Below are 120442 nucleotides of genomic sequence, written 5' to 3'. Positions count from 1 at the left end.
TCTTATGATTTCCATGTGCCGTATATTTTTTCAACTGTGCTGTGATGTTTCACATAAATTCTGAACCTTTCTAATCGCATAGTATCTACAGATTGTAAGTTAAAGATGAATATTTTCACAAAAAGTATTATGTTGTTGATAGATTTACTATTGCTTTCCAAATCTCCCAACAGTGCTATTTGTTGGGTTAATTTTAGGTAAATGTTGAGATTTTTCTGCCATTTCTGAACCGGTGACCAGAAACAAGCTACACCGGGGCAATACTAGAATAAGTGATCTAATGAGTCTGTCTCTTCGCAGCAAACTCTGCAGAGCTGAGATGGTTGTATGCCCCCATAGACATAGCATTCTGTTGGTGGCAAGAATTTTGTACAATAATTTCAATTGGAAAAACGTTGAATCAAGCGTTGTTTTTTGTATCCGTTTATAAACAATGTGCCATGGAATTGGCACATTGAAAATCTCTTCTCATCTATTTTGTAACCTGTATGGGGCTGCAGTCAACATTTTGGCCTTCAAATGAAACAGGAATATTTTTTATATTTATGACGATTGTTTTGGCCAATTTCGGTCTTTAATAAAGGGCAGACAAAACAAATTCACAAATGTATGTGTAGGAATCTTGAATGATGATCATACTCTTGTTTGAATAACCTGCTACAACTGTTATACTGACAGTATTGACATGTTTGATTGACATGATGAGCGGGACACTCCCCTACGAGGGCATACAGAGTAGGTGCCTCCCACACATTTCCTGCTCAAGGCTCTGAAGAAGGCGATTCATGCCTATTGTTTGTTTGTTTCATCAATAAATCTATATGATTTACGCAAAAACAGAGCGTTCCTTTCTCTTTATTCTCCCAGATGGTCACCAGTTGAAGTATACTGGGGTAAGGAATGCTTTTTGGAGGTTCCCTACCCACTCCTTAATTTTTTTGCGGTAATGCTGCAATCAGTTGGTTGTAATTGTGGATAGCGCAAAAAAAATTGTTAGCTGCATATGTGAAATAACTCCACCTTTCCTATTCATAAAATAATAAACAAAGATCATTCCTTTTTTTCTATAAATCATTTAAATTTGTATCAATTAGTATATTTGAGTTGAACCGTAATATTTGTTGTAACATTTGTCCTGTGTTTTCTGGAGGATGAAACTGGAATTGCAACCAGCTTTGTATGGCTTGTTTTAGAAAGGGAGGTTAGGTAAGTGAGAATTGAGTGTGTGGGAATGTCCATAGGGGGAGTAGCAGGGGGAGGGGGAGCAGGCAGCTGTCTAGTGGTGGCTATTCAGCAGCCTGATGGTCTGAGGGTAGAAACTATTGGCCAGTCTTTCAGTTATTGCCATGGTGCTCCTGTCCTGGCTGTGTCTGTGATTGAAGCGGGGAGAACAGGGCATCGCTTGTGTTGGTTGGGGGGGGGGGAAATTTCTTCAGCATCCTGAGGTTGAAGAGTCGCTGTCGTGCTTTCTATGCTAGACCACTTCAGCTTCTGAGATGTGTACGCCTAGGAATTTGAAGTTATTGACCGTCTCTTCGGCAGCCCCATTGAGGAGGATGAGGGAGTGTTCAGCCTGGTTTGTCTTGAAGTCCACAATCAGCTTTTTTATTTGCTCATGTTGAGGGAGATGTTGTTTACCTGGCACCATGCCGTCCGAGTGCCTACCTCCTCCCTGTAGGCTGTCTCGTCATTGTTGGTGTTGTCAGCGAACTTGATGATGGAGTTGGAACTGTGTGAGGGCACGCAGTCATGGGTATACAGAGAATACAGGAGGGGACTGAGGACGCACCCTTGTGGGGCCCACGTGTTGAGGATCAGTGTTGAGGAGGTAATGTTGCCTACCTCCACCACTTGGGAGCGGCCCGTCAGGAAGCCAGGACCCAATTGCATAGGGAGGAGTTCAGACCCAGGGCCGTGAGCTTTGTAATGAGCTAATAGGACACTGTGGTATTGAAGGATGAGCTGTAGTTAATGAACAGAATCCTCTCAAAGGCAATCCTTTTGTCCAAGTGGGTAACTGCAGTGTGCAGTGCAATGGCGATTGCGTCGTCCGTGGATCTGTCAGGGCGGTAGGCGAGTTGGAGAGGAGGTGAGAGGGAGGGAGGAGGTGATATGGTCTTTGACCAGCCTGTCGAAGCACTTCATGATGATGAAAATGAGTGCTACTGGTCGGTAGTAATTCAGTTCAGTTACTTTCCCTTTTTTGAGCATAGGGATGATAGCAGGTGGGAGATAGAGGCCTCAGCTAGGGAGAGATTGAAAATGTCAGAGAATACAACAGCTAGCTGGTCTGCACATTATCTGAGGTGCCTGCTAGACATGTTATCTGGGCCGGCTGCCTTGCGAGGGTTAACACGTTTGAATGTCTTACAGATGTCCTCAGTAGAGACGGAATGTGTAGCCCACGTTGTCATCTGGGGCTCTCCTCGGCAGCTCAAGGTCAATGTGCTCCATTTTCAATTAACTGAAAGTGAGAGGCTGTAATCTTGTATACAGGGAAAACGTCAATTTTTGAGGAAGGGGTGAGATATTCTTATTAATCTACTGGAGAACCAGTTTGGGCATAACTTTTGTATGACTGATGATTTTAGCAAATTTTTTCCCCCCAAACTCCTATTCATTATATAAATAAGCAAGGAAAATGTTGTCTGGCTTGCCATTCCAAACAAAGTGAAATATGTTTTGCTCATATCATTTAAAAAACAAATTGTTCGATGTAGGCAGGGCCAGAAGTAAATAGGTAAACTGGAATATGACTAAAGAATTAATCAGGGTGATTTTTCCACAAATAGTCAGGCATTTAACTTTCCATGGTAGCAAGATCTTATCTATTTTTGCTAACTTTCTTTTTAAAGTTCACATGCAGCAGCTACTCTTCTTGGTGTTGAAAGCGTTCCATAGGGATGCTGGCCCACGTTGACTGCAATGCTTTCCACAGTTGTGTCAAGTTGGCTGGATGTCCTTTGGGCGGTGGACTATTCTTGATACACGTGTGAAACTGTTGAGCATGAAAAACCCAGCACCAACTACCATACCCTGTTCAAAGGAACTCAAATCTTTTGTGTTACCGATTCACTCCCTGAATGCACATATACACAATCCATATCTCAATTGTCTCAAGGCTTACAAATCCTTCTTTAACCTGTCTCCTCCCCTTCATCTACAATGATTGAAGTGAATATATCAAGTGACATAGGGATTTTGTTGGGATGGGGGAAGAGGGGGGTGGGGAGGGGTTGGTGCTGTGGGATTATTTAAGAAACTCTTTGAAGACTTAGGGTTTCAGATGTTTTCAGTAGATGGGCTGGGACACTGCTCTCCTAGCTTCAGGGGGAAGCTGGTTCCAACTTCGGGGTGGACGAAGAAGAGCTTTGGCACCAGACATGACACCAGACATGACACCAGACTGTCCAAAGCATATTGCAACTTTTCAATACAAGAGGGCTAATTTTGTTTGTTGATTCGTACATGAATATAGAACAATACAGGTGCATGATCTAAAAGTCTTAGAGTTGCTTGATAAAGTCAGAATGACTTATGTATAAATTCATCTAAATATTTGTTGTGGATCAATAAATATTTTTTTTGTGACAGTCACTCATTTATTTAACAAACGCATGTGTACCACGTAGTTGTTTCCTGTTGTGGTCTATGGTAATCTCACGGTCTGTACTGGTACACTGTACCTTGTTTGACGCAGGCTTGTTTCTGGCTGGTGATTGCTAACAGATCTTGTGGAGACAAACTAACACATGTCAGATTAAGGTTGCATAGACAAGTGAATAGTCTGGAGGTAACATTGCTCTCTAGTGGTATTAATGCACATCGTGGAGGACACATATCGACGGGGCTGTAGTGGAGCGGGTCGAGATCTTCAAGTTCCTTGGATCTATCATGGTCCAAACACACCAACGTGAAGAGAGCACAACCATGCCTATTCCCCTCAGGAGGCTGAAAATATTTGGCATGGGAACTCAGATCCTCCAAAAGTTCTAAAGCTGCACCATTGAGAGCATCGCCACCTGGTAATTTATTTTAACTTTCCTTAACTAGGCAAGTCAGTTAAGAGCATTCTTTTTTTTCAATGGCGGCCTAGGAACAGTGGGTTTACTGCCTTTTTCAGGGGCAGGACGACAGATTTTTTTACCTTGTCAGCTCGGGGATTCGATCTTGTAACCTTTCGGTTACAGGTCCAACGCTATAACCATGACGGTCGTCATCGCCATCCATAACCGTAGGTCATAACCGCTGCTTGGCAAAGCACTACAGAGGGTAGTCCGTATGGCCCAGTACATCACTGGGGCCGAGCTTCCTGCTATCCATGACCTCTATACCAGCGGGTGTCAGAGGAAGGCCTTAAAAATTGTCAAAAGACTCCAGCCACCCAAGTCATGGGCTGTTCTCTCTGCTACTGCATGGCAAGTGGTACCGGAGCGCCAAGTCTGGGATCAGAAGGCTCCTTAACAGCTTCTACCCTCGCCCGGACTTGAACCCGATCGAAAATCTCTGGCGAGACCTGAAAATAGCTGTGCAACGACGCTCCCCATCCAACTTGACAAAGCTTGAGAGGATCTGCAGAGAAGAATGGGAGAAACTCCCTGAATACAGGTGTGCCAAGCTTGTGGCGTCATACCCAAGAAGACTCGAGGCTGTAATCGTTGCCAAAGGTGCATCAACAAAGTATGGAGTAAAGGTGTAACTTAGACTCTGGGAGTCAGGAAGCAAGTACAGCGGGTGAATTTAATAATACAAAAAACATGTAACAATACCAAATGGGTAGTGTCTGGACATGAGAAATATAACTTATAATGCCTGAGGAAAGAATGAAAGGGAGTGACAGATATGGGGGAGGTAATCATAGAAGTGATGGAGTCCAGGTGAGTGTCATGAGGTGCAGGTGCACGTAACGATGGTGGCAGGTGTGCATAATAATAAGTAAACTGGTGACAATGAGCGCCAGAGAGGGGGAGCGGGAGTAGACATGACAGTACCCCCTCCCTAACGTGCGGGACCAGGAGATGGCCGGTTGCCTCTGATGAGGCACGGGAGCGTGACGAGCCGGGTGAGGTGCGGGGAGCCTGACGAGCTGGCTGAGGCATGGGATCCTGACGAGCCAACCGAGGCTTGAGAACCTGACGAGCCAGCTGAGGCATGGGAGCCTGACGAGCCAGCTGAGGCATCCTCGGTAGCTACAGGTGCGCATAACAATGGTGGCAGGTGTGCGTAATAATAAGTAAACTGGTGACAATGAGCAGTAGCTGGAGTAGACGTGACAAAAGGGTCTGAATACTTATGTAAATGTGATATTTCAGTAGTTAAAAAAATATAAAAATTTGCATCAATTTCTAAAAACCTATTTTTGCTTTGTCATTATGGGGTATTGTGCGTAGATTGATGAGGGGGAAAACAATTTGAATCAATTTTAGAATAAGGCTGTAATGTAACAAAATGTGGAAAATGTCAAGTGTCTGAATACTTTCTGCACTGTATATATACAGTATATTTATACTCCGGACTCCGACATTGCTCCTCCTAATATTTCTATATTTCTTAATTCCATTATTTTACTTTTTTTTCGCAATGTTGTGTATTGTTAGATATTACTGCACTGTTGGAGCTAGGAACACAAGCATTTCTCTACACCCGTGATAACATCTGCTTAATACATGTATACGACCAACAATATTTGATTTGATTCTTATGTATCCTTATGTTTTGCACTGACTCTCTTGCATAGGCTCGGTGGACACTCACTGGACTCTAACCACACACACGAACATGAACACTCACACAAAACACACACATGCATATTGATGCCACACACACACACACAGCTGTGTTTTCGTGAAATGTGACCTTTTGGAGTGTTAAAATGTTTCACCATTAAAAATCCTATTTTCCCTAACCCCTAAGCCTAAGCCTAAGCCTAAGCCTAAGCCTAAGCCTGAGCCTAACCATAAACATTAACCTAACCCTAACCCCAAAACCTCTAAACCTATACCTAACCCCTGAACATAACCCTTAAGCTTAAAATAGCATTAGAACAAATTCAGGACCTGAAAAAAGGCCTGACTTTTCAAAAAAAGTTATTGGTTTCGTACCTTTTCAGGAAATGTGCACGTGCACACACACACAACACACACACAACACACACACACACACACACACACACACACACACACACACACACACACACACACACACACACACACACACACACACACATACACACACACACACACACACACACACACACCCACACACACTTTTGTTAGTATTGTAAATGTGTCATGTTTGATATAATGGTATGTGATAACTTTATAAATGGCCATTTCATGCATTTATGTAACCTTTCTATGTAACCATTTATGTAAGACACGCTCACTCACTCACTCACTCACTCACTCACTCACTCACTCACTCACTCACACACACACACACACACACACACTTTTGTTAGTATTGTAAATGTGTCATGTTTGATATAATGGTATGTGATAACTTTATAAATGGCCATTTCATGCATTTATGTAACCTTTCTATGTAACCATTTATGTAAGACACGCTCACTCACTCAATCTCTCACTCACTCAATCTCTCACTCACTCACTCACTCACTCACTCACTCACTCACTCACTCACACACACACACACACACACACACACACACACACAGACACACAAGTTACAAGCTACATATCTAGCTAGGAAGCACGGGCTACACATCGGCACCCCTTGTGTATAGCCTCCTTATTGTTATTTTATTCATAAATTATGTTTTGAAACCCTGACAGACTTGCTTATTATGAGGGGTGGGTACTTCCAAGTACTCTTGGTTTTTCTCCTGTCGTGTCTTTGCTATGGATTAAGTGATATATGACATGCTATTTTATAAAATAATTTCTCTGTAATTAATATTACCTGATTAAACTAATCATGTAAATGTAATTAACTAGGAAGTCGGGGCACCACGGAAGAATGTTTATAGAGCTGTTGTCTTCCGAATAAACTCTTAAAGACCTGGTAATCTTAAAAAATCCATAGCAGTCAATTCTGAACGTTGTAAAATTCTTGGTTATCTTCACGAACCCTGGTTAGCAAGTTGAAACAGCAATACAACATTTGGTTTAATTATTTATTTACTAAATACGTATATAATCACACATAATTACATATACACATGATGGATCATACATTGATTACTAATTATGGCACACAAGAAAACGTCCTTAGCGGACGGGTTTGAGTGAATGCGCGGGAAGACTGAGGAACAAAAGGATTGGGTCTCTATCGAACCTTATGAAGCTATGCTATCGTAAATACAGAATCTTATGCATTCTAAATAACCGCCCATTTGGAAAAGGAAAATGCAATAAAAATTTACTCTGAGCTGCGCTTATATAGATTGGTCGAAGATGGAAGGTTGGGTTGCCCAGCAGAGATCCCCCTTGTCCTTTGAAGAATATGTCTTGTGGAAGAACGGTTACGTTGTAGTACCGTCATTGAGTGGTAGAATGGATACGTTGTAGTACCCTGTCTTTCTGAAGAGATTGTCTGTCCTTTCCTAACCCACGTTTACAGCTGCTGCTGCTAACTCGACGTCTAGGATGTATCACTTCTTTAGTGAATAAGAGTTCAAAGTTCATACCAAGTTGCTATGCTATAAACTCATTCTATATTCTGACTGGTATAGTCGAAATTCATCCTTCCAGCTAGTTGATCGTCACCTCCACGTTGAAAATGGCCCTTTTTAACGTATGGACAGCAGTCCACGTGAACACAATGTTAATTTCATTAGGTTGTAGTTGTTCATGCTGAGGTTGGCTTAGTTCTGTAGTTGATATTAGCCATTTTAAACGTATGGACGGCAGTCCTCACATCATTGGGAACCCAAGGTTGACTTTCATCAATGGGCTTTGTAGTGGTGGAGAGAATGGCGTGTTTCATAGTTCACAACCAATGTCTGTTCACTTGGGCGGGGCCACTGAGTGAGCATAGTTCACTTATGAAAAACAATTCTCTCATTTAGAAGCTAAAATGACATTTAATCTTTTCACAATTAGTTTCATATTTAAACATTTAAATTGCACAACAACTCCATGTGAATCTGATAACTAGAATGTGTAGACTTTTCAAGATACAATTTATGTCATCCTATCATCAGTAATCATCTCTCAGACGACAACTGATCTGACATCATATTCTTTAAGTACCAACGGATATTTTCAACTGGTTGGATTACCGAAATATGGTTCCGTTCCCCAACCTTTTGATGTTACCAGACTCTCTCTATGTTGACAAAGGGCTTTCTAAGAGTCCAATCTGTAGAGTAGAGAGAGAAAAGTGGATAAGGTATTTAATTTATTTATTTAATAAACCTCGCCAACAGGGCAACGTCATGACACCCCATACTGTACAATCAAACTGAGGAACAAATGAGTGGGTACGCAGGAACCTGACACTCCTGACGTCTAGGGATCTATTTTTGGCTGTGTCAAACGCACTTTATTTTGCAATTTTGTCAAGTAAAAACTGCCGCACTGGCATTTATTTTCCAGTCCTAATGTCAGGTTCGGCACTGTACCTATATAACATTAGCTCGCTTGCGCTGTGGTGGGAGGTGTGGCACTGTTTGAAGTGTGTCCTTCAAAGCATTTATAGTCATAAATCTTGCCCTGGAGACAGTTCTGCAGAGTGATCACTAGCTGGCACAGCCAGAAAGTCATCAAATCTGATTATAAACCTAACCCTAACCCGAACCTCACTGCTAGCCTTAATGCCTAACCCTCACCTTAAATTCAATTTGTTTTTATGAATTTTCACAATATAGCCAATTTTGACTTTGCAGCTTGCACATCTCGTGGAAATAGCTCAGTTCTGCCTCCAGGGTAAGATTCATGACAATTAACGTCAACCTGCAAAGTTTTAAGACTCATAAAATGCAGGTTTTAACAGAAAGGCAGTTGATAATGGCACAGATTTTTAGAGCTGATGCTCAGCCTATTCAGCCATGACGCACCGTGCTCATGGAAGGAGAAATGTGCCAGTGAATCTGGTATTTAGAAACATTAATAAAACTATTCCATTCCAGCCATTACAATGAGCCCATCCTCCTATATCTCCTTCCACCAGCCTCCTCTGATCCACCCACATTTTCAAAGAGCACCCCTCGTCCGATTACCAGACATGCTCCTCTAAACTATTGTCCTCATATAATTCCATATTAACGGACAATTGTTTTGAGAATCTACCTCATAGGCAACGTTACAATTAACAGGAGCCTATGCATAAAGACATTTAGGCATAAGTGTGTACACAGTACCATGGAATGAGAGAAGCGATTTATGATAGCATACTTCTGACCCGATCCTATTTCGAAATATTGTTGTTAATTTAAAAAGCAAATTGATTGTTTTTCATTTTAATTTTATTTAAAAACCTAATTTATTGGAAAGATTCTCGAATGTAACGCAACTTCGTCTGCTATTTCTGGAGAAGTGCAAATACGATCTGTCAGATGGTTCCATGATGTTTGTAAAACATTACATTCATGAGCAGTATAACGGTGAATGGGCAAGCCCCCTTTCTCTTTATATTGAATCCTTATCATGTTCCTGTGAAAAGTTTGCATGTGCGTAAAACCCTCCATAGTCTAAGTTGCCTTGTGTGTATTAGACATCCACAGGGAGCAATTAAGATGCCTGGAACTGTATTTTGACATAGCCTATTTAAAACAAGTTGTTTCATATTTATTAGAATTTGATTAGAATTATACAATGTATGTTTAGGCCTTATCAATAGCCTAGTGAATTTCGTCTTGCTTATTGATTACGTTTGGCACAGTATATCCATGTCAAGACTGTAATTTACAGTAGACCTCGCCGCTATATCAGTGTGCATGCTATAGCCTATGTTTAACAATGTATTTCCTTATTGAAGCAATGCAATTACAACAATGTGGACTGAAAACATGTTCAACGTATTTAGCAAATATGGTGCAGGCTATTTAACAAACTAGGCTATAACGGACTAACAGACCTTAAATACACAACTTGAAGCAACCACATATTCAGCCATAGAGCACATTCTGATGGCCAATGAGGGGCCAAGGCTCGGCACATCAACAACTTGTTTAATCCTGCATCCATAATGGGTCAGCGGTCAAACAACCTCCACTCATCACTGTCAAACGAATACCACTGAAGGTGGCTCCCCTTCCTGCTCGGGTGGCGCTCGGCGGTCTATTAGCTGCCACCGATCCCTTTTTCCTTTTTGTTTGTTTTTGTCCAATTGTTTTCACCTGTTCCTTGTTGGGGTTTTGGGATGGGTGTTATTTAAGTTTTTTTTGCCCGCTGGTGTTTGTGCGGGCTTGTTGGTTGTTACGTTTGGTGATGTATCGTGTTTGTTTTGGGTTTTCGCTGTCCAGCGTTTGTAACAAGGTTTTTGGTTTGTTTAGCACCAGTGTTTTAGGGGATTCACCCATGTTTGGACCTGTTACATTTTAAAGGACATTAAAGCGTTTTTCCCGTTCACTTCGCTCTCTGCATTTGACTCCTCACTCATCACTCACCCGACGTTACAATTAGCATCGAACAGGCAGTTAGAAAAGCCAAGGCTAGCTTTTTCAAGCAGAAATGTGCTTCCTGCAACACAAACTCAAAAAAGTTCTGGGACACTGTAAAGTCCATGGAGAATAAGAACACCTCCTCTCAGCTGCCCACTGCACTGAGGATAGGAAACACTGTCACCACCGATAAATCCACGATAATTGAGAATTTCAATAAGCATTTTTCTACGGCTGGCCATGCTTTCCACCTGGCTACCCGCACCCCGGTCAACAGAACAGCACCCACCACAGCAACTCAACCAAGCCTTCCCCATTTCTCCTTCTCCCAAATCCAGTCAGCTGATGCAAAATTGCAAAATCTGGACCCCTACAAATCAGCCGGGCTAGACAATCTGGACACTTTCTTTCTAAAATGATCTGCCGAAATTGTTGCAACCCCTATTACTAGCCTGCTCAACCTCTCTTTCGTGTCGTCCGAGATTCCCAAAGATTGGAAAGCAGCTGCGGTCATCCCCCTCTTCAAAGGGGTGGGACACTCTTGACCCAAACTGCTACAGACCTATATCTATCCTACCCTGCCTTTCTAAGGTCTTCGAAAGCCAAGTCAACAAACAGATAACCGACCATTTCGAATCCCACCATACCTTCTCTGTCATGCAATCTGGTATCAGAGCTGGTCATGGGTGCACCTCAGCCACGCTCAAGGTTCTAAATGATATCTTAACCGCCATCGATAAGAAACAATACTGTGCAGCCGTATTCATAGACCTGGCCAAGGCTTTCGACTCTGTCATTCACCACATCTTCATCGGCAGACTCGATAGCCCTGGTTTCTCAAATGATTGCCTCGCCTGGTTCACCAACTACTTCTCTGATAGAGTGCAGTGTGTCAAATCGGAGGGCCTGTTGTCCGGGCCTCTGGCAGTCTCTATGGGGGTGCCACAGGGTTCAATTCTTGGACCGACTCTCTTCTCTGTATACATCAATGATGTCGCTCTTGCTGCTGGTGAGTCTCTGATCCACCTCTATGCAGACGACACCATTCTGTATACTTCTGGCCCTTCTATGGACACTGTGTTAACAACCCTCCAGACGAGCTTCAATGCCATACAACTCTCCTTCCGTGGCCTCTAATTGCTCTTAAATACAAGTAAAACTAAATGCATGCTCTTCAACCGATCGCTGCCTACACCTGCCCGCCTGTCCAACATCACTACTCTGGACGGTTCTGACTTAGAATATGTGGACAACTACAAATACCTAGGTGTCTGGTTAGACTGTAAACTCTCTTTCCAGACTCACATCAAACATCTCCAATCCAAAGTTAAATCTAGAATTGGCTTCCTATTTCACAACAAAGCATCCTTCACTCTTGCTGCCAAACATACCCTTGTAAAACTGACCATCCTACCGATCCTCGACTTTGGCGATGTCATGTACAAAATAGCCTCCAATACCCTACTCAATAAACTGGATGCAGTCTATCACAGTGCCACCCGTTTTCTCACCAAAGCCCCATATACTACCCACCACTGCGACCTGTACGCTCTCATTGGCTGGCCCTCGCTTCATACTCATTGCCAAACCCACTGGCTCCAGGTCATCTACAAGACCCTGCTAGGTAAAGTCCCCCCTTATCCCATAGCAGCACCCACCTGTAGCACGCGCTCCAGCAGATATATCTCTCTGGTCACCCCCAAAACCAATTCTTCCTATGGCCGCCTCTCCTTCCAGTTCTTTGCTGCCAATGACTGGAACGAACTACAAACATCTCTGAAACTGGAAACACTTATCTCCCTCACTAGCTTTAAGCACCAGCTGTCAGATCAGCTCACAGATTACTGCACCTGTACATAGCCCATCTATAATTTAGCTCAAACAACTACCTCTTCCCCTACTGTATTTATTTATTTTGCTCCTTTGCACCCCTTTATTTCTATTTCTACTTTGCACATTCTTCCACTGCAAATCTACCATTCCAGTGTTTTACTTGCTATATTGTATTTACTTTGCCACCATGGCCGTTTTTTTTGCCTTTACCTACCTTATCTCACCTCACTTGCTCACATTGTATTTAGACTTATTTTTCTACTGTATTATTGACTGTATGTTTGTTTTACTCCATGTGTAACTCTGTGTTGTTGTATGTGTCGAACTGCTTTGCTTTATCTTGGCCAGGTCGCAATTGTAAATGAGAACTTGTTCTCAACTTGCCCACCTGGGTAAATAAAGGTGAAATAAATAAATAAATAAAAATCATCAAAACCCAGCCCTTTTGCAACATCGCCAGCTAATGCGCTCATAATTCCGGTTGTGAAAATAGCAAAGATATTTCTGACACACTACTGAACCTATAACACTACTGCCAGTGCTAAGATTTGACATTGCGTTAGGTTTGTTAAAATAGAGCCCCTAATATGGATGCAAAGTGTTCAGCTGTCTGTTAAACTCTTTGAGATGGTTATTTTGCTGTTTTCAACTGAAGATCTCTTCCTGTTTTCTGCTCAGTGTGGCATGGCATGTAGCTGTGGAGATTCATAGTCTGTCATTCAAAAATAAACCATGTGTTGTTTGTTTTTTAAATGCATAGAAAGTGAGACAGATCTCCGACAGATAACATCCAAATCATTCAATTAAATTAGCCCCCATAAGAGCTAATATTGCAGTAAACCAAGTATACACATCATATCCTTGAAAGACAGTAATGTCCATATTTGGGCCTTTTTGTTTTGAGCGAGCCTCAGCCACACAAATACAGAAGTGGGTGAGGCCTGAGAAAACACAGAGATAGATTCAGCAGAAATTGGAAATGACACAAAATAACGTTTCAACACACTGCTGTCCAAAACGCCAACTGGTGGTTAAAACGGCATAACAATTGTTTCTTAACTGTGATGTGTGGGAGAGTTTTGTCACACAGGGGAGGAGAAGATCATGACGGAGTCACCTCCATATTTTTCAAAATGTGTCCTTTGTTTAACATGGTGATCTTATTGAGATGAAATATTATTTTCAAGGGAGACCAGTCACTGTGTGAGGTCAGTCGGTGTTCATAAATATTGGTATGTTTTGTCACGCAAGTGGTCATGGAGGGGTCAAGAGGGACTGCACTTTATTAAAGCAGAGGCATCTAACCTGGGTTGTGTTCATTAGCGCACACAAGGGAACATTTTTCAAAATGTTTGAACTGAGCGTTTTATATTGTAGAAGTCAAGGTAATCCATCCCTGTTTCAGTCTGTTTTCTTCCATTTGGTGCCTAATGAACATGGACCTGGACCTAAAGAGCTTTATTATGTATTCAGGAAATCAAAGTGTAAACGTACCCACACTGCCAGAACTCGTATGTGTACACACTACACTTAGTACCTTCGAACGTAAAAGGGTTATTCGGCTGTCCCCATAGGAGAACCCTTTTGGGTTCAATGCAGAACCTTTTTCACAGAGGGCTCAGCATGAAACCCAAAAGGGTTATACCCAGAAGCAAAAAGGGTTATCCTTTGGGGAAAGCTGAAGAACCCTTTTCAGGAAACACTTTTTTCTTAGAGTGTACAGAGTAAAATCGAAATAGATTTGTATACCCTCTGTGTGCATGGCCACTTATTTTCTGTGGTTTCTAAATGTCAAGTAAATGACATCATAATACATGAAGCTAGCTAGGGTGGGTAGATCCCTTGATAGTCGTTAAAGCAATGTTGTTTGTTTGTGTCACAGACAGAGAACGTCTTGGGTTACAGCACTGGGCACAGCTGTTCTCGTTCGTTATTGTTTGGAGATGTTCTATTCTATTCTTAAAGAAATAATGTTCGGGCAGCACCAGTGGCATAATTGCAGGAATATTTCAAGGATGTTTACTAGAAGCAAACACAAAGCTATTTCACTTCTGTTTCTGTCTTTTGGAAAACAAAAAACATTAAACACTCACCAAAGGATGTCTGTTACATCCCGAGCGAGGGAGCCATGAATAAAGATTTTTTTTCCTAAAACGTTTATTCAACATGAACACCAAAGGTAGTTTTATTCGATGTTTGGCAACAGCCATCATTGGATAAGAAATATGCTATTTTGTTTCACGATTTACATTTCGTTATACACTCGCCACCACCCTCTTATCCTTAGGTCATTCATCTGGCCCATCTACCCACCCATCCTGTCTCAGGGACATCTCCATAGCTGAGGTCTCCAATGAGAAGTCACAGGGGTCAGGAGACGTTCAACATCTTTAATCAGCTCTTTAATCAACTGGATGGTCTTCTCATCTACAGTTGAGAGACAAAAGAGAGTAAATAATACCATGAGCCACTACACAGTGCTAAACCGTGCTAAACACAGAGGAAAATGTTTAATTTCATGAACACACACACATACACACACACAAAAAAATACAGCATTTGAAATTAGAAAATGAGAAAAGGATACAAGATTAAAAAAAATGTTAAAGGAAGGGGAAAGAGAGAGAAAGGGTAGAATATTACTTTCTACATTCGTCCTTGGGTTCTCCGGCATCTTCTCCAGTCGTGAGTCTAAGAGCTTCCTCAGGTGTTTAAAGATCACTCCAATCCTCACTGGGGCCTGGGGGAGGGGACGGGGAGGAGCCGAGATCAAACAGAGACTTGTTTGCTACAGTATGCTCAACAACGACACGGGTCCGTTTCTTGGACCCAGATTCAGCCTAGTATTGGACATAAGAGCACTTACAATGGAGATTCTCTATTGAACACTTTTTTTCAGTTCAGAAGTAGGCTTAATCTGGGTCTGGGAAATTGGCTACAATAGTTTGATTTTCTTTATCTATGTCTATCCTAATGTCTCTGCTGTATCAGTAACACAGCCCTCTAGTCACGCATGCCACATACAGTATAATAATACACATTTAATACAGCTGACCCAGAAATGAACTCTGACCTGGAAGTGGATCCATTCGACCAGAGATATGAGTCGTTCACAGTGCTGCACGTCGATGTCCCCTCTGAACAGTAGTATGGCGAATGGAGATATCAGGGTTGTGTCCCGCAGGTAGATCAGAGGAAGAGTCCAAATGGCATTAAAACATCAAGTCTTTTACATCCGATTAGGAAACACATTTAGTACTTCAATTTATTGGGGCCTCCCTCAGAGTAGTTAGAGGTTGCCCCTAACCACTGATACAGGGTCAGATTTTTCACTTCCTAAATGATTATGGATAGGATTGAGAGAGTTGGGTAATCTGATCCTAAATCATAAGGGCATCTTCTACCTCAGTGCCTCCCTGAGTAAGATGGAGACAGATACAAAAGGTGTATTGATGGTCTATTAATAGATATACAGACAGATAAGGAAACAGCGAGAGTGAGAGCGATAGTGTTATCTCTATCCAACTGACCTTCTCCTGGAAGAGCAGACAGCGGTTGAAGGAGGAGGGGTGGATGTGGGCCTTCCCCTGGGAGGTTTCCACAGAACAGGCCACCCGGGTCTAGCGTATCCACAGAGGGCGTGTAGAGGATCCGCCCCACACTGCCACACAGCCCTCCCGTCACCACCGCATTCAGTACACAGATCTGAGCCTTACCCAAAGGGGTGAGGGGAGCCTGGGGCTTGGAGGAAGAAGAGAATGCGACCTGGTCCATCATCCTTATCAGCTCCTGTTTGATGTACTGACAGGGAGCAGATCCAGGTAAATGTCAGAGATGGAGTCAAGACTGGAGCCACCAAGATCCGAACCAAGACTAGACGCCATCTCTGGTAAATGTTCTCACTAGCCACTCTAAAGATCAGATCACTACTTACACTCTATACCGTATCAGTTACAAAACATGCTCAGTGTTACAAGACACGTGATGATGTAAGACACAAGATGAGAAAAACATGCACAAGTTTGTGTGAGAGAGAATAGAGTAGAGTAGACATGCTGTTAGACCCCCCTCCCCACCGGCTGCTGCACGGAGAGACACTTTGAATGCCTGCCTATATAAAAGCCAATTGACATTAACTCCTGAGGTGTTGAACTGTCCTCTATAGCCATCACAGCTATTATTTGACCCTGCTGGTAATCTATGAACGTTTTAACGTCTTGAATAATGATCTGTCCTCAAATCTACACCCTGTAGAGCCAGAAAAGGACTGGCCACCTTGGTTCCTCTCTAGGTTTCTTCCTAGATTCCTGCCTTTCAGGTAGTTTTTCCTCGCCTCTGCTGATGTAAAAAGGGGTTTATGAAATACATTTGATTGATTTGATATATTGATTGAGTCGAGTACCTTTATGGTGATTAAGGGCAGCGCGATTCAGGAAGTGTTTCCTGCAGTAGGTTGTCTCGGCTCGATATCTCTCACTGCGTATGTTCTTCCACCTGCGTATGATCTTCCACCTGTTAGCAAGACAATTGTTTGGATAAAAGCGTCGGCTAAATGGCATATATTTTATGTTATAAGGAACCAAGATGTTGGCTGAAAAGTTGGAAGGGCATAGAAACAATACACTCATTCAGTTAGACTACGTTACTATATTAGAGAAAACAGGGTCCTGTTCATTAGGCACAAAATGGAAGAAAACTGATTGACATGTAGAGGTACTGAGTGAACCTGTCCAGTAAGACACGCTTGTTTTCATCCGCCGTTGCAAAATGTTTTGCTACTGTGTGCCCTAATCAACATGTGCCTGCATTAGCTATCTCTGATTTTGGTCGTTCATACTGTTATTAAAAGAGCTACCTCTCCAAGTAAGCATTGTAGATGGCCAGGTGATCAGTTGGTAACAGCCAGGGCTGCCTTAGCCAGGTTGGCCTGATCCTTCTGGTTCATGGGTGTGGCAAAGGGAGACTTCTCCGAGATGGCTGCCTCTATAGTCGCCTGGAATATACAATTACATTCAGTATGGAGAATATACTGGAGACTACCCTATTCAAAGAGCACCTTTTAAACCCAGAGCTATACAGTTTTTACCGATATGAGTTCCAACACACTATTTCATATTTTTTTATAAATATCACAGTATTGCAGAGAAAGTAACAACATATACTGTAACTGCTCATTTTGCAATTCAGACATAATTTATGCCACCGTTGATGGACATAACTTACAATTGGTTCCAGGCAGCCCAAGATGGTGCCGAAGATGAGCATCTTGTCATTTATGGGCAGGGTGGCAACCCAGAGGGCTGAGGGCATGACCCTCCAGTATGCACGCCCCAATCCCCTGGAACAGGCACACAGCGTTACTCACTGTCTGGGGCTGGGGCGCATCCAGGGCTCTGCACAGGAACTCCTATGGGGAGCCGTACTCACACTGCTGTAGAGGGGACAGAATCGGAAACAGAGGTCGTTTGGGGTGAGATCATGTGTTTAAGTGGTAAGACAGTCATTATTCTATACCCATGTGTAAGTAGTTATTTTGGAGTATGGGTCTGTGGTTACTTTGTGTGTTTTTTTTTAATTGTTCGCCTCTGATTAAAAATAATTGTTACTGTACCACGATATGAAGTCACAGATCCTCCAGTGAACCCTCAGTATCTCTGGTATGGAGAAATCCATGAAGGCCAGAAACCTGTTAGAAGGAACATTCACAATCAGGTTGTTACTTGTGGAGGTGCTGACCTCAATAAGGCTGTAGAGGGTAACTTGTTATGTGGTTCACAGAGAGAACCTGACCTGGACTTGGGTTAGAGGCGGAAGCAGAACCCGTTCCGTACGTGTCCTGCCCTGTCTTGCCTCTGGAGGGTGCTGGCCTTGCTGACAAACGTCTCCACCAGGGAACTCATCTGACTGCTCTCATGGTACTTGTTTTCACACAACATCAGGTATGGTGACTCCAGTTTCCGCTATGTTTGTGGACAGCACAATCTAAAATAGAGACAGGGTAATGTGGGCAATTGTTGTTTCACTTTTTTCATTCATAGCAGTATCTCAGTTCATCACTGCACTAGAGAAATAAACCCCAGTACCTGCCAAACTCCAGCAGGGAGCACTGTAAACACAGCTGCCTGGTCCTTGGACGAGTGTCGAGCTACCAGTCTAAACCTGAGTAGGGAGACATAAACCAATCTGAGGTCAACATCAACCTCACTCTGAAAGGAGGGAAGAAGATGCAGCACCAAGTGAGATGGGGTACTATGACAGACAGGGGTGAGATTTCTGGGTATGAGGGGCCTTGTTATAGTACCTGCCACATTGGGTCTCAGGGTCAGATAGCCAAGTAACTGATTTGTCTCTGAAAACACTATGGAAATGAGAGACAGGTAGCCTAGCTGTTAAGAGTGTTGGGCTAGTAACCAATAGGTTGCTGGTTTGAATCCCTGAGCCAACTAGGTGAAAAATCTGTCAATGTGCCCTTGAGCAAGTTACTTAACCCTAATTGCTTCTGTAATGTTGCTCTGAATAAAGAGCATCTGGTAAATGTAGAAATGCCTTGTTATTTCCTATACTCAATCATTGTGCTATCCTAGTCTACACTGCTGTAAATAATTCAGAACTGATCCATGACCTAGATCAGGAACCAATACGTAACTCATGGTGTTGTGTGTGTTCTTCAGGAGATCATAGTGAAAGTCTCAAGCTCTGGTGGGGCCTGGGTCCTGACCAAGACCACTTTAGCTATTATGAGGGATTTTCTGGTGCATGTGTTGTTTTGTCTCGGAGTGTTGAGTACAATCAATGTGGGCTTGGGAGGAGGCCATTGTGTGTGTGTGTGTCTGGGCCATTGTGGGCTTGATGGAGGCCGTTGTCTAGTCCTGTGGGTGTCCTTGGACATGCACCTGCATTATGAATGAATGTCTGTATTATTTTTTGGTATCATTGCTATGGTTACGCCACCAATATAATCCATGCCCTGAAGTATATGCCAAGAAGGAGAGGAGAAACCAAGTAAAGATGGTCGTAGACAGACTAGAAGTAAGATTAGGAAACAATAGTGGCAGAATACCAAAAGATGAGAATCATATACATAAAGAGGAGTGACTGTGTATGTTGTGTCAGACTGAAACTGTATATAAAGAGATCTCTGAGTCTGGGACCGGCAGTTGCTCCATGGACCAGCTCGGCTTATTCCTTTGTAATAAAGTCTATTATTGAACTCACAAGCTCTGGTGTCTTAAGATATATTTTTAAGAAGTATTTCCACGACACTGTCGGACCCACACCATGGCAAAAATGTATTGAATCCATTTTAGAATAAGGCTGTAACGTAACCAAATGTGGAAAAAGGGAAGGGGTCTCAATATCCTTGCGCTGTGATGCCCTTTTTGTGCAAAGCAATGATGACGGCACGTGTTTCCTTGCAGGTAACCGTGGTTCACAGAGGCAGAACAATGATTCCAAGCACCACCCTCCTTTTGAAGCTTCCGGTCTGTTAATCAAACTCTTTTTTTTTTTTTACCCCCTATTTTCTCCCCAATTTCGTGGGATACAATTGTTAGTAGATACTATCTTGTCTCATCGCTACAACTCCCGTACGGGCTCGGGAGAGACGAAGGTTGAAAGTCATGCGTCCTCCAATACACAACCCAACCAAGCCACACTGCTTCTTAAAACAGCGCGCATCCAACCTGGAAGCCAGCCGCACCAATGTGTCGGAGGAAACACCGTGCACCTGGCAACCTTGGTTAGTGTGCACTGCGCCCGGCCCGCCACAGGGGTTGCTGGTGCGCGATGAGACAAGGATATCCCTGTTGGCCAAGCCCTCCCTAACCCGGACGACGCTAGGCCAATTGTGCGTTGCCCCACGGACCTCCCGGTCGCGCAGAGCCTGGGCGCGAACCCAGAGTCTCTGGCCACCCAGAAAGCTATACTCAGGCCCCTTGTTATTCAAACTCAATCAGCATGACAGAGTGATCTCCAGCCTTGTCCTCGTCAACACTCACACCTGTGTTAACGAGAGAATCACTGACATGATGTCAGCTGGTCCTTTTGTGGCAGGGCTGAAATGCATAACATTCTGGAGTATTTGCAAATTGCCATCATACAAACTGAGGCAGCAGACTTTGTGAAAATTAATATTTGTGTCATTCTCAAATCTTCTGGCCATGACTGTAGATTGATGAGGGGGAAAAATGATTTAATCCATTTTAGGACAAGGCTGTAACGTAACAAAGTGTGGAAAAAGTCAAGGGGTGTGAATACTTTCCTAATACACTGTATGCGCTCGGTCTCTGGTTATGAATGCGGTGCTGACAAACAATCGTTGATAGATATTTATAGCGCTCCAGTCAGGATGACAATTGATTATGGGTGTATAGTTTATGGAACAAAAGCTGTACAAAATCCAGTATATAAAAAAAAATCTGGTCTAAGGCACTGCATCTCAGTGCTAGAGGCGTCACTACAGACCCTGGTTTGATTCCAGGCTGTATCACAACCGGCTATGATTGGGAGTCCAATAGGGTGGCACACAATTTGCCCAGATTCGTCCGGGTTAGGGTTTGCCCGGGCCGGGGTAGGCTGTCATTGTAAATAAGAATTTATTCTGAACTAACTTGCCTTGTTAATTAAAGGTTAAATAAAAAAGATAAATAAGGATATGTATTGGTGTATTTAAATCAAAATCTGTATGTGCCTTACTAGTGGAGGTAGGTGAGATGCCTTTGGATATACGGTTTAAAACATTGTCATTAGCTTGTTGGGTTAGATTGAAAAGCTGTGAGGTTGAGCATCCCACGGCTACTGTTCTATATGACTGTTGGGAATATACTAGTAGACAAGGCAGGGGTTTTGGTTGGACAGTTGCAAAGCTTGCTGATGAGAGTGGTTTGAGGGAGTTAGAGGTTGGCCCTTCTGTGTTGATAGGGGATGTTCCTCCATGGTTGCTCCCAGATCATGTTGTTTATCTAACCTTGATAGAGAAAATGAAATATTGGTTAGAAGTCAGTGATATAGGGAAACTGGTTGACAATTACATTGGTAGAAGTTTTTATGCTTTTTTTTAACCGCTTTTCACAGATGGAAAAGGAGCCAGATAGTGGGCGCACAGGAACAGGCATATACGTTCCTGAATTTGATGTGTGGATATGTAGAAGACTAATAGATGAACTGTCAGTATACTCAGTTGAACTGTTGGCGATAATAGTTGCCCTCCAGTGGGCGGAGGATGTACAACCGGTTAGAATTATAGTATGCTCAGATTCTCTGTCTGTATTGAATAGTTTGTCATCTGGTAAATCTAATAGGAATTATCTTCCATTGGCGGTATTAATGTTATTATGGAGAATTGAGAGAATGGGTGTAGTAGTGAGATTCTTCTTCTTCTTCACTTTCAGGCGTGGAAGGGAATGATATTGTAGATCAGTTAGCCAAAAGAGCTTTGAAACGAGATATGATTGATATTAATGTTCCACTGGGTAGAGGTGAGGCCAAATGTAAGATCAGAGCCATTTTGATAGATGTGCGGCAGAAGAGATGGGACTCCGAGCACAAGGGCCGGCATTCATATGCCCTCCAAAGAAATGTTGGTGGACAAAGATTCAAAGGTCAGATTAGGAAGGAAGAGGTGGTGTTTGCTCAATTGCGCTTAGGATATTGTACATTGAACTTGTCATTACATCTGGTTGGCAAGCATATGAATGGTTTGTGTATGGAGTGTATGGTCGATGAAATGTTGGAGCATATGTTGTATTATTATATGTTATGTGTTGGAGTGTATACCACACACTCCAACACAGTAGGTGGCGGCATACACTTTTAACATTGGTTTGCAATGCGCACATTGCGAGACTTTTGTGAAAGCTTGCGAAACAGACAAACAGATCAGACCGGGGTTTGAGAAGTCAATGAGAGAAGCACAAATTGTTCCTGAGTTGTTCATTTTCTCGAAATCTAAAGGTACAACCTAGATATAAGCCAATGTATTAAATAGCTGAACATGTTATTACTCAAATCTTACGAGAGTGACAAACTGACACGTTTTCATTATCGTCAAAAACAACATTATATCGAAGGAGTGCCTTTAATTTGACAGTTTGCACATGCGCAGCTCGGCGTGAGACACCCGATGACCGACAAGTGTGAAAGGGAATTTTTGTTGGAGAAGCAGTTTTATCCTATCCTCATACTGTACTGTCTTTGATAATGCGGTGGCTAGTTTTATGAATAGTAAAACAAGTAAAAAATATTTTCCCCGTGTTATGACTAGATCGTTTCCGGATGCTGTACAGGAAGTGATATTGCTGTGCATTTGCATTGTGGGATTTGTGTGCTTTCCTCTTGTAATCATGGCGGATGCCTTTGGTGACGATTTGTTCAGCGTGTTTGATGAAGAACAAACAACTTCAACTAAAAAGAAACTAGCGGTACCTGAAAAGGGGTATGTATGCTTTGGGGTTTAACTCAGTTAGGGAGATGTTTCGTTCAAGTAGTGACATAGACTACTATCAAATGAGAACACGCGCAGGGGGCATCAGGGCTAACGTTAGACCTCAATGTTAATGCTACAGTATCTAGCTAGCTACAGCACATTGCCCACGTTTACACCGGCATTGTGTTTGTTTCATCCCAGACCCTTGGTAGTTAGATTGTTGTGTGTTTACTACCTAGCTAATGAGAATAAGCTCTCAACATTTTATTTGTTGAAAATGTGAACTATGTTAGTTATGTAGGATGCAGTCCAGTGTGTCAACTTTTATTTTATCTGGCCCTCCATACTCTCCATAGTCATATGTAGTGATTAACTATTTGAATATTTTTTTAAGTGGTGGTATTGTCCTGGATTTCATATCTGATTATTTTGATTGGCTGGTCTATGTTCCTTAGTTAGATAACATTTAAGTTTAAATATTCAAATATCAGCCAGAAATTGCTGAGGAATAATACCTACCAACATATGGGGCTGCAGAAAGTACTTGTTTCTGTCTTAAAGTAACATTGCCGTAAAATATTCCCTTCCATTAGGAAATCGACCAGTAAAAATGGCAAAGGAGGAAAGGCTGAGTTCTATGCAGCCAAGAGTAAGCGGGAAGCAGACAACAACGGGACAGATGAGGTGGTGTTTGGGAAGAGGTCCAAGCTGGAGACTCTTTCTACAGAGGAGATCAAGTAAGATTGACTTTGAACAAGGCTAGATTTTTGGGCTGGGGTGGTCTTAGCCCAATATTGGATGTGCCCAATATTGGACTAATGGAGCCTAACTTTACTCCTTAGTCCAAGGAGCTTACGTGTTCTGTTTAAATGGTACGGTTCTTGAAATATAAATACCTTTCATATCACACAAAATAATTTAACAAATGCAAAATACGCACTTACTGTAACCTGATCAAATAACATTTTATTGATCACATACACATTTCTAGCAGATGTTATTGCGGGTGTAGCGAAATACTTGTGTTCATCGCTCCAACAGCGGAGTAGTATCTAACAATTCAATGGTTTTAACAGTTGCAACCGACAGTATTTTTTTTGGTACAACACGCTTTGTGGTGTACGTACACATGGTGCACATGGTTAGCACACATGGTCACGTACACATGGTTAGCAGATGTTAATGCGAGTGTAGCAAAATGCTTGTACTTCTAGTTCCGACAGTGCAGTAATATCTAACAAGTAATATAACAAATTCACAAAGACTACCTTATACACACATTGTAAGGGGATGGAATAAGAATATGTACATATACATATATGGATGTGCGATGGCCGTGCGGCATAGGCAAGATGGTATAAAATACAGTATATACATATCCTACATTACTCATCTCATATGTAATCACTATTAAAGTGGCATTATTTAAAGTGACTAGTGATAACTTTATTGAATCCATTTATTAAAGTGGCCAGTGATTTGGGTCTGTATGTTGGCAGCAGCCTCTATGTTAGCGATGACCTAAAGGTAGAAGCTGTTTTTCAGTCTCTCGATCCCAGCTTTGATGCACCTGTACTGACCTCGCCTTCTGGATGATAGTGGGGTGAACAGGCAGTGGCTCGGGTGGTGGTTGTCCTTGATGATCTTTTTGGCCTTCCTGTGACATCAAGTGCTGTACGTGTCCTGGAGGGCAGGTAGTTTGCCCCCGGTGATGTGTTGTGCAGACCGCACTACCCTCTTGAGAGCCTTGCGGTTGAAGGCAGTGCCGTTGCCGTACCAGGCCGTGATACACCCCGACAAGATGCTCTCGATTGTGCATCTAAAAGTTTGTGAGGGTTTTAGGTGACAAGCCAAATTTCTTCAGCCTCCTGAGGTTGAAGAGACACTGTTACGCCTTATTCACCACAGTCTGTGTGGGTGGACTATTTCAGTTTGTCCGTGATGTGTACGCTACGGAATTTAACACCCTCTCCACTACTGTCCCGTCGATGTGGATAGGGGGGTGCACCCTCTGCTGTTTCCTGAAGTCCACGATCATCTCTTTTGTTGACGTTGAGTGAGAGGTTGTTTTCCTGACACCACACTCCGAGGGCCCTCACGTCCTCCCTGTAGGCTGTCTCGACGTTGTTGGTAATCAAGCCTACCACTGTAGTGTTGTCTGCAACCTTGATGATTGAGTTGGAGGCATGCATGGCCACACAGTCATAGGTGAACAGGGAGTACAGGAGAGGACTGAGAACGCACCCTTGTGGGGCCCCAGTGTTGAGGATCAGCGGGGTGGAGATGTTGTTTCCCACCTTCACCACCTGGGGGCGGCCCGTCAATGTCCAAGACCCAATTGCAAAGGGCGGGGTTTAGACCCACGGTCTCAAGCTTAATGATGAGTTTGGAGGGTACTATGGTGTTGAATGCTGAGCTGTAGTCAATGAACAGAATTCTTGCGTAGGTATTCCTCTTGTCCAGATGGGAAAGTGCAGTGTGATGGCGATTGTGGTAAGCAAATTGGAGTGGATCTAGGGTATCAGGTAAGGTGGAGGTGATATGATCCTAGGCTAGTCTCTCAAAGCACTTCATGATGACAGAAGTGAGTGCTACGGGGAATTAGTCATTTAGTTAAGTTACCTTTGCTTTCTTGGGATTGGGAACAATGGTGGCCATCTTGAAGCATTTGGGGACAGCAGACTGGGATAGGGAGAGATTGAATCTGTCCGTAAACACACCAGCCAGCTGGTTTGCGCATGCTCAGAGGACGCGGCTAGGGATGCCGTCTGGGCCGGTAGCCTAGCGAGGGTTAAAACACTTAAATGTCTTACTCACGTCGGCCACGGAGAAGGAGAGCCCACAGTATTTGGTAGCAGGCTGTGTCATTGGCACTGTATTGTCCTCAAAGCGCACAAAGAAGTTGTTTAATTTGTCTGGGAGCAAGAGGTCGACGGGCCTGGTTTTGTTTTTGTAATCTGTGATTGTCTGTAGACCCTGCCACATACTTCTCGTGTTTAAGATGTTGAAATGCAACTCTACTTTGTCTCTACTGACGCTTTGCTTGTTCGATTGCCTTGCGGAGGGAATAGCTACACTGTTTGTATTCGGTCATGTTTCCAGTCCTCAGGCCATGATTTAATGCGGTGGTTCGCGCTTTCAGTTTTGCTTGAATGCTGCCATCAATCCACGGTTTCTGGTTAGGGAAGGTTTTAATAGTCACCGTGGGTACAAAATCTCCAATGCTCTTCCTAATAAACTCAGAGTCAGCGTATATGTCAATGTTAAAATCCCCAGTTACAATAAATGCAGCCTCAGGATATATGGTTTCCAGTTTAGTAGTCCAGTTAAGTTATTTTAGGGCCATCGTGGTATCTGTTTGGGGGGGGGGGGGGGGGGGGGGGGGGAATACACGGCTGTGACTATAATCGAAGAGAAGTCTCTTGGGAGATAATGCGGTCGGCATTTGATTGGTAGGAATTCTAGGTCAGGTGAACAAAAGGACTTGAGTTCCTGTATGCCGTTATGATTTCACCATGAGCCGTTAATCAATTCTGTTTACACAGGTGTTTGGACACATAGCTAATTAGCAAATGTAGTCAACTCTATCTTTTGTCTGTTTTCTGTAAAATAGTGCTGTGACATGGAAACCCCAACCCTACCAATGTGTGTTAATTTAACCTTTTTTTCCTTCTCAATAAGATAGGGCCCTTACGCTTCCAAAACCTTATCGCAAGCGATGCGTGTTAACAAACCCCACCCCCCCTACAGAAGACGCCTTCGTCCGTCCATTAATCTTATGTGTAATGGAACGGAGTCATGATCAATGGCTACCTCCGGATTAGATACAGTGGGGAGAACAAGTATTTGATACACTGCCGATTTTGCAGGTTTTCCTACTTACAAAGCATGTAGAGGTCTGTAACAAAAATCCAGAAAATCACATTGTATGATTTTTAAGTAATTAATTTGCATTTTATTGCATGACATAAGTATTTGATCACCTACCAACGAGTAAGAATTCCGGCTCGCACAGACCTGTTAGTTTTTCTTTAAGAAGCCCTCCTGTTCTCCACTCATTACCTGTATTAACTACACCTGTTTGAACTCGTTACCTGTATAAAAGACACCTGTCCACACACTCGATCAAACAGACTCCAACCTCTCCACAATGGCCAAGACCAGAGAGCTGTGTAAGGACATCAGGGGTAAAATTGTAGACCTGCACAAGGCTGGGATGGACTACAGGACAATAGGCAAGCAAGCAGCTTGGTGAGAAGGCAACAACTGTTGGCGCAATTATTACAAAATGGAAGTAGTTCAAGATGACGGCCAATCACCCTCGGTCTGGGGCTCCATGCAAGATCTCACCTCATGGGGCATCAATGATCATGAGGAAGGTGAGGGATCAGCCCAGAACTACACAGCAGGACCTGGTCAATGACCTGAAGAGAGCTGGGACCACAGTCTTAAAGAAAACCATTAGTAACACTACGCCTGTTCAAGCCAGCGCATGTCCAGGCCCGTCTGAAGTTTGCCAATGACCATGTGGATGATCCAGAGGAGGAATGGGAGAAGGTCATGTGGTCTGATGAGAAAAATGTTTAGCTTTTTGGTCTAAACTCCACTCGCCGTGTTTGGAGGAAGAAGAAGGATGAGTACAACCCCAAGAACACTATCCCAACCGTGAAGCATGGAGGTGGAAACATCATTATTTGGGGATGCTTTTCTGAAAATGGGACAGGACGACTGCACCGTATTGAGGGGAGGATGGATGGGGCCAGGTATCGCGAGATCTTGGCCAACAACCTCCTTCCCTCAGTAAGAGCATTGAAGATGGGTCTTGGCTGGGTTTTCCAGCATGACAATGACCCGAAACACACTGCCAGGGCAACTAAGGAGTGGCTTCGTAAGAAGCATCTCAAGGTCCTGGAGTTGCCTAGCCAGTCTCCAGACCTGAACCCAATAGAACATCTTTGGAGGGAGCTGAAAGTCCGTATTGCCCAGCGACAGCCCTGAAACCTGAAGGATCTGGAGAAGGTCTTTATGGAGGAGTGGGCCAAAATCCCTGCTGCAGTGTGTGCAAACCTGGTCAAGAACTACAGGAAACGTATGATCTTGCAAACAAAGGTTTCTGTACCAAATATTAAGTTCTGCTATTCTGATGTATCAAATACTTATGTCATGCAATAAAATGCTAATTAATGACTTAAAAATCATACAATGTGATTTTCTGGATTTTTGTTTTAGATTCCGTCTCTCACAGTTGAAGTGTACCTATGATAAAAAATTACAGACCTCTACATGCTTTGTAAGTAGGAAACCCTGCAAAATCGGCAGTGTATCAAATACTTGTTCTCCCCACTGTATAGCTAGCTACCCCTGCAGCACGGGTTCTAATCCAGCCCACTGCTTTCATCTCTACCGACTGCCGCAGACCTTAGGAAAAAAAGAACATTGGCGAGGCAAGATTAGTGTTGTTGTGTGATGTTATTGTCTTGTTATAGACACAATTAGCTTCATGACTATATGATCTGCAAAGAAATGTGAATTATTATCATGGTTGGTTAATGGATTGAATACTGATGAATGTGAAACTGGCTTTTTCAGTCTTGCCGACTGCATGCCCAAGGTGAGGGTGGAGCCGGTTGAGACAGTGGAAGGATGCAACCACGAGGTAAGAGCGCTCACAGGACTTTTGAAATACGAATTTAATGACTTCATATTAAAAAATGTATTTATGCAACCTAGGTAGGCCTATATCTCAATATTACATCTTGGTTCCCTTTACTGAAAATCTGCTTTCTTTACCTTGACAGGTGGCCCTACCAGCCAATGAGGAGTACAACCAGCTTAAGCCTCGTGTGGGGAAAGCAGCCAAGGTACTGTAACGGTACATCAGTCCACTGATTGGATTGGGATACTTTGAGAGCGCAGTCTGAAACTCGTGGCCTTTGACATTGCCTTGTCAAATGACTCCAATCCACCCATCTGTGTTCCTGCTAACATCCAACTGATCTCTTTTTGTAGGAGTACCCCTTCGTTCTGGATCCCTTCCAACGTGAGGCCATTCTGTGTATCGATAACAACCAGTCAGTGCTTGTGTCTGCCCACACCTCTGCAGGAAAGACTGTCTGTGCAGAGTGAGTTTGATATGCTGATACCCTTTCAGGTTTAACACTACTGAGTTTGGCCGAACTAAGCCGAACTGTAATGTACTGTGCAGCACAGTATGTATCGGGTTAGCAAGATGGTGGGAAAAGAGTACGAGTGTGTTCAGATGTTTTGCGCGTTTGATGAGTGAAATACTGGATTGTTTTCAACTGAGTTTTTAAGAACATTTTCCCATCCAAAACTGTATTTTCAGTATGAACTTAAACAACTAAAACAAGATATTAAGTATGAATTTTTGTAAGATCATCTTTGAGAATTGACACTCACTAAATACAATTTTAAAGTCGGGGAGAATCAAAATGATGCATTCAGGAGTATTTTTTGTCATGGCCCCGCAATTATTTTGTTCTAATGTTCCGCTTATAATAGAATAAGCAATTGCAAAATGTGTAGAATTGCAGGAAATTAGCTTTAAAACAGCTAAATTGTCAACGTAGCCAACGGGAGGACCTCTAAAATCTTAGGTCGGTGACTGCGCCATTGGCTTTGCCCTCACCAGAAAAAGCCTCTTACTCACTTTCCCGCCCTCTCCCTTTCTCATCCAGGTATGCCATAGCTCTAGCTCTGAGGGAGAAGCAGAGGGTCATCTTCACCAGCCCCATCAAAGCTCTGAGTAACCAGAAGTACAGAGAGATGTACGAAGAGTTCCAGGATGTTGGCCTGATGACCGGTGATGTCACCATCAACCCCACCGCCTCCTGCCTCATCATGACTACCGAAGTATGCCATTATAATTACATTATTCTCGCCAACAATCTCCACTGTGTCTTTAGGCTGAGCTAGAATATGACTAAGTTGTACTTACATTTTTCTCTAGTGTTACTAGTCTGTCTAGTTTGAAAATGATTGATTATGTTGACATTTCATTTGTTTCTGTGTTTCAGATCCTGAGGAGCATGTTGTACCGAGGGTCAGAGGTCATGAGAGAGGTGGCCTGGGTCATCTTCGATGAGATCCATTACATGAGAGATGCCGAGCGTGGCGTGGTGTGGGAGGAGACCATCATCCTGCTTCCTGACAACGTCCACTATGTCTTCCTGTCCGCCACCATCCCAAACGCCAAGCAGTTCGCTGAATGGATCTGCCACCTCCACAGACAGGTAAAGAAAAAATAAATGTATTTACTTTTATCGATGTGTGTAGGCTACCACGGAGCGACCTTAACCCAACAACTAGAGACCTCGTCAAGGGGTTTGAATCGCTTGGGCCAAGGTGTCGGGGTGACCGTTAAAAGGTCCAAAGGTTCGTCAAGACCTGGTTGGGACTACCCTACAAGGCATTTCCCTTACCCCTGCCCTGTCTAGTGATCAGCTGCTGTCCCCTTGGCTGTCCAGTCTCCTTCCATTGCCAGATAAACCTCAGTCTGCAGAAAGGCAGGGCCACAACACCGGCCTCTCCATTCCGAAGGCTGAGAAAACACAGCCGAAAATATCCCTTGTCTGCTTACTTGTGTATCAAGCATCAGGTGCTCTCATACAATTGACTTGTTCTTGTCTCTTGTAAACATGTTTGTGTTAACTGTATAGACATGCATCAAGCGTAATTGTTTTAACGAAATGGTTTAAAAGAATTTCAGGGATTGTCGTTAGGTGCTCATGTTGTTGACTTCCTTCCACCTGTCCCCATGTAGCCCTGTCACGTGGTGTACACTGACTTCCGGCCCACCCCCCTGCAGCACTACATCTTCCCAGCAGGTGGCGACGGACTTCACCTTGTGGTGGATGAGAACGTAAGGAAACGCACAAAGCTCGAGGTTTCCTCGGTCTTGACTAGGACAATAATACATGACATTCTGCATTTACTACACACACACACACACACAGAGAGATAATGCACAGCCTGTCAGTGGAAATATACTTAATTCGGTTCCTTGTACAATAATTGAATAGATGTAGCCATAAAGATAATCTAGTGTTGTGTTGAGCAGGGCTGGGTTTCCCAAAAGCATCATAGCACTAAGATAATCTTTAGTCAATTTAGTTTCAGTAGAATTTAAATAATCTTAGTGCTACCATGCTTATTGGAAACTCAGCCCAGAATGCCTTTCTGTGCCGGGAAACTCTCACTTCATTATTTAGGTTTGTTGTACAATGTCGGTCAGTGACTAAACATGCTGTTAGGTATTAGGCTAAACATACAATTAGTAGCTTAGAGTGCGGACCAGTCACACCTCCAGGAATAGCTCAATGTGTTGTTTCCTGAACAATGGGGTCAGGTGCATAATATCCGAAGATTCCCACGCACGATTTGTGATTAGAATGCATCCCGCATCACTGACATATTCCACACTTTCAACAAATAACATTTGGTGAGAGTTTACTCTCATTAGGTACTGAACACACAACAATCTCACTACCAAGGGTACAGGGAATAAAACATGCTGTAAATAATTGTTATCCTTCACCACACAAGACCCACCTGAGTTGTGGTTCGATCTTAGTCAGCTTGTTGCAGAATGTGAAATGGGGCCAGTTTGTCTGCCTGGTGTACTGTCGGGTTAAAGTTGGCTGTTGATCCTTTGCTTGACTTGTCTCCTCCAGGGAGAGTTCAGGGAGGACAACTTCAACACGGCCATGCAGGTGCTGAGAGACACTGGTGACTCTGGAGGCAGCAGCGGAGGGGGCAAATGGGACCCCAAGGGGCGCAAAGGAGGGACACGAGGTGTGTGTGTGTGACTAAGACCGATAAACCATTACGTTCTTTTAGAATAGCGGAAGTATTTGTGGGAGTAGTTTTGTCAGGGGATTCAGTGTCATCTAAATTAGGGTTTCAAAATGGTTGCCTTTTTTTGTTCTCAATGTGGTTGTGTTTCTCTTTAGGGCCATCCAACGTGTTTAAGATTGTTAAAATGATCATGGAGCGGAACTTCCAGCCGGTCATCATCTTTAGCTTCAGTAAGAAGGAGTGTGAGGCCTATGCCCTGCAGGTGTCCAAGCTCGACTTCAACACAGGTATAGTTATCCCCATAATGATATACAGTTTAATAGCCTAACGATACTCCCTGCAGGTGTCCAAGCTCGACTTCAATAGCGGTAGCTACTCCTTCAATGAGTGATGTGGGTAACACCGTGCCCCAATGGAAATTCATTAGGGCACACCGTAGCAAAGCGCTTTTCAACGGAAAAGGGTGTTCCTTAATTGGAGAAGTTCAGGTAGTGTGTCCCCCCCCCCCCCCCCCCCCCCCCCCCCCCCCCCCCCCCCCTCCCTTCTGTTTGGTGCCGAATGAAGTCAATCATGTACTCCCTCGAAAGGTGGGGCAGGTATAAGTCATGAAGTTTGCTAGGGGTGTTTTTAATAATCGGCATCACTCGAGTCATTCAATATTATGTTTTCTATTAACTGTACACATCTCACTGTTCTCGCTCTCTTTGGGGGGGGGGGTTGACTGATGATACTAACTAAATCCGCTGATGTGAACGCACATACCACTCAGAAATGCATGGCATCCTGTCAATACAGCACCCTATTACCTATATAGTGCCATTTGAGTCATTGCCACTGAAAGTAGTGCATTATATAGGGAATAGGGTGTCACTTCAGACGCTGCCATAGATTTGCCCCCCAATACTTGACTACACGCTCTTTGCCAGTAGGTTATGCAGCCTGTGCTGATTCGCTGCAAGATGACCCTGAGCAGCAGGATGAATCTGGGCTGCAGATCTAATTTGGTTAGGCCTAACTGAAGAACGCGCGTGTCAGAGTCCGCCCTGCGTAGCTGGCGAATCGTGTGTGCTTTTGTGTGCGATTTCGATGAAGTCAGTTAAAACATCCAAGAACGCCAAATGCTCTCTTTCCACTGGGCATGATGTGAACGATCTCTCATCGAGTTGATATGAATATGGGTGTTGTACTTTCTCATCTGCCCGGTCAGTCTCTGGAGGGAGGAGAGACGACTGTATTGATAAAGATGGAGCAGATTTCTCTTGGCTTGGCTGGAGCCAGGCCCTTGGCAACAGAGGTTTCTACCCCCCCCCCCCCCCCCCCCCCCCCCCATCCTGACCACAGGAGGATTCTGTTTGTAATGGAGTTGACTTGAGCATGTGCTCCAGTTCCCGAGCAAATATTTTGACGTTGTGCGTTTCTCACTCGCTTGGTTTGTTTTTGCTTTGCAACACACTGACACATCTGGTGTAAGATGTTCTACTTACACAAACAAACAATCTGACTATACGAGGTGTGATTTATCCTGAGGGCTTGAGGAATTCTTCGTAAAATCCTATCTAGGCGGTGCTAGTGCTCTCGCTTGAGTGATGTGCCTATATGATGGAAAGTCAAATACTTTTGTTTTCCGTCTTGCTCTCTTCTGAACCTAATGCCTGTTTATCACATTACTTAATAGATGAGCGTTTAATAAAAATGTAATAAGCTGCAGCACTGTGGGATAAGACGTAGTTTTGTATTAGTAGTCTTTATAGAAACAGAGCTGCTGGCCTGTCTTCAGGTTTAGGCTAGCTATATTATGTCTCTGTGGTGTAAGAGGGTGGTAGTAGCCTAATTGGAGCCACGTTCCACTCCCCCTTCTGACTCGCTCTCTCGCTCTCTTTTAATTAATGAACTGTCTGGGCTTTAATCTTTTATGACATATTTGTTTCTAGGCTGTGTTTATGGAACTGTCGGACATGGCTTACTTACGCGGCTTATGGTGCCTGCATGGCTTACTCTGCATGCAAGGCAGCTGTGTGACACTGGATCGGGCCGCTTGACTAGAACTTTGACGATAAACCCGAAAATTACCGACGCAGCCTTCCTCTTACCCGTCTGTAACTTTCTGTGATTTTTGCGACACAATATTCCGGCCGATTGTTCTAAAACCGTTATTTGGTCAACAATGATAGCACGAATCAACATATTGCGTAGGCTATGAAAGTATCTGCCTGTGCTTGTTTCACTGTGTGCTGCGAACTCACTCCCTCTCACGGAGGTGGTAGAGATGCATTCTGAGACGCACAAGCATATAACTGTTGCTCAAAATGCTATTGTAGGAAAACATTTACATTTTTAAAGCAAATAACATTGTTTTAGTTAGCGGACATACAGCTTTCTGTGAGTACATTATGTATTTGTAACTTTTATTTTTTTATATTGAGTTCATAGCACCACTTTACAACCGGAGTAGGCTGTAGTCAGACCCGTGCAGGGCGCTCCATTTGCGCTCCATCTGCATCAAGTAGCGCTGTGAAGTTTTAGTAGGACCGTATCCTTATCCATATTATAGCCTTTAGCCCAAAATGCACCAAGATGTCGTCAAAATTCTCTAGCGCGCCAGGTTGCACATCAAAATATCAGTCCTGCATTTCCTGAATATGAAATGGCTTGCTTTTTTAATCATAGGTTGCCATCTGTTGTTGTCTTGGTGCTGGAGAACATTTTTTCAACATCTCCGCCGCTAATGTAAAGTATGGGCTGGCGTGTTTACACGTGGTCTGTGGTTGTGAGGCCGGTTGGACGTACTGCCAAGTTCTCTAAAAGGTTGGACGCATGTTATGGTAGAGAAATGAACATTCAATTCTCTGGCAACAGCTCTGGTGGACATTCCTGCAGTCAGCATGGCAATTGCACACGCCCTCAATTTGACATTTGTGGCATTGTGTTGTGACAATACTGCACATTTTAGTGCTCTTTTACTGTCCCCCAGCACAAGGTGCACCTGTGTAATGATCATGTCGTTTAATCAGCTTCTTGACATGCCACACCTGTCAGGTGGATGGAATATCTTGGCAGCAAATTTGTGCACAAAATGTGAGAAGCTTTTTGTGTGTATGGAACATTTCGGAGGTCATTTATTTCAGCTCATGAAACATGGGACCAACACTTTACATGTTGCGGTTTATATTTTTGTTTAGTATATAATGGTTATCTGATGAAGTCACACTGTTATATAAATAGTATATCAGACGGATGGCCTTTATAATTCATTAGAATACTTTTCTGGTGCTGACCTGGTTACTATGGATTGCTGGTGTGGTCATGCTGACACCACTCTACTTTACACACTACTCAGGCACCTCTTGTGCCCGTAGTCGCATGGCAGTTGTGTGTTTAGAGTTTAACGTGTGACTGTTTCTGTTATAAGATCTCTGAGCCAAAACGGTATCCGTGTGTGTGTGTATATTATATTACTCTTGAGATGAGTTTGTCTCCATGTGATGGAAACTAGTTTGTGTGTGTGGAAATGCGTTTGTGTGTGTATGTGTAGGTCTACGTGTGTGTATTTAAAGTGTTTACGTTTGGGCCCAGTGCCAGAGAGCTGACGTAAGCCAAGTGGCCTGCCCGTGGGCTGTGGTTTGTTTGCTTGCTCTCTCGTTCTGTCATTCTGTCCATGTGGTTTTACTGCTACCCTGGGACTGTCCTCACTGCAGTGTAGGCCTTCTCGGGGAGCAGTGGACCATGGCACAGCCTTACTATGGACACTTAACAGCAATAACTAGAGGTAGACCGATTATGAATTTTCAATGCCAATACTGATTATTGGAGGACCAAAAAAAGCCAATACTGATTTAATCAGACGATTTTTATATATCTTTGTAATAATGACAGTTACAACAATACTGAATGAACAATGAACCCTTTTATTTTAACTTAATATAATACATAAAATCTATTTAGTCTCATAAATAACGAAACATGTTCAATTTGGTTCAAATAGTGGAAAAACAGTGTTGGAGAAGAACATAAAAGTGCAATATGTGCCATGTAAAAAAAGCTAACGTTTCAGAACATGAGAACATATGAAAGCTGGTGGTTCAATATTCCCAGTTAAGTAGTTATTATAGGAATTATGACGCATCAACTATTTACATGTACATTTGACTATTGGATGTTCTTTTAGGCACTTTAGTATTGCCAGCCTAATCTCTGGGGTTTATAGACTTGAAGTCATAAACAGCGCTGTGCTTCAAGCATTGCTAAGAGCTGCTCGCAAAGTGCTGTTTGAATGACTGTTTACGAGCCTGCTGCTGCCTACCACCGCTCAGCCAGACTGCTCTCAAATATCAAATCGTAGACTTAATTATATTAAACACACACATACGAGCTTTTGGTCATTTAATATGGTCAAATACGGAAACTTTCAGTGAAATACGGAACCATTCCTTATTTTGTCAATCAGGTGGCAACCCTAAGTCTAAATATTGCTGTTACATTGCACAACCTTCAATGTTATGTCATAATAAGGTAAAATTCTGTCAAATGAATTACGTTTTTTGTTAGGAAGAAACACAGTTCGCAACGAGCCAGGCAGCCCAAACTGTTGCATATACCCTGACTCTGCTTGCACTGAATGCAAGAGAAGTGACACAACTTCCCTAGTTAATATTGCCTGCTAACATGCATTTATTTTAACTAAATATGCAGGTTTAAAAGAATATACTTCTGTATTGATTTTAAGAAAGGCATCGATGTTTATGGTTAGGTACATTTTGTGCAACGAATGTATTTTTTTTTTGCGAATGCGTTTTTTTGTTAAATCATCATCTGTTTGGCGAAGTGATTCAATGATAAATTAACAGGCACCGCATTGATAATATGCAACGCAGGACAAGCTAGTTAACCTAGTAATATCATCAACCATGTGTAGTTAAGTAGTGATTGTGAAGATTGATTGTTTTTTACAAGATAAGTTCAATGCTAGCTAGCAACTTACCGTGGCTCATCGCAGCCACAGGGTCCTTTTGACGCTGCACTCGCGTAACAGGTGGTCAGCCTGCAGTTTCCTCATTAATTGCAATGTAATCGGACATAATTGGCGTCCAAAAAGGCCGATTACCGATGGTTATGAGAACTTGAAATCGGCCGTAATTAATCGGCCATGCCGATTAATCGGTCGTCCTCTAGCAATAACCTGAGGAACCATTTCTCAACTAGAGTCAGCTCTGGTTAGGCCTACATCTGTGACAGGCAGTTGGGTGGAGGGTGAGGAGAGGCACACTCTGATGCACATTGGCTTACACCAAACCCTTTCCATTGAGGGCAGAGTGTATGCTTGTTTATTTCCTGTCCAATTAACATCTAGGCAACCAGGTGAAGGGAGTTCCTACAAATGAGTGTCATTGGTTGGTCAATTAAGTACAAGGGAGGTGTGAAAGTGCAGACACAGCCCTCCTTGGAATGAGTTTGACGCCTGTGGCTTAGTCTTTGTGGTGTGGAATATATGGAAATGATAATCAGGTCTGCATCAGACCTACAAAGCCTGCATGAATCACACAGAATGGGGCTGAATTCCGCATCTTTCTCAATCGATTTCTTTTACACCATCGAATTATGGTTGGATGATAGCTGAGAAGCTAAGACGTACTCTTATCACATCCAAACGACTTTGTCTTCCAATGACGTTGAATCCATATCAAGCATGAGTACTTTTCTGTATTTCTACAAAGTATTCAACATTGGCCTCGGACAGAACAAAACACACTCCCTGCTCTGTCAGAAGGGTAACGTTTAGCTTTTGAGTGACTCCTCTATCGGTCAGGTGGCAGAATGCACAATACACACGTCTGATTTGTTAATTAAATGTGTGAATGAATATGTAAATCTGTTCCGTTTGTTTTTCCAGATGAGGAGAAGAAGCTGGTGGAGGAGGTGTTCAACAATGCCATAGACTGTCTGTCAGACGATGACAAGAAGCTGCCCCAGGTGAGTACTTCTCATTGATTGATTTGAAAATATACTGAAAAATATAAACACAACAATTTCAACAATTTTGTTCATACAAGAAATTAAGTCAATTGAAATAAATTCATTTTGCTCTGATCTATGGATTTCACATGACTGGGCAGAGTGCCTCCTTGTAGCATGCCCAAGGCACGTTCACGCAGATGAGCAGGGACCCTGAGCATCTTTCTTTTGGTGTTTTTCAGAGTCAGTAGAAAGGCCTCTTTAGTGTCCTAAGTTTTTATAACTGTGACTTTAATTGCCTACCGTCTGTAAGCTGTTAGTGTCTTTAACGACACTATTTATTATTTTGGAGGGTCTATATAAGTAGCTTTTTAAGAGGGCACTGTAAAAGTTTCCACACTCTCTTTGTGGCTCCTTCTGGTGGCTTTGAATTTACACACACACACACACATACAGTATTTTCGTTCCCTTGATGCCGTAAGTTCAGGCTGTATTGGATTTGTTCTTCTGTGCGGTTGTCTCTCATAGTGCAGTTTCGTTAGACTCAGCGGTGGTCGTTATTTTGTAGAGCAGTACAGATGTCAGGAGAAGGCTGCTATGCTATGAAAGCCGGCTCCGCAGGCTTGTTAACGGTCACGACCATGTGGGATCGCGGCTCTGCTAGGGTCAGAGGAGGACAGGCACATTCTTTCTATTGTCCTTAAGATGGATTGCTGCCTCATGCTAGTGTGAGCAGCTTTTGTATACATTTGATCTTACTTGATTGTTGTATGGCTTCACTTCTATTGTAGACCGTGCCAGCTTTGGCTTTGTTCTGCTATCTTTGACATATCTTTGTGCTACCGTTGACAAGAAATGTGTTGTTAATCAAATGTCTGATTATTCTTGCTGTGTGTTTCCAGGTGGAGCACGTCCTGCCTCTATTGAAGAGAGGTATAGGGATTCATCATGGAGGACTCCTCCCCATCCTAAAGGAAACCATTGAGATCCTGTTCTCTGAGGGGCTTCTCAAGGTAGGCCTGTCTGGAGCTCACCTGGATCTCTCATTGAATTATACCAACCGTTTTCGGATATTGTCGTTCCAGCAACTATTATGGATGCATAACAAGGCCAGTACAGCTCTGCTCATCTCAGCTCTGTAGTGTGAAAAGGCTATAACCCGAAGGCCTTGCTTTTTTGTTTCAATAGGAGTAAGTATGCTGAATGTAACATTGTCCTCTCTCCACAGGCCTTGTTCGCCACAGAGACCTTTGCCATGGGCATCAACATGCCCGCCCGCACTGTCCTGTTCACCAACGCACGCAAGTTTGATGGCAAAGACTTCCGCTGGGTAATACTCCTTTAAAAAAGCCTTCTGTTAATTACTTACCTACTACTTTATCATTAGGGATGTAAAGATTCACAGATATACATCGGTCCGGGTTACGAGTGCATCTGTCCTCGGGACCACAAGCCATCGATTAGGAAATTGATTCAAACGTTAGAATCGCTGGTTCACTAAAATGTTTTGCACATATTACTGTACCTTCCGAAAATACCTTCCGTGTGGAACTAAGCATGTAATTGTGTTGACACTCATTGATCTACAAATCATTTGCATGTCGGACAACCCCAGGCGTAGTCAAACTGCGCGCTGTGAGCAGCTTCTCGCGCTGACCAATGAGGTTGGCCTATTCTGTATCTTGCACACCTTCAGCATACAAATGTTTGTAAAATGACTTGTGCAATTTTAGGCTTTATTAGTTGTATTTTGCTAAGTAATGTTTTGGAATCAAATACGCGGTTGAAAATTGTTTTACCTGAATGAAAGTAACCTTAGCTACCGCCGGGGAGACAACTCTCATCTGGCTATAGCCTACATGGTAATTGGGGCAACTCATGATCTTCACCAGCAGCAGATTTTTAATGTGGAATGGAAAATGTTAGCGCGTTGAATCATATCGAACCGAATCTCATCAATTCGTTCTTCTAATCAAACCGAATTACACTGGATCGTTTCAAACTAAAACGCAGTGTTCCTGTATCGTATCGGAGCCCGTGTATGTAGATATGTATCAAATGGTTTTGAAAGGGAATGATGCACATCCCTGTTAATAATCTTAGTTCATGGAGGAGCATAACCCACTGTATGGTCATAGTATTCCCCTTGCAGTCAATGAAGTGTCCAGTTGATCTCCCAACGTCCTCAGTCCCTCCTGTTTGACTGGCTAAACCCAGGACTGGGATTGTGTCACATTAGTAAAGACCGGGTCATATCATTATGTTAGTGACTGACTGACTCATGGGGGCATTTTATTCATTACACAGTTTCATCTAGGGCTGTGTAGCGGTAACGAGTCATGATGGCAGTCAAATTCCAAGTGACTGTTTAGTCACGGTAATCAGGGGCGGCAGGAAGCCTAGTGGTTAGAGCGTTGGGCCAGTAACCGCAAGGTTGCTAGTAGAGGTTGACCGATTATGATTTTTCAATACCGATTATTGGAGGACCAAAAAAAGCCAATACCAATTAATCGGCCGATTTAATTAATTAAATAAATAATAATAAAAAATAATAAATACATTTATTTGTAATAATGACAATTACAGCAATACTGAATGAACACTTATTTTAACTTAAAATGATACATCAATAAAATCAATTTAGCCTCAAATAAATAATGAAACATGTTCAATTTGCTTTAAATAATGCAAAAACAAAGTATTGTAGAAGAAAGTAAAAGTGCAATATGTGCCATGTAAAAAAGCTAACGTTTAAGTTCCTTGCTCAGAAAATGAGAACATATGAAAGCTGGTGGTTCCTTTTAACATGAGTCTTCAATATTCCCAGGTAAGAAGTTTTAGGTTGTAGTTATTATAGGACTATTTCCCTCTACCATTTGTATTTCATTAACCATTGGATGTTCTTATAGGCACTTTAGTATTGCCAGTGTAACAGTATAGCTTCCGTTCCTCTTCTCGCTCCTCCCTGGGCACGAACCAGCAACACAACGACAACAGCCACCACATCGAAGCAGCGTTACCCATGCAGAGCAAGGGACACAACCACCCCAAGGCTCAGAGTGAGTGACGTTTGAAACGCAATTAGTGCGCGCTAACTAGCTAGCCATTTCACTTCGGTCACACCAGCCTCATCTCGGGAGTTGATAGGTTTGAAGTCATAAACAGCGCAATGCTTGACGCACAACAAAGAGCTGCTGGCAAAACACACCAAAGTGCTGTTTGAATGAATGTTTACGCGCCTGCTTCTGCCTACCACCGCTCGGTCAGATACTTAGATACTTGTATGCTCAGTCAGATAATATGCAACACAGGACATGCTAGATAATATCTAGTAATATCATCAACCATGTGTAGTTAACTAGTGATTATGGTTGATTTTTTTTTTTATAAGATAAGTTTCATGCTAGCTAGCAACTTACCTTGGCTTACTGCATTTGCGTAACAGGCAGGCTACTTGTGGGGTGCAACGAGAGAGAGGCAGGTCGTTGTTGCGCTGGACTAGTTAACCTCTCTGATCTCCCCATCCCGGATCCGGTATCGTGAATACAGACTCAAGCTCATTACCATAACGCAACGTTAACTATTCATGAAAATCGCAAATGAAATGAAATAAATATGCCATCTCTCAAGCTTAGCCTTTTGTAAACAACACTGTCATCTCAGATTTTCAAAATATGTTTCTCAACCATAGGAAAACAATCATTTGTGTAAAAGTAGCTAGCTAGCGTAGCATTTAGCGTTAGCATTAGCGTTAGCATCCAGCACGCAACATTTCAACAAAAACATAAAAGCCTTAAAATAAAATTTACCTTCGAAGAACTTCGGATGTTTTCAATGAGGAGACTCAGTTAGATAGCAAATGCTCAGTTTTTTCCAAAAATATTCTTTGTGTATTAGAAACAGCTCCGTTTTGTACATCACATTTGGCTACAAAAAAACCCTGAAAATTCAGTCCTCAAAACGCGAACTTTTTTCCAAATTAACTCCATAATATCGACTGAAAACATGGCAAACGTGGTTTAGAATCAATCCTCAAGGTGTTTTTCACATATCTCTTCGATGATATATCGTTCGTGGAAGCATGGTTTCTCCTCTCAATCAAATGGAAAAATACTTGCACTTGGCTTTGCGCACCAATTTCGACGCAGGACACCAGGCGGACACTTGGAAAATGTAGTCTCTTATGGTCAATCTTCCAATGATATGCCTACAAATACGTCACAATGCTGCCGACATCTTGGGGAAACGGCAGAAGGTCTAAGCTTATTCCTGTCGCATTCACAGCCATATAAGGAGACATTAGAAAACAGAGCTTCAGAAATTCTGCTCATTTCCTGTTTGACGTTTCATCTTGGTTTCGCCTGTAGAATGAGTTCTGGGGCACTTACAGACAATATCTTTGCAGATTCTGAAACTTCAGTGTTTTCTTTCAAAAACTGTCAAGAATATGCATAGTCGAGCATCTTTTCGTGACAAAATATCGCGCTTAAAACGGGAATGTTTTTTATCCAAAAATGAAATAGCGCCCCTAGAGATCCAACAGGTTAACTGTAACGTTGCAAGATTGGATCCCCCGAGCTGACAAGGTGAAAATCTGTCTTTCTGCTCCTGAACGAGGCAGTTAACCCACCGTTCCTAGGCCGTCATTGAAAATAAGAATGTGTAACTGACTTGCCTGGTTAAATAAAGATTAAATAAAGGTGTAAAAAAAAAACGGCAAATCGGCACCCAAAAATACCGATTTCCGATTGTTATGAAAACTTGAAAAATCTGCCCTACTTCAGGCCAAAGAGTTCAATCTTGGTTTCATCAAACCAGAGAATCTTGTTTCTCATGGTCTGAGAGTCTTTAGATGCCTTTTGGCAAACTCCAAGCGGGCTGTCATGTACCTTTTACTGAGGAGTGGCTTCTGTCTGGTCACTCTACCATAAAGGCCTGATTGGTGCTGCAGGGATGGTTGTCCTTCTGGAAGGTTCTCCTATCTCCACAGAGATTGGTTGTTTGGCCAGCTCTAGGAAGAGTCTTGGTGGTTCCAAACTTCTTCCATTTAAGAATGGTGGAGGCCACTGTGTTCTTGGGGACCTTCAATGATACGGAAATGTTTTGGTACCCTTCCTCAGATCTGTGCCTCAACACAATCCTGTCTCGGAGCTGTACAGACAATTTTTATTGACCTCATGGCTTGGTTTTTGCTCTGGCATGCACTGTCAACTGTGGGACCTTGTATAGACAGGTGTGTGCCTTTCCAAATCATGTCCAATCAATTGACTTCAAGTTGTAAAAACATCTCAAGGATGATCAATGGGAACAACATGCACCTGAGTTCAATTTCAAATCTCATTGCAAAGGGTCCGATTACTTATGTAAATAAAATATTTCATTTTTAATACATTTGCAAACATTTCTACAAACCTGTTTTCGCTTTGTCATTATGGGGTGAATGTGTGCAGATTGCTGACGATTTGAATGAATACATTATAGAATAAGACTAACGTAACAAAATGTGGTAAAAGTCAAGTGGTCTGAGACACTGTATATTATTTAGTGTGTATATATAAAGACCAGATTAAATCAAGAATAGTCTGATGGGTGACAATATTAGCGTATCACTTGTGAATGATATATTTGCCACCAGGAAATTCAAGTCATTATCAAGTGCTTGTCAAATTGAGAATGAGAGACTGATGAAGTGTGTACATCCTGCGCAAAAAACAAAACAAAGCAGAGCTCATGCCTTTCATGCAACTTTTTTCATATCGTTAGTCGCATCTTGTACCCTTTGAATGTATTTGAATCAAGACATATGGCCCAACGTTTGTATCACAACTGAAGTGGCCAAATTGTTCTTAATTTTAAGTAGTATTCTTCCGCTTTTCAACAGGTCTCGAGCCTAACTGGCATACATATGCAGCGAGCGAGTGTAGGACGAATTTTCACCATAAAAATGCACCTTTTTTATAATAAAAGCATTACATGCATAATCACATTTTTAGTCACTTTTGAGAAGGGTATTTTCCTGCTAATGGAACACATTTAATCTAGAGGCGAAAGAAACGCACACCTATTTAGGCGAGGTGCTGGCTAGCGGCTCCTTTTATTTTTCAAATTGAACACTTTTAGCCGATTGCCGTGTGCGCGTTACTGCACTTATAATTTGAACAAATAGTCTAATGGTTAATCAATATTTTAAGCTTAAACGTTATGATCTGTTTCGTAAGCCTCATTACTAAAAAAAAAACAGGGATGCTGGTGTTTGTATTAATTTGGGATCTATCGCATGTGAAAGTGTCAGACTGTTTGGAATATTTATTTCCGCACAGGATAGAATACTATGGGGGATCGTAGATTGACCTAGGCTAGTGCTTTTGCTGTTCATCTTGTTGGCTGACAAATTAAATGTGGACAGTTCTTCCAATAGCTTCAGTATGCACCTCGGAATTGGATAAGGACGCGCGCAGTTGTGTCCCAGATGTGACGGTCTTCACTTGTAGCCTGTGAGAGAGACTCGATCACGTGACTGAGAGCCATGTAAGAGTTGTGCTTTGGTGTGCCCAGCCGGGAGTAACTCCAATTAAGCCTATAGGAAAACCTGTTTCTTTTATTAATCGCTCAACACAGAATAGCCGCATGTGCGCACTCCCTCAAATACTCTGGAGAAAATATCCTGTTTTATTCAGCTATATTCAGTTCTATTCTTCATACTATAATATAATGCCACGGAATTCGAAGCACAGCTTGTCTGCTAAATTAGTGTAGCCCATAGCCAGATCAGGACCGCAGAGTATGCTATTCTGTTCTTCTGAAGTAGACTACATTTTCTTCATATCATGTTTCTTTAGACCTCTCTAAAATAAAATAATGGATTTATTGTGATGTATTTAATTTATTAGACTTTTTAAATGTAGATGTTTCAAAGTTCTGCATCAGTGGCTTGTAGGTTATACGTGGAAGCCAGGAGATGCTAAATGTGTTTGAGACAGTTATTTGCTTGACAATCACCGGTTGACAAAATGTAATTACCGCCACAGCCCTAGTTTCATCACTACCTGGAATGATTAATAGCCATCATTAGGTTTGGATAAACACAGTACACGTGTCTCAATCTGGGTAATCCCTGCTATATTGCAATCAGACTGACAGATGAACCCAGGGTTAACTTGATGTAGTGCAGAGCTCTCTCTGTTTGACTTTTCATCTCGAGGCTTCCTCATTTCCGCTGCGTGTTTGTGCGACGCCTTTATAAAGCCATGGCGGGAGCCAGGGAAGCTCTGACAAAGATAAACAGCCACAATGTTTATGTGAGGAGCTGGGGGTCACAAGACCGGTCGTGAATCAAGCTGTTGGGAAGAAAAGGGCTGGATTATTACCCCTTTGGCTCGGGGATGGGGAGAGAGAGAGAGAGAGAGAGAGAGGAGAGAGCGATTGCTCGCTGGATAGAGAGCGGGAGAGAGAAAAAAGGGGCTTACGAGGAACATCTGGGGTGGGAGAACTGACGCCAGAACACCACGCATGCAGTCAAGGCCTTCCTTCCTCCTCTCCCTCCATCCCTCCCATCACAAAGCAAAAGGGAGAGATCCAGGGCCCTTTCACGGGGTGACTGCCCCCTCTTAGCTCTCCTCTGGCTCTGTCATGGTGTGTGTGAGTATCTCCGAGATGTAAGGAGAGAGTATAGCCCCGTGCCAGTGTTAAACCCGGGACCAAATGTTGTAGAGCACCAACAACGCCCAAGAGATTAGAATTGAATCTGCTTGACAAAGGCATAAAAGGAACTGTTTGGATTAGCTCGTTCGTGGCAGAGTAAGTAATGTTTATGTCCGAGACCAAATGGAATCTGGTGATTTTAATCAGGGCCATGTGTGGCAGGCAGCTTTACTAAAGCAGAGGGTTTATAAACCAAGTGGCAAATCAAGCCGTTGCAGCTCTTCTCCATGTTAATGTTCTGAAGAGGTGTTAGTGCACGTTGCAACTAGTGCTGGCACAATTACCGTATAACCTACGGTTATGGATGACGACCGTCGGACTAGTAACCGGAAGGTTGCACGATCGAATCCCCGAGCTGACGAGGTGCAGATCTGTCGTTCTGCCCCTGAAAAAGGCAGTTAACCCACTGTTCCTAGGCCATCATTGAAAATAAGAATTTATTCTTAACTGACGTGCCAAGTTAAATAAAGGTAAAATTAAAATAAAATAACCATCATAACCGGTAAAAAAAATAATTACACACACACACACACACACACACACACAATGCATTCGGAAATTATTCAGACCCCTTTACTTTCTCCACATTTTGTTACATTACAGCCTTATTCTAAAATATAGTTTTTTCCCCCTTAATGTACACACAATGCCCTGCAAATTTATATGCAATTAAAAAAAAAGATTACATTTGCATAAGCGTTCAGACCCTTTACTCAGGACTTTTATCCTCTCAAGCTCTGTCAGGTTGGATGGGGAGCGTTGCTGCGCACCTATTTTTCAGTCCCTCCAGAGATGTTTGATCGGGTTTAAGTCTGGGCTCTGACTGGGCCACTCAAGGACACCACTCCTGAGTTGTCTTTGCTGTGTGCTTAGGGTCGTTGTCCTGTTGGAAGGTCATCCTTCTTGGTCAGATAGCCCTTATGCAGCCTGGAGGTGTGTTGGGTCATTGTCCTGTTGAAAAACGAATGATAGTCACGCTAGGCACAAACCAGATTGGATGGCATATTGCTGCAGAGTGCTGTGGTAGCCATGCTGGTTACGTGTGCCTTGAATTCTAAATAAATCAGACTGTCACCAGCAAAGCACCATCACACCACCACCTCCATGCTTCACGGTGGTAACCACAGATGTGCATATCAACCCTTCACCTACTCTACGTCTCACAAAGACACGGCGGTTGGAACCAAAAATCTCAAATTTGGACTCATCAGACAAAAGGTCAGATTTCCACCGGTCTAATGTCCATTGCTCGTGTTTCTTGGCCCAAGCAAGTCTCTTCTTATTGGTGTCCTTTAGTAGTGGTTTCTTTGCAACAATTCGACCATGAAGGTCTGATTCACACAGTCTCAATTGGGCAGTTGATTTATGTTACTTGAACTCTGTGAAGCATTTATTTGGGCTGCAATTTCTGAGGTGCAGTTAACTCTAATGAACCTTTTCTCTGCAGCAGAGGTAACTATGGGTCTTCCTTTCCTGTGGCGGTCCTCATGAGATCCAGTTTCATCATACCGCTTGATGGTTTTTGCAACTGCACTTGAAGAAATTGTAAAAGTTCTTGAAATGTTCCATATTGACTGACCTTCATGTCTTAAAGTAATTCCACTAATTCACTTTTAACAAAGCACACCTGTTAATGTAAATGCATTCCAGGTGACTACCTCAGGAATCTGGTTGAGAGAATGCCAAGCTGTCAAGGCAAAGGGTGGCTACTTTGAAGAATCTCCCATATAACATGTTTTTTGTGTAACACCTTTTTTGTTTTACATTATTCTATATGTGTCATTTCATAGTTTAGATGTCTTCAGTATTATTATACAACGTAGAAAATGTTAAACATTTTGAAAAACCCTTGAACGAGAATGTGAACTTTTGACTGGTTGTGTGTGTGTGTGTGTGTGTACAAAACTTAACACCTTCTTAATATTGACTTGCGGATCCTCCACAAACCTCCACTCACTGTTCTTGGCTTTGTTTCAGAGGAATGCATCTAAAAGAGAATTGGCCTTTATTTGAGTAAATTAATCTGATTCCGTACACCTTTCTAATGACGATTAGGCCAAATAGTTTACCTTCTGTCATTGGTACTAGCTCCACATTTCTGAACTACTTCTCCCACGCAAAAGATGTCCATGCATGTGTGAATATTGACGTGGCTGCTATTTGTGTGTCTGTGAGCGAGCAAGCATGTGTGTTTTGACAGCTGTGGCTATTATTAGTGACAATATTTATGTGCTGTGCTCTCTGTCTCTGTGTTAGATCACGTCTGGTGAGTACATCCAGATGTCCGGTCGAGCTGGCAGGAGAGGGATGGATGAGAGGGGTATCGTCATCTTCATGGTGGATGAGAAGATGAGCCCTGCAATTGGGAAACAGCTGCTTAAGGTACCGACGAAACACAGACTGCACACTGGGGCTTTGAATAACAGCTGTGTGTGTGTGTCATTTTCATACAGAAGGATCATCCTCATAACTTTTCTCCATGTGTGTGTGTACAGAATGTCAATACACACACATGAATGATTGGGGTGCCTGCAGTGTTGGCATTGATCTGATATATTTTATTTTAGGGGTTATAGAACACATCTTAGTATGTACACTATATGAGTCCCAGAACACCTAGTAGTCCAGTTGTAAAACACTTTCAGCACCAGATCAGTTACTCTTGAATCTTGCACTGATCCTAACCCCTGCTGTGATGATCTCACAATGGTTCTCGGGCCAAGACATCTCCCCTAGTGTTTTTAAAACGACGCAGTCCTCCCCTCCACACACTGTCCGGGTGACGTACAGGCTCTATGAATGATTGCACAGAGGGGGGGGAAGAGAGGGCAGGGGTTTACAAGCACAACCGGAGCCAAGAACCCTAATATTCTCCTGAGCCGCAGTAATGGAGTGAGTCGGTCGTTTTGGGGTTCTCTACTGGGTCACAGAGCTACTTCCCGACCCTCGGGTCATTTACACGCGCACACACAGAGCAGAGAGAGACAAGGACAGATGGACATGCCTGTGTAGAAAAACACTTCCCCTAAACTGTAGCTCATTCCTGACCTTCAGGTCATTTGCAAGCACACACTCACTCCGCCTCAGCCAAGCACTTCTCCTAACCTATAGGGAATCCTTAGTCTTGATATAATCAGGGATCTATCAGCTCTTGGTTTGTTTAACTGACTCTCGTATTCAAACCTCAAGTCTTTAGGGAGTCTTAATACAATCAGGGACCCTTGGAGCCTTGGTTTGGTTAACTGGCTTGCAAGCCTGAAACCCCAAAGCGCAAACCTTTCTTTCCATTTAGGTGGTCCTGTATTGTAGAGGTTCTCTCAGGGGAACGGTCTGTCCTCCATCTCTTCCTGGTCCCTTGTGTCGTTGGTCCTGGGTTGAAGCGTCTTAAGGCTTGCACAACACCATCTTTCACAGACGACAAAGGCAGTTAATCTTGGTCTTAACCCGTGTTTTCCTGCTTTCCACTGTCGACTATACACAATCATTTTCAGCCTGATACTTTTTCCACTTAAATTAACTAGGCTATTTTTTTTTAATACAATTCGCAAGTCAGAAAATAACTCGGCTGAGCCCCCTTCTGCTAAAATAAGTGATGCGAATTGAAAAGTAGCCTAGTTAATTCATAAGTTAGAAAATAAGTCTGCGATTTATAGATAGGACAGGTGCCTGTCAGTCACAAAGTGAGCGATGACAGGGAAACACTGATGGTTTGACAGTCTGCTGTCTGTTCCTCCTGGTACCTGGGTGTGTGTGTGTGTTGACGCTGTGGTGGTTGAACTCAAATTTCTTTACACGGAGGGGGAGGGCATGATGCTCCTTCGTCTGTGAGTCGATTTGCACGTCCCATATAATGTGGGAACGATGAGTCGAAATTCACTTATCCTATTTTCTGGCACTTTCATTTATTTTCTTTCGTGTATTTCATGTGCAGCCACCAAGTGCTGGTTGCGTAGGCTATTACTGTACTTGGACGAACAGCAAGCTTGAAAATGGGTAAAACGGTGTCGAACTGACTGAGGTCAATGTCATGTCCTTGCCATTTATAAATCATTCAACGTAGTTTACGTGTCCATGGTATCGCATCGGGACAAGTCAACTAAAGATCTCGTTTTGTATTTTCGATCTGAGGTCCATCAGGACTTGCCAGGCAGTGACGTTAAAGTGAGTGACTTGTCAGTAGCCTACCCAATCGCGTTGGTAAGCGAGCCATTCATTTGGTTACCTAATTTGCATACTGGTAAACTTTTTGGCGATTATCCGCCGATAAATTGTTAGGCTAGTAGAGCAATAGCCTCACTCTGGTCCAAAATATGATAAAAAGAAAATCGATTGAATTGTGTTAAGAAACATTTACTTTTATATGGTATTTTCAAAGATATTGATGTATCGAATTCACTTAATCCGTGTCGGAGTAGTCAACTGCTGCTTTCTGTGTAGCGAAGCTCATGATTAACACCTGCTTCGTTCTTCAAACATACCAGTATTGCAGATAGCTGAGAAAATTCCTCTTGAAAGGAAGCTTGAAGCCTGAAGCCTGGGGAAGTCAGCAGACTCTTAAAACATTTTTTTTTTAAAACAACATTTTCATAACTGACTTACTGCCATTCCCAAAGTTTCACACTATTTGAAATTCTTTCACTAATTTAACTGACTTTGTTCTATCTCTTAACATGTATGGACCCAGAACTTAATTGTACATCTGCTCTGTTTATTTTAGAGACCCATTTTCCCATTAGAGAAAGTGCCCATTGCACAATTGTAATTTTTAAATTTAAATTTTTAAAGTTAGGTAAGGCTATTCTGTTTTAATAAAATGCATAATTTGAAGAACAAACATTGTGGCAATTCATACCTTGCAGTAAAATAGTTTAATTTCAAGAGACGACTGGTTAAATGTAAAAAAAAATATATTTTTTAAGTTTCATGTTCTCTTACTTAAATAGTCCTTATCATACAGGCCTAGACAAATCCAACAAAGCTAACAATACAGTAAATTCATACATTTTCACTATTTGAAATTGTAAACAATAGCACAAAAAATGTGTCCAGTCTGAGGTCAATTCAAAGTATTCAGTCATTTTGCTGTGTATTTCGGATGGTATCAAGGCATTAGAAGGTACCAGAGGCCACCAAAAATATTTTTAGCAAACAATTCTTAAACCCGCTGGGTGGGGGGGGGCTTACTGCCCGGGGGGTCCTGGCGAGCTACTTTATCCATTTGGCTGGCTACTTCATGTGTTTGTGGAATACACTGGCTAACACATGACAGATTAATGACAGGAATGTATTTTAATGAGACATCTGGCTGCTCTGGAGTAGATATCATTTATCTTCTTACTGTACTGTTGTAATCGCTTTCTGGAAACCACAACTGAAGGATCAGTTTTGATTGCGAAAGAAAGATTCTGAGAAACTCCAACTGCTCTTGGCTTCATAGACAAGTGGCCTCAAACATTTCCTTGGATAATGGATAACTTTTCTGTTGTAATGTGATTTCACAATTTGGTACATTTAGTCACTCACCATCAGCTTGTGTTGATTTTAATGGGGCATCCAAACTCCATGTTTCAGTCCCTAACTAGAGGACTTGTCAGAGTAGGACGTGGTGACAATGTTTGACTGATTCAAGGTCTGTTAAGTTTAAACTGTTCCCTGAGTTGCTCGGCTGTCCTTATGGACAGGGTTATCCAAACACTCCATTTCAATTCACTCAATTGATGAAATAATCTGAAATTCCAATGTTCCTCATAGAGAAACATGACTTGGGTCTTTTGTCCCATGCGTTCACTGAGTCACTCGGTTTTCCGTATGACGCGAGTGTGTCTCCTTGAATAATCAGCTGAGTGACCATCGTCCTCTCTCCACTGCTCCGCCTGAGCTACAACATCGTGCTCACCCTGCTGAATACGTTCCATCTGTCTAAACCTAATCTAACCTCTCTCCCGTCTTCTCCTTTCTCCCACCCCAGGGCTCGGCAGACCCTCTGAACAGTGCCTTCCACCTCACCTACAACATGGTTCTCAACTTGCTGCGGGTGGAGGAGATCAACCCGGAGTACATGCTGGAGAAGTCTTTCTACCAGTTTCAGCACTACAGGGCTGTGCCTGGGGTCGTAGAGAGTGAGTACAGAATACAGGCCTACCTACTCCAGTCCTGGATTTGGTTCTCAACCTCTCCATTGGTTGGGAATTCCCCCCCAGCTAGTCGTGCTTTATTCAAGAGAATAGATCAGATTGATTCGGTAGACTGTTCCGCTGATTATGGTTTGGCCAGATATAGTACATGCAAAGCTTTATAAAGACATGTTTTGATGTTGCCTACTTGCTGGTGTATTCTTGATCCTCTTAACTTTAGGAGAGTCATGTTGACTCGAGCCAAATGTGCTTTTTAAAACTTTTTAATTACTCTTACCATTTTAAGTCACGTCTCCCGCCTGTTCTTGACTTTTCCTGAACGCTTCTGTTTTAAAACACCGTCATTGTTTGAATCTTAATATTACAAAAATAATGTGTTACAAGCAGTTTAAAATAACATGTCATTTCTCCCCCTGCCCGTCATTCACAGCGAGTCATTCTCTGGCAGTCAGCTCGAAACTACACCTAAACTATATCCAAACTAATTTCACACATATTTATAACAATAGTTGGCCTAAAAACGAGATTAAATTGACAGTCTGATGGGTGAGAATAGTATCAATTGTCAGTTTGTATGTAAAGAATCTGATTTAGCAGTGCACCTTGGAATTGACAGAGGCAGGTAAACGGAGTGCCAAAAAGTGACCCCTAGTCACACGCAGGTAAGACGTTTTGATGTCTGTATAGTATCAAAAATAACAGATTCTCATTCCAAATCATTCATTCCAGAATCACCGCGATCCATCAAACTTGCGACACACAGTAATTTTAGCGATAGCATACATTTATTAGAATGTCTGTGTATATCATTAATCGGTGTGAGCTGCAATTTTTTTAGCTGCTCGTTCCATACCGTGTGACCGGAATTACCAGAACGGGAATCCCCACTCTATTGATGTGTGTTCCCATTCTAGTAATTCTATTTCTGTGTGTACGACTGCCTTTCCTCTGATGTCGATGTCCACAGAGATGGCGAAGCTGGAAGAGATGTACAACGCCATAGAGATCCCCAACGAGGAGAGTGTGGTGACCTACTATAAGATCCGCCAACAGCTGGCCAAACTGAGCAAGGAGATAGAGGACTTCATCCACAAACCAAAATACTGTCTTCCCTTCCTCCAGCCTGGCAGACTGGTCAAGGTTAAGAGACCCAAATACCACTCATACCACCAACTCAAATATTTACTATGTAGCACAGCCCAAAGACAAAATGTACACCACCATTCTTTAGTCTTCATGTGCTGTTCAAAAGTTTTCAATGTAGTTTTTCTGAGATAAGGAACAATAAGAGCGTTTGTTGTACATACAGACGTGCCTATAATGTTGAACTATTTTCCAGGTCAAAAACGAAGATGCTGACTTTGGGTGGGGCGTGGTTGTTAATTTCTCAAAGAAGTCAAATGTCAAGGTAATTTTGATATGTTGAATGTTATCAGAAAGGATTTGTGAAAACACAACTTTTTTTTTTTTTGGTATTAAAACTAAATACAATGTAGATACACCTTGTGTTATAGCGTGTGTTTTTATAGCGTGTGTTTTGGGGCTCTGTGTTTTTATGCATTTGTTGTCCTTCAGGTTACCCCATAATGCTTGGTTTTGCACCCATGTTGAGGGTATGTGATTGTTTCCCTCCAGGCCATAACGGGTGACGCAGACCCTCTATACGTGGTAGAGGTGCTGGTCCACTGCAGTAAGGAGAGTGTGAAGAACACCGCCACAGAGGCTGCCAAACCCGCTGCCGCTGGGGAGAAGGGGGAAATGCAGGTGGGTACATATGATGGGACGACGTGGCTCCGTCAGAAATGGGGGTGGTTTCTTTTTTTATTTATTTTTTTATTTTTAGTGAACTCAGGCTTTCAACTTACTCTTAAGTTGTAATAGTAGAATGCACAAGGTGCAATTTTGAAATTGGGTATTGTAGACCTTAATTAAGAATTGCAGAGCTATTTATAACTTGTCAAAAATGCCCAGATCTAGCCCATGTCAGCTTTTAGCTATTTTTTATTTTTTTTGCACATAGGTATTGTAATGTTTGAGTCACTCCGACAGCACATTAGACATGGCATGTGCATTAGACATGTGTAGAATTGCAGGAAAAAATCACCCCATGGTGAAATGTATGGAATCGCAGGGGGAGAAAGGTGTGGGATGTTCCCCAATGTTTTAAGGGGAGGAACCAGTGCCCTAGTGCACTACTTTTGACCCTATATGGCCTCACACAGAGTCAAAAGACCTGATGGGTTGCTAATTCAGACATAGCCAATGCAATGATACAATAATACCACTGGATACTATGTACTCCTGGTTTGGTGGTCTGCCGCAGGATGGAATCCAACATTTTGAAGTGGTTCTTTCTAGAATGTGGACCACACACACACACACACACGTCATTTACGGGAGGGGTTACTACACTGTAACTGTCCTTGAGCCTGAAGGAAATCAAACATGGCCAAGTCGTTAATGGTGAAACTGCTGCTGTGCTGTGTCCCAGAGCTTCCCTTTAACTTAAAGCAACAACCACGTAATGGACATGGAGCACATATTTTATTAGCTTGTATGCTATGTTCATTTGTTGTCTTATACAGTATGTTCATGCTCACATTGAAACACCATGAATGGAGTGGTTGGTATCGATGGCCCTCGTGTAAAACATTAATTTATTTTCCTTTGGTTTTGTAACCCTCCATATAATATAAACACCATTTAAACTTTGAGACTTCTCTCAGTTTAGGTTCATATCCAGTCACACACACACACACACACACACACACACACACACACACACACACACTCTGTCTTAGTTTATGTTCAATTGGGCACAGACACATTTTAAAAATCTGATTTCATCTCTCTCTTTCTCCCTCTCATATATCCCATATCCCCCTGGTTCTCTCTGTCTACCCTTCTCACTATATCGGCTGTCTTCTACCCAAATACCACCAGACCTGGGTTCAAATACTGTTTGAATCATTTCAAATACTGTATCTGTGCATGATTGAGCTTGCCTGTTGCAATGGAACCAATAGAGAACTCTCAACTACAACACTCGCCCACCTGGCACTCCAGGCAGGCTAAATCGAATGCTCAAAGTATTTGGAAGACTTCAAATAGTATTTGAACCCAAGTTTGCCAAGTACCATGCTTTAAATATGCTGTGTCTTTTGCTGCCTGTGCACGTTTCCACCATTCTGCACTAGTCCTTTTAGAGTCTGTCTTGTTATTTAGTGCAGTCCTCCTGTCCTAAACTCCTCTGTGAGCCCCGTCTAGATCTGGATGACTTTAGCTGCCTGCCTGTCTCTCGTCTCGTGTTATTCTTCCATATCTCAGAGGAGCCCTTAAACTCTAGCTGAAATACTGTCTGGCACTGCTTTCTGGGCTCACTCCTGTTAAACGCGTTACGATGAATACCTCTGTCAAAGCAAAGCCTCTCTTTCTCTCCCCACTCTCTCCCTCATATCTTCCCCTTCACTGTCAAAGTACGGCAAAGTCCCTCCCTCCCCAAGCTCTTCCAGCTCCTCTGTAGCCTGTGCCGTCGACCTGGCAGTGTGTGGACTGGAGGGATCTGCAGACCAATATCCAGTGGCTTTTCTGGCATTAAAAAGTACAGACTAGGGGATCAAATTTGATTTAAATGGAGAGGTTGACTAGTTGAATCAGGTGTTCTGCAGTTTGTGCCAATATACAGATCCCGTAGACATAGCAGCAGACAGGATTGCGTCTTAGTTCTTTATATGCATTTAAAACCCCATTAGTTAGTGTTCAGGATCTCCTGCCTCAGTCAATGATGATAGCTTTGATGACAGCTACATTGTTTGATACTGAGTAAATGGATGCATATGTGTTTGTGTAGCAACTGCATGCATCAACTAATATACTTATGATTTTGTATTGCTTCTGATCAGGTGGTTCCTGTGATGCTCCACCTCCTGACCTCCATCAGTTCAGTTCGTCTCTACAGCCCCAAAGACCTGCGGCCTTATGACAACAGACAGAGCATGCTCAAATCCATACAGGTGAGAACCCTGTGGTATCAAACTACTTATCGGTATTGTGATACTTGGTCTGGTATCACATCATTAGTAAAATGTTGGTATTGTGACAACCCAACTCTGAAAATAGGTACATTTTCCTTGCAGATTACACCAATATAAAAAAATCTGTGCAAAATGTTTTTCCACTTTTTTTAAGCCCTCACCAGTTTGCATTCCTGGAGGACACAACACCATGAGAAACATTTATCATAAACATTTTTGGTGACTACATCATTCCTAATGTTATTTCATAGTTTTGAAGTCTATGTAGAAAATAGTAAAAAATAAAGAAAAAGGTGTAGGTGTCAAATTTTGACTGGTACTGTAGATAGAATAAATCTATTTGTCAACGGTGATCAAAGGCTTTCTCATGGATCATTCTCTGGTCCTGTCTCCACCACACAGGAGGTGCAGAAGAGGTTCCCGGACGGCGTTCCCCTTCTGGACCCCATCGATGACATGGGCATTAAGGACCCGGGCCTGAAGAAGGTCATCCAGAAGGTGGAGGCATTCGAACACAGGATGTACTCCCACCCCATGCACTCTGACCCCAGCCTGGAGGCCGTCTACTCCCTCTGCGAGAGGAAAGCCCTGGTGAGGATGGGTGGGGTGGTGGTATTTGGGATGGTTGGTTGGTTCATGTCCTGTAGAGCCACACAGCCCACTGTATTGCTGGCGCCATATAATGTTCTGTCAGTAAGTAATGATTGATCGGCTTGTCAGTGGGGCTATGATGAGTATTATGTTTTGTGGATAGGTTGGGGTTCAAGAAACATTGACTTTGCCGAAAAATATTTGAATGATTTTGAACTTAGTTTTTTTCTGTCGACGTTAATCAAAGGTTCTGTACTAAATCCTCCAAGCGCCCACACCCCAAGGTCACTTAAGTAGATTTAGCCTAAATCAGAACAATTGTTTTCAGTCTCTTCCTGTCCGCCTGAGCTGGAAACGGCCATTTACTGACAGAAATAGACATAGGTTGTGGTGATGTACAATATCTGATGGAAATGAGATCGCTCTCATTCATTCATCTAATTTTGGCAGCACATTCAGCACCAACCGACTGTGCCTCTTTTAATTGGCTAGCTCTAAAATGCCAAGAAGGGAGATATTTATGAAATGAGGAATAAAGTTAATATTTGTGTTTCCAAGTACCTGTGAGAGGATGCGTGTTGAAGAAGCACTATGGAGAAATTGCTCCGCTATTTCCTGTTTGCAAAAATTAAGGATTTTCGTCATTTCAGTTTGTGACAACCAAGTATAGTGTATAGAATCGTCTAAACCGCTGTGAAATATAATTTTCATAACCAGAAATATTGTATTTTCACATGTTTGAAGCTGATTAAAAGAGTAAAAGACACAAAAACATAACTTAAGAATGGGAATCATAGAAATGGCACACCATAGAACAGATCTACTGCTTCTTAGACTTGTTTCAATGAGTGACAGATTTATAACGCCTTTCTATGCGAATTTGGTTGGGAAGCCCAAAAAGTTACATGTTCTAGCTTTAAAGGAAAAATGTATTCAAAACCACCCATTCCTGTAATTTACAGTGTTAAATAACACGTGACATTTTGTTGTTGTGAACAAATGTTTCCTTTTGTCATAATGTTGGTAGCAACATGTGGAAATCTGTTGCAGCTCAAGGCGACTACAAAACCCATGTAATGCTGTCTATGGGCTTGCTGGGTAGCTACATACAATAATACAAGTACAGTTCAGCATGTGAAGTAGGTAGTTGGCTGTAAAATTGCCTAAACAAACTGCACTATCAATTTAGGAGTCTACAATCTCACCATGTTCAATCTGCAGATTGATGTGCCTCGCAGAGTTGAAGTCTGATGTTCACAGCGGCAATGCAAAGGCTCCATGCAATGCACCCTGAACCGAAGAGTTAGACAAATAGGAGAAGTGTGTTGGGCCCTCATTCCAAAGACAACCTCCCGCGTTATGACATCGGCCAGTATTGAAATCTGACATGTAATGATAGACATTTTCACGATCCAAAAGTCGTATTCCTATAAACTTCCAGTGTAGTGAGAGCGACTTTATCAGTGCTACGTAATACCAGACGGATTTCTGCCTGCTTGAACGGCAATTACTCAGATACACATGAAATGACCCTGGAATCGATCGAACATCGCTCAGAGATGCACACAAGCAATATAGCATTCAAAATGGGTGAATCTTTCCTTTTAAGTCCCGAGCTGTACTGTGGTGGGTTGGTTATTTATATTTTCCATTCCCTGCTCCAACAACTGGCCTAGGTCATGACCTCTGTTATCTCTGTGTGTGGGATGTATTACATGTCTGCACATGGGAAGGGATAAAGCCCTGTAAACCAGATTACACACACACACAGACACACTGTGTTTGATTAGGCATGACGTGAGATTTACACCTGCTCGAACAAGATCTCCAATCCTCTGCCTGGCCTCTGGGATTGGACCACCGCACGACCGATCGGCCTGCTACAGAAGGATAGACTCATACAGACGTGCACTTTCACTAGTAACACAAAGCTGGTTCCATTCTGGGTGGTTTTTCTGGGTTGACTTGGGCTTGAATAAAATTCCTAGGCGTAACCTTACACTAGGGATGTGCAATGGTTATTCGAATATCCGAACGGACGATTAGTATTGGAAACTTGTGAGTTCATTTTTACACCCCCCTCCAAAAAATGAAATGCCTGTTTTACACAGGCTTTTTCAAAATGTTATAAAAATATCCATTTGACTTTGTTACATACTACAAGGATATACCATGACATTTCAATTGAATTAAACAACATACATTTCAATGTAGGTTTTATGACGTGTGACCCAGAGAAAGACTAATAGCCGACCGACCGGTGGCCTTCACGTGTGTAGCTTGTTGTTTATGTGTATGGGTCCTGTCTGGCTCGGTTGGTAGAGCATATGGCGCTTGCAACACCATGGCTGTGGGTTCGACTCCCATGGGGGAACCAGTATATTGTGGGGGGGGGATATGAAAATGTATGCATTAACTGCTGTAAGACTGTTTTCACATACGGGCCTCTTTATAAGAACTGATCTCAGTCCTCTTTAAAGTGAACTCTTGAGGTAAAAGTTCTCTTTGTAGACACACTGCCCTTGCCTTTGAATGAGGACTCAGTTCACTTCACCTACTTTGTGGTCCGAGTCCTCTTTGCATTCACATTACTATGTTTAGGAGGAACCAATATATTTTACCAACATTCCCTCAGAATGCACTCTGCCATTCCATCAGAATGTGTTATTGGACAGCTAGATATGCCCACTTACAGTTGGAAGCTGATAGATTGCATTTAGTTAAAATATTATACATAATTGTCATCAGAAGATATTAATATTTAAAATGAATGGTAACTGAATAAATAACAGAATAACTGCAGATTAATTAATGCTGTACACCCAATGTAAGCTACTGCCCCTAAAATTGATTTTGTACCCTATGTTGTAATTCTCGCCAAATATGTTGTCTTCGCACACTATTCAAACCCCACAATTGAATGAACAACTTATGATGCTCTCTTAGCCTATAGATCACATATTGCAAACAAATAATCTGAACCCAAAACTTTCTTTCTGTGCATCCTTGACAATCGCTAATCAATATCCAAAGCTTTTTTCCCCATGTACCTGCTCATCTTCTCATTTATGGCACCAATGGCGTTATGGCAGTGGACACAGTTGCAGTAGTCCAGTGTGCGGTGCGGGAATAAGGACAAGTGAACCTGGGGAGCTTTGTGTTCACATTGTCCTTAAAAAAGGGAACCGTACCACGGAATTCAAGCAGGTCCCTCAAACTGAACTCGGACCACCTCTCGATTGGTCTCAGTTCGCTTCGGGACACTTTTGAGGGGTCTGAGTTCCTTTTGGAGTGTTCACACTTCACAAAAATTGTCTGTAAGGGACGTAGTGTGAACACCCTGAATCTTTTTTGAATAAAAGCATCTGCTAAATGACAAATTAAATGTTGGTTAATCAAAGCTGCAATGCTCCGGTTAAAAACGTACATTGAAAAAAACATGTAGGCCTATTTCGAATATCCAGATTTTTCAAACATCCGTACCTGACGCCCACTTTTACTTTACTAAGTGATATCACTCGGCGCCCACATCTCGTAACCTGTATACTCCACAACACGTGAAAAAAAAACATCTGTGCCGACTGAGGTTGCCTAATACTGGTGTCTAGTTGCCCCGTGTTGTCAGTCAGACTCTCCCTGCAGCATGATATAATGGTGATGGGTGAGCGTGTAATTGGATAATGGTTTTAAGCAGGGACTGTTGGGCACTGTGTGTGGCGGAGAGGAAAACAGCTGCCTGTAACCGACGGAGACAGTTAACCAACACTGCATCGGCTGTCAGTCTTGGCTATGGCTGAGCTCTGATTGGATTGAATGCCACAGTTTGCAGCTTCAGTCATGCACAACAAATCTTCATCTGGACTCTCGAAACATCACAATATGGCCTTATGATATGCATAATATTGTACATTTTAAATGGATTGTTCAGCCTAATGACACATGTACATATTTGTTTCCTTGAAAGCGGTCTATTGTCTGGTTGTTAGCACTGAGATCAGTCATATTTTCTGGTTCCTTACTAGGGCGCAATGGGTTTTAAGTGTCATGTTATCCTGTGTCTGTATGTCAGATTGCGGGGGATATCAAAGGGGCCAAGCGGGAGCTGAAGAAGGCTCGAACCGTGCTGCAGATGGACGAGCTCAAGTGCAGGAAGCGCGTCCTGAGGCGTCTCGGGTTTGCCACTTCCTCGGATGTCATCGAAATGAAGGGCCGAGTGGCCTGTGAGATCAGCAGGTAAGGAAAAGAAAAGCCACCGGTAACACTTCACCCAAACAGGGCCTTATAAAATTGGTTTTATTTTTGTTGCCTCTTTCTCTTGTTTTTGCTCTCAATAGTTTTTTTTATTTAGAAAAATTCCACAACAATGCTTAAAACACACCAAGAGACTACTTTTCAGGTCTGGGAAAAATATCCGAATTTTGTGGGTGTAGTTACACTTTAATTCAAGTGTGCACCAGGTAGGGGCCCATGGTTTCGTTAGCGATGTGATTGCAGAGTTTGCAAAGCAAATGGTCACTTGACTAATGCAAATAATCATATCATTCTGCCAGGTGCATAGGCTACTTTGTAGTTAACATTTAATTGAGGATGTTTTTGGGAAAGCCTTTCCATCTCTACCAGGTGGTTATAGTTAGCATAATTGCTAACAGTTACGCAGTGTAGACATGCGCACCGCACACACACACTGGGGCATTCTTGTCGTGTGTCAAAGTTGCAGGAAACTAAATCACTGATGCATTTTTAGTGTCTTATAACTTAGAACATTAATTTGCCCAGTTCAATATATATTTTGAATATTGTTTAATTCAATTATGTCTGGATTCTGTGGTTTAGAAATTACAGCACTTCCTGTACATTTTAGGAGACCAAAAGTATTGGGACAAATTTATTTGTGTAAAGTAGTCAAAAGTGTAGAATTTGGTCCCATATTCCTAGCACACAATGACTACATCAAGCTTTTGACTCAACACATTTGTTGGATGCGTTTGCTCTTAGTTTTGGTTGTTTCGGATAATGTTGTGCCCAATATAAATAAATAAAGTATTGTCACTTTGGAGTCACTTTTATTGTAAATAAGAATATAATATGTTTCTACTCAATAATACCTTTAATGTGGACGCTACCATGATTCCGGATAATCCCGAATGAGTCGTGAATAATAATGAGTGAGAAAGTTAGATGCAGAAATATCATATTGGGGCTCACTATTCCCAAATGTATTCTCAAACATTTTCTCTGTTGAACCTTTTGCATTGAACTGACTTGCAGGATTGTTGCTGACACTCCGATGTTCAGATGAAGTGAATTAAATAGTCTTTTCTGCACACCACCTTGGCGTTCAAACGACTGTTTTTGCCATGTAATGTTATTTAAAACAAAAGCAGACAACCTCGTAGTAGAGTTACCTTGTCGACTTGTTGGTGTGTGTTCTATGGGGATGTCCTTGTCCCATCACGCTCCAACGACTCCTGTAGCGGGCCGGGCGTATGTACGCTGACACGGTCTCCAGGTGTACAGTGTTTTCCCGGCTGGCTACTGGGTTAAGTGGGCATTGTGTCAAGAAGCAGTGCGGCTTGGCTGGGTCGTGTTTCTGAGGATGCACGGCTCTCAACCTTCACCTCTCCCGAGTCCGTACGGGAGTTGCAGCGATGGGACAAGACTGTAACTACCAATTTGATACCATAAAATTTTGGGTGAATAAAGGGATATAAAAAAGGCCTAAATATTAGTAAAACGAAAATAATTGTTTTTAATTTGAAGATGGTAATTTTTCCGTGCTGGAACGAGATTGAGGGAGAGACTTGTTCTGGTCCACGTTAATTTTGCTGGCCATCTAATAATTTGGTCAGGTAAAAATGTATTTCAACTAATATTTCACAATCTGACATAATGGTTAGCAACGTTTTAGGCTTTAAATTAATGGTTTTCGGTCAATTTGTAAGCATTACTGAACGAAGAGCTGTTTGGGAGCCAAATTAACGTCTCCTTTAGGTGAATGAAGCCAAATTATTCGGCTCACAGAAGAGACTCGGAATGCCCATTACTACGCAAGAGCTCCAAGGGGACAATGGCATCCTAAAAGCGTCTGACTAGTAACCAAAATGTTGCAAGTTTGAATCCCCGAGCTGACATGGTTCAAATGTCGTTCTGCCCCTGAACAAGGCAGTTCACCCACTGTTCCTAGGCCTTCATTAAAAATAAGAATTTGTTCTTAACTGACTTGCCTGACTTGCCTAGTTAAATATATACAATTTTCCTAGGGAGGACTGGACTTGGCAGTTTAATACACATAAAAATTAAATGATGGTCATGACTTTCTTACATGAAATTTGACGTTAACTTGGCCCCAGACAATCCATCTGCGATCTGCTTAAGTTTCTCATGGGATTCTTTTGTGTTGTTGCTTTAACCCCTGGCTGCTGATGACTGAGATGGTGTTCAGCTGTTCTTAGAACAGTTATCTGTATCGACGTGCTATTAAAAAACACTGACTGGTCTGAGACCTGTTTTTGATCCAGTGCTGATGAGCTTCTACTGACTGAGATGGTGTTCAACGGCCTGTTCAACGATCTGTCTGCAGAACAGGTTACCGCTCTACTCAGCGTCTTCATCTTCCAGGAGAACGTAAGTCGCACACACACCTTTTTCCTGTGCAATCCGTTAAAACATACTTTTGGCCAGATAAGCAGCCATCTTCTTTCCCCACACTCTACAACTTCAAATGCTGTCACGACATTTCTTACACCCTTTCACTAAAAGCACTTTGACCTATTACTTCAAGTCTGATAGTAGTCTAATGTCCCCCCATATCTTGAATGTTTAAATTCATCAAGTCCTCAGTACATCCTCTTGATGCTTCCCTTCAAAACAAGGAATTCCTGTGTCAAATGTTTGAAAACTTTGCCTTGGCTTCCTTGATTATTGACCTCCGCAATAACAAAGTCCACTCTTTTTAAACTCCATCGTACAGGCAGGTGGTCACTCTGCTAAACAGTTTCTCTGGCATGTTTCTCCCCTCTGAGTGTTCATTGTTTTCTGTAAGCAGGGCGCCACAGCGCCACAGCCTCTTCACTGCTGGTCCCAGTATGGCAGCCCTCAGGAAGGGTGTGTCCCAGCTTAGTGGTGGGGTGTGAAATGCTGCTCTTTCTAGCTCCGTGTGTTTTGTGTGTATCATCGTGTAATGACAGTACAGGTGTATTCTTGAGCAAAGGTCTAGTGCCGTGTGCGCATCATCATGTCAGCACTACATTTAAGGGTCTAGCTCTGTGTTTGTGTATTGTCATGTCTACTGGCTTATACTGCAATTTTAGATTTAGGCTTCTATATGTGTCATCTCTACTGCCTGCAAGTCTTGCGCTCTCTCTCGCTCTATTGCGCTCTCTGTTGTCTGTTAGCAGATCAGCTCTGTGACATTCACATGCAGCTGTCGTCCAGTGTCCTGTCGCCCCGCATAAAGGCTTTAGTGTGCTGTATGATATTTATGCAGCTGCTCCCTCTTCTCTGTGTGGAGGGAGAGCTTCCACCTGCTGCTGCTGGAGAGGCTGATGAGGGCTGTGGCAGGCAGAGAAGATCTCATGACAGGCTAAAAACATCAGGGGTTAATGGGGCGTCACCCAGGGCACTGAGCCAGAGCTTCAATAGGCTTGGGAGTAGGGCACAGAGAGGGAGCTGGGGGGGGGGGGGGGGGGGGGGGCCTGAGGCACTGCCATGGGAGAGTGGGAAATGGGATCAAGATAGTCACACCAATTATTATTTCCCACGAACAAGTGGGAATCTTTATAAAGACAATTTGGGGACAATTGGGGTAACGGTCTTGTATCCCCCCTCATCTGCAGAAGGTAGACTTTAACTTCACCACTGACCTTTAAAGGTCCAATGCAGCAGTTTTCAATATCAAATCAATTTTGAGTAATTAATTACCTTACTGAGTTTTCAACCATTTTAATTGAAAACAAAAATAGCTTCTTAGCAAACAGCAATTTCTCAAGCAAGAATTTTGAGACTGTGAGTGGTCTGAGTGGGGAGGGGAAAACTGAAAATGATCTGTTATTGGCAGAGAGATTTCCTATTGGTCTATTAAAGGAAAATTTCACCCCAAAACGATATTTTGGTATTTGTTTCATTAGTCCATTGTTGATGTAGTCCCAAAATGTTTTGCATGTCAGAAATCTAGTTTTCAAAAATATACTTTTTGGGTGGAGTTTCCCTTGGAACTAATTGAACTTTCTTATTAGTCGTAACTAATTTACCACAGCCCTTACACTAAAAGGACATGATCATCATTTTCACAGTATTATTCCAACCTCATGGTGTGCATATATACAGTACCAGTCAAAAGTTGACACACTTACGCATTCAAGGGTTTTTCTTCATTTTTCTTATTTTCTACATTGTAGAATAACACATGAAATCATGTAGTAACCAAAAAAGTGTTAAACAAATCAGAGTATATTTTTATATATGATGTTCTTCAAAGTCAAATCAAATTTAATTAGTCACATGTGCCGAATACAACGGGTGTAGTAGACCTTACAGTGAAATGCTTACTTACGAGCCCCTAACCAACAATGCAGTTAAAAAAAAAATACAGATACGAATAATAGATAAAAGTAACAAGTAATTAAAAAGCACCAGTGAGAGAACAATAGCAAGACTATATACAAGGGGGGTACCGATAGAGTCAATGTGTGGGGGCACAGGTTATTTGAGGTGGTATGTACATGTAGGTAGAGGTATTAAAGTGACTATGCATAGATGACAGCAGAGAGTGGCAGTGGTGTAAGGGGGAACTGCAAATAGTCTGGGTAGCCATTTGACTAGACGTTCAGGAGTCTTATGGCTTGGAGGTAGAAGCTGTTTCAAAGCCTCTGGGACCTAGCCGTGGCGCTCCGTCAGGAAGTCCAGGATCCAGTTGCAGAGGGAGGCGTTTAGTCCCAGGGTCCTTGGCTTATCGATGAGCTTTGAGGGTACTAGGGTGTTGAACGCTGAGCTGTAGTAAATTAATATTCTTACATAGGTGTTCCTTTTGTCCAGGTGGGAAAGGGTGGCGTGGAGTGCAATGGAGATTGCATGATCTGTTGGGGCAGTATGCAAATTGGAGTGGGTCTAGGGTTTCTGGTATGATGGTGTTGTGAGGCATGACCAGCCTTTCAAAGTGCTTCATGGCTACAGACGTGAGTGCTATGGGTCGGTAGTCGTTTGGGCAGGTTACCTTAGTGTTCTTGGGCACAGGGATTATGGTGGTCTGCTTAAAACATGTTGGTATTACAGACTCGGAGAGGTTGAAAATGTCAGTGAAGACACTGGCCAGTTAGTCAGCGCATGCTCGCAGTACACGTCCTGGTAATCCGTCTGGCCCTGTGGTCTTGTGAATGTTGACCTGTTTAAAGGTATAACTCGCATCGGCTGCGGAGAGCGTGATCACGGTCTTCTGGAACAGCTGGTGCTCTCATGCATGTTTGTTACTTGCCTCGACGCAGTTTAGCTCATCTGGCAGGCTCATGTCACTGGGCAGCTCTCGGCTGTGCTTCCCCTTGTAGTTTGCAAGCCCTGCCACATCCGAGTTTCAGAGCCGGTGTAGTGCGACTCGATCTTAGTCCTGTATTGACACTTTGCCTTTTTGATGGTTCGTCGGAGGGCATGGTGGGATTTCTTATACGCTTCCGGGTTAGAGTCCCGCCCCTTGAAAGCGGCAGCTCTAGCCTTCAGCTCAGTGAGGATACTGCATGTAATCCATGGCTTGTAGTTGGGGTATGTACGGTCACTGTGGGGACGACGTCATCGACATACTTATTGTTGTAGCCATTGACTGATGTGGTGTACTCAATGCCATCGGAGGAATCCCGGCACATATTCCAGTCTGTGCTAGCAAAACAGTCCTGTAGCTTAGCATCTGCTTCATCCGACCACTTTATTGATCTAGTCACGAGTGCTTCCTGCTTTAATCTTTGCTTGTCAGCAGGAATCAGGAGGATAGAATTATGGTCAGATTTGCCAAATGGAGGGCGAGGGAGAGCTTTGTATGCATCTGTGTATGTGGAGTATTGATGGTCCAGAGTTCTTTTCCCTCTGGTTGCACATTTAACATGCTGATAGAAATTTGCTAAGACTGATTCAAGTTTCCCTGCATTAAAGTCCCCGGCTACTAGGAGCGCCGCCTCTGGGTGAACGTTTTATTGTTTGCTTATGGTGTAATACAGCTCATTCAATTCTGTCTTGGTGCCAGCCTCTGACTGTGTTGGTATGTAAACAGCTACAAAGAATACCGATAGGAATGTAGTGTTGTCTACAGCTTATCATGAGATACTTTACCTTAGGCGAGCTATAGCTTGAGACTTCCTTAGATATCGTGCACCAGCTGTTGCAAAGAAGCCACCCTTTGCCTTGATGACAGCTTTGCAAACCCTTGGCATTCTCTCAACCAGCTTTATGAGGAATGCTTTTCCAACTATCTTGAAGGAGTTCCCACATCTGCTGAGCACTTGTCTGCTTTTCCTTCACCTTGCAGTCCAACAACTTGGGTTGAAGTCGGGTGATTGTGGAGGCCAGGTCATCTGATGCAGCACTCATCACTCGCTTTCTTGGTTAAATAGCCCTTACACAGTCTGGAGGTGTGTTTTGGGTCATTGTCCTGTTGAAAAACAAATGATAGTCCCACTAAGAGCAAACCAGGTGGGATGGTGTATTGCTGCAAAATGCTGTTGTAGCCATCCTGGTTAAGTGTGCCTTGAATTCTAAATAAATCACTGACAAGTGTCACCAGCAAAGCACCATCACACCACCACCTTCATGCTTCACGGTGGGAACCACACATGCGGAGATCATCCGTTCACCTACTCTGCGTCTCACAAAGACATGGCGGTTGGAACCAGAATTCTCAAATTTCGACTTCCACTGCTCTAATGGCCCAAGCAAGTCTCTTCTTATTGGTGTCCTTTAGTAGTGGTTTCTTTGCGGCAATTCAACCATGAAGGCCTGATTTACTCAGTCTCCTGAATAGTTAATGTCTGTTTACTTGAACTCTGAATAATTTATTTGGGCTGCAATTTCTGAGGTGCCGTTAACTCTAAGGAACACATACTCTGCAGAAGAGTTAACCCTGTGGCGGTCATCATGAGAACCAGTTTCATAGCGCTGAATGGTTTTTGCGACTGCACTTGAAAGGACTTTCAAAGTTCTTTGAAATTTTCCAGATTGATTGACCTTCATGTCTTGAAGTAATGATGGACTGTCATTTCTCTTTGCTTATTGCCATATGGACTAGGTCTTCAAAATAGGGCTATCTTCTGTATTCCATCCCTACCTTGTCACAACACAACTGGTTGGCTCAAACGCATGAGAATGCCAAGAGTGTGCAAAGCTGGCATTAAGGCAAAAGGTGTCTACTTTGAAAAATGACAAATATATTTTTTGATTTAACACTTTGTTTTGGTCACAAAATGATTCCATATGTGTTATTTTGTAGTTTGGAGGTCTTCACTATTCTACAATGTAGAAAATAAATAAAAACCCTTGCATGAGTAGGTGTCCAAATATTTGACTGGTACTGTGTTTTTTTTTTGTAAACTCAGCAAAAAAAGAAACGTCCTCTCACTGTCAACTGCGTTTATTTTCAGCAAACTTAACATATGTAAATATTATGAACATGACAAGATTCAACAACTGCGACCATAAAACTGAACAAGTTCCACAGACATGTGACTAACGTGTCCCTGAACAAAGGAGGGGGGGGGGGGGGGGTTCAAAATCAAAAGTAACAGTCAGTATCTGGTGTGGCCACCAGCTGCATTAAGTACTGCAGTGCATCTCCTGAGGGGATGTATGTATGTATGTATGTAATCATGGTTTTGACTTCACTTTGCCTTAAGTCAATTTAATAATATTTAACCTACTATTAGCAAGGATAACAATGGTGGACAGCAATCCCTGACCTTTACCAGTCAGACTTTTAGCCAGCTAGAGTGGAGGTGGCGGGAGAAAAGGCTAAGGTCATCAGTGCGGTCATCCGTGACCTTTTGAGAAGAAACATTTACATTGTCTTCAGAAAGTATTCATATCCCTTGACTTATTCCACATTTTGTTAGTCTGGATTGAAAATGTATAAAATAAAAATATGAATCTTGCCCATCTACACACAATATCCCATAACGACAAAGTGAAAACATGTTTTTAAAAATGTTTACAAATTTATTGAGAATGAAACACAGAAATATCTAATTTACATAAGTATTCACACCCCTGGGTCAATACTTTGTAGAAACACTTTTGGCGGTTATTACCCATTTGAGTCGTCTAGGGTGTCTCTGTATCAGCTTTTGTCCCGTTCTTCCTTGCAGATTTTCTCAAGCTCTGTTAATTTAGATGGGGAGCAGCAGTGAACAGCAATCTTCAAGTCTTTCCTTTTTCTCAGGAAGACTTCTGTCTGGCTACTCTCCCATAAAGTGCTGTGGAGACTGTTGTCCTTGTGACAGGTTCTCCCATCTCAGCCAAGGATGTAGTTCTGTCAGAGTGGTCATTGGGTTCTTGGTCACCTCCCTGACCAAGGTCCTTCTTGCCCGGTTGATCAGTTTGGTTGGACGGCCAGCTCTAGCCACAGTCTGGGTAGATCAATAGATCTATATTTTTCCCCCAATAGTGGCGACCACTGTGCACTTGGAAGCTTTCAACACTCTCTATAAATTGTTTTAAAACCTTCCTCAGATGTGCCTCATCAATTCTATCTCGGAGATCTACAGACAGTTCATTGTACTTCATGGTATAGTTTCTGCTCTGACATGCACTGTCAACTGTGGAACCTTAAAGACAGTTTTATTTTTAAATCATGTCCAATCAATTGAATTGGCCACAGGTGGACTCCAATCAAGTTGTAGTGGCATCTCAAAGATGATCGAAGGAAATTGGATGCAGCTGAGCTCAATTTGGAGTGTCATTGCAAAGGGGTATGAATAATTATGTACATGAGGTTTATTTCATTTACAATAAATGTGTTAATATTACTAAAAAAACATGTTTTCACTTTGTTATTATGGGGTACTGTGTGTAGATGGGTGAGGGGGAAAAAAATATATTTTATACATTTTGAATTCAGGCTGTGACCCAACAAAATGTGGAGTAAGTCGAGAGGTATGGATACATTCTGAAGGCACAGTCGCCTACACAGTAGAAATGATGAGGTAAAGAAACATAAGAGTGCTCGCTCCCATTACTGAGCTAGCTCACTGCATGTTTCTCCTTAAATCAATAACCTACTGGCAGCAGTAATGTTTCATTGCCTTCAGTACTCCTAATAAGGAAAGTGTCAGAGACTGATCAATAATCCTGCAACCGAGTGGCTCTTACCACAGTATCGGCCAACATTTTCAATTTTTCAAAGGATTCATCATGTTGAATTGGCAAAAACACGCTTGCTCCTTGACACCCAGCAGGTGGTCGCGATGTGTCCAAAGCTTTAGACTGATGTCATTGTGTTGTTGTTTTTTTTGTTCTCTTCCTTCCCTCAGGTTAACGAGATGCCCAAGCTGACAGAGCAGCTGGCTGGACCTCTGAGACAGATGCAGGTAAACATGATTCACTCCGCAGCAGAATCTGCACTGTCTTGGTGGTTAGCATAGGTTACAAAGCAGGATCAATATGTGTAGCCCAGGTCAAAAGTAGTGCACTGCATACAGTAGGGAATTACGGTGCCATTTGGGATATGGCCAATGGGTTTAGCGGCAGGCTTTTCTAAATATGGAATTGAAATGGGGATGGTAACAAACTCAACACTTTAATTCTGCTTGGTGATGCACCCCTCAGGCCTGGTTTAGTCTGCTTTTCAGATGTGTGGTTTCTAACACTTAGCTCATGCTGTTTGTGAACCAAGGCATACACCGGCATGTTTAACTACACTGCAATGTATGTTTGACTTGGAATCCAACCAGTCGGTCTACCTATTCTATTGACTTACTGCTGTTTCTGTCTGCTGAAACCTGTCAGCCTAGATGTTTGGTGAAAGATTAGATTGGGTCTCCCTGCCTGTCTTAATGCGAGTAGATGTTTGCTGAAATTGTATAATCAAAGTGCAAGATATGCCACGTACTTTTCATTCGTACTTTTTGTTTGTTTTCCCTTAATGTTTTTTACATTACATTTTTTAGCCTATACCTTATATAGCTATGTATTTTGGGACCTGGGCGTGTCCCAAATGTAGTGATCTACTTTTGACCAGTATCCATAGGGCTCTGGTCAAAATGAGTGCACTATGAAAGTAATAGGGTGCCATTTTGCACGCAGTCTATGACTGTCATATGGATGTAATAAAACCTGGAACTGGATATCTGGTTGTCAGGAGTGTGCCAAGCGTGTTGCCAAGGTGTCTGCGGAGGCTAAGCTGGAGGTGGATGAGGACACCTACCTGGACAAGTTCAAGCCTCACCTGATGGACGTGGTTTACACATGGGCTAACGGCTCCACCTTCGCACAGATCTGCAAGATGACCGACGTCTTTGAAGGTAACTCACCTGGCTAACCTCCCGACACTCTAACATCTGTCCGGTGCCTATGAAATGGACGGCGCGCTCCAAATGTAGGTTTTCTGTTTCCGTGTGGGGTAGCCCCGTACATTTGAGTCATTTAGCAGGTATACTTATCCAGAGCCACTTGCAATCAGTGCAAGGTAACTCACCTAACACAAGTTCAGTGCCAATCTAACGGACAGCCTTCCAAGTGTTGTTTTTCTGATGGCCAATGTCTCTATCTAGCAGTTGATAACTTTTTTATTTGTTTTGCAAACTGGCATGTTGTAGTACATGGAAGGAGAGAGCCAGAAGACCGGGTGATGAACTCTCATGTTGAAAATATATGGTTTCCTCTGCATTCTGAATTGGCTGTAGGCCTAGTCCTTTATGGCTGGAAAGGTTTCTGTCTTTCTGAGGTACACTTCAGGGAATAACAGATTTTTACCTCGCGTATGAGCTGCAATAGGCAATGCATAGCTTCAAAATATGTTTACTACTATCATGGACTGTCAGTCCTTGCATCTCGACGGGTGTCTATGAATTTCAGAGGGGTTACATTTCCCCTACCCCATCCCCCAGCTGTATACCAAAACAAGTGACAAAGTTGCTGTTTTGCTGAAAAACAAATCCCAGGTTGTAGCTTTTAAGGCACCATGAGTGTAGAGGATTTAAAATGATGAGAAGTAGTTGAAACAGATCACCCCCCCTCTCTCTTCAAAGTAACTCTAGAGATAAGACTGGTATTTGGCTCTGTATTTCACCCTGACATGAGCAGGAAAATATGCAACTCCCCTCTTAATTGCGACGCACAAGATCATAGTTCAGTTATCAGATCCTTCTGAGATTTTGGCTCTGGATTCCATGTGAAGCTGTAAACTATGTGGTTGCATTTTTGCAAGGAGGGTTGGGGTTCTGGTCACGTTGTCGTGTAGTTCAGATGGAACGGTCTTCGGCCGAATCGTAACTGAAGACTCTAACTTAAGACTCCCCCATTGACATTCTCCCCTGAATTTCCCTAGTTATATATATATATATATATATATATATACACACACACACCCTTTTATTTGAATGACTCCAGGCAAACCGACCCATGTCTCACTGATCTGTGCAGAGTTGAGTTTTCATACGGATCCCGGTCTCTCTGCTCCGGCTGACCTTCTCTCGTCTTTGTCCGTAGGGAGTATCTTCTGCTCGCCAACCCTGTGTCTGTCTGTCCCTGTAGGGAGTATCATCCGCTGCATGCGTCGCCTGGAGGAGCTGCTCCGTCAGATGTGTCAAGCAGCCAAGGCCATCGGTAACACCGAGCTGGAGAACAAGTTTGCGGAGGGTAAGATCGGCTCTACAGTTTATACCAATAGTAGAAGAACAAGTCTGCAGAGGGTAATCTGATCTCTTCTGCTGACTGCCCCCGATCTTCACATATGTTTGCCAGAGTTCAAACGTGGTGTACTACTACCAGGGCTCAGAGAATCGGTTGTGCCTGTGTCCCAAAGTCAAGACATCTCCCCTAGTTAAATACATTCTGTTACGAAGACACAGCTCACAAAACTAAAGTCTAAACATCCTTAGCAGTCAATGGAGGCAAACAACATTGTCTGTCAGCTTAATACTTAAAATCATAATTCCAACTAGTGCAGTTTTGACCCTAGATTGTAGTCAAGCTTGGAGAAACTGTATGGTGTACATTGAACAATTTCAACGTCAATTATACTCATGTATTTCTTTTTTCATTATAGGTATTACGAAAATCAAGAGGGATATTGTGTTTGCTGCCAGTTTATATCTGTGATTTGATGTATTTTGTGACACCTTTGCAAGACATGTGTTTGTTGGTTTGAGTGTCTGACATCATCCAGACAATGTTTTTTATTTGTGTTAATAAGCATAAAATGGCTTATTTTCCTTCCAAAAAGCGCAACATTTGTACATACTTCAACAATTTTAATAAAAGTCTGTATAGTGATTTCTTCTAACATACAGCTGGATAAAACAAAATGTTTTTTTGTTGCTTCAGGTGAAGATATATTATATTGGTCTGGATAATACACAGGAAGCTGTAATAGTAGCAGTCCAGCCAAGGCAACATGGGTGGGACTCAAGAGTCCAATAGGGAGCTCAGACAGCTTGGCTCCAGGTCATAGGTCAGGAAAGCACAAAGCAGGGTTACATTCACATGTCTGGTTCATTCCCAGATGGCACCCTATTCCCTACATAGTGCACTAGTTTTGACCAGGACCCAATGTAGGCAGTAGGGTACCATTTGAGACGCATAATTTCTTTCCACCCCAGTGGTCCGACCCTTGGTGGGGTATGATGTGCATGCAGTAAAGGGTTCCTCTTCTCTATAGCTTAGTTGGGGCTGCTGTCGTAATGGTTTCCGTTAGTGGGTGTCTCTTGCAGGCTGGTGTGGGGAATCTCCACATCCTCCTGGGGCTCCACCCTCTTCTTGAAGAAGTCTGACACACAAAATACCTGCAAGGGAAAGACAAGTGTCAGTGGACAGCTTTGGAGGGAAATGGTTGACCTACCTCAGAGTTCATGATTTTATTGAAGAGAATGGCTACTTAGTAGGAAGTAAGGCTTTTAAAGTGGGACACGTATAGGTCAGGAGACACCTTTTGACTAAAATACCCCTCTAACCTCTGGTCTTGTGCTCTCTGCTACCCAATTTCTATTGTAACAAATGGACAAATAAAGCTGAATTGCCTTAACCAAATGGAGCAGTGTGATTAACTCACCACCAGTATGGCCACGAGTGCTCCCTGAATAAGGCCAGCCAGGACGTCGCTCCAGTGGTGTTTGTAGTCGGACACACGGGACAGGCCAGTGTAAACGGATGCAGCGATCAGGAAGAATTGGAGTGTTGGTCTCAGGAGTCTAGCCCACTCTGCCTGCAGTCTGGCCTGGATGTATAGCTGGGAGACAGGTGGAAATGAGTTGACTTGCCTACTTAAAAAAAATTAAAAGCCTTGTGGTTTTTTACTACTAATATGTTTGGTCAGTTAAAATGGATTTAATGCTAACTAATTTGACAAATTGCTTTGCTACCGCAATGTCGCCAGAGCAATTGTAGGTTGAAACCAGTAGTTGACATGCTTCAATCCTCTTGGTTTTCTACTTGAGGTTCGTTTAAGTGCTGGCTACTGTTTGAAAGTGGTCTGATCCATCATTGATGTGCGTGAGCTAGTTTTGCCACTGTGTTCTGGTTGTGTATGTAAAAATCATTCTAATGTTGATGCTGGCAGCTGTGGGATCTTGCTCACTAACCGCTCTACATGGCAGCGTCAACTCTTGGATATAAACATACTGCACAGCTGAAACTTCCAAAGTAGTATTTAACCAGCCTTCGTCTACTGTTTTTACTAGGTCTAAAACTTAGTTTAAATGCCTTAATTCCATATACAGTTGAGTGAAATAGAAATGATCAAAACAAGTAATATAATAAACCTAATGTTCAATTTACAGCCATTTCCACCAAAGGTGACTGCTTGTAATACAGTTTCCAAAATAGTGTACATGGTTATGGCCTTTTGTTCAATGGGACAAAAATCAGCAGTTCTGAATGCGTTTGTACAATAATGGGTGTGTCTATTCATGAATGGAAAACAAACTGACAAAATAGACTGGACTTGTCTCTCTCTGTTCTTGAACTTTAGAACTGCTGTTTGGTCTTAACTCTCATTTGCTGCAGCGATTGTCAGGACTTCGGCATACTGTAGGTAATGAAAGGGTGTATTGTGTTCAGCATTACTGTAACCCTGAGTCCTGCCTAAGATAAACCAAAGGGACCCTCGTGTTCTGTGAGTCAGAGACCCAGCTCACAAAAATACACTACTTTGTTGACCATCCATAGCAACTGTGCACCCCAGTGAAGATCAACACAGTGATATTTTGAGTACCAGTATTCGATGTACGCAATGGGCCTTATCATCCCATGTCTCGGCACTGTCGTGAACTTGTGGTGAATTCAGTTCTCTATAAATCTGAACCATGTACTACTTTAAGTATATTGAACAAAAATATAAATGCAACATGTAGGTTTCATGAGCTAAAATGAAATGTTTCTTACCCACAAAGCTTATTTTGTGCATTTGTCCTTTGCCAATATAATTAATCCACCGGACAGGTGTGGCATATCAAGAAGCATGCTCATTACAAGGCCACTCAACTGTGCAGTTTTGTTACAATGCGATGTCTCAAGTTATGTGGAGGCATGCTGACTGCAGGAATGTCCACCAGAGTTGTTGCCAAATAAATGAACATTAAATTCTCTACCACAAGCTGCTTCCAACATTGTTTTAGAGAATTTGGCAGTACGTCCACCTGCGGCGTCGTCTGAGACCAGCCACCCGATGAAACTGAGTATTTCTGTGTGGGTAGGCTTATGTCCAGTGATGTGAAATCCATAGATTAGGGCCTAATACATATTTCAACTGACTGATTTCCTTATGAACTGTAACTCATTAAAATTGTTGCATTTATATATATCTCTGTTCAGTTGGTCTAATGTTAATCAGATTCATGGTATTTTTGCTGCATTAAGTATTAAATATGCATATAGAACACGTCCAATGACGTAATGTAAATTATTAAATTAATTGATACATTTGAGCTGGGACGATAAACCAAAAATAAGACACTGGACATTTTGCTGACTTTCATTACAATAACCTATAGGGCCCTACGAGAGAAATGTCATGTTTGAAAAGTTCTAATATTGGTGACTGTTGATGGCTGTAGTTAAGGGTAAACAACTGGTGCACATTGTTTTCAATTTATCGTTAAAATTCAGTATATGGATCTTTGTCCATATCACCCATCTCTATGATACATGAGTGCACACAGAGGAAACCCCATAGAGCATACTTACTGCCAGGAACAGCATGCAGTACATGGAGAAGGAGGAGTGGCCGGAGTAGAAGGACAGCCTGCAACATAAACACACAATGGCATCATGGGATGGCTGTGCCCTGGGGGACACACACACATTCAGCCACTTCAAATTGGCTCAGTGTTGGTAATGAAGCGCAAAACTGACACACCCTTTTCTGGGTAATAGAGTTGTGCTGGGGAGGGATGTCCGCTGACGTCTGTTATTGGGGGGGGGGGGGGGGGGGGGGAGACAGCATTGGTTGCCCTGGGCAGGTGGTTAGAGGGACGCTACCCTAGCCCACTTATCCAGCCACCTTTAGTGTCTTCCTGTTTGCTTAAGCAGCGCTGCCCAGCGGAGGCATCCGCCTGTCCAGCAAATGACTGATAAACAGTGGGGATAACTGCAGGCCCACAGACAACGCCCTGGAGCCTGGCACCAAAGTGGACACTAGTTAGTGTTGGGAGAAAGCCTGACCATACTGACCAAAAAAGTCCACAGTACTGTAACATAATCCACCAGCCTAATGTCATAGAGAGCTGTATACAGCTTCTCTAGTGGTAAAGGCTGAAAAGAGGTTAAGACATCACACAGAGAGAGCTCTAACTCAACTCCCTTAATTCAATTATCTTAATTAACCATGTGAGGACAGTACAGCAATGAGGGAAGACTGATATGTTCAACCCACAGGACCCAAAACCCCCCCTGTAAACCATTATATAGCGGAATAACGTTGATTCACTGAGGGATGTTTCCAAGTGTAAGGCACTTGGGACACACAAGCCGAGGTTCTGACTGACAGCGGGCCTCATTTCCCTGAGAGAAAGGCTCACGTTGCTGAAAGAGGAACTGGGGAGTTGATCTGACCTGCTCTCATCACTCGATGCACCAGGCAGTTATTTGTTCTATTAATGACTACCATCCCAAAGAAAACACCCAGAACCGGGCCCTCGACCGGGGAAGGGCTGCCATGGGAGACCAGAGCAACACCCAGGTAAATATGACCTGGGGCCAACACGAGACTGGGAGAGCCCACCCAGGGATCATGGTAGAGATTAGAGTCGTCTCTGTATGGGGTATACTCAGGTTTCTAGGGTAACACGGGAGAGGCTTACCACATGAGGTAATGATACACTTTAGCTGTGGTGTATAGTCTGTATAGAGACAGCCAGCGAACTAACTACCCACCACTGCCAATAACACTGGTATGACTGATGGGACAGACCGGCAGGCACTCGACAACTAGCTCTCCATTTACCTTTGTTGGTCTATAATTGACAAGTCCTAGATGTTGATTTCAAAATCTAAATAAAGACAGACTTCCTCTCCTTTGTACATCTGTCTGTTTTCAAGTAGATGAAAAAGGAGGATGTTCTAATCTTGTCAGATTGAAATTTAGAGTGACTGTTTTACAGAATTTGGTTAGTGCCTATCTGTTATCTGATACTGGTAATTATAACCTTGGTGTCCGTGGTGATAACGAGTATTGCTTGGAGACCAGCTTTCAGTGAAAGCACAGAATCAGAATTCGTATGGAACTTCTAAACTCAGACCCACATCCGGCTCTGGAGCAGGCTTGCAAAGCTGGGTCTATTGACCTGGAAAGACCCATTTACCCAAAGGCAAATCGAGGTGAAACCATGGTTCCTAGTCCATTGCAATTAGGGCTTAAAGCAACCCCAGGTGTCCCAGTACAATGTAGGAGCTAGAGACAGGCAATAGACCAACTTCTGTTTATTCCAGTTAGGCCTTGACTCCCACAGTTATTTGTGGAATTGCAAAACATTGTAAAGGTTAAAGTACAGAGAGAGCTCTAGCTGAAGTCATTTCCCCCTGATAAGCAGCCAGCCTAGTTGTCAGTGTCAGACACATCCCCTCAGTGAGTCTTTATAGACGATTTCCAGCTGAGCAGTTGTTCAACTGGGTACAGCCTGAATCCAAAATGGCTACCATTTTCCCTATATAGTGCCCTATTGCTATGGGCTCTGGTTAAAAGTAGTGCAGTAAATAGGGAGCCATGTGGGACACACAGGAAACTTCAAAGTGTGGGCTTGCCTTACTCAACAATGATCTAATCATTACTCAGCATATCAGAACAATATAAATATAATATATTGGATTATATTTCTAGGAACAGAACATAATCAGCAATCCACTGAAATAGAATATCTCCTGCTTTATTGCTGATTATGTTCTGTTCCTAGAAATAGAGTCCAATATATTATATTTCTATGGTTCTGATATGCTGAGTGCTGACCATGAAATCATTGTTGAGTAAGCAAGTCCACACTTTGAAGTTTCTCTTGTGTTCCAAATGGCTCCCTATTTACTGCACTACTTTTGACCAGAGCCCATAGCAAAAGTACTGGGACACCTAAGGTACATCCTGTATAAACACTAAACTTCCTTGACAAAAGGCTATCCAACAAGTTCACAAATAAAATGTTTTATAATACCTCGTGTAGGGATTTCAATGACACAAAAATGAGTTTGAACTCCTGGAAAGAGATTTGGGAGGTAGATGCAATAAAGAGGTTAATGGCCGTGGAGGACAGAAGGACGCTGGCGCACTTTCAACAAATCTGATCTAACGAAGTGTTGTTATTTTTGGTCAAATCTGTCATGGTTGATGTATTGTAACAGGCCCACAGTGTGTTTACTAAAATTCGATTTGGATATATTTTGCTGCGTAACATTTAGAAGTTGTCCCTATTCAGGTTTCGAAAAAGTGACTGCTAAATGCTAATTCCCATTCGTACAAGCTGGTAGGATAGCTAGCATACAGAAATCGATGGTGGTATTCAAAGTAGTTTTTAACTATAAGGCAGTTGATTGACGATGACATGAACATGTATTGGGGGCTGGCATCCATTCAAGAATTATACTCAGATTTTTACAAACAATAGCCTAAATGTAGGCACATTTTGGGATGGAGATGCAGGTGGGAAAACTGCGCAGTCTTTTTCATGCTAATTTGGCTGATCTATGTCAAGCACCGTGAAACATACTCCCAACATCTCAGAAGAGGTAAGGTATTGTCTTTTCACTTACCCAGTTGCTTGTAATTAGTTGGATGGCTATAGAGATTAGCCCTGAATCACTACGAGTGGTGTTAAACAGCCACCACTAACACTGAGCGGCTGCTGCCAACACACTGACACTGACTCAACTCCAGCCACTTTAATAATGGGAATTGATGGGAAACGATGTAAATATATCACTAGCCACTTTAAACAATGCTACCTTATATAATGTTACTTACCCTACATTATTCATCTCATATGCATACGTATATACTGTACTCTATCATCGACTGTATCCTTATGTAATACATGTATCACTAGCCACTTTAAACTATGCCACTTTGTTTACATACTCACCTCATTTGTACATACTGTACTCGATACCATCTACTGTATCTTGCCTATGCTGCTCTGTACCATCACTCATTCATATATCCTTATGTACATATTCTTTATCCCCTTACACTGTGTACAAGACAGTAGTTTTGGAATTGTTAGTTAGATTACTTGTTATTACTGCATTGTCGGAACTAGAAGCACAAGCATTTCGCTACACTCGCATTAACATCTGCTAACCATGTGTATGTGACAAATACGATTTGATTTGGTGCGGCGCAGACCAATTTATTGGATGCCCATGACAGTTACCCGAAGTGCAAGAAGTATGAATGCTCCGACTTCTGTGGAGGCTGCATTCACAGTAAATGCTGTACAGACACTGCATATGTCAGATTGACCATGTAAAGCCTTTTAGGCATAAAAATGGAAGCTCCACCACTTTACTGCCTATACCTTTCCAGACTCAGATATGCCTAATACCCACCCGATCTGTAAACACTGAAGGGCTAGGAGGGCTAAGTGGTAGGGAGAAAAATTCAGCCCAGCTGTCAGTTCTCTCAACAACACCCACCTGGCCTCGTTGACCATGTGCGTATCCCCGGTGCAGGTGAAGTCCTCAATGTAGGCGCCTGCCGTGCAGTTGATCAGCTTCCAGTCCGGCTTGCACACGTCCAGGAAGTGAGGTCGCAGCCGACCAATCGAATACTTGGCGATGTCAGTGAGCGATTGGCTCATGGCAGCCCCAAACACGAAGGTGCCGATGGCTTTGTAAACACTGGCCACATACATGTTGCTGAAAGAGGACTTTGATTTGATGCGCTTTAGATAGACTGAAAGGCACTCTCCAAAGACCATCTGTGAGGAAGGGAGGAGAGGAAGTAGAGGTTAGATCACTTACTCATCCCTCACAGCGTCGATTTACAAGTATTTGCACATTAATATTGTAATTCAAGTCAAGTCACAAAAATTACAGGTATTTTTATTTTAGAAGAATGTCCATCTGAGTGAATATATTATAAAGGCCTAACAAGGATGTCCACGGAGAAACATGTCTAAAGTGAAATAAATAAAGGCCTTTTTAAAAAGGGGGAAATTATCCCAATGGAGATTGAGACCATTGTTGAGTGCAACAAACGTGTCATTTAAACATTGTGGGCGGTTGGTGAAGTGGGTCTTTTTTAAATGTCAAATAAATAACGTGACAACTTTCTGACTCACACCTCTCTACCACACCGTGGTGACAATGGGCCTGAAAGCATAAGCAGTTACCTGGGTGCGTATTTGCGTTCCCCTATCTGCAAATAGGCCTACACCATTAACATGTGCTTACTACTGTACTCTACTCTCAAGGAGGTGGGCGTTGACCTGATAACGGTTGACTGTTCCAACCGTTTAAACCTCAAGGGTAATTACCACCATGACACAGATACCATCAAGTCATAACCTGAAAGCCTTTGTGTGTGAAGGAATGGTGGAGGAACTGTCTTGAGGATAGAGGGAGTCACCAACTTTCATTCATGACCTGTAAATGAGTTACAGCCTGTGTGAGGGTTTCTACTTGCTGAGTACAATTACACTGGCTGACTGGAAATGTATGCGGACCGTGGGATGTGAACCTTTTTGTCTATTCCCGTCAATTATAATGCAGCATGTGTCTGTTGCATGTCAATTTAATGGAACTAAAAAAGGCTTTTTGATTTTGAACGCTGCAAAAGAAGGACTTGATAAGTAAGATTTGATAACAGCCACAACAAGGCTCCTAGAGTGCCTCATTTTACCGGTATCTATCTGGCTCATATTCACAAAGTCTCAGAGTTAGGACTGATGATAGGATCAGTTGTCTTTTAGACAGGGGTTCCCAAACCTTTTCACTCGGGGGGCCTCCCTTCCAGCATCGGCGAACATCCAGCGCATCATGTCTATTTCTACGGGCCCAAATATTGTTCATGACAGAAACTTCACACCCCTCTTGTTGGTGGAGAGAATTTTGCAGGTTTAAAGCTCATTTCTTGCAATTCTACACATTTTGTCATGGGGTGCAAAGAAAATGTTGCAGTTTTAAAGCAAATTTTCTTGCAATTCTATACATTTTGCTATGTCTAATGATTATTCATGTGACACTTGAGTGACAAAAAAAACAACAATATCTATTGGCTAAACCACCCCCAGAAAAAAAAACTGTTTACTCTAAGGTATGCAATGACTAACACTAGCCAATTTCTAAATTGCACCTTGTGCATTTATATGATTCCATAACACATATGTAGTAAGCAAAAAAGTATTAAATCAAAATATATGTTTTAGATTCTAACACAGCTTTGCACACTCTTGGCATTCTCTCAACCAGCTTCATGAGGAATGCTTTTCCAACAGTCTTGAAGGAGTTCCCACATATGCTGAGCACTTGTTTGCTGACTTTCCTTCACTCTGCGGTTCAACTCATCCCAAACCATCTCAATTGGGTTGAGGTCGGGGGATTGTGGAGGCCAGGTCATCTGATGCAGCACTCCATCACTCTCCTTCTTGGTCAAATAGCCCTTACACAGCCTGGAGGTGTGTTTTGGGTTATTGTCCTGTTGAAAAACAAATCATTGTCCCACTAAGCACAAACCAGATGGGATGGCGTATCGCTGCAGAACGCTGGTCAAGTGCTCCTTGAATTCAAAATAAATCACTGACAGTGTCACCAGCAAAGCCACAAAAGGGCTTTAATACAGACAGAAATACTCCGCCCCCCCCTCTGAAGATCCCGCAGGTGAAGAAGCTGGATGTGGAGGTCATCCCTGTCGGATGTGCGCCACCCATGCCAACCCTTTGGGCCCTCCCCCCAGTTTGGGAACCACTGTTTTAAACCATGATGACAGGAGGACCTGATCCTAGATCAGCATTCCTACTCTGAGATGCTTTGTGAATACGGGCCTCTGTGCTTTGAGTTTAACTATCTAGAAACTCTCCAGGAAACGTACTAACTAGACCAGGGACGTGAATCCGTATGTGCCATCGCGCGCTTGTTGATTTTGTACGTTCACACCAAACGCGATCAGGACAAGCAGGTTGAAATATAAAAACAAACTGAACCAACTAAATTATTTTGGGGACAGGTCGAAAAACAAACATTCATGGACATTTAGCTAGCTAGTTTGCTGTTCCTACCTAATTTGTCCTGGGATATAAACATTTGGTTGTTATTTTACCTGAAATGCACAAGGTCCTTTTTTTCCTGGATCTTTGAAGAATATTTTTACTCCCAACAATTAATCCACAGATAAAAAGGGGAAACCTAGTTAGTTTCAAATGATGTATCTTCTAGTCTTCTTCTGTTGACTTTATATGGCAGTTGGCAACCAACTTTGACTGGAGTGTGGACCTCAGTTCATCTTTCAATCACCCACGTGGGTATACGCTCCTAAAAACCAATGAGGAGACGGGAGAGGCGGGACTTATAAAACCAAGTTATTTTTTAGCGCCTGGCTACGCATACGCTCGCGAGCAGTTTTGCTTGAAATGATTGAATAACATGTGTAAATGTATTTAGCAAAGCTCGCATGTTTAACATTTAACATGCTCAGCATGTTAGTCAGAATACTGGCCCAGAGTCAAGCGATATCTCGGAAAGGCAGAGGGAGGGACAGCTTGGCCATTCCTATTGTATCGTTCAGATAGAGACCGAGTAGACTTATGGAGAAGTCTTTGCTACTGGGACTTTCACAGTCAACTGCCATGGTCTGATACGTTTATGATCTAGGAGTACATAGAGAAGCAACTAGCAAGAGTTGGGGATTTGTTTGATTTTTCAGTTCTCAAGTGATACTTTGAGCATCTCTAAAATATGCAGTTCAATTTACAAATCAGATTTTTTTTTTGCTTGCTTTTGCAAGGAGCATGATGCTCCATTAATTTACTTTCACACAGACAATGTGAGAATGTGATTAATGAAGCCAAGTAGTTAAACTAAATGATGTATGTATAGCATAAACTAATGACAAGTGCTAAGACTGGAAAAGGAAGAGAAAGATAAGTTATCTAGTGAACATAAAAACAGGTGCACTTACAGTGAGTACTGTGATGGGTATCATAACTCCACCTAACAACTGATAGGATATGGTGTCTTCTTTTAGAGGGTACTTGATTGAATCATCGTTACAGAAAAATCCACGTTTGAAGGGATTGTGTAGCGGTGTGAGTATAGCGAATGGCAGTCCAGCTAGCAAAAAGCAAAGAGAGAGAAAACAGAACAAGAGAAATCGGTTAGGGGAGTAGGCTCTAAACACCCTCCTTAGCCCGCACCCATATAAAGACATTGCACACCTGTCTAAAGGCGTCCGCATGCTTCCCAGCCCGAAACAGTTCGGTAGAGTTCGTGCATATAATGGCGACATTGTGTGACGTTTTTGTTCGTTTAGGACTTCAGTGAGGTTTTTTGTTTTTTTGGAGCCAAAGTATACACCCCTTCATCAGTGACTGGTCAACAGTAGGGATTCTTCAATAAAGTCTGTCATTCAACGAGGCATGACTCGCTTTTATGCACATTCTTTTAAATGAAGAATACTGCACCAAACATCTTGGTTAGATGGGTTCAGTTGGTAGAGCATGGCGGGGAATCAGTATGGGAAAACGTATGCACTCACTACTGTAAGTTGCACTGGATATGATCGTCTGCTTAATTACATAAATATCTAATATCTCTTTGGCATAACTGTCAATTAATGACAGATTTCTTGAGTTCGATTAATTCTGAGTATGCGAGCTAGGCTAGGCTCCAGCCAAGCTGAAGCATGCTGACGCCTTAAGACTGACAGGAAGATAACATTCAGAGAGGAAGGTCAAGACATATCTAAGTAGATATTTAAACATCGCAGGCTGTCAGGAACATAAAGGAATGAAAAGTTTAAAACATTGTGGTGAGAGAGTTGTCATGGCAACAGCCCCTACTCACTCCCGTGGTGAAGAGATGGTGTTAAATGGAAGAACAAACCATGCCCAAATTATTCCTCTGCACTGATTCACAGCCGTTTCGTGCTTGAGTGCAGTGGACCGGACATGCAATATGACAAGTCGTTGTCCATTCCACAACATCTCTCAATAGTGCTTGTTCTCTCTTCATCTCCCTCTCTGGGTTCATTTAAGGTCACAGCAGGTCATCCTTTTGGAAGTGGGCGATTCCATGCCAACGGGAGCGATTTTTATTTGGGGGGGGGCATCTCAGATTGTTCTGGCAATTCTCACATAGAAACTTTATTAGGAGGAAGGATGCCTTTCTACATTTATCACAAACCAGTTTTTTTGAAAATCATCAGTTTGAGGCCTTTTTAGACCTAAACATGCCTCCTATAAAAATAACTTAGGATCCGTGAATCGTACAAGATACAGAAAATATATTGGTGTCATTATACTCCTTATAGTGTGCCCTATGGAGTATTTCTAAGTTCTGAAATACACATATTTCAACATGAAAATAATATTCATATGAATATCTCAAAATTACCCTTTTTGGTTTTGTTCATTTAAAGATATCTTGTTTGGAACAATATACTCTACAAGAACATAACATTTCCAGAGGGGGCTCTCTGCTAATTCTGAAGTTCTGATACATTTTAGGAGCACCACCATCACCATGAATGTTAAATGGGTTTAAACGGGATCTCCCTCTGCTTGTGATTTTCTGAATGTGCAATCCTAAAGGAGGGCTGTGATTGGTTAATGACCCATAACTTCAATTTCCTTGTATAAAATGAGTCATATCGTTAAAAATACCAGAGAGCCCACTCTGGAAATGTGATGCGTTTGAAGAGTATATCGTTTCAAACAATATGTCTAGACAAAATCGAAAATAGTATTTTTGAGATATTCATATTATTGTTTTAATGTTGAATAAATGTAATGTTAGAATTGGCATTCCAGAATCAAGACATACTCCATAAGTTGACGCACACGATAAGGTGTATAATGACACCAAGATGTTGTCTGTGTCATGTAGGGTTCACATATCATAGTGTCTTACAGAAGGCATGTATATATATATTTTTTTTTAAAGGCCAATTATGGGCCACTTTCATCATGATTTCCCCCACTTTCATCACGATTTTCTCAAAACATGTGATATAAATGTTTAAAAAGCATGTCAAACATCATTCCTCCCAATGAAGTTCCTACGTGAGAATTGCGAGAACAATCTGAGATACAGAAATATTTTACACTCCACTGGCGATGAATCGCCCAAGAAGATTCACTTGGATGCAATGTTAGTTACATAAGAAACTTCACAATAGAGTTTCACACTACATACATTAGGGAAACTGTATTAGCTTCAAACGTGCTGTGAAAGAAGTTTTTGTTAAACCTTATAATATATACATATACACAGGCAAGTCAATTAAGAAAATGTTTTCGTAGTTAGTAACAAACACAAAACTGTAAAATCCCACACTGCTAGCTCTACAACACACGTTGACCCAAAGAAAGTAGGAACTGGACATGTCGAAAGCCCCCCAAAATAGTTGACGTTAATTCACATTAGTATGCAAATACTCTCCACGACTGATCTAAGAGGTTGTATTTCTGGATGTTATATCATAGTCCGATCATGCTGCTGTCATCACAAAGGACCCCAGAACAGTCTGGCTGTCAAGGACTGAGAGGAGAAACTGGTCCAACACAGAGTCAAGTGACAGATTCCCTCTCGCTTTACAGACCCACTGTTCGTTAGAGCGAAAGCTGCATTGTGAAGCACCACAGTTTGAAAAATGTTGCCACGCAACAGGTTGATGTGTACATATAAATAAATCAGTGTAAACCATAAATAGTCTTGTCCAGGGGACTGGAGTGGAGATAGTAAACAGAAGCAGTGAGACTTATGTATGGGACTCCAGTAGATTATGACAGATTAAGTATAGGTAATGGCAAAAAAAATAGTCTAGAGTCTGTGTACACATTTTACTATACCTGTGAGTACCAGTAGTTCTCACACGCATAGAAAACCAACAAAAATTCAGAGAAGTGAGGGCATTTTGCCGGTCCTCAATTGTAAAAAAAAATTAAATTAAAATAAAAAGCTATTAAATAGCCTTTTAGGAGTTAGGGTAATGGAAAATAGGATTTTGAATGGGAATCAATTGTTGGTCCTCAAAAAGTCCTCACAAGTATAGTGAGACATAGTTGTGTGTGTGTGTGTGTGTGTGTGTGTGTGTGTGTGTGTGTGTGTGTGTGTGTGTGTGTGTGTGTGTGCGTGTGTGTGTGTGTGTGTGTGCGTGTGTATCAACATACTCAAATCAGAGTGTTCCAGGAAAGTATTCCAGTTATTTTTGGACAGAGAAAGTAGACAGTGTTTGTTCCAAAGCCTATCAACAGGATCCTCAAGTTTTAATAACATCTCTACATCCAAAGCTCAATAACAAACATGTTGAAATTCTTCTAAATCTAATTTCTGTGTTGGCAGATAAACCTTAGGATCAGTTATGTTTGCTATTGCCAAAGTTGGAAAAAGTGGTTAAGGGTAATTACACAATAACGTAATTACGCTGAGACTGATTTTTCACTTAAAATGTATGCCAAAAAAAAAAAAAAAAAATTATTTCAACGTTTAACAAAACCATTAAAAAAAACTATGCACAAAGACTACTGTTAACAATTGACACTGAACATTTTACAAAAACACATTTACTGGAAGAATTGCAGATGCAAAGTTTTGTAATAGAATTTAGGTAAAATCTCCCATGTTTCCAAAAACACTTAAATTCTGTATCTACTCCAAATTAAGATTTAACGATGTCTACAGAAATAATAGGTTTTCACTGATGACATGACACATTGACTTTGAAAAAAAATAAATATATTTTGGTTATTGAACTACAGTAAGTGAACTGGATTTATACCCGGTAACGGAATATCATCATGGGTCCCTAATCTGTAGAAATGTATAATTGGGGATATGGTGATGTATCCTAAATAGGTACACAAAAAGGTATAAATATGCAATATCCTCCTATGCATATTTGGGTATTGTTCTACACACGGGCTATTATTTAATGAGCTCTGCCCCAAACATAGATGTATTTTGTTTCTCAAGTAGGGGACATCAAAGTACAGCACAGAACAGTAGAGTATAGTACGAGTACAGTACAGTACACTAAATTACAGTATAGTTCAGTACTGTACAGTAGAGTTCAGTACTCAACTCTAGTGTGCTCTACTGTAACAAACTCAACTGTACTTTTCTTTACTGTACTGAACTATACTTGACTGTGCTGCCCAAAATTGTAAATCCAACTGTGGTTTGTGACTACTATGATTTGTCATTGTAGCCATATCAAATTGCAGACATTTCATGTTACGGATTCCTCGGAAATTCCATTACCGATTTGGTAAATGTTTTTAGTTTTAGTCACTTAATAACTTATAAAAACACTGAACTAGTTGATAGTGGGGATGCACGATATATCGGTGAGCATATCGGAATCGGCCGATATTAGCTAAAAATGCAAACATCGGCCCGATGTCTAGTTTAATGGCAATGTGCAAAACCGATGTCAAAGCTGACGTGAATACCTATAGAACGTAGGTACATGACGTAATGACGCCACATAAAATGTAGCGCTACACGTGCAACACAGCATTCCTAACCTAGCCCACAACGTCTGCTGTGTGGCTCGAGCAGTCAACAAGTCAAGCAGTCATTTGAAAGAGTAAGAACATTTCAGCGAGACAATTCAAAGGCGAAATCCATTAACGCCAAGAAAATGGAATTCATTGCGCTTGACAATCAACCGTTCTCTGTCGTGGGCGATGTTGGCTTCCGCCGACTAGTCGAGCACCGGTACACGTTACCAAGTGAGCTATTTTTAAGATGTTGCCCTAACGGAGTTACACAGTAATATCGTCACTGCTATTAGCTTCACGGCTGACATTTGGACCAGCGATATCATACAGAGTCTGACAGCACAATGGGTCTTCTGGGATTTCGTATTGAGGAAAGTTGTTTTGATGCTCATGAATGTGCTGGTTGTCATACCGCTGCTGGCATTTGAGAACATGTTTGAAACATGGAAACATGAACACACTAGCAAGCTCAATTCAAGCAACTGACTCAAGAAAAAAGCTCAACTGTGCCTGCAGCAGACGTGATACCCTCTGTCATGGAATTGAAACGCCTGCTCAACAAAACTGCCGACACAGGCTGTGAACAAGCTATTAGGTGGAATTCTCTCTTTACTGTGTCGCCACCATGCTCGTTGCTATGTACAAGGACCGCTACTTCAATGCAGACAAGAAACAGGGTTTACGTGAAATGTTACATACACAGCTGGACAAGGTGGAAACGGACACAGTGACAGTGCGCACCGAGGAAGAGAGGCCACGGACAGACAGAGGTGAAACTTCACTACTTGACATGTATGATGAAATCCTGGTTGAGAATGAAACGACTGAACAAATAAACATAGAAACAGCAAGTAAGTGAAAGAAATTGGTTTTGATTATGTTTTACTGGTAATGGGGACATGCGTAAATGCCAACAAAATACATTTTTGGTCAGTGTGGTGTGTGTGTAACCTTTAACTAGGCAAGTCAGTTAAGAACAAATTCTTATTTACAATGACAGCCCACCCCGGCCAAACCCTGACGACACTGGGCCAATTGTGCGCCGCCCTATGGGACTCCCAATAATGACCGGATGTGATACAGCCTGGATTCGAACGAGGGACTGTAGGGACGCCCTCTTGCACTGAGATGCAGTGCCTTAGACCGCTGCGTCCATGTGTGTGTTAACTATTTAACTGTATTAGATTGCTTAAAAAGGCTGCAAAATATGTGATTTATCGGTATCGTTTTTTGGGGGGTAAGGAAAATATTGGCTATCGGTAAAAAAATGTAATATCGGTGCTTCACTAGTTGATAGGTCTACCTTCACTCGTTAATTCTGTGAACTTTCCCTCCTAATGAGGGAGAGATATTAGAAAATATCTTAAAGATGTTGTTTTTTTGATAACGGAATATCAAGGCACATAAGACAATGTTTCATAAACTCAAAAAAGGGAGAAAAATATGTCCAAAACTAAATATAAGTGTTGATATTAGTTGGCAGGGGTCTTCAACATTGTGTTTTATATGTTCTCTAAGACCCCTTTTCCATCTGTTTGACTAGAAATCAAAGCCTTTGCTTATTCCAAATTTGTACAATGGAAAATGGTTGTAAAATGTTCAGTGCCTTCGGAAAGTATTCAGACCCCTTGACTTTTTCCGCATTTTGTTACGTTACAGCCTTATTCAAAAATGTATTAAGTAAAACAATTGTCTCAGCAATCTACATATAATACCCTATAATGACAAAGCAAAAACAGGGTTTTAGAAATGTTAGCAAATTTAAAAACAAAAAACAGAAATACTTTGACATAAGTATTCAGACCCTTTTCTATGAGATCCTTTGCTATTGAGCTCAGGTGCATCCCGTTTCCATTGATCATCCTTGAGATGTTTCTACAACTTGATTGGGGTCCACCTGTGGTCCATTCAATTAATTGGACATGATTTGGAAAAACACACACGTCTATAAAAGGTCCCACAGTTGACAATGCATGTCAGAGCAAAAAGCCATGAGGTCGAAGGAATTTTCCATAGAGCTCCGAGACAGGATTGTGTTGAGGCACAGATCTGGGGATGGGTACCACATTTCTTTTTCAGCATTGAAGGTCCCCAAGAACAGTGGCCTCCATCATTCTTAAATGGAAGAAGTTTGTAACCACCAATACTCTTCCTGGAGCTGGCCAAACTGAGCAATCGGGAGAGAAGGGCCTTGGACAGGGAGGTGACCAAAAATCAGATGGTCACTCTGACAGAGCTCCATAGTTCCTCTGTGGAGATGGTCATCTTTCTGGAAGGTTCTCCCATCTCTGCTGCACTCCACCCATTAGGCCTTTATGGTAGAGTGGCCAGACAGAAGCCACTACTCAGTAAAAAGGCACATGACAGCCCGCTTGGAGTTTCCCTAAAGGCAGCTAAAGACTGTCAGACCATGAGAAATAAGGTTCTCTGGTCTTATGAAACCAAGATTGACCGTTTTGGCCTGAATGCCAAGCGTCATGTCTGGAGGAAACCTGGCACCATCCCTACGGTGAAGCATGGTGGTGGCAGCATCAAGCTGTGGGATGTTTCTCAGTGGCAGGGACAAGAGACGAGTCAGGATTGAGGGAAAGATGAACGGAGCAAAGTATAGAGAGATCCTTGATGAAATCCTGCTCCAGAGCGCTCAGGACCTCAGACTGGGATGAAGATTCACCTACCAACAGGACAACAATCCTAAGCACACAGCCAAGACAACGAAGGAGTGGCTTTGGGACAAGTCTCTGAATGTCCTTGAGTGGCCCAGCCAGAACCCGATCGAACATCTCTGGAGAGACCGGAAAAATAGCTGTGCAGTGACGCTCCCCATCCAACCTGACAGAGCTTGAGAGGATCCTGCAGAGAAGAATGGGAGAAACTCTCCAAATACAAGTGTGCCACAGCTTGCCCAAGACGACGAGGCTGTAATCGCTGCCAAAGGTGCTTCAACAAAGTACTACGTGAAGGGTCTTAATACATATATATTTTTTGTTCTTTTTTATAAATTTGTTTTTGCTTTGTCATTATGAGGTATTGTGTGTAGATTGATGAGGGGGGGAAAACGATTTAATCACGTTTAGAATAAGGCTGTAACGTAACAAAATGTGGAAAAAGTCAAGGGGTCCGAATACTTTCTGAAGGCACAGTATGCCTTCATTTCTCCAAAATATGGACTCTTTGCTTTTGTTTGACATGCTCATATGAACTTCAAGTTGGTGCTCATGGGTCCTTTTACATGGACATGACCTTAGACTAGCAACGGTCATTGAAATTGCCGAAGGTATTCAAAACAATTATAATAAATGCAACAGTTGGACAATGGATGAAGATACTCCAAACTTTATTTTTTTAAATAATCCATCAGAATATTTTACTGCACAGACAAATAATGAATGAAGTTTAGCGGGTTTTGTGGGAATTATAGTATTACGTTTATTGTAAAACATATTGTGTTAAAATAAAATGATGTGCCTCATTTGCATAAAAACACTGGGTGTATATGCATATATTCATGAATTAACATAAGGGGGTTTAACAGGGCTGCAACCTTCCAACCACTTGCTACCCCACCTGCGCAGTCTACACTGCCTCATTTATTACGGTTGTCACGTTCTCTTGCATAATTCAACAGTGTGTCATCTCGGATTACTTTTTATTACACGCTTGGCTTTAGATTACTCCCATCTAAACTTACTTTACGTTGTTTGTGAGATCAGACATAATATTCACTACAATTTGAGTGTTCATTTTCGGAAGTTGCTTTCATTTCAGCGCAAGTAATTTGTGAACATTTCAACTTTTTTCAATTCCACAAAAAAAAAGAACACCCATAAAAATAGTCATTTTTCTTCTCTTTCTTGTGATGTAAGTGTCGAGACGGTGCGTTTAAATCCCAGACTACGCTTTAGCGTATTCCATTAAGACCATTTGACAGGTCATTACAAACATTTCCGCGGTCGTAACGTAAACGGGAAAAATTGATAGGCACAAGCAAGAGGATGAAAGCGTGTCGCAGGAGTAAAATCAATCCAGCGAGATTGAAGTGACAAGTGGATTTTGCACCCCTCAAAACACAAGAAATAGATGGCTGAAATAGACAGATCCTGAGGTAGGCGAGGGCATGCGCGTTCCTAGTTAAACTTTAAATCACGTCTGAATGGCCTAGTTAACAGGGTAACAAAATAAACTGCTTGACCACAGGGGCTTGCTGGTTACTCTCAGGTCCTCTAATATCTTATTACATTTCAGTAATTTAGCAGATGCTCTTATCCAGAGCAATTTACAGGGAGTGCATTCATCTTAAGTGCTCTTACATGCTCTTTGATATTCAACCCCAGAACCCCCTTCCTGTGAGTCGCCTGCAAACACCAGGACTTCCTCGCTGACCCGTTGGACTCTAAAGGCCTAATGTTGATGAAAACCTCTCTGTAGCTTGTGTTGTAAAAGCTTCTCAGGTGACTGAAATGACATGTGGAAATCAGGATATGTGAAATGAAATGAGGACATGGGAATGGGGAACTGTTTGTGGACTGGATGTCCTCTTTTGAGTTAACCCTTACACAGTTGGCAAAGCTGGTTGAAATAACATGATTACAACCAGTTTATAGGGTTGTAATGGCATCAACTAGTTTTGCTTATTGGGTATGACCTTGTTGAACTTAACCCTTCGGTTCGGTCACCTAAGCACAGTGGACATCCTCCTTAATGTTGAGGCCTTACTGATACGATACGCATCATGACCAGGGGTGTAACATAAGAACTAAATGGAACATCTTTATGTGATACGTATGTGTATTATCAATGCGTTTAACTTTTCACTGAGATAGAACTGACGCCTGTTTGTTAGTCATTGTGTAGTACTAACAGTAACAGAGGCGCATTGGTAATTATGTACACGGCTGTTCAATGTTTGGTCAGTTAAAATCTAAGAAATATCTTAGTTTGTAAATTCTACTATTGTTACTTACACAGCAAATGGGCAGAGCGAAGCCCGCCGTGTAGAGCACAATGGAGGTGACTGTACTCTGGTGGAAGGGGTAGCTGATGCTGTCATCGTTACAGAAAAAGCCCCTCTGATAGGGCTTGATTTTGCCCAAGTTAAAGGCTGCCAGGGGCAGTCCCCCTGTGGATGGAGAGAGGAGGTAAAGGGGTTAACTTTGTAATAAAAAAATGTACATTTAAATAGTGATATGAGGAATAAATACACAGTGAATAACGAATTTAAAAAAAATATGGCTATATACAGGGAGCACCAGTACCGAGTCAATGTGCAGAGGTACGAGGTAATAATTGTCCCTTTTTCAGGACCCTGTCTTTCAAAGATAATTTGTTAAAATCCACTTCACAGATCTTCATTGTAAAGGGTTTAAACACTATTTCCCATGCTTGTTCAATGAACCATAAACAATTAATGATCATGCACCTGTGGAACGGTCATTAAGACACTAACAGCTTACAGACGGTAGGCAATTAAGGTCACAATTAGGAAAACTTAGGACACTAAAGAGGCCTTTCTACTGACTCTGAAGAACACCAAAAGAAAGATGCTCAGGGTCCCTGCGCATCTGTGTGAACGTGCTTTAGGCATGAGGACTGCAGATGTGGCCAGGGCAATATATTGTCATGTCCTTACTGTGAGACGCTTAAGACAGGGAGACAGGACGGACAGCTGATCGTTTTCGCAGTGGCAGACCACGTGTAACAACACCTGCACAGGATTGGTACATCCGAACATCACACCTTCGGGACAGGTACAGGATGGCAACAACAACTGCCCTAGTTACACCAGGAACACACAATCCCTCCATCAGTGCTCAGACTGTCCGCAATAGGCTGAGAGGCTGGACTGAGGGCCATACCACTCATTCTGTGCGTGATTTCCTGCAAGACAGGAATGTCAGTGTTCTGCCATGGCCAGCGAAGAGCCCGGATCTCAATTCCATTGAGCCCTTCTGTGACCTGCTGGATCGGAGGGTGAGGGCTAGGGCCATTCTCCCCAAAAATGTCCAGGAACTTGCAGGGGGTATCTTACAGCAAGAACTGGAAAATTTGGTGCAGTCCTTGAGGAGGAGATTGCAGTGCAGCACTGCAGTACTTAATGCAGCTGGTGGCCACACTTTTGACCCCCTCTTTGACCCCCTCTTTGTTTAGGGACACATTATTCAATTTCTGTTAGTCACATGTCTGTGGAACTTGTTCAGTTTATGTCACAGTTGTTAAATCTTATGTTCACACAAATATTTACACATGCTAAGTTTGCAGAAAATAAACACAGTTGACAGTGAGAGGACGTTTCTTTTTATGGCGAGTTTATAAGTAGGGGTAACAGGATAAATAGACTTAGCAGTATCAGCAGCGTATGTGGAGCAGTAGCAGAAGCGTGTGTGCGCACGTATGTAGCGTGTACAGTTGAAATCGGAAGTTTACATACACTTAGGTTGTAGTCTTTAAAACTTGTTTTTCAACCACTCCACAAATGTATTGTTAACAAACTATAGTTTTGGCAAGTTGGTTAGGACTTCTACTTTGTGCATGACACAAGTAATTGTTCCAGCAATATTTTACAGACAGATTATTTCATTGTATCACAATTCCAGTGGGTCAGAAGTTTACATACACTAAGTTGACTGCCTTTAAACAGCGTGGAAAATTCCAGAAAATAATGCCATGGCGTTAAAAGATTCTGATAGGCTAATTGATGTCATTTGAGTCAATTAGAGGTGTGGATGTATTTCAAGGCCAACCTTCAAACTCAGTGCCTCTTTTTGTTTTGATTTTCCCATGATGTCAAGCCATCAGCCAAGACCTCAGAAAAATAATTGTAGCCCTCCACAAGTCTGCTTCATCCTTGGGAGCAATTTCCAAATGCCTGAAGGTACCACGTTCATCTGTACAAACAATAGTACGGAAGTAAACACCATGGGACCACGCAGCCGTCATGCCGCTCAGGAAGGAGACACGTTCTGTCTCCTAGAGAGGAACATACTTTGGTGTGAAAAGTGCAAATCAATCCCAGAACAGCTGCAAAGGACCTTGTGAAGATGCTGGAGATAACTAGAGGTCGACCGATTATGATTTTACAACGCCGATATCGATTATTGGAGGACCAAAAAAGCCGATACCGATTAATCGGCCAATTTTTTTCACATTTATTTGTAATAATGACAATTACAACAATACTGAATGAACACTTATTTTAACTTAATATAATACATCAATAAAATCAATTTAGCCTCAAGTAAATAATGAAACATGTTCAATTTGGTTTAAATAATGCAAAAACACAGTGTTGGAGAAGAAAGTAAAAGTGCAATATGTGCTATGTAAGAAAGCTAACGTTTCAGTTCCTTGCTCAGAACATGAGAACATATGAAAGCTGGTGGTTCCTTTGAACAAGTCTTCAATATTCCCAGGTAAGAAGTTTTAGGTTGTAGTTATTATAGGAATTATAGGACTATTTCTCTCTATACCATTTGTATTTCATTAACCATTGACTATTGGATGTTCTTATAGGCACTTTAGTATTGCCAGTGTAACAGTATAGCTTCCGTCCCCCTCCTCCCTGGGCTCGAACCAGCAACACAACGACAACAGCCACCATCGAAGCAGCGTTACCCATGCAGAGCAAGGGGAACAACTACTAGAAGGCTCAGAGCGAGTGACGTTTGAAACGCTATTAGCGCGCGCTAACTAGCTAGCCATTTCACTTCGGTTACACCAGCCTCATCTCGGGAGTTGATAGGCTTGAAGTCATAAATAGCGCAATGCTTGACGCACCACGAAGAGCTGCTGGCAAAACGCACGAAAGTGCTGTTTGAATGAATGTTTACGCGCATGCTTCTGCCTACCACCGCTCAGTCAGATACTTAGATACTTGTATGCTCAGTCAGATTATATGCAATGCAGGACAAGCTAGATAATATCTAGTAATATCATCAACCATGTGTAGTTAACTAGTGATTATGATTGATTGTTTTTTATAAGATAAGTTTAATGCTAGCTAGCAACTTACCTTGGCTTACTGCATTCGCGTAACAGGCAGTCTCCTTGTGGAGTGCAACAAGAGAGAGGCAGGTCGTTGTTGCGTTGGACTAGTTAACTGTAAGGTTGCAAGATTGGATCCCCCGAGCTGACAATGTGAAAATCTGTCGTTCTGCACCTGAACAAGGCAGTTAACCCACCGTTCCTAGGCCGTTATTGAAAATAAGAATATGTTCTTAACCGACTTGCCTAGTTTAATTTTTGACTTTTTTTTTCAAATAAAATAATCGGCGCCCAAAAATACAGATTTCCGATTGTTATGAAAACTTGAAAATCGGCCCTAATTAAATCGGCCATTCCGATTAAACGGTCGACCTCTAAAGGAAACAGTTACAAAATAATCTATATACACAGTAAAACAAGTCCTATATTGACATAACCTGCAAGGAAGCCACTGCTCCAAAAACGGCATAAAAAAAAGCTAGACTACGGTTTGCAACTGCACATCGGGACAAAGATCGTACTTTTTAGAGAAATGTCCTCTGGTTTGATGAAACAAAAATAGAACTGTTTGGCCATAATGAGTATTGTTATGTTGGGAGGAAAATGGGAGGATGCTTGCAAGCCGGAGAACACCATCCCAATCGTGAAGCACGAGGGGGTGCTTTGCTGCAGGAGGCACTGGTGCACTTCACAAAATAGATGGCTTCATGAGCAAGGGATATTATGTGGATATATTGAAGCAACATCTCAAGACATCAGTCAGGAAGTTAAAGCTTGGTCACAAATGGGTCTTCCAAATGGACAATGACCCCAAGCATACTTCCGAAGTTGTGGCAAAAGGCTTAAGGACAACAAAGTCAAAGGTATTGGACTGGCCATCAAAGCCCTGACCTCAATCCTATAGAAAATGTGTGGGCAGAACTGAAAAAGCGTGTGTGAGCAAGGAGGCCTACAAACCTGACTCAGTTACACCAGCTCTGTCAGAAGAAATGGGCCAAAATTCACCCAACTTATTGTGGGAAGTTTGTGGAAGGCTACCCAAAATGTTTGACCAAAGGTAAACAATTTCAAGGCAATGCTACCAAATACTAATTGAGTGTATATAAACTTCTGACCCACTGGGAATGTGATGAAAGAAATAAAAGCAGAAATAAAATCACTACTATTATTCTGACATTTCACATTCTTAAAATAAAGTGGAGATCCTAACTGACCTAAAACAGGGAATTTTTACTAGGATTAAATGTCAAGAATTGTGAAAAACGGAGTTTAAATGTATTTGGCAAAGGTGTATGTAAGACTTTAACTGTGTGTGTGTGTGTGTGTGTGTTGGGATGTCAGTGTAAAGGCATCAGCATGCTTTAGTTCAGCTGGCGCATAGCCAGACTTGGCTAGCCAAACCGAATGAGTGTGCTCCCATACTCCCTTAAAAGACCTTCGCTTGAAAAAAGTAGAAATAGTACTGTTTGTCCATTTTTAAACACAGTAGCCAGTATAAAAATAATCTGGATTAATCGAAGATAACTCAAGAAAGCTGTCATTAACGTTTAGCGTTTTTTGTTGTTGTAGAGATCTTAGTTGCGCAATTTTGCATCTGACTAGGATGTTTGGTGCAGTATTTCTCAAGTGAAAGAATGTGCATGAGAACGAATCGTCTCTTGTTGAATGACAACAGGCAATTCATCGAAGAATCTCTACTGTTGACCAATCGCCGAGGCGGGGGCGTAGACTTCGGCTACTGACTTCGGATTGCCTCTAGAAAACAAATTGTGCCCGAACAGCTGGAAAAAAACATAGCCAAAAAAACGACAAAAATAATAATAAATATACGCCATTTTCCGAACTGTTTCAGCTGGGAGCATGCGGACACCTTACGTATGTGGGTAGAGTCCAGCGTGTGTGTATTGAGTTAGTAAAAGAAAGGGTCAATAAAGTAGTCCGAGTAGCCATTTAGCAGCCTTGTTTAGCAGTCTTATGCCTTGGGGGTAGAAGCTGTTCAGGGTCCTGTTGGTTCCAAACTTGGTGCCCGGATACCGCTTGCCGTGTGGTATCAGAGAGAACAGTCTTTGGCTTAGGTGGCTGGAGTCAGTTTTTTGGGGGGCCTTGATCTAGAAACTGCCTAGTATAGATGGCAGGGAGCCGCCCTTCCCTTTCCTGTAGTCCACGATCAGCTCTTTTGTCTTGCTGACATTGAGGGAGAGGTTGTTGTTCTGGCACCACACTGCCAGGTCTCTGACCTCCTCCATATAGGCTTTCTCATCATCGTCGGTGATCAGTCCTACCACCGTCATGTCGTCAGCAAACCTGATGGTTTTGGATTTGTGGGAGGCCACGCAGTCGTGGGTAAACAGACTACAGGAGGGGCCTAAGCAAACACTCCTGTGGGGCCCCCGTGTTGGTGGTCAGCATAGCGGATGTGTTGTTGCCTACCCTCACTAGGCGTGGCCTGTCATGAAGTCCATGATCCAGTTGCAGAGGGGGGTGTTCAGTCCCAGGGTCCTGAGCTTGGAGGGCACTATGGTGTTGAACACTGAGCTGTAGTGAATGAACAGTATTCTTACGTCAGTGTTCCTTTTGTCCACGTGGTTGAGGGCAGTGTGGAGTGCAATAGAGATTTTGTCATCTGTGGATCTGTTGGAGCGGGATTTGAATTAGAGTGGGTCCAGGGTGGCTGAGATGATGGTGTTGATGTAAGCCATGACTAACCTTTCAAAGTATTTCATGGCTATATTTGCGAGTGCTACGGGGCAATGGTAATTTCGGCAGGTTACCTTGGCTTTCTTGGGCACTACTAATGGTAGTCTGCTTGAAACAAGTTGGTATTACAGACCGGGTCAGGGACGGGTTGAAAATGTTAGTGAAAACACTTGCCAGCTGATCAGTGCATGTTCCGAGTACACGTCCAACAGGGTTGGGGTCAATTCAGTTTTCTACTCAGTCAATTAGGAAGTGAATTTACATTGTTTTGAGGAGTTTTTGACTTGAATTGAAAATGGAATTGATCCCAACCCTGCTACCTATAGCCTAGTAGCCAGCCACAACCAAACCTTCCAAGCTGCTCTCTCTTTCCTGTCTGGTATCTTTATCTGTGTTTTTCATTTCTCATTGTCAGCTGTGCCACCCCGTTAAAATGAGTGGCCGTGACAGCTGAGAGCGCCTGTGGGTGTGTAAAACACAGCAGGCCACAACAACATCCCAGGACTCCCTTCCCTCCCTCTCTCTCTCTCTCATAATCTGATCCTGTCTTGGCCTCCTCTCTTCAAAGAGGACAAGGGAGGACACTGGTCATGGTTAAGCTTCAGTGCAGAGATATCCATGCACCAATACACTCCATTAATACTAGGCTAGCAGGCTTCTGGGCCTCGGGAAAGAGTGTAGTTAAAGAGTGTGGTCACATTGAAAAGTCAAGTCACAAACATTCAAATAGGCTGTTATAACACCTTAATATGTTTAGGTTACTTGGTTGTCTGTGAAAGTGCAGAGGTAAAAGCACCACACACATGCTGCCATGATATGTACATGAAGGTTTCTTGCGACCGGCAGAGTAACTTAAAACCCAGCCACATGGGTTTAGTTACGTGAGCAAGCCTGACAAAACACACACATCCCTATGATTTACCGATAGACCACAATTTCAAGAGACAGCTATGAAGTTATCCGTAGTCACACATCTATGACATTGGTGATTGAGGGGCCATACTTGTGAATATTAGAAACAGTTTGAATTGTTGAGTCTCTAAATCCTCATCTACCAAATAAAATCTTGGACATAGTGGCACGCGATAGAACAAGCCTTTTCAACACCAGCTGGACGTCCATTTAACAAATTCTATAAATCAGCCATTTGCAAATGTTGACGTAGTTCGACGAGGGTCCTTAACAGAAGTCCTACGGCACCATCTGCTAATCAAAGTGAATAAAAACACTAATTGTAGACACTATTTCACATTGTTTATGTGCACATCGGTTTACGTTTGGCTGGCTCTGCAGAGTCCACCTCTCCTCATTGTGAGATATCGATCAGCGCACAGCCCATGGGTCTCAGCCAATCAGCTGGTGCCTGCTTGCCCCACACTCTGAACTGACCATGCACCCTCTGATTGGCTAAGGACATCTAGCTGGTCCTGCACTGCATGTTATTACATGTTTGTTTATATTCATACAGTCCTTTGTTCTATTTATCACTATCAATGTTGTGCTATTGCCGTCAATACTGTATTCCATTCATTTGCTCTGTTTATATTCATGTTATTACATGTAGAGTTACTCTGTTGTATTTATTGTGTCCATGTACAGTACCAGTCAAACGGTTGGACACACCTACTCATTCCAGGGGGTTTCTTTTTACTATTTTCTACATTGTAGAATAATAGTGACGACATCAAAACTATGAAATAACACATGGAATCATGTAGCAACCACATATGGAATCATTTAGTCCCCTCCTTCCCCCAAGACTGCTTGCACGACTCCAACGCCGTCATTAAGTATGCCGGCGACACTATCACCGACGACGATAAGACAACCTATAGGGAGGTCAGAGACCTGGCAATGGTTTATTTAACAACCTCTCCCTCAACATCAGCAAGACAAAGGAGCTGATCGTGCACTACAGGAAACGCAGGGCCGAGCCTCCCCTGTTCACGTCGATAGGGCTGTAGTGGAGCAGGTCGAACGCTTCAAGTTCCTCAGTGTCCACATCAACAACAGAGTCGGGAAAAGGGCACGAAAATGCCTCTTCCCCCTCAGGAGCAGGGGCGACCCGTCGTTCAGAGCCCCACCTGTTTTGAGCCCCACATTTTTGCAAAAATATATATATTTTTGGGGAGCTTGCCTTTTTTGCATGTTATTTTGGCATTAATACGTGTCACATATCAGTTTGTAAACAAAGTAAAAAATGATATATATATATATATATATCTATCTATCATTGAGTTAATAAAGCCACATACTCAACAAAACAAAAAAGAGACCATGTTTGTAAGGCAGCTCCAAAATGCAGGTGTTTCAGCTCAGTGCTTTCTGTGGTGGTGGGGCAAGGCAGCAGAAAATACAGTTTTGCATCATGATTGGCTCAGTGTTCTGTCACTCATGGGGACTTTACGTCACTGCCAAGTGTAAGAAGAAACATTGAAAATTCTATCCCTTCGGCTGCTGCCATAGAGGTCATTGGCCACAGATAAAATGACATCAAATCATGTTTTATTTAGGAGGAAAAGGGGGATACCTAGTCAGTTGTACAACTGAAAGAGTCTTCCACATTTAACCCAACCCCTCTGAATCAGAGAGGTGCGGGGGGCTCATCGGCCATTGAACAAACATTACACAACAAGTTGGAAATAGCAAATTCAACAACTGGTTTGGAAGGAATCAGTGACAGTGGTCCCAAATCTGGGATTAAGTTTAAAATGATAAACATTCAATATTGGCCATGCTGTAACTGATGCATGATATGTGCTACGCTCAAAACAACTTAACTCCGAGGACCGCTGCGCCACCTTCCTGTTCAAGTGAGCCGAGCACAACAATGCGAGTCGAAAAATGTATTGTATGCTGCTTCATAAATGAAGTAATATGCCAGGGAGATATGTATACTGTAGATAAGAAAGTAATACTAAGTGTATGTTGTGTAGTAAGATGTTAGTAGCCCATGTGCCTCATCCTAATAATTTGGTTTATTTACTCCTCTTAATTTCGCCTCCTGTTCTGCTGTAGCCTATAACCTGTTCGAGAGAAATATAATAATTGAATATTGTAAGAGCTTTCATTGTCTGCTTATATGCCCCCTTTATTTATCCTACACTTCTAACTTGGTGTACAGGGAGAGGAACGGACCATGTTCTGAATTCTGTCGCCGTACATTTCAAAAGTGCTGAACAAATAGTTATTGACTACGTCCGTCCTAGCTCGCTCATTAATGTCTTAATCAAAATTAGGGATTGCCTCTTATCCGCTTCTCGTCCCCTTATGCCATAGTTTGTACATCTCAATTGTCATTAGAAATTTGTTTAAGCAAGTCAGCTATATAAGCTATGTTTTTTTTTAAAGGCAGTAAATTAGGCTGAATTAACTGTTTCGCTGCCAGACAAGGCTCTGCTGAAAGCCAGGTGTAGCAGTGGTAAGGTGTTGGGACTGCTGTTGGGACAGCTTTATGTGTGCACTGTTTGTCACCGTTATAGTGCAATTAATGTATTGTTTAGAGGCTTCGCTGGCATGCATTCCACTTTATTTTTGCCCCACCAAGATTTCCATGCTAAAATCACCACTGCTCAGGATGCTGAAAATATTTGACATGGGCTGTAAGATCCTCACTGTTCTACAGCTGCACCATTGAGAGCATCTTGACTGGCTGCATCACCGCTTAGTATGGCAACTGCTTGGCATCTGACCGTAGGCGCTACAGAGGGTAGTGCGTACGGCCCAGTACATCACTGTGGCCGAGCTCCCTGCCATCCAGGAACTCTACACCAGGTCCTGGATGGCAAAGACTCCAGTCACCTAAGTCCATAGACTGTTCTCTCTGCTACCGCACAGCAAGCGGCAGCAGAGAGCACCAAATCTGGCACCAAAAGTCTCCTGAATAACTTCTACCCCCAAGCCATAAGACGGCTGAACAGTTAATCAAATGTCTACCCTGACTATTTGCATTGATCCCCTTTTGATTTGCACGGACTCTCTTGCCCCGGTTCTATGCACACTCACTGGCCTCCAACCACACACACACATACAAATGCATATCGACTCCATACACAATCACACTCTTCACATACGCTGCTACTCTGTTTATTATCTATCCTGATTGCCTAGTTACTTTGACCCCTTATCTACATGTGCATATTACCTCAATTACCTCGTATCCCTGCACATTGACTCGGTACCGGTAATCCTTGTATATTATTTTATTACATTACTATTTCCTTTGTGTACTAATTTCTTACTTTTTAACTCTGCATTGTTGGGAAAAGGATCATAAGTAAGCATTTCACGGTAAAGTCTACACCTGTTGTATTTGGTGCGTGTGACAAATTAAATTCGATTTGGCTTGTTACAGTAAATGGAAAGCGGGTCGGTGGTGGTGTCATGGTAGCTGTCAGTAAGAGCAGGGAGAGGTGACATTAACTGGAAAGAGAGAGGGAGAGCGAGAGAGGGCGGCAGAGAGGGAGGGAGTAAGAGGGAAGGATTGTCCAGACTGTTGTTTTCACAGTCTTGCTTTGACCACCAAACAACAGAAATAAAACAGCTGAACATAACAGTAGGTCAGTGGAAGGGAGGACAGTAGCAGGTGACCTAACTGTGGTTTGTGACTACTATGAGTTCCCATTGTAGCCAATTCAATTGCAGTAATTTCGTTACAGAATTACGAGTTTTAATCACTTATTAATTCATAAACAAATGTGATATCAGTAAAACACCAACTAATTGGTAAGTCTACCTTTACTTGTTACTTCTGTGAACTTTCATCCTCATGAGGGAGAGACATTTTTAAATATCGTTATGATATGTGGGTTTTTGGTAACAATTACAAGGCAATGCTTCTTACATTTTTACAGAGGGCAAATCATTTTTCTAAAAGGATGAAAAATGGTAAAAACTGTATATGCCTTAATTTCTCCCCCCCCCCCCCCCCCCCCCCAAATAAAATAGACTCTTAGTTTTAATTTGTCACAGTCCTATTAACTTCACATGTTGAGGTTCATGGGCCTCTTAGATAACGTTCACTGCACTTTGGAATACATTATCTATGACTCATCCAGGACTTCCATAATTCAGAATGAGATTAAACCCCTACACAAATCTATTGAGATGAGTCATAATCTGAAAAGGAGATTATCAGAACTTTATATGTTATATTACTTAGGCCTAGTATCTCATAAACCAGGCATTGTTAGAAGTAGCCTAAATTACAAAATGCACTGAGTGCAGAATTGACACAAATTGACCAGGTAATGATTTTAGAATTCCTAAGTATATGATGAGACAGGTTGGGTTATCCATAAAGCTTTTAAGAGAATCCCTAACACAATGTTTCCAGGCATCAATGGATAAATCATCACAAATGAATGGCAATTCAATATTGCCTGAAATAGAAGACAGCTTTGAATAGATAATGGTGTGGATGCACGATAGAGGTGTTGGCTGGAACTCGATACAATCTAAACAACAGCAATGCTCACGCCATGGTTCTACAAATTTTGTCGGGAGTTACATTGCAACAATCATTCGAGACCGCAACAGTTACATTTGTTACCATTGTCTATTACATTGCAACCGCAACAAACTGATCAACATCAATCAACTACTGTAAACCAGCAGCAGCAGTAAATAAAATACTTGTTCGGCTGTTTATGATTTATAATCAAATTATTGAAGAAAGATGCACCGCACCCTCGCTTGACCAATAGGCAACACATAACCACACCCTTGGTCTTCCACCTTGGCTTGAGATTCAATATCGGACAGAAATTCAGACATTCGAACTTCAATAGCTCGCGAACGATTTGAGCTACCCATCTCAGGTTAGGCTCTTTATTAAGGAAAAAAGGTTTACATCTTACGTCCACCAATTCGGACCGGAGACTCATAAATCACACCGCAATGTTTAGAAAGCCTGGCACACCTTCAATGTAACTAGTTAGGGACCGTCAACAAAGTGCATGATCACAATATTTACGTTTCAATAGCTCCTCAACCACATTTCAATTGTATATTATTCCTTACATAGAAAGGCATATTGCATAGCCTTTAGTTCTCACAAAAATATTCCAACACACACAACCGTTCAAACGTTTGGGGTCACTTAGAAATGTCCATGTTTTTGGTAGAAAAGCACATTTTTTGTCCATGAAAATAACATAAAATGTATCAGAAATACAGTAGACATTGTTAAGCTTGTGAATGACTATTGTAGCTGGAAACTACAGATTTTAATGGAATAGCTACATAGGTGTACAGAGGCCCATTATCAGCAACAACCCCAACCCCAAGGCACATGTTAGCTAATCCAAGTTTATCATTTCAAAAGGCTAATTGATCATTAGAAAACACTTTAGCAATTATGTTAGCACAGCTGAAAACTGTTGTTCTGATTAAAGAAGCATTAACACTGGCCTTTTTTAGACTAGAGAAATCTGTCGTCCTTCCGCATCTGCAGTGGAAAGTGGCCGAGCTACAGCGACGTTTGTCAGACCATGAGACACCCCAAAAATCGGACCGATATGACCCCACTGTGGAAAGGGAGACTCTCACGAACACAATGATGTTCTCTGTTTTGCTCCACGACCCCTACAGGTGTCAAGGGACTCATCTGAAGGTAACCCATACAAATGAATGGAAGTATGGAGGTAGTTTTGTGCCAACAAAAATAAAAGGGTTAAATATGTGTCCAAAAAAACAGAAATGTTTCCTGAGCTTTCTTACACTTCAAAACCTTAAGATGTATTTTTTGACTGTCTTTTTTTCCCCATTTATGAATGTGTTATTCAATAGGCTTGGGAGGTATACTGTATACCGGTGTATTTGGATACAGCCAAGAGATGGTTTTTCCAATACGTCAATATCATTGAAACTAAGTTTTTTTATTTTTTTATTATAAATGTGAATATTTGTAGCTACTTAAGTAAAACCAGTCAGTATCTGGTGTAACCACCATTTATTTGCCTATTGCAGCGCAACATTTCTCCTTTGTTGCTGGATATTGGCAGGAACTGGAACACTCTGTCGCTCCAGATCATCCCAAACATGCTCAATTGGTGACATTTCTGATGAGTATGCAGGCCATGGAAGAACTGGGTTATTTTCAGCTTCCAGGAATTGCATACAGATCTTTGTGACAAGTGGCTGCACATTATCATGTTAAAACATGAGGTGATAAATGGCACGACATAGCCATAGATAAAATGCAATTGTGTTCGTTGTACGTGGCTTATGCCTGCCCATACCATAATCCCACCGACACTATGGGGCACTGTTCACAACGTTGACATCAGCAAACCACACGCCCACGAGGCCATACACACTGTCTGCCATCTGCAGGTACAGTTGAAACCGGGATTCATCTGTGAAGAGCACACTTCTCCAGCATGTCAGTCGCCATCGAAGGTGAGCAATTTCCCACTAAGTCGGTTACGACGCCAAAATGCAGTCAGGTCAAGACCCTGGTGAGGATGATGAGCAAGCAGATGAGCTTCCCTGAGATGTTATCTGACAGTTTGTTCAGAAATTCTTCAGTTGTGCAAACCCACAGTTTTATCAGTTCTCCGGGTGACTGATCTCAGATGATTCTGCAGGTGAAGAAGCCAGATGTGGATGTCCTGGACTGGCGTCGTTACACATGGTCTGCGGTTGTGAGGCCGGTTGGACGAACAGCCAAATTCTCTAAAACGATGAAGGCAGTTTATGGCAGAGAAATAAACAAATTATCCGGCAACAGCTCCGATGGTCATTCCTGCAGTCAGCATACCAAATGCACACTCCCTCAAAACTTGAGACATGTGTGGTAGTGTTGTTTGACAAAACTGCACATTTTAGAGTGGCCTTTTATTGTCCCCCAGCACAAGGTGCACCTGTGTACTGATAAAGCTTTTTAATTAGCTTCTCGATATTCCACACCTGTCAGGTGGATGGATTATCTTGGCAAATGAGAAATGCTCACTAACAGGGATGTAAACAAATTTCTGCACTAAATTTGAGAGAAAAAAGATGTTTGTTCACATTTAACATTTCTGTGATGTTTCATTTCAGCTCATGAAACATGGGACCAACACTTTACATGTTCTGTTTATATTTTTGTTCAGTATAGCTATCTTATACTTATTAAGTTAATGGTCTAAACTGTGCTTAATGTTCTGCAGTTGTGCATTGGTTTGCTCATTTAATAGCTAGTTAGCAATCTAGCTAAGTGGTTAGTTACTTCCAAAATCAAGCTTAGCTTGGCAACAGCAAGGCTCTTGATCAGTATCCCCTCATGGATCAAGAGCCTTGCTGTCTAACTTTATGAACTGGGGAGTCTGTCCTGCAAATACTTTAAGTCAGACTGTATCAAATGCTTGCAATGCGCTCGTTAGAATTTAGTTAGGAATGCTAACTTTTGGATAACAGAAGATCTGTGGGGTTTGAAAATAGTGCCCCTTGTGTTCAGTGCCAGTACTACCAAATATCCTGGTATGGCACAAGGTCGGTATGACAATCTGGATACTGCCCAAGCCCAAACCCAATTCAACGTGTTTCTATGGGCTTTAGTAATAAAGGCAATTCTATATTTTATAAAAATATTATTTCATTTTTAAAAAAGGGTCCTAAAATTCTAAATCAGATAGTCATACCTTGGATCATTAGGCTATCTTAAAACAATTCCATATGTTAGCTTAGTAGAACCACCACACCCCACGGCTTAGACTGAGGTTAACATCTCTACAGACCTGTGTATGAAACTTCTCTGCACTAGCCATGAACATTGTGAAGGCATAAAATGCTACTGAATGTATAGCCAACTACAACAGCGTAATAATTCAATATTGGCATTTACATGTAAAATGACAGTTGAAATGAGGTTGCTAAGTCACGTGGGTGAACAGCTATTGAAATTCTAAACTTTCAATATTTATATAAAATCGTATATGTGCTTATTTTTTTTTTACCAAAGGGTGGCAATGTGTCCCCCTCTCCATTAAGCAATACAAAATTGGTTTGAAGTGCCTTGGTCATGTGATCAAGGAGCTATTGAATTGTGAGAATTGTTTTAATTAAATTAACATTTTTTTATAGAATAATTTTATGACAAAGCCAACGGATGTGCAACACAGCTCTCTTTGTAAGGAATAATGGACAACTGAAAATATGTTGCTAAGTCATGTGGTTGAAGAGCTATTGACATTTCAATATTGTGATCATGTACTTTGTCGACGGTCCCTAACTGGTTGCATTGATGGTGAGCCACGCTGCCTACACCATATGATTAGAAAAAAATAAGACCTGTGCAATGTTGTACAACTTTTGCCTTCGTAAACAGCTTAACCTGAGGTATGTACCTAAAGTCGTTAACGAGCTATTGAATTTGAAGGTCCAAATGTCTGGCTAATATCGAATCTCAAACCCACGGTCTCCCAACGCCATAGCCTGTGCATGCACGTGACAGCGATTGTCAAAAACATCATTACGGAAACAAGGTTAACTCATTACAATGTAACAACATAATACGCAAGTCAACCAGATACATACCGATAATTAAACAGGCTATGTCAAGCAGAATAAAAAGAATCCCTCTCGCCTCGAACATGATTGCGGCTTCTTCTCCTCAGCTCGTGGACACAGATAAGAAAAAACACTCGCACGAGTCAATTGCTCCTCGGATGTGTCGTTGTCGTATCCTTGAAAGCGCAGAAACCAAGCCTATCAGTAAACCGCAGATCTCATTAGACTAAAACTACACTTATACCTAAAAATATAATTAAAAACCGTCAATAGAGTAGCCTACCATTGGAAGGCTACCCTAATGGCGACAGATAGCCCAGTCGCCGTAATGTGACACGGAATGCAGAGCCGATCTTCCCCTTGGAATTACCGAATTATAGCGCGCATCGAAATTCTAATCAAAACTAAATTAGACGGTCTCTGCCGTCTCATTCAAAATCGCTTGGCCGCCGGCGTAAACTATTCGGTGGAGTTCTGTACCGGACTGCACACCAAGCCATGGGCACAGTGGGGTTTCATGATAGCAGCTGACGAGGATCAACAGAAGAGCCTATCGCCTGCTTGCCAGCACAATATGAGAACACCGGTCACGTCCCCTTTCGGTACCTACTCTAATAATCTGTCCCATTGCTGCGTTACTTTTCTCAGTTAATGTAGCAATGTTATTATGGTCCTTTAATAACTAATTGAGGAAAAGGCACACAGATATCTGGGAGACAATACTACGTAGGCTGTTTAATAGAGCCAGCTAACTAAACTTGTAGTAATCATGGCTGAGTACCAACCAGGCACGCAGGGCATGTGCCCAGAGGCCCTGACCTCCAGAGGGCCCCCATTGATTTTGTTAGTCATTCTCACTCGATACCATTATTAGGGTACTAGGGGGTAACTCCCCCCCATGTTATTCACATTAAGACCACAAGTTGTCACCAAATTATTTTCCCAACAATTTTCCTGGCTGCCGCTGCTCTTGCTCAACCAAAAATGACTGCTGTGTCATGACAACTTTTGGAGGTATTTCAACAAAACGATTTTGTGGTAAGTTGATGTAACTATTGTAAACGTTGAAAAAGTTGTAGCTATATTCCAATGAAGTTAGATGTGTGTGTGTGTGTATATATATATATATATATATATTAATTAGGAAAGCCTTAAGATAAATAATCCACTTGTTTAGAGAGAAAAATATAGATCAGTTTTGAGTAAATTAACGTTAGTAATATGTTGGATGGGTGTGTTGGGGAAATTCGCCCCCAACACTAGGGGGAATCGGGCCCCTGGGGGCTAGTTACCTCCTTATGGTTATGAATGTTTCTACCTGTCATTTAGACATTTAGTTAGTGCTAGTTTATGCTAACCTGCTACCTAGCAACTTCACTAGCAGTAAATGCTAGTTAGCATAAGCTGCTAGCAGTGCAAGCTAGCAACTTTACTACAAGATCATCTGAGGTAAAATACATTCAAAAATATAATATAACTTAATTGCAGTTTAAAATCTTTCCACTAGTGACTGATAGCTTTACTGATAGCTGATCTTACCTTATAGCCTTTTAGCTATTTTACACAGCATTTTATATCATATAGCTAGATATCTAGCTACGTTTTTAAGAGAGAGCTTTTAAATTGGCACCTCTCCCCCCTATGGGTTAATAATACTTTGAGTCAGGTGGTTTGAAAGAAACTGACTTGTCTTGAGGTACACAGTCCTGTGTGTGGTAGTTAGGGTTAGGGGCCATCTGTTAGATTTGTGGTCGGGATTAGGTTAAGGGTCAGTTCCTTACAGTTACTAATATAATGTCATGTTTTTATTTTCAGAAGAGAACATACAGGAAGAAGACAGACCATGGAAGCTGTGTCTCGGGGGTGATACAGCATCCCCTGAAGGCAATAGACCTTAAAGGGGCGTGCCAGGGTGTTCAACATTCCACCAAGAACCCTATGGCACCACAGAGGAAAGGAGGTGAAAAACCCAGGCTTTCAGCCAAATGGGTGGGGCGTCAGTCTTCTCTTTCGCGTCTGAAAGGGACCTCGTCAATCGCATCATGGGACGTGAGAAGACTCGCCTTTGATCTGACAGAGAGGATGGGAATCAAGCACAGGTTCATCAAAGTAAAGGGGTATGCATGGGTGGATTGGTTCAGTTGCTTAATGAAGCGCAACCCTCAACTGTCAGTTTGAGTATCGCAAGCAACCAGTCTTGCGAGGGCCGTGGGCTTTAATAAGCTTAAGGTTGACCAGTTTTTTTTTTTTACGGCCTACAAGGACGTTTTTAACAGCATCAGGGACATCGGGCAAACAAAGATTTGGAACATGGACAAAAGTCCAGAAACTGTTGCCTGTGGTGGCCACCAAGGGAACAAAACGGGTTGCATGGTTGACCAGCGCAGAGTGGCTTCACAGTCACAGTAATTTGTGCTATCAGTGTAGCGAGGCAGTACGCACTGCCCCTCTTCATATGAGCGAACAGCTGCTGGTTGGAGCACCTGCACGGTCCGTTGGAAGGGTGAGTGACTCAGGCTGAGTCGACAGTGCCATCTTTGTCGACTGGCTCCACGACTTCATCCACAGTGTTGGTTGCACCCCTGAGGAACCCCACATCCTCATCCTCGATGGGCACCACTCCCATAAGACCCTTGAGGCTGTTCTGACAGCAAGAGGCCAGGGTCTGATTCTCATCACTCTACCACCCCACTGCAGCCACAAAATGCAGCCGTTAGACCGTACCGTTTTCAAGGGTCTGATGGCCTTTTACAACAGGGCAGCAGATCAGTGGATGACGATGCATCCTGGGAAAAGGATATGTATATACCAAATGGCTAGACTCTTCACAAAGATCTATAACAAGGTGGCCAGTGTGGAGAGAGGAGTGGAGGGCTTCTGGGCCAGTGGGCTGTGGCCTTTGGAGAAGGACATCTTCACAGAGGCAGACTTCATGGTCACTGAAGTTATAGAGGAGCCTGAGCCCATTGCCAGTAAGATAAAGTTATCTAAATTAACGAAAAGTAGCAGAAGAAGCATCTACTTGGTAGAAAGTGTTTATTGTACTTACACCGATGTATTGTTATGGTCGTTTATTTTCAATGCAAAGAATCCATTGAACCACAGTGCTCTACCGCTGCCACCGATGCAGCTACCAGCTCTACCACCGCCACCTCTACCGCCACCATCACTAGCTCTACCTACACCACCACCAGCTCTAACGCCGAAACCTCTACCTCCGCGACATCTACCTCCGCCACAACCTCCACCGTGCAGCCTACCCTTGCTCCAAATGTTGGTAATATATATTTGTTAGGGAATATATATTTGCATATAGTGATTAGCAATGTTTATTGTACCAATACTCATGTGTTCCTGTTGTTTTTGCTTAAACCAACAACCAACAGCTGCAGCAGTTCTATTGGAGTTGTGGCCGAGGCTCCAGGAGGCGAGGCAGAGGAAGAGGAAGGCAGAGTCTGCAGCTGTACTGACAGCCTCACCTTACAAAAGGTTGCTGGAGGAAAATGCTCGACAGAAACATCAACAAGAAGAAAAGAGAGAGAGTAAGAAAACAAATCAGGTTCTTCAAAAAAAAATTGGTCTCAAAGAAGGTTGGTGCAACACAACAAGCCACATCAGCCACCAAAGAGGGGGGGCAGAGGGTCTTTTCTGTGAGGTGCTGGTTTCAGTCACAGGTGGGGACTGGATTAGGTGTGAGCACTGCAGGAGTTGGGCTCATGGGTTGTGCAATAGCAGAGCAAAAGAGATGCAACATCAATGTTACACTGAATTAGTTAACTTGTGATTTATTGTTATTAAATGTTATATTCCAATGTTATTTCATGTTATTAGTTATATTCCATTCCAATATTATATTCCAATTAATATATTTATTTTTAATGAATTTTAAAAAAGCTATTGAAAACCTTTTGCTCTTGAATGTCAATTTAAAGACAGCAGGGATTTAACATCTTGCATTATTCCAATACTATTTAGTGAAATTGTACATAATGGATTGTAAGGAAAAGAAGCAACAATGAAAGAACAAAGAAAATGAATGTGCAGGTGAGTTAAAAATCTCCTCATAGTGCAGATATTAATAGTGACATGTGCAACACAATTTACACCAATAATTTTTTGTTATCATTAAAATAAGACAGCTAGATTTAGCTTTTAAGTATTACTTACTAAATAATTTCTAAATAAAACTGATTAAATGGATTTTAACACACTTGTGTGAAACTCTATGCCATATTCTTCTACTCGGGGGGCAGTTACCCCGGTACTTAAAAAACACCCCTATCTAAAAAACATTTCATGAAATAACTAAAAAAGTGTAAACTGTAGCCATTTATTTAACTTTATATTTTATTTGCCTTAGCATGACCTTCATAGGTTAAATGCACATACCAAACATTTATTTCTTGTGTCAGCAATTCAACATTGTTCTTAGGGGGTGCTAGTTACCCCCTAATACCCTAACATGGCATGGATCATTCCACCAATTCTGGGCCTTTTGAGAAGTGTAAATTCGCCTCATTTTAACATTCGGTCATAAAAAGAGCACATGATCAACTTGACTATCATAAGTGCCTATTAAGTACCAAATAAAGTAAGAGGCTTGAATGTAACAGGGTTGACAATTTCTTCTTAAATCAACCATACATCTCCTTGTGACAGGGTGAATCGAAGCATGTTGTGTGCTAAAGGGAGTGGCAAGCTTCACCCAAAAAAATGAAATTATTAAAACATTTCTAGTCTGTCTATCTGCATACACGCAGACTCAGCATCATTCAAATAACGGAGTTTGATACACCTGGTATTGGATATGACTGAAAATAAATGTGCTAAATGAGGGACAAATGTAAATGAATCACTAATCATCTCATTAAATACAGTGCATTAGGAAAGTATTCAGACCCCTTCACTTTTTTCCACATTTTGTTACGCTACAGCCTCATTCTAAAATGGATGAAAATATTTTTCCCTCATCAATCTACACACAATACCCCAAAAGGACAAAGTGAAAACAGGTTTTTTTGCAAATGTATTAAAAATTGAATATAGAAATACATTATTTACATAAGTATTCAGGCCCTTTGCTATGAGACTTGAAATTGAGCTCAGGTGCATCCTGTTTCCATTGATCATCCTTGAGATGTTTTTACAACTTGATTGGAGTCCACCAGTGGTAAATTCAATTGATTGAACATGATTTGGAAAAGGCACATACCTACCTATTTAAGGTCCCACAGTTGACAGTACATACGGTGGTTCCTCCTTTAAAAGTTGCATCATACTGCAGCACACCTTGCGTGCTGCCACAGCATTCTGTGGCACGTCATTTAATTGTCAGACATTTTTTTCTGTTACTTCAAGTTATTGCTAGTTTGACCACCAGAGTGCTTATTTGAAAAGCATTTGATAGTATTCTGTATTGACATTACCAGAGAATTTAAAACCTTTTTTGTAGTAACATAGTATATGGGATTGATTTTTAAGAAATTTGGCTTAATTAATTTGATTAATATTATGGTGTTTCTATTCAGAGTAAAACAAAACCTCAGGGTTTCCGTTAGGATGGCATGGAAAATATGGCACTGTACAACGCGACGGTCGGGGAATAGGCTACAGGATTGAATGATTCTAAAATGTTTGCCTTCATTAGACAACTTTGTTCCAATATTTCTGTAAATCAGTGATATTTATTCCCATAGAAATTCGTTATGCATCCATAACTAAATCAACATCTGCATTTTGAGTATTTTTTCATCATTATTTTATTCATGAAATGTGTATTTGTTTATTAGGTTACTGTGCAGTCTACAATACATACTGTAGTAAACATGGGAAGGTGCCTAATTCCTTCCATAAGGGAGAGCAGGCCACGTCTGTACTACAGAATGCAGGGCACACGGGAGACCAGTGTTATTTCATAGTTGTGATGTCTTCACTATTATTCAACAATGTAGTAAATAGTAAAAAAAAACTGAAATTAGTAGGTGTGTCCAAACTTTTGAATGGTACTTGCTTAATTCATTTGATTCATATTATGTTTTTTCTATTCCAAGAAAAACAAAAAACCCTCTTGGTTTCCCCCAGGATGGAATGGAAAATATGGCACTGTACAACGTGACAGTCAGTCAGTCAGGCAGTACAGTACTGGGCTATTTAGCTAAAGACTCCCCGCAGGGCACGAGGAAGGAGTAGGATGTCCTTGTAAATAAGAATTTGTTCTTAATTGACTTGCCTAGTTAAATAAAGGTTACACTAAGAGCATAACATTTCTGCACCCTAATTTTCTAATTATTGTCTAATCAATACCCCAACAGAGATGAAGTGAAAATAAAAATCTCATTGATTTATCAAGACCAGTCTTGCCTCAGAGCTGCGCAAAACCATGCTAAAATAGTTGTAGGCTTTTCTCTCTAATTACAGTCAGAAGACAGTTGAAGAAACTTGCGTGGACTTATGGAAAGGCTCAGTGAAAAATGTTATATATATTATTTATTTTTTAAATGATCAGAACATTAGCCATGTGTGCTCGCTTGTTTTGTACTGTTCTGTAGTATCGACGCAATAATTTTTCTGTGAGAATATCTGAGAATATCTAAGGGGCTTTTATATAATTCTAAATGAATTAATAATAATAATAATCGCTTTGTTTAAAAATGAATTATATTTTGGAGATTTTGTTTTTATTTAACCTAGAGTGAGCGAGAAAAAGGCAATTCTTGAACATGGGGTGAGGCATTCTCTCTAATTTCTAAATAAAGCCAGTTTGTTATTTTGAATTATTTATTTCTGGAGAAACCTAACTTGATTATTTTGCAGACATTCAGTCAACACATATCTTAAGAATATCATGGAATATTTGAACATTTTTGTTTCTCAATGCTTGTCTCGGAGCAGCGTGAAACGGTGCTGAAATAGACGTCCGCAGTGGGAAGGCTATGTATTCTGTGCCCACTCGTGGAATCTCTCTTCAGTTACACATCCTTGGAATAGCAGAACAGCATAACGGTCCGGGCGGCCTTTGCTGTGCCTGGTGAGCAGTTGGTCAAGTTGTCAGAAGAGAAATGGAAATGTCAGGGTAAACCGAAGACCTGACAAACCCGCCACGTATGTTGACTCTGCCCGTAGGAGGTGTAATTCCAGAGCTCACAGGTGTGCCTGACATGGATTGTGACTCCATCTCGTTCCTCGCCCTTTTCAACGCGTGAGTGAGTCAATGATTCTAGTGATTCGTCTGACAAACAAAGAACTTTGTGTCCTGCAGGCCCAGGCATGAATCAAAGCTGGCGAGACATTCAATAACGTCATCTTTACAGACAAATCAACCGTGGCCCTTGAGCAATTTGCTCAAAATTGCAACAGAAAAAAAGGAAGAAGATCAAGAAGATTAACAAAAGCATAAAGATGTTGATGAAGAAATGCTTTTTTGAGTTAAAAATGTAACACTTTAGAGTACTTAAGCATTGAATACATTGCAAGTTGAGTGATTTTCACAACAGTAGTCGGGCTATAAAAAAATCTATTGTCCTGCTAATAGGAAACATTTGCATGATGGGATACATTCTAGACTCCTATAAAGCCCTCTTGTTGTTTGTAAAGTCAAATTAAAATGAAGATTATTGTTGAAATGAATTGCTCGACTGGTGTAGGTTTTTTCCATCTGTTGGTGTGCAAAACCTGCGTAACAAGTTAGCTATATTTTCAGCACCAGCCACTGTTCACCTCCTATTGATTGCGCTGCGGTTGCTGGCAGTTGTTTTTTAAATTGAAGCTTTATTTAACTAGGCAAGTTAGGTAAGAACAAATTCTTACTTACAATGAAGGCCTACGCCGGCCAAACCCGGATGACGTTGGGCCAATTGTGCGCCGCCCTATGGCACTCCTAATCACGGTCGGATGTGATACAGCCTGAATTCGAACCAGGGACTGTAGTAAAAGCCTCTTGCACCGAGATGCAGTGCCTTAGACCGCTGCACCACTCGGGGGCCATGATATATATATATTTTTTTTTTTCTCCAGAACATTAACCTTGTGTAGGTAGATAGATAGATACAAATGATTTGTTGGGGGGGGGGGGCTAATAGCTCGGCTATTGGGTCATTCTTTAGTAAAGGTTGAATAGTCTATTGTTCAGCTGATAGCCAGCCCATCCTGCTACGCTTGTGAAAAACGAATAATAATATACACTGCTCAATACACTGCTCAAAAACTAAAGGGAACACTAAAATAACACATCCTGGATCTGAATTAATGAAATATTCTTATTAAATACTTTTTTCTTTACATAGTTGAATGTGCTGACAACAAAATCACACAACAATTATCAATGGAAATCAAATTTATCAACCCATGGAGGTCTGGATTTGGAGTCACACTCAAAATTAAAGTGGAAAACCACACTACAGGCTGATCCAACTTTGATGTAATGTCCTTAAAACAAGTCAAAATGAGGCTCAGTAGTGTGTGTGGCCTCCACGTGCCTGTATGACCTCCCTACAATGCCTGGGCATGCTCCTGATGAGGTGGCGGATGGTCTCCTGAGGGATCTCCTCCCAGACCTGGACTAAAGCATCCGCCAACTCCTGGACAGTCTGTTGGTGGATGGAGTGAGACATGATGTCCCAGATGTGCTCAATTGGATTCAGGTCTGGGGAACGGGCGGGCCAGTCCATAGCATCAATGCCTTCCTCTTGCAGGAACTGCTGACACTCCAGCCACATGAGGTCTAGCATTGTATTGCATTAGGAGGAACCCAGGGCCAACCTCACCAGCATATGGTCTCACAAGGGGTCTGAGGATCTCATCTCGGTACCTAATGGCAGTCAGGCGAGCACATGGAGTACTGTGCGGCCACCCAAAGAAATGCCACCCCACCCCACACCATGACTGACCCACCGCCAAATCGGCAATGCTGGAGGATGTTGCAGGCAGCAGAACGTTCTCCACGGCGTCTCCAGACTCTGTCACGTCTGTCACATGTGCTCAGTGTGAACCTGCTTTCATCTGTGAATTGCACAGGGCGCCAGTGGCGAATTTGCCAATCTTGGTGTTCTCTGGCAAATGCCAAACGTCCTGCACGGTGTTGGGCTGTAAGCACAACCCCCATCTGTGGACGTCGGGCCCTCATACCACCCTCATGGAGTCTGTTTCTGACCGTTTGAGCAGACACATGCACATTTGTGGCCTGCTGGAGGTCATTTTGCAGGGCTCTGGCAGTGCTCCTCATGCACCTCCTTGCACAAAGGCGGAGGTAGCGGTACTGCTTCTGGGTTGTTGCCCTCCTACGGCCTCCTCCACGTCTCCTGATGTACTGGCCTGTCTCCTGGTAACGCCTCCATGCTCTGGACACTCGCATTGATGTGCCATCCTGGATGAGCTGCACTACCTGAGCCACTTGTGTGGGTTGTAGACTCCGTCTCATGCTACCACTAGTGGTAAGCCAGCATTCAAAAGTGACCAAAACATCAGCCAGGAAGCATAGGAACTGAGAAGTGGTCTGTGGTCACAACCTGCAGATCCACTCCTTTATTGGGGGTGTCTTGCTAATTGCCTATAATTTCCACCTGTTGTCTATATCATTTGCACAACAGCATGTGCAATTTATTGTCAATCAGTGTTGCTTCCTAAGTGGACAGTTTGATTTCACAGAAGTGTGATTGACTTGGAGTTACATTGTGTTGTTTAAGTGTTCCCTTTATTTTTTTGAGCAGTGTACTTTTTCCCCTTTCCACTTGTTAAAGATTCCAATTAATAAAGTGTTTTTAGCCTCAATCGGCCCCAACCCTAACCTAGAACATTTGGGTACAGTCGATAGCGTGCTAGACTTCGGGCTAGAATGTTGAGGGTTCGAAACCTGATTCCTTCTTTTTTCATTACATTATTATGCCGGTCTCAGAGCAAATAGCCTGGATTATTACTCCCATCTCGTTCCTCGCTCTTTTCCACGCATCGTTCAGCACGCTTGTGGGCGTGCTGGCAGGATGTACTGTTTTTTATTCTGTATATATGAATTACAAATCAATCATGTTTCTAGTCTTTTGCATAGTTACAATGTGTAATCATTGACGTCCCAGGAGTAGGAGTGGTAAACACTGTGAATAATTGTAATACATACATGCAGACACAGCATCATTCAAATAATGGAGTTTGATACACTTGGTATTTGATATAACTGAAAAACAACTTGCTAAATAGTGATTTTTGTAAATAAACTTTATGACAAAAAAATATGCATAGTTTGTCTCTAACATATTCTTCTCAATTGTATTTTTTTTTGCTTGACTCGCTGTGACGTTATAAATACTTACATTTGCTTCCCTGTAATGTTTTGTCAGCCATCTTGGCTGAAGAAAGTCACCAGGGACGGGTGGTTCTCGTCAAATTCGTCATTGGAACCACTCCATATGATTGGTCATATAAAAACCTTGGGACCCAAATGCATAATGAGTGCTCTAACTCCCCCTTGTGGTGGTATGGAGCAATGAAGCCATTACACTGGGTACCTCTAAGTCCTGCGGTGTAAACTTTTAAAGGAGGAATCACAGTTTCAGAAAAAAGCCATGAGGTCGAAGGAATTGTTTGTAAGGCTCCAAGACAGGATTGTGTCCAGGCACAGATCTGGGGAAGGGTACCAAAACATTTCTGCAGCATTGAAGATCCCCAAGAACACAGTGGCCTCCATCATTCTTAAATGGAGGAAGTTTGGAACCACCAAGACTTCCTAGAGCTGACCGCCTGGCTAAACTTAGCAATCGGGGAGAAGGGTCTTGGTCAGGGAGATGACCAAGAACCAGATGGTCACTCTGACAGAACTGCAGAGTTCCTCTGTGGAGAAGGGAGAACCTTCCAGAAGGACAACCATCTCTGCAACACTCCACCAATCAGGCCTTTGTGGTAGAGTGGCCAGATGGACGCCACTCCTCAGTAAAAAAGCACATGACAGTCCGCTTGGAATTTGCCAAAAGGCACCTAAAGGACTCTCAGACCATGAGAAACACAATTATCTGGTCTGATGAAACCAAGATTGAAATATTTGGCCTGAATGCCAAGCCCAACATCTGGAGGAAACCTTGCACCATCCCTACAGTGCATCAGGTGAAGTTTGGAGTAATGAGTAGGATTAGCTGGGAAGATCTCAATTGCATATCCCTCACGTCCTCTCCTCGTCCCCTTCTCAAAATACATTGGATGAGAAATCCAGATCTCCTCTGGCTTTCTCATCCAATGTGTTTTGAGAAGGATAGAGTATGCAATTGGGATTTTCCCTGTGTTTTATAAAACCCAACAGTTCTCAGACATTGTACCTAGAGAGCTACCGTCCTATAGGATTTCAATCCAACCCAACCCCTAATCAAGCTCACTTGTTGGAGTGAAAACCTACTAGACGGTTGCTCTTCAGGAACATGTTTGTAACTAATGCTGAGTGACGTGTGAATGGCATTGCAACTGTGTAATTGTTGTTTTAAAATAACAAATTCTTAAAAAAAAAAGAAAAATTGAAATACAATGTTGTTTCTTGAAAATATTATTTGTATAAGACGCTATGAACCTCCTCAACTTCCTGGAATCCAATGTAGCTGCTGTTGGGGTCAGGGTAGTTAGATGTAATTGTTGCCACCACAGTGGCTGGGAGTAGCCGTCCGTGGCCTCAACCTAGATGTTCTCCACTCCAGTGTCCACTCCAGGGTGATCCGATAAGAGACCAGTCTGTATTGCCTAGATAGACAGAAAATAAATTCATTATGATTTTATATACAACAATCAAGAAAATAAATAGGCTTAGGCCTATACAACATGAAATATAACAGGCTCAGGGATCATTAAGCATATTCATTGATAAGCTGTATTGATGATGGCTCAATACATTTACATTTCGGTAATTGAGCAGACGCTCTTATCCAGAGTGACTAACAGGAGCAGTTAGGATTAAGTGCCTTGCTCATGGGCACATAAACAGACTTGGAACCACACACCCTCGCCACTGAATAGTAGGCAAGTGATTGCTTTGCAATGCTTGCATTTAGCCACTGATTCCTTCCAAACCACTCATTGTCGAATTTGCGATTTCCAACTTGTGTAATGTTTAGGTCCAATGGCCGATGATCACCGATACGTTTTATCTATAATTTCTCTTCATTATTTCTCTTCATATGACAAGGATTTGCCAGTAGATTGTCGACTTGATTCATGATGATGACTGCTAGCTAAGTTTTTGAAAGTGTGATGTTGACATGATCAGTCCAATCAAAGCTACTGTAGATATATATGTGATTTGATGTAATTTTATCTGTGGCCAATGACCTTGAGCATTCTTGTTTGGGTACTTCTAATATAACTTTATGGCAGCACCCAAGGGGCTTGAATTTTCGAGCGCTCCCCATAGATTTTGCAGTGACGTAGTGTCCCCATGAGTGACAGAACACGGCGCAACTAGAGAACATTACCTACCCCTATGCTTCTTTGTTTCCGCTGGCTGCCCCACCACCACTGAAAGGACTGAGCTAGGCTGAAAAAAACTGCATTTTGAAGCTGCCTTAATCAGGAAAGCAAAAAAGAGAGGATGTTGGTGAGTTTACATAGAAACCAGACAACAAAGTTTAAATTAAGCCTCTAAAATCGATAAATCAACATATCCCCAAGCAACTGGGAAAGTGAGCGATCAGTTATGTACAACAGCGAACAAATCAGTTGGTAAAGTGGTGTGGCGACATGAATACAAGGCATGTCTTCCCCCAGAGGAAAAGACGAGGAGCAAGTTGGAGAGGCAAAACAGAGTAATGAACTGTTAAAGGCTTTCCAGGGAGACATAGCTAAAATGTTCACAATGCACACACCAAAACAAACAAACTGCTTCAATTTGTTATTACAAAAGTACATTTGCTCGAAAAGACAGTAGAGGCTAGTGTATC

The 120442-nt window shown here is 42.2% G+C and overlaps 3 protein-coding genes, 1 non-coding gene and 1 pseudogene across 9 annotated transcripts; 3 read left to right on the top strand and 2 right to left on the bottom strand.

Moving 5' to 3' along the window:
• Nucleotides 1–14720: 14720 nt before the first annotated feature.
• On the bottom strand, nt 14721–18707 carry LOC110522952 (annotated as a pseudogene).
• Nucleotides 18708–22223: 3516 nt separating this feature from the next.
• Nucleotides 22224–73255, top strand: LOC110523912 (exosome RNA helicase MTR4). 2 transcript variants are annotated; one of them, XM_036977633.1, is made up of 27 exons: nt 22224–22348; nt 22659–22829; nt 23414–23557; nt 28410–28476; nt 28619–28681; nt 28830–28942; nt 29519–29693; nt 29858–30073; nt 30604–30702; nt 31514–31634; nt 31793–31924; nt 37525–37604; nt 38489–38599; nt 38815–38916; nt 47544–47669; nt 51256–51406; nt 52389–52561; nt 52761–52829; nt 53057–53185; nt 55324–55434; nt 55858–56046; nt 60116–60279; nt 62565–62670; nt 69546–69602; nt 70373–70535; nt 71767–71871; nt 72281–73255. In XM_036977633.1, the coding sequence occupies exons 2-27, from the start codon at nt 22738–22740 to the stop codon at nt 72331–72333; spliced, it is 3111 nt and encodes a 1036-aa protein (XP_036833528.1). In that variant the 5' UTR covers nt 22224–22348; nt 22659–22737; the 3' UTR covers nt 72334–73255. The 2 variants fall into 2 exon arrangements, with proteins under 2 accessions (XP_036833528.1, XP_021458732.2); XM_021603057.2 differs by lacking the exon at nt 22224–22348 and having other exon boundaries at nt 22491–22829.
• LOC118964775 lies at nt 30265–30393 on the top strand. Its single transcript, XR_005051968.1, has one exon. It is a non-coding gene; the product is annotated as a small nucleolar RNA SNORA35 (small nucleolar RNA).
• LOC110523914 (phospholipid phosphatase 1) lies at nt 72370–108085 on the bottom strand. 2 transcript variants are annotated; one of them, XM_021603058.2, is made up of 6 exons: nt 107568–108085; nt 92336–92490; nt 79348–79631; nt 75415–75472; nt 73283–73459; nt 72370–73016 (listed from the first exon to the last, which is right to left on the bottom strand). In XM_021603058.2, exons 1-6 carry the CDS (start codon nt 107623–107625, stop codon nt 72894–72896), a joined length of 855 nt encoding a protein of 284 aa, XP_021458733.1. In that variant the 5' UTR covers nt 107626–108085; the 3' UTR covers nt 72370–72893. The 2 variants fall into 2 exon arrangements, with proteins under 2 accessions (XP_021458733.1, XP_021458734.1); XM_021603059.2 differs by lacking the exon at nt 92336–92490 and adding an exon at nt 82829–82980.
• Nucleotides 107236–111348, top strand: LOC110523915. 4 transcript variants are annotated; one of them, XM_021603061.2, is made up of 4 exons: nt 107236–107369; nt 109356–110512; nt 110629–110817; nt 110927–111348. In XM_021603061.2, exons 2-4 carry the CDS (start codon nt 110245–110247, stop codon nt 111322–111324), a joined length of 855 nt encoding a protein of 284 aa, XP_021458736.2. In that variant the 5' UTR covers nt 107236–107369; nt 109356–110244; the 3' UTR covers nt 111325–111348. The 4 variants fall into 4 exon arrangements, 2 of the variants coding, with proteins under 2 accessions (XP_021458736.2, XP_021458738.2); XR_005051743.1 differs by lacking the exon at nt 107236–107369 and adding an exon at nt 108192–108578 and having other exon boundaries at nt 110671–110817; XM_021603063.2 differs by lacking the exon at nt 107236–107369 and adding an exon at nt 108192–108578 and having other exon boundaries at nt 110629–110813.
• Nucleotides 111349–120442: the final 9094 nt, after the last annotated feature.

Source organism: Oncorhynchus mykiss, chromosome 5 (genome assembly GCF_013265735.2).
Source record: "Oncorhynchus mykiss isolate Arlee chromosome 5, USDA_OmykA_1.1, whole genome shotgun sequence".
NCBI classification, from domain to species: domain Eukaryota; kingdom Metazoa; phylum Chordata; class Actinopteri; order Salmoniformes; family Salmonidae; genus Oncorhynchus; species Oncorhynchus mykiss.
The sequence above is the reverse complement of the archived record's forward strand: the minus strand, read 5'-3'. Positions and strand labels throughout refer to the sequence as shown.

What these genes read in the sequence shown, in the direction of transcription:
- LOC110523912 (XM_021603057.2), top strand. Translation starts at nt 22,612, where the DNA reads ATGAATAGTAAAACAAGTAAAAAATATTTTCCCCGTGTTATGACTAGA. An exon ending in ATGGCAAAGACTTCCGCTGG is followed by an intron (nt 38,917 to 47,543) that starts GTAATACTCCTT and finishes TCTCTGTGTTAG; the next exon opens with ATCACGTCTGGTGAGTACAT. An exon ending in TTGGGAAACAGCTGCTTAAG is followed by an intron (nt 47,670 to 51,255) that starts GTACCGACGAAA and finishes CTCCCACCCCAG; the next exon opens with GGCTCGGCAGACCCTCTGAA.
- LOC110523915 (XM_021603061.2), top strand. Translation starts at nt 110,245, where the DNA reads ATGCAGCCGTTAGACCGTACCGTTTTCAAGGGTCTGATGGCCTTTTAC. An exon ending in GGAGCCTGAGCCCATTGCCA is followed by an intron (nt 110,513 to 110,628) that starts GTAAGATAAAGT and finishes TTCAATGCAAAG; the next exon opens with AATCCATTGAACCACAGTGC. An exon ending in TACCCTTGCTCCAAATGTTG is followed by an intron (nt 110,818 to 110,926) that starts GTAATATATATT and finishes AACAACCAACAG; the next exon opens with CTGCAGCAGTTCTATTGGAG.
- LOC110523914 (XM_021603058.2), bottom strand. Translation starts at nt 107,625, where the DNA reads ATGTTCGAGGCGAGAGGGATTCTTTTTATTCTGCTTGACATAGCCTGT. An exon ending in TCGCTCTGCCCATTTGCTGT is followed by an intron (nt 79,632 to 92,335) that starts GTAAGTAACAAT and finishes CCTTCCTCACAG; the next exon opens with ATGGTCTTTGGAGAGTGCCT. An exon ending in CACATGGTCAACGAGGCCAG is followed by an intron (nt 75,473 to 79,347) that starts GTGGGTGTTGTT and finishes TTTATGTTGCAG; the next exon opens with GCTGTCCTTCTACTCCGGCC.